This window comes from Dromiciops gliroides, chromosome 1 (genome assembly GCF_019393635.1).
Source record: "Dromiciops gliroides isolate mDroGli1 chromosome 1, mDroGli1.pri, whole genome shotgun sequence".
Lineage (NCBI taxonomy): Eukaryota > Metazoa > Chordata > Mammalia > Microbiotheria > Microbiotheriidae > Dromiciops > Dromiciops gliroides.
This window is the reverse complement of record NC_057861.1, coordinates 303,042,049-303,171,435: the sequence shown is the minus strand read 5'-3', so window position 1 is coordinate 303,171,435 and position 129,387 is coordinate 303,042,049. Positions and strand designations below refer to the sequence as shown.

General features: G+C 39.9%; 3 protein-coding genes across 3 annotated transcripts; all 3 read right to left on the bottom strand.

The window, feature by feature from the left end:
- Window positions 1-50,402: 50,402 nt before the first annotated feature.
- On the bottom strand, window positions 50,403-54,861 carry RAX (retina and anterior neural fold homeobox). Its single transcript, XM_043967136.1, has 3 exons — window positions 54,567-54,861; window positions 53,853-54,097; window positions 50,403-50,903 (listed from the first exon to the last, which is right to left on the bottom strand). Exons 1-3 carry the CDS (start codon window positions 54,859-54,861, stop codon window positions 50,403-50,405), a joined length of 1,041 nt encoding a protein of 346 aa, XP_043823071.1.
- An 18,706-nt stretch (window positions 54,862-73,567) lies between these two features.
- Window positions 73,568-74,265, bottom strand: LOC122735279 (ferritin heavy chain-like). The gene has a single exon (XM_043976663.1). It carries the CDS (start codon window positions 74,260-74,262, stop codon window positions 73,711-73,713), a length of 552 nt encoding a protein of 183 aa, XP_043832598.1. The 5' UTR covers window positions 74,263-74,265; the 3' UTR covers window positions 73,568-73,710.
- Window positions 74,266-85,876: 11,611 nt separating this feature from the next.
- Window positions 85,877-127,966, bottom strand: CPLX4 (complexin 4). The gene is made up of 3 exons (XM_043980648.1): window positions 127,800-127,966; window positions 117,784-117,871; window positions 85,877-86,104 (listed from the first exon to the last, which is right to left on the bottom strand). Exons 1-3 carry the CDS (start codon window positions 127,964-127,966, stop codon window positions 85,877-85,879), a joined length of 483 nt encoding a protein of 160 aa, XP_043836583.1.
- Between the last annotated feature and the right edge of the window lie 1,421 nt (window positions 127,967-129,387).

Genomic DNA, 129,387 nt, shown 5'->3' with positions numbered 1-129,387 from the left:
GTGCCATACGCATGTTTATGAGGATGCCTCCATTGCAAGGCCACAGGTCTCTTCTTACCCTCCTCTTCCCCCCCCCCCAGGGCAATGAGGGTTAAGTGACTTGCCCAGGGTCACACAGCTAATAAGTGTCAAGTGTCTGAACTCAGATTTGAACTCAGGTCCTCCTGAATCCAGGGCTGGTACTTTATCCACTGTGCCACCTAGCTGCTGCCCCGCCTTCTCCTTCTTTGCCCACACCTCAACCCTTCCCCTGTTGTGCTAGCTCATTTGATCTACTGGACCTCAGCTACAGTCTCTTTCTCTATCTGTTTCTGTCTGTCTGAGTCTCTTTGTCTCAGCACCAGGGGCAAAACTCTTTTGAAACACAGTCCATCAAATGAGCTAATTAGATTAAGGCATTCAGTATGTCTTTTGAAGTGACTTCTTCCTGCTAACAGGAGCAATGTCCCTGTCCTGAGACTCTCTCTTACTAACATTAAAAGTCTTTTTTAACTCCAGACATTTCTTAATCATCGACTTACTTTACCACCATTTTAGGGGGTGGGGACCCTACAGTCCAACAAATTGTAAAGGACTTTGTAGGGTTGAGGTCTTACAACTTCTCTCAGTTATCAAGATATTCTGAGTCAGCTATGCAAATAAATGAATGGAGGAAGGTACCTCTATCCCTTTAGGGGACCAGAAGAAAGAATGAGAAAGTTGAAAATTCAGCTCTTACTAGAAAGAGTCTAACACATTTCTTTTTTTCAATTTCACTTCAAATTAGGTTCAAATGGGTTAAATTTTATTATAATAAATTTTATTATAATAATTGAATTTAGCCCCTATGGAAAGTTAATGAGTTCTTTGGTACTATTTTGAGAACGAAGGTAAAATTGGAATCCAAGTGAGTGAGAACATTGTGAGCCACTGAGACAAGAAATGCTTTATTTGGGAGTTATTATGGAGCATTGGCAAATTCAGCACCAGGGAAATGAATGGTTGTTTGCATTTGTACATGATCAGTTGAGCAATTCGGTGTGCCTCTAGCTTAGGTTGCCACCTTCTGGCTTTCGTAGATATAGCAAGGTGCTATGTATAGCAGCTTTAAGCTCCCTCTCTCTAGGTCACAAACACAATTCAGCTCTTAAATTGGGAAATTTAGAGTTTATAAACTTCATCTTGTTTGAGTCTCCCAATGACCTAGTAAAACATGTACTATAGATATTAGGATTGATTCTACCTCTGAAATTTCCGTTACAAGAACACTTAAAGTTTACAAAACATTTTCTTTACAACTTTGTACAGTAGGTAGTAGAAAACATTGTTCCCTTCACTTTACTGATGTGGAAACTGAGGCTGAGAGTAGTTGCATTATCCAGCATCACTCAGGTAGTAAGTAGCAGAGCAAAAATTTGAACCCTAATCTTCCTTCCTCCAGGTGTGGCAAAAGATCTACATTTATCTCTACATCCTTCATACCTGCCTTTATTCCTTCTCTTTAGTCATACCAGTTCATGGTAGTGGATAGTGTGTTGGATTTGAAGTCAGGAAAACACTAGATTTGTGAATGTATCATTTAACATCTCTGAGCCTTAGTTTTCACATCTGTAAAATGAGAATAATAATAAAACTAGCACATCTATCCCCATAGGCTTGCTATAATGTTCCAATGAGATAACATAGAGAGAGCACGTTTTACGTCTTAGTAATAATACAATAAGGTTAGCTGTTATTACTACCACTAGACTAATATAATAACCTTCTAACAGATTGCCCTGTCTTATTTCTCTTTCCCCTGCAATCAATCCACCATATACCTGGCAGAATACTCTTCCTTCTGCACAGATGTGCCCATGGTACTCCTCTGCTGGGAAATCTTCAGTGACTCCTATTGTCTACCAAGTAAAGGTCAAATTTTGTCCTGGGAATTAAAAACCTTCCATAATCTAGTCCCAGCTTACTTTCCTAGCCTTATCTCCTATTGCTTTCTTCCATGCTCAACTCTACATGCAAGCCAAACTGAACTCTCTGGCCCCTGAAAATGCCCGGTTCTCTCTTACCTCCTCCATCCCCTTGCTCATTCTATTCCAAATGTATGGAATGTTTCCCTTCTTTCCCATTCTTTGTCTGTTCGATTTCTACCCATCCTTTAAGGATGATTAGAAATGTGCTGATGCCATCTGGGAAGATGATGGGGTAAGTCAGAAGTTTCCAGGCTCCCTAGACTTGCAACCTCCTCCAAGAAGGTTACCTGATGATCTTCTTGGGTTCTGAATACCTGGGATTGGTGCCAAAGACCTGTTTTCAAATCCTGGTGTTCCTCCTCATGCCTGGTATGACCACAAACAAGTCCTTTCACCACAGCAGTCTCATATGCAAAATAATGGGATTTGGATTAGGTGACCTGTAAGATCCTTTAAAATTCAATATGCTAGGGACGCACCTCAGGATTGTTCTTCATTTTTCTTCTAATTCAATAATAATGAAGAAGAAGAAGAAGAAGAAGAAGAAGAAGAAGAAGAAGAAGAAGAAGAAGAAGAAGAAAAGAAAATAGCTAGCATTTATATAGCACTTTAAGGTTTGCGAAGAACTTTATATATACTATTTTAGTTAATCCTCACAGCAGCCCTATGAGGTAGGTGTTGTTATTACCCATACTTTACAGATAAGGAAACTGAGGTTGATAGAGCTTAAGTAACTTGATCACACAGCTAGTAAATATCTGAGGCAGGATTTGAACTCAGACCCTCCTGAGTCCAGGCCCATTGCCCTTACCAATTCCCTCCAAATACAGTGCTCTATCCACTACAACATAGCTGTCTCCATAGGTTCCATTGGAATAGGGACCATGTTTTTTCTGAACTCCTGAACTCCTTCAGCACCTAGCATAGTATTCTGCATATAGTGAGCCCTCAGTAAATATTGTTTAATGAAGTAATAAATGAATCAAGAATAGGTCACAAATGCTGCAATAAGTTCATTCATTTCGTTTTTTGGTGTGTTTTTTTTTTTTGGACAGGTGCGATGGATTGGTAGATAGGATACCTGGCTTTACCAAAGAGTTGACAAAGTCTCTCAAGTTTTCCTTGTAGATGAGATAGAGAGATGTGGGTGAGATTAGAATAAAGTGACTTCAGAACTGACTGAATGACTAGATCCACTGAGTAGAGTAATTAAAGAATCCATGAAAACCTTAAAGGAGGCTCTAGTTTATTGCCACGGGGAACTGCCCTTAACTCTCAACAGTTAAATCAACACTTTTATCAATGACTTGGATTGAAGGCATCACATTTTTAGATACTTCAAAGCTAGTAGGGATACCATACTTTCGATGACACTTAGGATCCAATGAAATCTCAACTGGATAAAAAAAAATGGACTTGAATATCATGAGATGAAAGGTAATAGAGATAAATGTAGGGTTCCCTGCCTGGCTTCCAAAGATTAATGGTACAAGTGGCTGATGGGGCAGGTATAACTAAATCAGGCATAATAAATAACATAAATAAATAAACCTAAGCTAGTTAAGCCACTGTGTCTAGAGGTTTTGGTTATCTTAGCACGATGATGTGATTCCAGAAGAAAGTCAGAAAGAAGGCCAAGTCGTCAGTACGGTTTGGAAAGGTACACTGAATACTTCAGAAGGAAGTCAAGTTGTACACAATGAAGAACTGAAATTTTATGTAAAATCTTTTTCTATTCTAATACGAATATGTAATTGTCCATTCCATTGGGTGTTTGTTAAATTCAAAATAGAAATAAGAATTAATTTAAAATATTTTCTTGTGAAAGAAGATATGAAGGTTTTTAAGCAGACTGCAGGGAAATAGGGGTCAAAACAGTAGGGCAGAACAACCTAGAAAGTGACTATGATTTTAGACTGTTTCAATAAAGGGATTGAGTACAGAATAAGGGAAGTATTCTGACCTAGTCAGCCCATATCTGGGGCATTGTGTTCAGATTTGGGTACTACATTCAGAGAAGAGAATGAAAAGAATGTTGTGGGAACTGGATACCATGCTTAATGAGAATAGGCTGGGGGCAGCTACGTGTCACAGTAGATACATTGGCCCTGGATTCAGGAGGACCTGAGTTCAAATCTGGCCTCAGACACTTGACACTTACTAGCTGTGTGACCTTGGGCAAGTCAGTTAACCCTAATTGTCCTGCCCCCCCCCCCCGCCCCCAAAGAGAGAGAGAATAGGCTGAAGTACAAGCTATGAGAATTGTTTTCAAGTATTTGCAGGATTAACATGCACTATATGGGACCTTATTGTGATTGGTCCCAGAAGCTAGAACTAGGAGCAATGGGCAGTAGTTTTAGGGAGGCAGATTTATTCTTTATATGGGGGGGGCAGGGACTGGCTAACAATCCAGTTGTCCCAAAGTGATTTGACTGCTCTGAGAATTAATGAATTCTTGGGGCAGGTAGGTGGTGCTGTGGATAGAGCACTGGCCCTGGAGTCAGGAGGACCTGAGTTCAAATCCAGTCTCAGACACTTAACACTTACTAGCTGTGTGACCCTAGACAAGTCACCTAACCCCAATTGCCTCACCAGAGAGAGAGAGAGAGAGAGAGAGAGAGAGAGAGAGAAAGAGAGAATTAATGAATTTTCTAGCACTCAAGCAGAGTAACCAATTGTCAGGGATATGGAGAGGTCACTTTTATTTGGTCATGAGTGGACTAAATGACCTCTAAAGTGCTTTCCAGCTTTTGATGGCTATGATTTTGTGAAGACTTCAGTGTTTTAGTAAACTGCAAACAGTGTGAGATACCCTCCAAAGCTATCAAGGATGTGGAAGGTCATGGGATTAAGATCAAAGAACTTACAGTTGGAAGGTTCAGCCAGTCCAACCTTCTCACTGAACATATAGGGAAACTAAGTCCCACAAAAGTTAAGATCACACAGTAATTCAAACAGATGATATTCAAACCAAGGACTTTTGATGGCAAATTAAGTGCTCTTTAAAATACACTACTATACAGTATCTTCACATTCCTAGATCTGAGGTATTCTGTGTGTTTATATCCAATTGGGGTGGGGCATGTTTGGGGAAATACTTTGACAAATCTAAATATGCCAAAAGTAGGGTAATACTGTGAAGGTATTGAAAACCACATCCCAGGGTATCAGTTGAAAGAAGTAGCAATGTTAAGCTTGCAAAGGGAAGGTATGTGGGGGGGGCGGGGTGAGGGGGCCAGTGAGGGAAGGTGTATACAGTGGCTATCTTATTTTTTTTTAATGTTTAGTATTTTATTCTTCCCTGATTACATGCAAAAATAATTTTTGACATTTTAAAAATTTTGAGTTCCAAATTCTCTCCCTTCCTCCCTCCCCACTCCCCTCATTAAGAAGGCAAACAATTCAATATAGGTAGTATATCATATGTAGTCATCCAAAACATATTTCCATATTAGTCATGTTGTGAAAGAAAACAGACAAAAAACTTCGAGAAAAATAAAGAAAGTAAAAAGCATGCTTCAATCTGTATCCAGACACCATCAGTTCTTTGTCTGGGGTTGGATAGTATTTTTCATCATTAAGTCCTTCAGAGTTTTCTGGGATCATTGTATTGCTGAGAATAGCTAAGTCATTCACAGCCGATCATCTTACAATATTGCTGTTGCTTTGTACACAGTACATTTCACTTTGTATCAGCTTATGTAAGTTTTTACAGGTTTTTCTAAGAGCATCCTGTTTATCATTTCTTCCTTCCCCCCCCCCCCTTGGACGTGAGCAAAGAACTTTTAATTCTTAGAGCTGTCCAGCAGTGAAACGGCCTCCATAAGTGAGCTTCATGTCAACAGAGAAGCTCTAGCGTCAGCAGTATCACAGCCATGGGCTAAGGAGCTTCTGGGGGCGGGGGGCGGGGAAGGAGGACGAGAGGCCACTTCCTAGCTCCAAAAGCTCCTCAGTCGCCGCCCCCCTCCCGCAATTCCAGAGCCTTCCACCTCCTGCCGAGGGCTTGACCAGGCCGCACAAACCCGCTGCTCACAAAGGCCTCCGAAGGTGCCTGGGCCGAGATCCGGAGGCGGCATATCTTTCCCCCACTTCCCCAAGAAATGTCCGTCATTCTCCCCCGAGCCCTGGGACCAAATGGATGACAAAGACAGAAAAACAAACTAGATCGGCCACACCTATCCTGACACCCAACGTATTGCCCAACAGGCAAAGAAAAGGGCACTTCCAGGCGTCCTCAGTTCCAGAAGGGGGCCAGGTGGAAGAGGGAGGGATCGTCTGTCGCGACAAGTTTCTGGCCTGTCGCGACAGCAGGTATTAGCTTCATGATACCTGCAGCTGCCGCACCCGAAGAGCCCCGCAAGTTTCGTGTTCGCCGTTCCCAGGGCCGTCCCGTTCCATGCTGTTGCCTACTGGCCCGGGCAGGGAACTGCCACCTCCGCCGCCTGCCAGCCTGCCACTGCTTTCTGGGGCCGCAACCACCATAGTCCCCGTCCGGACCATAGTTGCTACCGTCGCCATCACTATCCGGACTCACAGCTACCGAGCCTCGGAGCCTCTCAACCATATCATTTCTCGTAAAACAACAGTATTCCATAACAATCTCATAAACAGTGGCTATTTTTAGATACTCTGCAGATGTGGGAGCAATGGGGAGAAGTTGCAGAAAGGCAGGTTTTGACTCCACATAAGGAAAAGCAATAAAAATAGTAGCTAACATTTATACAGTGAGTCCAAGAAGTCTCCATGCAGTTTCTGTAGCACTTTAAGATTTGCAAAGCTCTTTGTATATTTTATCTCATTAGATCCTCACAAACACGCTGTGGAGCTGGGTGTTGTTATTATTATTGCTATTTAACAGTTGGGGAAACAGAGACTGGGAGAGATAAAGTAGTTTGCCTCAGAGGTCACACAGCTAATGTCTTTAGTCAGGATTCGAATTCTGGTATTATTTTTCTTTCTTTCTTTCTCTTTCTTTCTTTCTTTCTTTCTTTCTTTCTTTCTTTCTTTCTTTCTTTCTGTGGAGCAATGAGTGGAGCAATGAGTGTTAAGTGACTTGCCTAAAGTCACACAGCTTGTAAGTGTCAAGTGTCTGAGACTGGATTTGAACTCACGTTCTCCCGAATCCAGGGCCAGTGTGCGACCTTGCTGCCCCCTATGAATTCTGGTCTTGATCAAGTCCAGAGCTGTGTTTACTACACCATCCAATTTCCTTAGCCATTGGAGCTATCTAAAAATGGAATAGACTTTTATTTTTATTTTTGTTTGTTTGTTGAGGCAATTAGGGTTAAGTGACTTGCCTAGGGTGACACAGCTAGTAAGTGTTAAGTGTCTGAGGCTGGATTTGAACTCAAGTCCTCCTGACTTCAGGGCTGGTGCTCTATGAACTATGCCACCTAGCTGCTCCTGAATAGACTATTTTGTAGCTGCTGATGGTGGTGGTGGTGGTAATGATTTGGACTAGAACTCTGATTTCATTAGTATAGAAAACTGCCAGTGAGGAGACTCCATTTACCCATGAAGATCAGTATCTGTACTGCAATTTATCATTTTAGTGTTTGGGTGGGGTTGATGAAAGGTTAAGTGACTTCTCCATGACCACAGAGCCACAGTGACAAAGCAGGATTTGAATATAGGTTTTCCTTATTCCAAGGCTTGCATTATATTCACTACGTGCCTCTCATGCCCATTTTACAGATGAGAAAATGGAATCTCAGAGACTAGCCCATAATCACAAGGCTTAATAAGTCAGAATTTGAACCTATGCCTTTTGAGTCCAAGTCTAGAATTCTCTTCACAGCACCATGATGCCTCTCTGATTAAAAACTAGGGCCCAAACTATGTCTCTCAAAAATAATATTAGCATATACCAAGATAACTTTCCAATGGATAAATTACAGACATAAAAGGTGATATCTTAAGCAGAATATGAAAGCGAAGAAGAAATTACTCTTCAGATCTATGGATAAGGGAAGAATTTGTGACCAAACAAGGGAAAGAGAAGATCACAAAAGAGAAAATGAAAATTTTAATTACATGGAAAGTTTTTGCACAAATAAAACCAACATAGATAAAATTAGAACAAAACAAGTAATTGGGGAAAATATTTTAATCAAGTTTCTCTGATAGAGGTCTCAGATCCAAGATATGTAAGGAAATGCTTCAAATTTGTAAGAACAAGAGCCATTTCCCAATACATAAAAAGGATCAAAGTATATGAACTGGCATTTTTTCAAAGGAAAAATTCCAACTTATCAACAACTGTATGAAAAACTCCAGATCACTATTAATTTGAGAAATGCAAGCTAAGTTAAGGTAACTCCGAGTTTCCACTTCATTTCCATCAGATTAAAAAAGATGACAATAAAGAAAAATGACAATTGTTAGAGGGGCCTATGGAAAGACAGGAACACTAATGCACTGTTGGTGGAGCTATGAATTGGTTCAATCTTTCTGGAAACAATTTGGAACTATGTCCCTAAGTCACTAAATTGTTCAAACCCTTTGACCCATTAATAAGTCATCACTAGGCCTATACACCAAAGTGATCAAGAAAAAGGAAAAGGACTATCTGTACAAAAAAATATTTATATCAGCTCCTTGTATATAGCAAAGAACTAGAAACTAAGGGGGTACTCATGAATTGGGGAAGGGCTAAACAAATTATTGTATATGAATATGATGATATTTTATTTTACTTTAAGAAAGGATGAAAGATGGTTTCAGAGAGAAGTTGGAAGATCTGAATTAATGTGGAGTGACATGAGCAGAACAGGGAAAACAACTTATACAATAACAACATTATAAAGAAAAACAACTTTGAAAGATTTAAGAACTCAGTGACCAACCAGAATTGCAGAGGATTGATGACATAATGCTACCCATATCCTGACAAGGGAGCAGTGGACTCAGGGTGGAGAATGAGACACATACTTTTTGAACATGGACAATGTGGGAATTTTTTTTTTTTTGCTTGACTACATATATTTGTTACAAGGGCTCTCTTGTAACAATTGGGGGTGGTAATTGGGGAAGGAAGATAGAGTAGTTTAAAAAAAAGAAGAAAAGAATGTTATTGAAGTATCTTTTAAAGAAAATCTGCAGAAGAGAATAAACAGAAGTTCAGAAAGAATTATTGACAAATAAAACAATTTTGAAAGTTACATACTGAATTTATTATATATTTAAAAGAAAAGCTAACTGCAAATAATGGAAATCTATAATTTCATAGACAATCCTCTTCTGTTATACTGTTTATGGAAATGTTCTTTTTATTTGGTGTTTGTTGTTCATCATGAAATAATAATAGCTCACTTTTGTATGGTGTTTTAAGTTTTTCAAAACATTTTACAAGTCAATTAATTGATTAATCAATCAACAGATATTCATTAGTAATTGCTATGTTCTAGGCAGTTTAGTAGGTACTGAACATGCAAGTAAAAAATATAACATCCCCTGTCCTTGGGGTTTAGAAATATTTTTACAAGATTTATAAATACCATCAAATGAGATATGAGATATTTGTAAAAAGCTCTTAGCACAGTGCCTGGCACATAGTAGATGCTATCTAAATATTGATCCCCTTTCTCTTCCCCTCAAGGAGCTTATAATCTGTGGATTAGAGAAATGTGTATGTATGTATGTATGTATGTATGTATGTATGTATGTATATGTGTGTGACTACAAAATATAGATGTGTGGAAGAATTTTAAGACCCCAACTCCCCCTTTTAGAAATATTAAGAAATAAACATATCTTCTGTGGGGAATCCTTTTGAGACACACTTGAATTAAGAAAAAACTTAGCACTTAATTAAACTTCTGGGAAAACAGTCATCTTTACACCATTCTTACCAAAGACCTAACCATTTTGTAAAAGGAGAGTCCCAGAGCCTGGGAAGGATTCTTTCAAGGAGTGATTAGAGTATTGGTCAGTCAGAAAGAAATCTAATTGATTTAGCTATTACTGCAGAATAATCTCTTGGGTTCACATTTGATGGGGCTGAGAGAAGAAACTATGTAGGGGCTGGTGAAAGAAGGAATTAAATGGTTTAGAAAAATGATTCTCTAGGATTCAATGACATTTCAATTAACTATTGTTCTGTTTGAGAAATGAATACTATTAACTAAATGTTTACCTAGGCTCTGTAAGGGTTTTATCTTATTATGGGTATTTTCATTGTTAAGTAATATAAAGTGTAATTTCAAAAGGGTATATGTCAGAGAAAGAGAGATTTTCAAAAGCAGGTTAGATTTCTGTCTGTTTGAATTCTTTTTAAAAGCAGAGATGTTTAATTGGAATAATTTAATTAATAAATGGCTCCTGGCAGGCTTGTGCCTAAAAACACAAAGTGCAGTATTTTTCTTTGATAACAAATTTATCTTGTTTGAGCCCCACAAGTAATTCCATAAGGTAGGTGCTTTGTTACCCCCATTTTCTAGATTAGGAATTTTTGGTTGATAAAAGTTTACACATTGCCCAAGAACACAAAGCTAATGTGTGTGAGAGATAGGATTAAAACTCAGATCTGGCTTCATCCAACTTCAGTGCTTTTTCTACTATATCGTCATTGGAAATCATCATGTAATACAGGCTGGATGATCACTTTTCAGGAATTTTGTGTTTGGGATTCCTGGTCAGATATGGGTAAAATTTGGTGACCTTCTGAGGTCTCTTTCAAGTTGGAAGGTCTCTGATTTGTAACCCTTGACTCCCCTGCTTGCTCTCTCTGTCTCTGTCTGTCTGTCTCTCTGTCAATCTCTCTCTCTCTCTCTGTCTCTCTCTGTCTCTCTCCTTCACTCCCTCTCATTAGCCCTATCCTTGGTTTCCTTAAAATAATTCTCTTTAAAATAGGAGAGAAGATTCAGATTCCTCTTTCATGTAATTCTTTGATAAAATATATTACAATCTAGTCGGCCTTCTCACATCTTTCTTAAAGGTATTGTCAGGATTAATTGCTTTATGTCTGGTGTGTTCTTCCTATATGAAAAACACTCTGTAGTGACTATTTTTAAACTAGACTTAAAAGATTTCACTCTTAATGAAGTAAAAATTTTTTTAATATATTTTCAACTTCTAAATCATTTAAAAATCAATTTGGACATTGAGTAGCATTTCCATTCCCAAATAGATGATGATTTTTGTTATGTTTTACATCTTTGAAAACATGCTGCATTTGGAATTGGCTCAGCTATGTTATTCATTATCTTTTTCACCTTGGGTAAGTCACTTGACCTCTTTGGGCTTTGATTTCCTCATTTTTAAAGTGAGGGGACTGGACTCAATAACCTCTAAGGTCCCTTGTAGCTCTAAATTTTTGATCCTATGATATTACTGTGATATGGGAAAATGTGGCATTTTTGGCAACTTCAACTACTGGCAGACAGCCCTAAGGAAGAAAAAGAGTTTGTTTGCTTAATATGACTCAAGGACTTCACAAGCTACAAATCTTCAGCATCTAAGATGTTGCTGCAGAATATGAAAGCATCCCCACAGGATCTGTTCTAAAAATGATGAATTTTTTTAAAGCATTGCTCCAGTCAGCATACTTTCTCTATGTCGTCTATTCTCCTTCAGCTAAAAAGATTCATTTAACAGATGAATAACAAGAATTTTTCCTGGGCCTAAGAGAGAATGCAGCTTTGCTCATCTTAGGGAAGTTTATTCAATATTAATAAATCAAAGTCATAAGATTCTCTCTCACTTGGATCAAGTCCCCAGCCAGGAAAGAACCTGGTGCTTTATACAAGAGTTTGAACCCCTATCCTCTTTTGCCTTTCTATACCACAAGCTATTCATTGACTCTCTCTTTGGTAATTCCTCTGTTTCCCCCAAAAAGAAAGAAATAAAAAGGAGTCATGAGAAGTCATAACTGTTTATCTAAAGTGAGCTGGTTTTAAAGCACTAATTAAATAAGTAATTGAGCAGGTAGGTGGCTTGGTAGACATGTGACATATCTACTGTCAAAACCAACTGATCTGCAAAACATTAATATTAATCTGCATCATTAACATTTTCTCCACCATTTTCTTAAAGTCTACACGATCAACAAAACAATAAACCAGGGTCACAAATCAGCATTTGTAAATTTCTAAGGTATAAATACACTGAAAATTTAACAATCAGCTTTGGCTTTACATTCATCTCTATTCAATTTTATCATATAAATTATCTATTAAATCAAAGTCAAAACTGAACGAGAAAAAGTCTTTAATAAACTGTGTAAAACGAGATATACATGGTACATGTTCTGTAGATAGAAAGAAAAAAATCTCTTCTTCAAGCTTCTCCCAGCTCCCAGCATAGCTTAAAACAAACTCAAAGGAGTGAAGATAGTGTGTCTGCGATACCTGAACACTCAGCTCATGCTCTTTGCATACCAAGTGTGGTAGGCTATGACCAGACCTATACACATTACAAAGGAGGAAGCAGGTCCAAGGAAGCAATGAGAATTTCAAGGGACAAGTTCTTAGGTTCCTATCCTATAGAGCAGATAGGATTAAAATCCATTGGGTATTAAAGGATATTGGTGGATAGTAGATCCTACATATGTAATCAGGTAGAGGATGAAGACGGCTTTGTTTCACACATAACTGAAAGCTTTTCATGGGTGATAGCTGTGTCTAGTAGTCTCCAGGATACAATAGCACTCTATGCTGATGGTACTCCCATACTGGGTGTTCAGTACCAGCCTAGCCGCCATTTTGGAAAGGGAGGTCTTGGCCCTCAACATGACTACAATGAGGATAAGAATCAGAATTACCAGCATGTGTCCTTGCTCTATATACATCACCTACATCCTTATAACCTCCTTGCTTGTGTCAGGTCAATCATTTGTGCCACCCAGATACTTAGATTTAGGATAGCTTCCTGAGCTACCTAGTATACCTGTACATAGTTATGTATCCTGGATCTTTGTCTACTTTTACTACTCCAGATACCCTTTTTAATCATGCAGAGATTCATGGTGGCTCAAAATTATGCCATTCAGATATCTCACATCTGCCAGGATCTGAATCCTGGGCAATTAGGTGGGACACCAGGTAGAGCACTAGACCCGGTGGAGAGGGCTTGTGTTCAAATCCAGCCACAAGCAAATTAATAACCTCTCTCTGCCTAAGTTTTTTTTTTTAACTGTAACATGGGAATAATAATAGAATCTACCTCCTGGGGTTATTCTAAGAACAAAATGATATAATATTTGTAAAACACTTTGAAAACCTTTAAGAGCTTCATCATCATCACTATCCCTGGTACAAAAATCACCTGGCAGACACTAACTATTTCAGTCTTCAAAGCATTGCTAAAGAGCATCAGTTTCTACCTAATTTAAACATAGCACCTATTCATTGCATGTTCCCAAAACTTCCACAGACCCCCGACTACTATCTTGAAATATACCTTCAAACACTAATGTGATCTACATCCTCCTTTCCCCAACCCCATTTACTAATACTCTTTTAGCTTCCAATATGAAGTCCACCCTCCAATAACTGGACTTCTCATTGCTTTATTACACAATTATTACCAGCATCAGGAACACATCTTGATGCTCTTTCATAGCATGGGGAATAGTTATCAATTATGGGCAGCAGTGAACTTCTACATTTAGCAGTCTTGCCTTTCTAGTTGTCTCCAGAGTCTAACATCCTTTGTCATACAATGCTAAACTCAGCTCATTCTGAACGTTAGTAATCTTGACAGTATTCTCATCAGATAATGTTATACTTTGTTATCCCCTCCCAAGTATCTGCCCTTGATTCTCACTTACTGCTGATGAATTCTGTATGCATGCTCAATGGTCTCTTTAAAAGACCCTTCAAGGGGACAGCTAGGTGGCACAGTGGATAGAGCATCAGCCCTGGATTCAGGAAGACCTGAGTTCAAATCTGGCCTCAGACACTTGACACTAGTTGTGTGACCCTGGGCAAAAAACAAATAAATAAAAACCAAAAAAAAAAAAAAGACCCCTACCCATGTTTCTATTCATCATTATCATTTAATGTTGTCTTTCTAGAATTTTATTCTTGAGAGCTTTCCAACCCCTTTTGACTGATGTGGAAGGAATCAAACTCATACCTCCCAACTCTAAATCTAAAGTCCTTTCCATTTTACTGTACTAAAAGCTAAAGTATTATAGGTTTAGTGGGAAAATATTCATTTTCAAATCAAAAGATATGAGGAGTAAGAGCCACTTATTAGTTAGATGACCCAAGCAAGTTTCTTTATGTCTCAGAGCTTTCTTCATCTGTGAAATGTAGATAATAGTGTAGTAGGCTTCTATAGATCTATGTCTCTGCAATAATAGCCAGCCTACCTAACACTTACTAAGGGACCAAGCACTTTATAATTTTTATCTCATTTGATCTTCACAACAACCTTGTGGAGTTAAGGGCTATTGTTATTCCCCCCTTACAAATGAGAAAGCTGAGGTGAAGAGACTTTCCTAGGATCACACAGCTAATAAGTGTCTTAAAGTCAAATCTGAACTCGGATCTTCATGCTTTCATGCCTTCATGCCTTCATGCCAGGTGCTCTATCCACTACCCCACCTAGCTTACTTCTGTAGAGACAAGTGTAAGAGTCATGAGTATTTGGGAATGGTAGTCCAAATGGATAGCAGTATTCTTCCCCATGTTAGGAGTGACTGAGGTATGCTGAGATTGGGAACAGGGCTCTTCTTGGTGAACTCTAGGAATTTGGACTGGTTTCTTATCACTGCTGCGGAAACTGTTGAGTACATAATATGAATTAAGTCAAACTAGATTGTAAGATCCTTGAGGGTAGTCTTTTACCTCTTTAAAAAAAAAAACTCTTGGGGCAGCTAGGTGGCACAGTATATAGAGCACTGGCCCTGAGTTCAAATCCAGCCTCAGATACTTGACACTCACTAGCTGTGTGACCCTGGGCAAGTCACTTAACCCCAATTGCCTCACCAAAAACAAACAAATAAACAAACAACAAACAACAACAACCAAAAAACCCCTCCTTGTTGTTACTCTCCATTTCCTTGGGTTATCTGCAATCAGGAGCTGGTTCTGATAGAATGACAGCCATCCTGGCATCAAGCCTCTTGGGGGGGGGGCAGTCTGTGCATACACCTCCCCCTCCTTGTGCAATGATTTTCCAGAAGCTGACTTTGTTCCTTTCTGAGGTTCCAGCAGACCAATATCAAGATCCCACTGACCTCACTCCCATTTACCTTAAATTGGGCTGTCTTCAACCCTCCCCCTGCCATCCCCACTCTGAGTGCCTGTGGGCTTCTGGCCAGCTTCTTGTGCAGCCTCATGCTGAATGGAGGAGCTTACTAGTGTTTCCCTTTAGCTTTATTGATCATTGTTTAATCTTGTGCCCTTTACAATCTCTGCCGTGTCATTTTTCAGGAGAGCTGGGCAGGACCAAGAACTGCCATCTTTTCATCTTACCTAGAAGTCTTTTCTCCAGGTATTTAAAAGGCTATCATATTCAAAAGGTTTTTTTTTTTTTTAACACATTCTGTGTGACCCCGAAGGACAGAACTGGGAGTAATTGGTGGAAGCAGCAGAGAAGTAAAATTTAACTCCATAAGAGAAAAACAATTTTCTAACTATTGGAGTCATACAGAAGTGGAATAGTCTGCCTTGTGAGGTGACAAGCTCCTTTTTTTTAGTAGACATCTTCAAGCAGAGGTCAGATAACCTCAGGAATGCTGTGGAGACTTTGGTTCAGTATGATCTGAGATGGCTTCTGAGGTCCATTCTAACTCTGAGGTTCTTTGTCTCTGTTGTACTGTAATTCTATTATTTTCTGCATTTCTGTTCATTGGTATGTTGACCTCACAAGACTCTGGCTGGTCCTCTCAGTAATCAGTACAGCAATTTTATAATTGCTGCAGTAATCATTATTAAGTGTAATTATTCTGGGTCCAATTCTAACCTCAGATATATTCCCTTTTGATATTGTTTGAGGATAGCACTTCAAGGACATGAATCAGCCTATTTGCCTTGTCCTAAAACCATATCTGTAGATGACAAACCCATTCCTTTTTTTGTTCTAGCCTGCTTTTTTCTCTTTGTCTTGCATGACAAGTAGCCATCACTGTAACAGCTTAGTGGGTCTCATTGAAATAAACAGATACGAGGAAATGGAGAATTTTCAAATTGTATTCCCTTCCATCTGGAATTATCAATAGTCCCCAAAGCTCATCTTCTCTTTGGGGGCTACTTGGGAATTGGTGCAATGGAATAAAATTAAGGAATAAGGAACAGTACAGACCTGACCAAGTACCCATATGCTGATTGTCACTCACATGGCATACTGGTCCCTTACTACTTTCAGAGGAAAATAAAAAAGAATCTCAGGTCACCACAGCCAAAAAAAATTCAAGCTTCTCCAAACTTACTTAATTGTTTACTCTTGTACTCTCCCATGTACTATACCTTGAACTTCATAAAATATGGGCTGGTTTGACAGTTATACATCAGCAAATGTAGTATGAAACAACTTTGAATACATCATTTCCTTAATTCACATGTGGGTAGAGCCCATATAATTCATCCTCAACCTGGCTCCAACTTTGTTCCTCTACCCTGGCATCTGCTGTTAGTGGGTCTCCTTCAACTTGTACCCTTGTTGGTTAATCTAAGGGGTGGCTACTACTACACTAACAATTCTAGTAGAATCTTGTGAATAGGTTATACTTACTAATGTACCTTCTGAACTACCTACCCCTTCCAACACCAGTGCTTTCCATGCATAATTGCTCTTATTTATCTATTATTATTGTTGAGTCATTTCAGTTATGTCTGACTCTTCATGACCTCACTTGGGGTTTTCTTGGCAAAGATACTAGAGTGGTTTGCCATTTCCTCCTCCAGCTCATTTTACAGATGAGGAAAACTAGGGCAACTAGGGTTAAATGACTTACCCAGGGTCATACAGCTAGTAAATGTCTGAGGCCTGATTTAAACTCTTTCTGCCTATTATTTATCTACATTTATATGAATATTAAAATTACTAAATATATATTTTGTTAACAAATTATATCAATAAAGACACACATATACATGGTGATCTCCCATATCTGGGAAACTAAACCTGACAGTATGAATGACCCAGAGAAAGTAGGTGCCACAAACCCTGTGTTTGAAATTTGAGACAGTGTTGGCAGCCACCCTATGCATGTGTGACTTTAGTATTATTCAGTAACTCTCAAGAAATTAAGTCAATCTTTTCTTAAGGAAAGGGTTTTTTTGGTACTTTTTCTTTGTATCTCCAGTGCTTAGGTCAGTACTGTCATATATTAAGCACTTACTCAATAGTCATTGATTGATTGATTGGTTGGTTAAATCCTCTCCTTCATAAGTTGGAGTTGAAAACAGCTATCTCTGTAAAGTTCTCTTTATCTTGCGGGTTTCTCTTAGGCTACCACTTTCAATAGTCTCTCTTCATAGATAAAAAGTAAAGAACAAAAACAGCCCCACACAATCTCTCTCTGACTCCAAAGGGAAAGCACTCAGAGTACAAATACTTCATAGATCTTCATAAATCACAGATAAATAACACATTTTCATGACTCCTTCGAGGGAGGTGCTTCAAATGGCTTCACATCACACCATTTCTCAGTTGTCTCTCCCAGCTACCAGCACAAATTATTATCATCTCAAGTTCTAAAAGTTACATTAATAATGGCTGAACTCTTTTTTGGCTCTGAAAGAGATAATCCTTAGAGACTTAAAGAAAATAGTCTCTATAGTCTCTGTAAGTTATTCAAAGAGAGGGTTACATTAACACAACCAAAGCCTGCCACAAATCCAAAAATAATTTCTAAACTTGTTCATTTTTATCCATGTTTTCCAATAAACCTCCCATAAAGGACCTTCTCAAATGCACTAGAGGCTTCCTTCTGCTTCTCTTCTGGTCATAGAGGTACCAACGTACCATTTGGGCTATCTGTTGGCATCTTTTCTTTTGATACCTTGACAACTGATCCCTGAGTGCTTTGAGAATGATTGTCTCCACTTTTGATTACCCAGTGTTTCCCAAAACATTGAAATTATAAAATTTCAGAGTTTAGTGATAAGATTATAAATTTTGAGGTAAATATATTTAATTTCCTCATTGTATAGATGAGGCCCAGAGAGGTCACCCACAGGCAGAAAGTGGCAGAGCCAGGATTTTAACACAAGTCTTTTGACTTCAAATCCAATGTCCTTTCAACCACATCACACTACTGGACACCTATAGCATATCCTCTGCAATACATTCAACAAAAATCTTGCCTTTGCTCAAGAGAAACTCACTCTATGGTTTATGGTATATATCCCATTCCACATTGGGATATTTCTAATCATTGTGTTTTTCCTTTTCACAAGGCTGTTTGCCTCTTTGAAGCTTCTACCATGTTTCCTAGTTCTATCCTCTAAGATTAAGTACAATAAGGTTTTTTTCCCTCTTAGCTATCCCTATGAGGATCAAATTAGATAATAATTGTTAAGGCCTCTCTCTTTTTTATCATAAAAGTATTTTATTAGTTTTCTAGTTACATGTAGAGATAGTTTGCAACATTTGTTTTTATAAGATTTCTAGTTTCAAATTTTTCTTCCTCCCTTCCCTCCCGCTCCCCCTCCCCAAGACAGCAAACAATCTGATATAGGTTATATATGTGCCATAACATTAAGCATATTTCTGCATTAGTCATGCTGTGAAAGAAGAGTCAGAACAAAAGGGAAAAACCTGAAAAAAGAAAAACCAAAAAAGTAGAACTAGTATGGTTCAATCTGTATCCATAATCCACAGTTCTTTTTTTCTGGATTTGGAGAGCATTTTCCATCACGAGTCCTTTAGGACTATCTTGGACCATTGTATTGCTGAGAAGAGTCAAGTTTATCACAACTGATCAGCACACAATGTTGTTGATACCGTGTGCAATGTTTTCCTGGTTCTGCTCATTTCACTCAGTATCAGTTCATGTAAGTCCTTCCAGGTTTCTCTGAAATATTCCTGCTCATTGTTTCTTACAGCATAATAGTATTCCATTACATCCATATAACACAACTTATTCATCCATTCCCCAGTTGATGGGTATCCCCTCAATTTCCAATTCCTTGCTACCACAAAAAGAGCAGCTAAAAATATTTTTGTACATGTGGGTCCTTTTCCCTTCTTTATGATCTCTTTCAAAAAAAGACCTAATATTGGTATTGCTGGGTCAAAGGGTATGCACAGCTTTTTAGCCCTTTGGGCATAGTCCCAAATTGCTCTCCAGAATGGTTGGATCAGTTCACAGCTCCACCAACAATACATTACTGTTCCAATTCTTAAGGTCTCTCTTGTAAATGTTACCAGTTCATTCAACTGATTCTCCCATGGAATGATTTTTGAGGCCCTTTATCATCTTAATTGCCCTCCTCTAGACAAATTCCAACTTTTCAATGTCCTCTCTAAACTACGGAGTCTAGAATTGAGCATATTTCTTATAAGGTCTACCCAGAGCAGGTTATCATCACCTGGGTACTCTGGCTCCCTTAATGCAACCTAAGGTGGTGTGGGATTTTGGCAGTGATATCACCCTGTTGACTCATATTGAACCGGCAGTTCACTAAACCTACCAGATTTTTTCTAAATGAACTACTTCATAGTCAGACTTCCTGACCTTGTACTTATAAAATCTTTTTTAAACCCAAATATAAATCTTTACATTTATACCTATTAAATTTGTTTGTTATTAGATTCAGTTCAATGTTGTAGCCCGTAGACATCTTTTCAGATCTTAATTCTGTTATCTAGCATTAGCTATTGCCCTTAGCACAGAAAAGCTGGGATGCTTTGAAATGTTTGTAAGATTTATTACCTATGTTTTTGTGAAATGGAAATATATTGTTTTATACTGAATACTCTCTTACATTCTGCTGTGTACATGGAAATGTTCTCTTTTTTTCTTTTCTCATTTTGTATTTTTTTTTCTTTGTTTTTTTTTTGGGGGGGCGTGGGCAATGAGGGTTAAGTGACTTGCCCAGGGTCACACAGCTAGTAAGTGTCAAGTGTCTGAGGCCGTATTTGAACTCAGGTCCTCCTGAATCCAGGGCCAGTGTTTTATCCACTGCGCCACCTAGCTGCCCCCATTTTGTATTTGTTTTAAATGAATAAAAAAAAAATTAAAGAAAGAAAAGAAAAAAGATCAAAGAAACTAGAGTAGCAAGAGCTGCCCAATCAGTTCACTTTTTTGTGTGTGTGGGGGGGGGCAATGAGGGTTAAGCGACTTGCGCAGGGTCACACAGCTAGTAAGTGTCAAGTGTCTGGGCCCGGATTTGAACTCAAGTCCTCCTGAATCCAGGGCCAGTCCTTTATCCACTGTGCCACCTAGCTGCCCCCCAATCAGTTCACTTTAAATCTCTCAGGATTAATGGCAATGTCCACACACATCAGTGAGCACATGTGCTGGCCCAGAAGAGACTGCTTCTTCTGTTTTGTATTTCCTTTCCCTGAGCACAAGTGACCAAATGGCAATCTTGGGATGGGTATTTTGCAGTCTTGGAGTCAGTCTCATGAGTTCTAGAGGATGGGAGCTTCTGGGGTCCAGGTACTAGCTGTCTATGAGGAAGAGATCTCTAAAACATCTTTTCAGAAGAGAAGATGACCCCTAGGAGGGAGGATTACCCAAGTCATAACTTGGTTTGCCAAAAGGTATGGACCTTAAAGGAGTTGTTGTGTAGTGACGAGCCAAGGTGAAGGTGAAGGTTGTTCAGCAGTTCCTATTTTAGGTGTCAAGCTGCCAGGAGAATATAAAAGATTTTATGGAACACTGTTATGTTTTGAGTGTTTTTCAATAAGTACTTAAGAGTATTTTTTGTTGTTTTAAGCATTTCTTTTGCAGCAGAGGAAATAAATAGCTGTGCTATATCCAATTTAATTTGTGTGTCTTTCTAGGAAGGATTCTTTTAATCCTTTTCTGAGAAACTCTAAACATGAGTCACTTTAAACTTGAATTCTGCTGTGGCAGGGAGGTGTAATGATAGAGATATTAAGAAAGTTATTGATCTTTCTCTTTAGATCTTTCAGTACTATACTTGAAAGCCTTAATGGGGAAAGGTTCCTTCCACCCTGGGCTACTAAACTTTATAACCACCTAACTGTAGTGTCATCTAACCCCTAGCTTCTCAAACTGTGGGTTGCATAACTGAATGTGTGTGTGGCAGTAGGGCGGGGGGAGGGGGGAATCACAAAAATTTTGGCAACAGTAAAAGGTTATGTATGCCTATTTTATAAATGCATATAACTGAAGTCTCGTGAAAATTTCTCAGGTGAACAGGGGTCACGAGTGGAAAAAGCTTAAGATGTCCTGGTCTAGAGAACATTGTACACAGTATCATCAACATTATGTGTAGATCAACTGTGATAGACTTGATTTTTATCAGCAATACAATGGTACAAGATAGTTCCAAAGGACTCATGATGAAAAATGCTCACCAAATCCAGAAAAAAAAAGAACTGTTGAATCTGGATGCAGATTAAACCATACTTTTTCTTTTGTTTTGGGTGCTAATGTTTTTCTTTTTTGAGGTTTCTCCTTTTTGCTCTGATTCTTTTTTTCACAGCATGACTAATGCAGAAATATTTTTAATGTGATTGTACATAGATAACCTATATCAGATTACTTGCTGTCTTGGGGAGGGAGAAAAAAATTGAAATTAGAAATTTTATAAAAACAAATGTTGAAAACTATCTCTACATGTAACTGGAAAACAATAAAATGCTTTTATGAAGAAGAAGAAGAAGAAGAAGAAGAAGAAGAAGAAGAAGAAGAAGAAGAAGAAGAAGAAGAAGAAGAATCCCTGGTCTAACCTAAGCATGGATAGCATTCTGGGTCTGGAGTCAGGAAGACTTGAGTTCAAATCCAATCTCAAATACCTACTAGCTACGTAATCCTGGGCAAATCACTTAACTTCTGTTCGCCTCAGTTTCTTTAACTGAACAATGGCAATAATAATCCTACCTCCCAGGATAATTATAAGGATCAATTGATAGAATAATTGTAAAGTGATATTGAATAGGTGCTATATAAAAGTTTTCGTATTTCTTAGCATGGGATACTTTGTTAAATGTGTTGCTAAAATCTAGGAACATAATCTATAGCAACCACCTAATCTGCTCATTAAATAATACTGTGTTTTGAAAAGGAAATTAGATTAATCTAGCAGGATTTTAAAAAAACCTATTATTGATGTTTTTTTGTTTTTATTTTGCTTTCACTTTCCAATTAACTCTACCCTGCCCCAACCCCAAAGAATCTTCCCTTGTAATAAAAAATACAGTTAAACAAAATAAACAGTCCTATTGACCTTGTCTGACAATGTATGCATCATTCTTCATCTAGAGTCTACTATTTCTCTCTTGAGAGGAGAGAGGAATGTTTCCTCATCAGTACTCTGTAGTCCCAATTGGCCATTGCAGTCATCTCAACTTTGGAATATTTTAGTGTTGTTTTTCTCTATTTTTCTAGAGCTAGGTAGGAGGCTTAATGGATAGCACTCAGTCAGAAAGTACTGAGTTCAAATTTGACATGAGACACTTATTAGATGTAAGAACCTGGGCAAGTCAATATTCATAAATTGCCTGGCACATAGCAGGTATTTAATAAAATGTTAATGGATTTGTGACATTAAAGCCTTTTTAAAATTTTAATTTAATTTATTTTATTTTACAAGGCAATGAGGGTTAAGTAACTTGCCCAGGGTCACACAGCTAGTAATTGTCAAGTGACTGAGGCTGGATTTGAACTCAGGTCCTCCTGAATTCAGGGCCGGTGCTTCATGTACTGCTCTACCTAGCTGCCCCCAGATGCTTGTTTTCTTCCTTTATATCACTGGAGTTAACATAGCAGGTGCTTAGTAAATGCTTGTTTTCCCCTATATTATTGGGGTTAACATAGTATGTGCTTAATACAAATTTATTTCCTTTCTCTATATTATTGGGGGTAATTCTATACCTTTTTCTCTTCATTCTTTTTACTTCGACCTGCATTAATTTAAATAAGTTTTCTCAAATTTCTTTTAATTCCTCACATTTACTTAGTTGTCATGGCACAATAACATTATAGTTACATTAAATTACCATGATTTCTCCAGCCATTTGTTATTAGTTTTGTGTGTGTGTTTTTGTTTGTTTGTTTTTTGATACTACAAAAAAAAAGGATTGCTGTGAATAGTTTGTGGTCTATGGGGAATGACACACCTGGCACAACCTGGTTTTGATGATACTCTTCTGGGAGTTTTGTCTCTTTTTCTAGGTGTTTACCGACCATCTGTTTAATAATATATTCAAGAATTTTGCTGGGCACTAACTCAGCAGCTTGCAGTTTAGAGACTCCACTCTCTTCCCTTTTTTTTGAAAATGGAGACATTTGTTCTTCCCCCAGCTCTATGGCACCTCTCCCTTTCTCTCCTGGTGTCCAAGGATGATTTGCAGTGTCTCAGCAATCACATCTGCCAATGCTTTCATGCCCTGGGGTGCAGTTAGTCTGAGCCTAGTGAATTGAATTCGCTAATGACAGGGAGGTGAATTCTTATTATCTAGTGCTTTTATTGGTCTTTCAGTTCCCTTATAGACAGCTTTGGCCTATCCTTTCCAGTTTTCTTAGAACAGAAAACAGAAGAAAATAACAGTATTATGCCTTCTTTCCATCATTTTTATCATCACCTTCCCATCCAACTGAATGATAGTCCTTCCCTTCCTTCTTTGAAGCTCCTCTTTTTTCCGATATGGATTTTAAAAAATCCTTTTGTTGGGGGTCAGCTAGGTGGCGCAGTGGATAGAGCACCAGCCCTGGATTCAAGAGCACCTGAGTTCAAATTTGGCCTCAGACACTTGACACTTACTAGCTGTGTGACCCTGGGCAAATCACTTAACCTTCATTGCCCCCACCAAAAAAACAAAAACATTTTGTTGTCCTTAGCATTCCTTACTAGCCTCAACTCATTTTGACACTTCTGACAAGACAATAATAATAGCTCTAATAATAATGGCTAACATTTATATAGAGATTTAAGATTTGTCAAGTACTTTACAAATAGTATCTCATTTTATCTTCAAAATAACCCTGGGGGGGAGTAGCTGCTATTATTATCCTCATTTTACAGTTGAGGAAACTCGGGGATACAGAGGTTAAATAGGTTGCCCAGGGTTTCATATCTCTATCTGAATCAGAATTTGAATACAGGTCTTCCCGACTTTCCTCCCTCTGAACCTAGTGAGAACTTCTCTGCCCAGATGTATGGTTCATGGCAATCTGTGTTCAATTTTGTTCTCTTTTTCTACTGCCAGTTCTAACATGGAGAAATGATTCCCTACAAGGCTTTCATCATTGCTATTTCAGCAAACTTATCTACTGGGAAATTGTTAGGAAAGCAGATTTTGGAAGATTCAGAGGAAGGAGAGTTTGGATCCCAAGGGCCAAAATTCTAGAGATGAAGTCAGTCCAGGAGGAATGAGAGAAGTTCTCAAGAAAGAAATATGGAAGACACTAATATAAACCTTCCTACTTAGGAGGGAAAGGGTGGAGGTGTATAAAGAGACCAAAATGGTCTAGAATAAAAGCTAACCTTGTTCCATTCTTCATATTTTGAAGAATAAAGAAAGGAAGAAAAGGAACATGGGTAGATACAAAGGGAACACTACAATTTCAAAAAGAGTCAATTGTTCTTCTGTCTTTAGTACCTAAGAAGTAAGGATTTTATTTCTATGGTTATTTTGTATTCCTAGAGAGGCAACATGTTGAGGAGATAAAGGGCACTGGAACTGGAGTGAGATGATAATGAAGCAATCTACTGACCTCCTGAAAGAGATGTGATGATGGACTCAAAGTACATAATACGTATATGTATATATGTGTGTGTGTGTGTGTATATATATATACAGATATGTATTGTATATATGTGTTTGTGTGTATGTGTGTATATATGTATATACACACACACAATCTCCCTGCTTCAAATACACATTGAAAATGAAAAGAAATATATTTATAACAGGGGTTTTGTTTTCCTTTTTCTTTTTAATGGAGATGGGGAGATGATTGGGGAAAAGATAGATTTTTGTTCATTAAAAAAAAAAGAAAAGTTAATGAAAAAAGAAAAAGAAAACTTGAGTTGAAACCATGCCTCCACTTTTTTTAGCCTGATGTGACCTTAAACAATCATTTAACCTCCCTAAGACTCAATAAAATGGTAATATTTCTGCATTAGCTACTTCACATGGGTATAAGGTGTCCCAAACACTTTTGTGAAGTTCTAAACTTTAATGGCTTAAATCTGTATGCAGCAACCCTGTGTAGGGTTGTCACAGGATATCTCAAAGTTATAATGCAGTTTAAGGCTATTAAAGCTTAAAACTGGGCTAAGTTCTCCATGTGCCCAGCAGATGGTGCCCTCAGTCAAACTACAGTATCTGAAAAAATCCATTCCATAAGAAATCCTATACTCAGCTTGTTAGAGTTGGAAGGCCTTTTTTTGGAAGGCCTAGGCTGAAGATCTTTTTTGGTCAATTCAATAAACACTTATTAAACACTCATTATGCACTTTACAGATGAGAAAACTGAGGCCCAGGAAGTCTTAAGGAAAGCTTGTATTTACCCATTCATATCTAAAACAAACAAAAGAGGAAAAGAAGTAGCAAGAAGTAAAGATAGACAGACTTGGTTTTCATAGCAATTCTGAACAAAACTCCAGGGTCACAAAACCTGAACACCCAACAGGTGTCTAGTAAAAAAAAAAAAAAATAGAAGGCACAGCTCCATTTACTGAGGCCAACCATGTGCCAAGCACTGTTAATAGTTAATAGGATTTGAGCAAAGTGGGATGAGAGAAAAAGAAACAGCTCTGGTCCTTAGGGAACATAACAGGGATCTGAGGAGGGTGTTAAGGCTAAAATTCTAGCTATACTGTCTAAACTATCTAATGAGTGGTCGCCAACAAATTATAAGCTTTAGCAAGAATTAGACTTTAAAGTATTTATTAAGGAGAATAATAATTTGGTAAAGAGAGAGAGAAAGGCCTACATTCATCTATCTATTAAAGGGAGAGTGCATTTCTAGCTCCCTTCTCCACCGGAGTCCTCAGGAAAGAGATCGAGTCAGAGCACCAGCCTCCCCCTTCTTCCTCCCACAAGCCAACATCACTTCCTGATGCCAAAGATGCATGGTCTTGCCCTCAGAGACCTTCACCTCGTGGCGGAGCTTTTCTACAGTGTCTCTAGCAGGTGGCGTCATTCCAATCGTTACAAGGGGAATCAGAGGAATGTTAATCAGGGAAGGTTTTCTTGAAGAACTGAGATTTGATTTCAATTTAGGAAAAAGAACCAGTGTAAAACATGAAGGTAAGAGACAGAATATCCTGTATAAGGAACAGGAATGAGGCCAGTGCATGGAGTCCAGAAAGGGATGTGAATGTGTAATAATTCTGGAAAGGCAGGTTGGAGCCTACCTTTAAATACCAGAGGGTTATAAATGCCCAAGGGAAGAGTCTGTATTTGATCTTAGGGGTGAAAGGAGCCCACTGGAACTTTGAGGGCAGGAAAATGATGTGGTCAGAACTATGCTTAAGGAATCTAATGTTAGCAACTATGTGGAGGATGAATCAGAAGAGGGAGAGACTTGGGGTGGAGAGAACATTTAAAAGTTTATCGAGGGCAGCTAGGTGGTGCAGTCGATAGAGCACTAGCCCTGGATTCAGGAGGACCTGAGTTCAAGTCCAGCCTCAGACACTTGATACTTACTAGATGTGTGACCCTGGGCAAGTCACTTAACCCCAATTGCCTCACTCACACACACACACACACACACACACACATTTTATCACAGGGCCAGAGGTGTCAAACTCACTGTGCTCAAACTAGTGGAGCCTAAACCAGATTAAACTGTAACTGGCAAATGTTTAACAAAATAAGTAAAAAGACAATACAATGAAGATGATTTTCATTTTTGGTTTCCTAAGTTAATATGTGGCCTTCAGGGCATCTGTTTCTATTTGAATTTGACACTACTGGTCTAGGCAAAAAGCTGATGAGGGCCTGAGCTTGGGTGGTGACTAGGTGAGTGGAGATGGTGTCAGGTTCAAATGGACAAGATTTGGCAACTGATTAAATAAAGGAGGTATAGTGAGGAGTCGAGGATGTCTCTGAGATCATGAAGCTGGATGACTAGAATAATAATGGGAATGATAATGAATTATGTTTTGCACATGTTGAACTTGAGATATCTATATGGCATCAGTTGGAAATATCGAATAGGCAGTTGGTGATTTGAGATAGTAAAGGTAGATAAATATATAGATCTTGGAGTCTTCTGCATGGAGGTGATAACTGAACCCATGTGAGCTGGGGATATTATTGAGAAAGAATGCAGAAAGAGAAAATTAGGGGTCCCAGGACATATTCCTGCGATATCTCCACAGTTAGGGAGTAGCTCATGGATAATAGATGAATCAGCAAAGGAAATTGAGAAATCACCAGAGAAGGTAAAGGGAAGGGAATAAGCATTTATATAGTGCTTACTATTTTCCAGGCACTGTGATATTTTTAAAATTTAAAATTTAAAGTTTTAAGTTTCAAATTCTATCCCTCTCTCCTCTCCCCCCTCCCTGAGGCAGTAAGCAATGATACAGGTTATACATGTGCAATTATGTAAAACATTACCATAGTACTCATTTTGTATAAGAAAATTGCAATAAAAGGGAAAAGATGAAAGGAAGAAAGTGAAAAATAGCATGCTTCAGTGTGTTCAATAAATATCAATTCTTTCTTTGAAGGTAGATAGTATGCTTCATCATTAGTTCTTTGGAATTATCTTGGATCATTATTGTGCTGAGAATAATTGTCAGTCACAGCTCTTCATCAAACAATATTGCTGTCATGTATAATGTTCTCCTGGTTCTGCTCACTTCACTATACATCAGTTCATATAAGTCTTTCCAGGCCTTTCTGAAATCATCCTGCTTGTCATTTCTTATATGTGCTAACTACTTTACAAATATTATGTGCTGGGGCAGCCAGGTGGTATAGTGCATAGAGCACTGGCCCTGGAGTCAGGAGGACCTGAGTTCAAATCTGGTCTCAGACACTTGATGTGGTCTAGCTGTGTGACCCTGGGCAAGTCACTTAATCCCAATTGCCTCACCAAAAAAAATATTATGTGTTAATTACTTTACAAATATTTTATTTGATCCTTGCTACAACCCTGGGAGGTAGGTGCCATTATTATACCCATTTTACAATTGAGAAAACCAAGACAAACAGATTGTGACTTGTTCAGGGTCAATAAAGTTTCTAAGTGTCTGAGGCTGGATTTGAACTCAGGTCTTCCTGATCAAGGCTCAGCCCTGTAACCATTGTGCCACCTAGGAAGAGAACCAAAAATGTTTTGCAAACAATAAAAAGGAAAGAGTATCCAGCAGGAGAGAGTGGTCAATAGTGTCAAATGCCACTGTGTCAAGCACTGAGGAAAAAGTCCTTAGATTTGGCAATGAAAATATCATTGGTAGCTTTATAGACAGCAATTTTCACTGAGTATAATATCAGAAGTCAGATTGCCAACATTTGAGTAAGTAGTGTGATGTTTAAAATCTAAATTGTGGTCACCTTAAATTAGAAGCTTCAGCACCAGTTTTTGGGCATTAAACATTTATTAAAGCATAGAGGTATTCACAAGGAGTTAAGAAAAAGAAGTCCTACCCAGCCTAGAGTTCCAGCCTGGTTGGGTTCTTCCTGAAGTCCTCCTCCACGAGCCTGCTTTAATCAGGAACTCTCTAGCAAGCTGTTTGTGGAAGCTTTTTATAGATCTGGAACAGAGGCAGTCCTTACACACTTCTTCAAGGTGATTGGTTGGCGTCATCCAAATCCATTGGCTTTGAAGGTGTTCTCAAGTTGAGTTCACAGTCTAGTTTCTGAGAACAATACCTTTGTAAGGGATAGACAGGTGTGCTTACAATCCAATTAACTTGAAGTAGGCTTAATCAGCAGTCAATCACTCTCACTTGATTCAATCAGTATAGATTAATCTCCAGGTGGGTCTTTGAGTATCTGCTAAATCCCATTATTCCATCACATTCCCCCCTTTGTTTCTTCTAGGAACAGGTGTTCCTAGATGAAACAGTAGTGAGTGAGAGGAAAGGAAGAGAAGACGAATACAGACAGCCTTTTTTTGAGTTTGGCTTTGAATAGGAAGAACATGATGGCTTGAGCATCAAATGAGCAATTTTTAAGGATAGAGGAAACCTGGACCTATTTATAGGAAGCAGAGAAGGAACCAGTAGATAGATAGAGAGACTGAAGTTCAGTTGAAAGCTTCAGAAAGGAAGTTTTTGTCTGGATATAAAGAAAGGCTTCCTAATGATGAGAGCTTTCCTAAGGTGGAACTGACTGCCTTGGGAGATAGTGAATTCTGCAATATCAGAGACAGAATAAGCAATTTTCAGTATTGTTTCAAAAGGGATTCCTGTCCATGTACATTAGCAGTTCCTCTCAGCTCTAAGAGTCTGTTAATTGTCTTCAGGAAGGAGAAAGGGCATTCTGGGAAATAACCAATGCTTTTACTAACAGATTCTCTTCCAAGCTCCCTACCTAACCTGGGGACTCTTATCCAGGTCTTCCCATAAGTTGACTACAGGAAATCCATTCTATGTACTAAAGGTCTTCTCTGAGTTCTAGCAAAACAAATCCCCTCCCCAAGGTGTCACTAGAAATCATGTCCTATCTGTTGCCTTTATTGAAATCTCTTCTTCAAAAGGATATATCATTCATCCACATATTAGTTTGAATGTAAGTAGCTGGGGCAGCTAGGTAGCACAGTGGATAGAGCACCGGCCCTGGAGTCAAGAAGACCTGAGTTCAAATCCAGCCTCAGACACTTGACACTTACTAGCTGTGTGACCCTAGGCAAGTCACTTAACACCAATTGCCTCACCAAAAAAAATAAACAAACAAACAAACAAATGAATAAATAAATAAATAAACACATAAATAAATTAATGAATAAATAAACAAATAAATAAATGTAAGTAGCTACATTCCCTTTCCCAGAAACATTTGCACTAGTGATTTCTAATTAAATCTGTCTCTAATTATAGAATGAAAAACTATGCCCCATTGAAGAAATGGGGAGATAAATATTTTGTAGGATAACAAATCAAGAACTTGCTTTTCAATTTTTCGGTTGATGTACGGTAACTCTGTTGAATAGTAGAGGAACAGGAAATGAGACTGGTGAAATAACAATGGTGAAAAGTCTTGAAGGCTGAGAAGCAAGTTTGAGACAAAAGGCAACCATCAGTTCTTGAGCAAGGAAGTAACCTAATGATAATACTGCTTGAGAAAAATTATTTCAATAGTGAAAATAGACTGTATGAAATCAGGAAGAAACTAATGACGGGGAGACCAGCAAGGAGGTTTGTCTTATTATGTCTGGTGCTTCCAAACATATCTATGAAAACTGATCAGAGTCTTGTAGGGTTACTTTATTAGAGATAGAGGTTTAGCCAGAGTGTCATTTGAGACCATCTCAAACTGGTCTTTCATTATAAATTCTGGTGAATCTGAAAATTTCTTTGACGTATCCCACTGTGTTATGGAGAATCCACTAAGCTACATTCTCTCTCCAGAGGGTGAACCAGGACCGTTGATCTAATAAAGCATTTTTTCCTTACGTTTAGGTATCCTTGGAGGGAGGGCAGGGAGATTGGGTCTCCCTATATCTCCCAGATTGGAAGTACAGTGACCATTCAGAACCTGATCCCACTCCTGCTCAGTATGAAAGGTTTGTCCTTTTTCCTTTCAGACTTAGGTGGGTTAGCTCTTCCTTAGAAAGCCTTAGAGACTCCTCCAACCCTCTTTTCCTCCCCATGGCTCACCATATTAGTTCCAAACTTAGTGTGGATACCTGATCAACTTAGCCTACTTCAGACCAGAACTCCTGAGCTCAAGCAATCCACTCATCTGAGGCTCCTGGGGAGTAGAAAGGACAGGCCTAGAGCTGTTTCAGTAACATTTAAAATTACACCTAAATTTTCCCCAAGATAGGTTGTAGGAAACACTGTGAAGTAGGCAGAGTTTCATTTCCCAGATTCCAGCCTGCCTTTTTTGTATCCTTTTCCCTTCTCCATTTCCTTATATGCCTATGGACCTCTGGTTCTCTCAACCCTCTTTCTTCTATCTCTTTGGCAAAAGACTTCATATTAGTGTTTTACAGTTTTGAATGAATGAGTTTACGACAATTCAGGTACCTCTTCCAGCGACTGGTATTTTTAAGCCCAATTATGGACTTAGGCTTAAAAATATTTTTAATATTAGAGAAAAGATGGAGAAAGTTGGGTGGCAGGTAGAAGGCCTTCCAAAGCTACCTCAAAACGCACAAAGAAGCTAACTATCTCCTCCAGGAGACCTGGTTCTTCAAAAGAAAACACTCAAAAGCATGGGCTTCTATACCACCAGCCCCTGGAAACTGCCAATTCTCAGTCTTCTAAAGGAGGCAGCAAATGGAAGTTTGGCCTCCATGGTAGATGATGACCGGGCAGCAGAAACCACTGAGAGTTTCCAAACTAACCAGTACCCCCAGGGAGCAAGGATTATTTTCCCCTGCCACTTCATTGCCTGCTTTTCCAAGGCTTTCAATATAATAAATCAAAGACACTAGTTTTCAATTTTATGTACAGTTCCATCAGTCCTGACCCCAATCACTCTGTTTCCATCCTACCATTTATTTCTTCAGTGGTGACAGTTAAGAATTGTAGAAGGTATTTCAAGGCCACAAAATAAATGTCATTTTGGTTCACAGCTCCACCCTGAATTAATTATATAGGTCCTCCCCATTATTTAGTTATTATAAGCTGTTGATAATTTAAGTTCATAACTCACAACCCTTTAAAAATTAGTGGAATGGGGACAAGAAGAAAACTTCCATTTAAAAATTTGCAACATGACATAATAAGCTAAAAATTAATCTTTGAAAATTTCAGTTTAAAAAATGCCTATCAATAAGGTTGATATAGAGTGAGAAAGACATATCCATCCATGAAATACTATTCTTCTTTGGAATGATTCCCAGAACCTTTCTTACAACATGGAGAACTGGGCCACTGGCTTATGTACTATTGTCAGGAAGGCCCGCATGGCTTGGCTTAGGAGGATCCCTCAGGAAGCAGCCTCTTATTCTGCAATGATTCCTAAGGGCTCTAAAACCACACAAAAGTTTTGGTTTGGGGAAACCCACAACAAGGAAGTCCATTCTTTGTTGGTTGAGTTTACTGGGTGGTACAAGGGAGATGTGGAGGATGGAATTCTAACATGCCCATTATCAGATTACTTCAACCTGTGGCAACCAGGTTCTTATAGGAGCATACCTGAGAGAACAGGGAGAGCCTGCAAGGTGTTATCAAAGGATGTAACTGTCGTTGATTTTGTGACACAGAGCTATCATTGCCCAACACTTTGATGTTCTCTATGCCCGAGACTTTATAGAGTTTGGAGCAGAGCTCAGCACAGAACACTTTCCCAGGAACACTCACAATGAAGGGGAATACAAATATAGACACATTAGGAAAGACACCCCAAAATCATATTTCTTCCCCTAGAGCTAAACTATTCACTCCTAAAAAAAATGTGCTTGTCACTCTTACTCTCCTTCCTATCAAGGTGATCACTTCTGCAACCACATTATAATGGATCAGATTACAACCAAGGGTAGTCCAGAAGCTCTGGCTCACTACTTTCATTAGTGCCTAGCGACAGCTTCATTGAAGGAGGGAAAAGCCTGGTACCCTTCCTCCTTAGGGCTGTTGGCAGGAACTTGTGCCTTCCTGCCCTTACATATCAATTGCTTTGCCTCCCTCCCTGATTGTGGTAACACATTTTGAAATATTTGAAGGAAAAGCTCCAAATAAAAACAAGATATTGCCATTTGGGTCTTTGTCTTCCCCTTGAGCTCTGATACTTGCCAAATGAGGGGCTAGCAACATTAGAAAGGACATTAAGGAAATAAACTAGGTCTTTGACTAACTAAGTCTATTTCAACTCCAACCCCTTCAAGCCACTCAGTCCTCTTAACAAAACCCCACTCATCACAATTTTCTTCCTTTTATCTCTCCTTTTTACTTCTTAAGTTTTCCTAAAGTACAAGATTGACCATGTCATCTCTTACTCCATAAACTCCAGTGGTTCTTTATTACTTCCAGTATACCTAATACAAAATGCTCTGTTTGTCATTCAAAGCCTTTCATAAACCATGCCCTCTCCAAACTTTCCAATCTTCTTACATCTTACTCCCTGACACTTACTCATCTATCCAGTGACACTGATCACCTGGCTGTTCCCTGAACAAAATACTTCATCTCTTGACTCTGGGCATTCTCTCTGCCTGACCCCCATGCCTGGAATGTCCTCATCTCCTCTGCTCTGACTACTGACCTCCATGGCTTCCTTTAAGACCCAACTAAAATCCTATCTTTTACTGGAAGCCTTTCCCAACCCCTCTTCATTCCAATGTTTTCCCTCTGTTAATTATGTTCTATTTATCCTGCAATATAGTTTGATTTGTATATATTTGTTTTCATGTTTGTCTCCCCAACTACATTTTAAGCTTCTTGAGGCTAGGGACTGTCTTTCTGCCTTTTGCTTCCTTTTGTATCTCCAGTGTTTAGCACAGTGTCTGGAACATAGTAGGCCCTTAATAGATGTTTGTTGATTAATTATATAAAACCACCTTGTTGGGGGATGGGGGTAGTGACTCACAAAATCATTGGCAGAATAAAGTCTGAAGCCCAGATCTCCAAATTACCTGCTAACATAAGCAAAAACCAAACCTTAATAAATCTCAAGCAATGGAAAAACATGGTTGGATTCATCAACCTTTCATCAACCCTACTTCAATCTGGGACCCATGTAGTCCCAAATGAAACAATGCCCTAAGTGCCCTGATGATTATAGTCCTCAGACCAATCACAAAGTCACAGCATTGGAAAGTACCTCAGATGCCATCTTGTCCAACCAAGAATCCTAATCAGAAGTCCTGTATCATTGTATCCTGTTCACAAGTATCTAGCCTTTTCTTAAAGAATTCTAATGGGGGAAGCTAGGTGGTGCAGTGGATAGAACACTGACCCTGGAGTCGGGAGGACCTGAGTTCAAATACGGTTTCAGACCCTTGACACTTACTAGCTGTGTGACCCTGGGCAAGTCACTTAACCCCAATTGCCTCACAAAAAAAAAAAAGGAAAAAAAAGGAAAAAAAAATTCTAATGAAAGGGAATCTCCCAACTTAGCCCATTCTACCCTAGGATACCTCTGTTAGGAATTTTTTTCCTTATATTGCTTAAAAGACTGCCTTTCCCGCACCTTCTACCCATTGCATCTAGGGCCCAGTAGAACAAGTATAACCTCTCTTTCCACATCAAAGACTTAAAGACAGCTATCATGTCTTCCCTAAATCTTTTCTTCTCCAGGCTAAACACACTCAGTTCTTTAAACCGATCCTCATATGTTATGATCTGAAGTCCCTTCATTATCTGATTACCTCCCAGGGATACCCACCAACTGATTATGTCCTTCATACAGTGTGGGGCCCAAAAAAGGGACTAACAATTGAAAGCATGTTATTCTTCTGCCCAATCACCTTCACTGGATCCTTGCTGCCTTTAGAATCTTTTAAGCCATTTATCATTTGACTTTGGCTTGCTTTTCTAGACTTATCACATCACTTCCTCTCATACCTATTACATTTGAATCAGATTGTCCTGTTTACTGCTTCCCATACTGGATATCCCAGCTCTGGCTTCCATTCCTTTCCATGTCTGGAATGTTCTTCTTCACCTCCAAGTCTTGCAATCCCTCATTTCTTTTACAATTCAGATCAAATGCCACCTCCTATATGAGGCTTTTCCTGATCCCCAAGTTGGTAGTATTCCACACTAAGCAGCCATATATTTCATGTATACACATACATACAGACATAGATAAATTTGTTGGTTGGTTGTTGTCCTTCATTCTTGAAGAGGACCAAAATAGGTTCAAGGTACAATGTTTCCGACTGTGGCTGATCAGCCCATATGAACTTAGAAGGCTCTACCACAGGTTGGGCACAAATAGTCCATATGAACATTTTGGGTGGATATGTCTCTAAATTTGTGCATTTCAAGTTTCTTTTGAGCTACTGCAATGACTGGCTCCATGGGAAGAGCCCCAGTTCAGCCAACTGTAATACTCTGATTGCTCCTGCAACTCCATTGTTTGTTTCCCCTGATAGAATGTAAGCTCCTTGAAGGCAGGAGTTATTGTGTGTGTGTGTGTGTATACATATATATATATATATATATATATATACATATATATATATATATATACCCTGCACCTAGTACAAAGCCTGACCCACAGTAGATGCTTAATAAATGCACATTCATTGATTGGTTTAAAAACGTGAGGCCCAAACTGCACACAATACCTCATATGTGACCTGACCAGGGTAAATTGCAGAGGAAATATCACCTCCTTATTCCAGGAGGCATCTCTCTCTCTCTCTTTTTTTTTTTTGGTGGGGCAATGGGGGTTAAGTGACTTGCCCAGGGTCACACAGCTAGTATGTGTCAAGTGTCTGAGGCCGGATTTGAACTCAGGTACTCCTAAATCCAGGGCTGGCGCTTTATCCACTGCGCCACCTAGCTGCTCCAGCATGTCTCTCTTAACTCAAGATCACATTAGTATTTTTGGCTTCCATATGAGCGGTCATTCTTATTGAACTTGTAGTTTACTAAAATCCTCCAATCTTTTCAAACATTTCCATAGTGTATATTATTATTGTTATTATTGTTATTATTATTATTATTATTCGGGGCAATGAGGGTTATGTGACTTGCTCAATGTCACACAACTAGTAAGTGTCAAGTGTCTGAGGCTGGATTTGAACTCAGGTCCTCCTGAATCAAGGGCTGATGCTTTATCCACCTCGCCACCTAGCTGCCCCCCACTCCATAGTGTACTTATACAATTACTTTTTTAACTTAAACATAGAACTTTGCATTCATCCCTATTAAATTTCATTTTCTTAGATTCAGCCCACTCTGATAAACCTGGTGAGGTATTTTTTTTTTTATTCTGACTTAGTCAACCAACATTTTAGCGATCTCTTCAAGTTTTGTGTCACCCGAAAACTGGCTAAGTATGGGATCTAGGCTTTTATCCAAACCACTGATAAAAATGTTAAGCAGTACAGGGCCAGGACAAATCCCTTGGACCCTCCACTGGAAATCTTTTTCGAAGTTGATATCAAATTGCACCTTGGGTCTGGCCATTCATCTAGTTCTGAATCCATCTAACTATTATATTATTCTAGCCCACATTTTTCCATAATGTCAACAAGATTGCATAAGGTTTTTATCAAATACTTTGCTAAAATGTAGGTATGTGTATATATTATGTATTCCAAATAGATTATAAAACCTATGAGAACTGAGACTTTTATTTATCTTTTCCATAGTGCCCAGAAGGATGTCTTACTTGTAGTAGATGCCACAAAAATATTCATGGAAGGAAAGAGGAGTGTGAATAAGGGAAGGAAGAAGGAAAGAAAAAAGGAAGCGGGAAAGGAACAAAAGAAAGAAAAAGAAAGGAAGTAAGGAATATTGGAAGGAAGGGAGAAAGGGAGTTGGGACAGGAAAATTTGGAGAGTTAGTAGAAAAAATAGTCTAAAATGTTACTATAGAATTTTAGAGTTTTTATTATAAAATCATGGCATTTCCAAATTGGAAATGATATCAGTAATCACCTAATTTGACCCATACCCTTTATGAGTATCTGACAAGTGGTCATCCAGCTTTTGCTTAAAAACCTCCAATGAGGGGAGAATTCTCTTTGCTCCAATCAGCAGATTTTATATGCTTATAATTATTAGGAAGGTCTGTTTCCCCTCCCCCCCCTTAAATCATGCCTTTATTTGTTTTGAAACTTCCTTAGATGACTTTCAAGGTCATTTAATCCAACTCCTGCCTGAAGCACACATCCTCCTAAAACATTCCTGACAAGTAGTCTTGCCTTTAGAACTTTCTTTCCCCTCTTATACTCCCTTTTACCCATTCCTCTGGCATTAGGCTTGTTGTATCTGCTATTGTTGTATATATATGGCTTTTGGTTAATCAAAAGCTAGTCATGTCACTTGCTTCTAAACTCACCTACATTTATAACAGTTATGGAAGCAATGACTGTTTAAACATCAACAGAATTTAAACCAACACATTTTTTCCCTTTCAAATAGTTATCCTAGGAAGGTGTACACCAATTCTAATGACACTACCATGGTTTAAAACATGTTCAGAATTTTCCTTTTGAGAGTACAGTTGATAAATCCTGCAAGCAGTTGTCTTATTATTTTATACTTTCACCCCATGAAAAAAATTAATCAATGAAACACAATATTGCCACCTCATTTACGGGTCTTGTTACCTGAACGACTTTTGGTGGTTTTGCCTCCAAAAAACAAAGGGCATAGATTTGTCACCAGTGAAGATAGTCAAAAGAATAGAGAGGAAGTATCAGGAGCATTAAAAGAGCATTAAATCTGATGTGAGAAGACTTGACCACTCACAACTAGGCAAATATCCCAACCCCAAACTGGAATAATAATAATTATTATTTAACTCAGGGTTGTTGTGAGGAAAGTAGTTTACATATAAATGTTGAGTTGTTAACAGTAACAATGTGCTGCATCTCAGAGGAAGGAAAAGATAGAATTTTGAACTCAAAACCTTAAAAGATTGTTAAAAATTGTTTTTCCATGTGATTGTGGAAAAATAAAATATTTAAAATAATAACAGCGTGCTGCAACCTCTGAAGGCAGTTCCAAAAGAATTCCAAAAATTATGAATAATGGCATCGTGATTAGAATAAGTATTCAGCCTCCCTGTCCTTGCAGCTAGGTGGTACAGTGGATAGAGTTCCAGGTCTGACTCTCTGAGTTGAAATCTGGCCTCAGACACACACCAGCTGCATGACCCTGGGCAAGTCACTTAACCCTGCTTGCCTCAGTTTCCTCAGCTGTAAATTGATCTGGAGAAGGAAATGGCAAACCACTCCAGTATCTTTGCCAAGAAAAGCCCAAATGAGGTCATGAAGAATGGGACATGACTGAACCACAACACAGCCTCCCAAGGAGACTTCTTTGAAGGTAACATGAAAATATCCCATGTGCAAGTTCTTGTAACACATTGCTTTATAATCATAAATTTTAGAACCTATAAGTCAGCTCTTACAAATAATTGGTTTGATCAGCCACCGTGGAACACACTGTAACTCGACTCTAACGTAGTGATGTTATTTTGGTCCTCTTCTAGAACAAAGGACAAAAAACAACCAACCAAATAATACAGATTTACAAACAAGATCCAGTCAAAACTGAGACCATTCTTGTACTGGTATCCATATATGTTAAAGAAAATCTTGTCATTAGGTTCCAGACCTTCCCTTTGAGAAGTAGCACTAGAAAGGGTAGAATTAACCACTCGGCTTCTTCATCTGGAGTAAGTAGCTCAAGAATAGTACCTCCTAATTCTTAAGTGGGGTTTGTATCTGAAGCCTTTCTATTTCTATTTCCTCTGAGAAAGGATGTAGAAGAGGTACTGTCACAAACAAAAACAAAAACGAAGATTAAAAAAAAAACCACTTCAAAAGGAAGGACCTGTGATCTCATTCATTTGTATGTTCTCCTCAACCCACTCAGGCCTGCTCATCCCCTTGGTGGGGGGAAGGGGGAAGGGGAGGTCTACCTCACGGTTCTCTTTCCTAGAGGGATGCTTCATGCATACCTTTAAAAAAATTTAAAAATCTAGGTTTTTAGATTTTCAGGGATTTTTAGAATTCAACCTTTTCCCGAGGAGGAAACTGAGACGTCCGATGAAGTGATTTGTCTATAGTAACCCAAATAGTTGCACATAGTTGTGATTGGAACCCAGTTATGCTCATTTCCAGCTCCGAGCTCTTTTTCTGCAATGCCATATGCATAAAGCAAAGAAAGAATGGGAGGTAGCTGGGGGAAGTTGGGGGGTGGGAGTCTGGAATAGCAGGCTCGGGAGTCTTCTAGGGCTGTATGGAAAGAAGTGGTTAAGGATCTAGATGATTTAATCCAGTTTTAAGAAAAGGGTTTTACAGTGAGCAATTACAGAGCGGTTAAGGAATTAATCACTAATGGGTCATTAACTCTGACTACCATTGTACAGTTAACAAGCTGAGGCCGGATTATTAGAGCCGGCACCCAATTAAGAAGAAGACATTCGCAACAAAGCGAACGAACCATTGGCCTCTTGAAATGTTCGGGGGAGCCAGCTTGGAGGAGGGCAGCGTCCCTGGTTCCCACGTAGGGTTATTAATTGCTCCATGCCTCTCAGGAGCCAACTCCTGGTTCTCCCTCCAGATCTGACGGGGGAAGGGTGAGGGAGGGGGAGACAGAGATTTACTTAATATCATTATCTTCGACACAAGGTGGGGAAGGACTTCATCTATCAACCCCCTCCGCTTCTCTGGGGACTTGGCTCCTCATAATGTAATAAGATTTCTGTTGACGAAGGCGTGTTTGGAAACAAGGCCGCGGGGTTGTGGACGCGGGTTTGGGGTTGGGGCTCGAACTGAAGCTACCAACAGCTGGCGAGCAGGGTTCCGTCCTTTTCTTCGGGTTCCTCTCCCCAAGGGATATGATTATGTTTATGCTGGAGTAACTGGAGTAGGGAAAGCGGGGGTGGGAGCCGTCGAGGAGGGAGGGGGGGGGATGTAGTTCTTCTGGTTCAATCCCATGGCTCGGCTGCCTTCACTTCTGCGCGGCGTCGCTCCCCTAGCTGGTCTTCAGCTAACAAGAACCTTGGACCAAGGGTTTGGGGGGGAGTGGGTAGAATTTGGATGAAAGCTGATCTCTTTCCTCCATGGGTAAACTAAATCTGGAGGGATATGTGTAAAGGGAGTATTGGAAGGTAAAATCAAGAAGCTATCACATCCTGCAATCTTTCCATTCTTCCAGGTTCGTCTCCTTGCCACCTTTATTACTTCCAAATGCCTAATCCGTAAAGGGCAAAAAAGTCTCTTGATCTGTAACATCAGGAGCTCCAGATTCAATCGCTGAAATCCATTTCCAAGCAGCCTACGTCACCCAACCCTAACCCTTAGGGGGCTACCTAATTAAAACAGAACAAAACCCTAGATCCTCTTCCTCGGACCTGAACGCAGGTGGAAGATTTGGGAGGGAGTTACAGGAGGAAAGACAGAATAGTTCTCTTCGAACATCTATTAGAAAACTTGCTCGGGCAGTTGGCCTGCAAAGGGGGTCAGCCTGCTTAGCGGGGGAGGAGACCTGCCCCCAACTGGCCCCTGGCGGGCGCGAGGCGGAGCCAGAGGCAGCTGTCGGAAGAGTTTGGAGTCGCTGCTGGCGGGACTCTCTTTGTCCCGCTTCACTGAACCCGCTGGGCTTCTCGGAACTCGAGGCTCTAGCCTCCTAAACAGGGTAGCGCTGCAGTCCGAAAGAGAGGGGGCACTGCTGTTCCCAAGCCTAAAAACGGGGTTGGCCCTGGAACAAGGGAATAGGAGGCGGAAGGCGGCTGAGACGCCCACTGGATGGTTGTTGTCTCCGCGTGGACCGAAGCTATTGGGAGTGGGGGGACCGCTTCAAAAGGGAAAGTCAGTGGTCTGGACCAAGTTTATTCAGGGGTCTTTAGGAAGAGGGGATCGCAGCACCAGCGGACAAACAGCAATTGGTCCTCGTAGACTGTGTGACCCCGGAATATCTAAGGGTGAGGTGTGCCGGAGGCTAACAATTGAAGTTCAGAAGAAAGCTGGAAGATGCAATCGGTCTCCTCCCGGAGCAAAGAGTTAGGAAAGGGGAGGGAATAACGTTTTTTAGGACTCACCTAAGTAACGTGCACACAACTGCAGGCAGAGACTCATACCGACCCTTAAACAATCTTTGTACCCGCACTGGCGGCTCGGGGGAAGGAACCATTTAGTCTCTAGCCAGGCTACACTAACCTTTTCCCTCCGAACTTGCCTTACTCTTTCAGATCCGCTTTGTACTTGCCTCTCTCTTAGCCTCTGCAGTACCCACTTTCCTCACAGGAAAAATTCTTACTCTTCCTTGACTAACCTCATCCTTCTACTCCCTCCGAGAAGCCCTTTCAGACAACCTTACTTAGAAGTGGTCTCTCCCTTCTCCGGACTTTGATAGTTACGTACCACTCATTTGACACTATTTACTGCTTCTTCTTTAAAATCGCGCCTCCGTGCCTGCATGTTTTCTTTCTCCAACCAGCCTGTAAACTCTTGGAGGGGTGCCGTCTTCCTTTCCCCCCTTTCTTTAAAATGTCACACATGTTTATTACTGAATCTATTATCGATTCATGAAAACAAAATGGCAAAGTCCAATCCTTCAAGGACAAGTTTACTGATGACTGCACCTTAGCAAACAGATTCTATAACGTGAGAATAGGGACACTTCTTATGAGGGGTGGCATAGTAAGGAGGTTAGACTTGGAATAGGGTGTGTGTGTGTGTTTATTTCTTGATAAGCACAGATTGGTCCTTCTCCAGTGTTTTCCCTTTGAGTTTATAGCATCGTAGATTTGAGAGCTAGGAATTACTCCATGCCATCCCCTCATTTTACAGGCGAGGAAACTGAAGGAGTGTGTGTGTGTGTGTGTGTGTGTGTGTGTGTGTGTGTGTGTATGGGGGGGAGTTGCGACTTCTCCACCCTCACACAAGTAATAACTGTCAGAGGTGAGATTTGAATCCACTGACTTTATCATCTGACTTCATCCACTGATTTCACAGATAGAGTGCTCCTTCCATTGTATCATGCTTTCTCCCTACAAAATAGGTGATTTTTTCTGAGGAAAGGGGCTAGTCCAATGAGGGGGTAGGGTGGGGAGATCAGAATAAGTTTGATTTCAAAGGTGGTGTTTGAGCTGAGCCTTGAATTCTAGAAGGTAAGATGAGAAGAGAGTTCATTCCAGTCATGGGGAATAGTCAGTGCAGACCACAGGAAATGAAATGTATGCGTATGATGAAGAGTAGGAGAGTCAGTTTGGCTGGACTGTAGTGTGTGGGAAATGGAGTCATGTGTAATATTGGCCGGAAAGGTAAATTGAGGCCAGGTGATGATAATTGGTGATGATTGAGTTTCTGCTGATTTGATCACCAGATTTCATGCCAGTTCACTGAGATAGATGATTTTGTCTCTTCTTCCCAAATAATGGTTTGATGGTGAAAGTCTTGTGGGAGGACATGGTAAAACTAGGACCCTGATGAAGTCAAAAGAGAGCTCTTCCTTATCTCTTATTTCCAATTCAATTACCACCAGGTTCCTTCCATTGCCTCCTTTTTATTCCTATTATCCTAGTACAGTACAGCCTCTCATAAGCACATGCCTGGACTATTGAAAAGCCTATTAACAATTCTTTCTGTTTCCATACTCTATCTCCTCCAATCTCTTCTTTATGTTACTACCTGACATACACATGCTTAGCAAATGCTTGTTTTCTTTTCCCTTGTAATAAGTAATTTTTAAAAAGAAGAAAAAAAGCAGTTCCTCAAAATGAGCCAACAGTATGAGCAATGTTTCATACCCATCATCTTCCACCTCTGCAATGGAGGAGTGGAGGTACTTTTTTTTATAGCTTTTCTCCAGTGCTACGCTTCTTAGACATTTAAATCTCCAGTATTCAGTAGTTTGTTGTTCTTGTGTTCCCCTTCTCCCATTTATATTACTATGGTCATTGTGTATTTTGTTTTCCTAGTTCATCCTTCATATGTCTTTCATGTTTGTCTATAGTCTCCAAATTTATAATTTTTATAGCAAAGTGATACTCTATTAAATTCATGTATCACACTTTATTCAGTCATTCTGTAATGGATAGGCATCTACTCTATTTCCAAGTCTTTGCTACCACTGTAAGTGCTGCTGTGAATATTTTGATATTTATAAGGTGCCTTTCTATCTTTGGCCTCCTTAGTGCATGTGCTTAGTGTGTTATTAGTTCCTTGTTTTTGTGCCTGGGAGACATGGAGTACTACAGTCGCCAAAGAATAAAAAATTAATATGACTCTGTTAGGAACTAGGGGATATTCCATGTTCAGGTATAATAGAATCTCTGTTCTTATAGAGCATATTGTCTGGGAGAGGTGCATGATGAGCATGAGTAGTGGATGACACATTCCAAATAAGGAATGGTAAAGAAGTAAAGGATGTCAACAAAGAAATGTGTGATTGAAAAAGAAAATGGTTGGTGTTGTGCAGTGAGAGCAAGGAACCAGTGAAAAGCTCAGGTGCTCCACTGGTATCCTCTTGTTGTCAGGAGAAAGAAAGGAAGGCTCCTAGCACTTTGGGGTCTCCCCTGCTCCCACACCTTAGCAAACCTATGGGAAGGCATGGATAATAATTGCATAGGATAAATAGACATGAATGGATTGTGATCTGCATCCCAGGAGAGAACACCCACATCAGTGAGATCACAGATGTATGTAAGCAGTAGTTATTTCTCATGATCAGCCATAGATGTTAACACATCTTTATTCCTCCCTCTACCTACCCCCCTCCCCCACATACACACACAAATCTGAACCTGACTTTTTTCAGTCCCACTTACTCCCTTTTCCTTATTCTCATTAAGCTGAAATTGACTAGAGGAAAATGGGGCCAGATCTTTGGCCAAGAGACCTTATTTCTGAGTTGCCTGACATTGAGAGCTATACTGTCTTCTCTTGTTACTTCTTTGAGACTGTCCTTCAGTAGAAGTCACATCTGCCCCAATTCTGGTGAATAATATTCATGTTTGTTTTGTTTTGTTTTGGGTTTTTTTTTGTAGGGCAATTAGGGTTAAGTGACTTGCCCAGGGTCACACAGCTAGTAAGTGTCAAGTGTCTTCAGCCAGATTTGAACTCAGGTTCCCCTGAATACAGGGCCAGTGCTTTATCCACTTTGCCATCTAGCTGCCCCCTGAATGTAATCATGTAATGAATGTAATAATCATAATAACCATGTAATGAATCATGTAATGAATGTAATAATCATAATAACCAGGCCACTATACTTGGAGGAATTTATTTTCTCCTTTTCTTCCCTAAGCATGAACCCCATATAACCAACCCGACTGATTTCATAGTGGGATAGCTTACTGAGCAAACCACCAACTTTATATAAAACTTCTCAGAGGCACCTCCTCTCTTCTTGAAAACCTGGATGATATGGGCTTGTTGGAGTGAAAGCTTTCATCTCTGAGCCCCAGACTACCATACTACCCTCTGAACCAGCCTACCTGGACCTTGCTGACAGTCCCAAATCTTGTTTCACTGCTGTCTCAAGAACTTGTAGTAAGCCTGAGCCCTGAGCAAGCCCTCAATGCACACTATGTGAGATGTCGTCTCTACAATTCCTGTTAATACTCTTTTTTGTTTGTAGCTTGGCTTTTACTGGTTGAAGTTCAAAGTTTTTCAAACTGTTTTTCACTTTTATCCTGTATTCCCTTCCCCCTGAAGATTACTCCTATGATGGCAGTATACCTCTGAGTAAGAAGCAATTTAGCATAGACCCCAAGTGAAAGCTCCTATTCCTTAGACTGACATTCAAGGCCCTTAGCAATCTAATCTTAATTTCCCTTTCTTGCCTTCTCTGAAAGTATGATATAATAGAAAGAACATGTAGCTTGGAGTCAAAAAGCCTGGAAACCTGAGATCTGTTGGAGTTTTATCATTTAATATTGTGTGTGACCTGAATCTGAGCCTGTTTTCATTTACAAAATAGGGATAATAGTACTTGTATTACTTCATTGGATTTTGGGCTGGGTAGAACCTTCATTTGTTTTACTTTCTCATTTTAAGGATTTCCATTTCAACAAACTTTTGTTTAGAATAGATTTTGTGCAAAGCACTTACTGTTCCAAAAACTGAGTACAGAAAGACAGACCCTGCCCTCAAGCAACTTACATTCTATTTTGTTGTTCCATTGTTTTCAACCCTATCCAACTCTTCTCTGGCAGGGGTGGGGGGATTTCTTGGCAAAGATACCGGAGTGGTTTGCCATTTCTTTCTCCACTCATCTTACATAAGAGGAAACTGAGGCAAGCAGGGTTGACTGACCATCCCGGAGTCACACAGCTAATAAATCTGAGGTCAAATTTGAATTTAGGAAGATGAGTCTTCCTGACTCCAGACCCAGCACTCTATCTGCTGTTCCATCTAGATACCCTTACATTCTATCAGGAATAATAAAAGCTGACATTTATATAATACTTTTTAAAAGTTCATAAAGTTCTTTACATGCATGATCTCATTTGATCCTCATAAAAATCCTGTGAGGCAGGTACCACAGGTGGTGGCTCTATTTGGCCTGTGATTCCATTAGTATGCAGATCTGAAACTGTTCTTCCATTTTAGAGACTTGCCCAGGGCACTCAGAAGATAAAAGACTTGCCTGGGTCACACAGCCATTATTTGTCAAAGGAAGGACTCTTGCTATGTCAGAAACACATATTCTAGCCACTACCTGTTTCCAATCCCCATCTTTGCAGGTGATAAAATTGAGACTTAGAAACCTACCGATATCACACATCTAATAAGGCAGGATTTGAACCCATATCTCATGCATCTGTACCCAGTACTCTCTCCACTACACTGTGATGCCTCCACATATAGAAACTCAGACCCAGTGGGGCCCTAGATCAAAGAGTCATGGTGCTTCAAAGCTATGTATTTGGACTCCAAATTCAGTGTCCTTTCCCCCATACCACCTAACCTCAGTATTTTATGGGATTGTTGTGAGAATCAAACCATTCTGCAACTATAAAGTGCTCCATGAATGTGAAATTTTACTATCTCTCTTACCTCATGGCAAATTGTATTGTCATAGTTCTTGGAACTATCCTGTACCTTCCCAACTCAGTGCTCTAGTTCATACCATTCCTAACATGGAATGCTCTCACCCATTTTGGATGTTATTAATTCTACCTGTTCTTCAAAATCCAGTTTAGATTCCACCTGCTCCACAAAGCCTTCCCTGATTCCCCCAGGGAGAGAGCCACCTCTTTGTCTCTCAAATCTCAGTGCATTTTGTTAGCATTGTACCTCTATTATGACATATGTTAGATTCTACCTTATAATAGTTGTTTGTCTACATATCTTATTTCTCCCGTTAGATCATAAGATATCTGAGGACAGGAACCCAGTCTTATTCATTTTTGTATCCCAGTTATTGTATAACATGAATGAACTCTTAGTAGGTCCTCAATAGGTGTTTTGAGAAAGAAAGGAAAGAAATTGAGAAGCATATAAAAGAGTTTAGAAAAGAAACATGGGGGAAAGATGCAGAAGCGGAGAGGAGAAAATTATGCAGGCAGAGGGATAGCGAATGAGGAAGAAGGAAAAGAAAACAAAAGAGAAAAGGAAGATGCCAGCAGTGCATACATAAGGGAAAGCAGTGAAAATAGAAGAGAGCTAGGTGGCACAGTGGATAAAGCACCAGCCCTGGATTCAGGAGGACCTGAGTTCAAATCCGGACTCAGGCACTTGACACTTACTAGCTGTGTGACTTTAGACAAGTCACTTAACCCTCATTGCCCGCAAAAAAAAAAAAAGAATGAAGGAAGGAAAGAAAGAAAGAAAATAGAAGAGGAGTATTAGACTGTGACATAATATGTAATATCTAATAATAATATATCACAATTAGATTGGGAACTCTTCGAGGACAGGATGGCTTTTTGCCTTTCTTTGTATTTCCAGCACTTAACACAGTGCTTGGTACATAAAAGGCACTTAATAAATACTAGTCAACCTACTAACTGAGTTGTAGAAACACTGGTTGCTTAAATAATCCCAATTTTCCCCATTGGGTAGAAGGAGTGGGAGGGATGCAAAGAAAGTAAGCTGAAATTAAAGATAAACCTAATTTAAGCACAATTGTGCCTTAGCTTTTATATCACTTTTCTCAACAAGAACTAGCATCATAAATGATAGTAGAGATTTAGAGCTGGAAGGGACCTGAGAGACCATCTATCTAGTCCAACCACTTTTTTTTTTTAGTTTTTTTTTTTTTTAGTGAGGCAATTGGGGTTAAGTGACTTGCCCAGGGTCACACAGCTAGTAAGTGTTAAGCGTCTGAGGCCGAATTTGAACTCAGGTACTCCTGACTCCAGGGCCGGTGCTCTATCCACTGCGCCACCTACCTGCCCCCCCCAACCACTTTTTACAGATGAGGAAATTGATATCCAGGGAGGTTAAATGGCCCAAGGTCAAACAGTCAGTGACAGAACCAACATTTGACCTCAGTTTCTTTAACTCCAGACCAGTGCTTTTCTTATTGCACTATTTGGTCTTTTCAAATATTTATTGAGCCCATATTATGTGCAAAGGGATGAGTGGGATGTTCAGTTCTCCAACACTCTGACACCTGCCTTGAAGCAGCTCACAATCTAGTAGAAGAGAAAACAAAACAAAACCTAAAACAAATATATACAATTCAATGCTCTAAGCTATGAGTACCATCTTTGTGAAATAGGTAGTGATTCCATTTCTTCTTTGCATTCAGGATTTGGATTAGAACTCAGACACTATCTTTCCTATTCTTACTACCTCAAACAAATCTCAGGAGTAGGGTGTGGGCTTCTTATTCCTCATTTCCAGGTTACTTCTCCCTTCCCTACCATGACTAGCCAAGCAGCTAGTGGTGCAGTGAGATAAAAACATTAGGGTCAGAGGCAGGATGACCTGAGGTCAAATCCTATCTCAGATATTTCCTAGCTGTATAACCATGGTAGAACACTTAACATCTCTGTGTCGAAGTTTCCTCATCTGGAAACTGAGGGGAGTTAGATGCTGGCCTCCAAGGTCCCTTCCAATCTTACATTTATGATCTTAGGAACTGGGGATAGAATACTTAAAGTAAATAAAAGAGTATCAAGAAATGGCATCATTATCAGATTTCCCTTTATGATGGGGTGCAGACTTCCAAAGGGAAGGGAACACTTCCAGGTTATGCTTTAAAAATATTTACTGGAAGATATAGTGGATGAGGTAGAGAGGAATGGGGACAAAAGGAACAGGAGAAGGGTAGATGCATCAGAGTTTATGCTTCTGTGTCCAATGGCAACAACTCTTTCCCATGATCCATAGGAGAAAAAAGACTGGACTGTCACCTGGTCCTAGAGACCATCCAAGATTAGTAACACCCCTTCTGCATTAAGATCAATGACACCAATCCAAGGTTTACTCTTGTCCACCAGGCTTCCACATCTCAGGGATCTCTTGCCTAAGGGAACAGCCAGAAGTCCTGGTAGCTTTTCTGATCAGAAGGACTCTAATACCAATTGGCTGGGCCCACTCTGAAGCACCAAACTAAACTAAACTAAAACTAGAACGGTGTATTTAGGATCAGAAGAGATCCTCGAAAACAACTAAGTAATAAGATCATAGATTTGTAGCTGGAACAGGCTATAGAACAATCTCAGATGAGGAAACTGAGGCAAGGAGATATGAAATGACTTTGTTCAAGGTCACACAGATAGTAAGTGGCAGAATGAAGATTTCAAACCGGGCTTTCTGACTTCAGATCCAAAGCTCTACCTCATCATGTTACCCAACCCCTTCATTTTACAATGGGGAAAATGAGACTCCGGCAGTCATTCAGATAGTATCAGAGTCAACAACAAAACCCCGGTCCTTTAACTATTTGACACAGTACTCTTCCCACTATACCATGATTGATTTGTGTAAAAGCAGTCCATTTTTTTTTTTTTACCTCAACCAGAAGGGCTTTCAATCAATGTTGAGTTTCTGTATCACAGTTTCCATGGACCTTATCAATGCATCACCTATCATGATGCTTTTACACACAGTAGGCTTTCAATAAATGCTTATTAAATGGAGGATTCAAGATTTGTATTTTGTATTGCCTGGAACCAGGGTACTGCTAAAGAGAAGATCGTTTCTGTTCAGATTCATAGCAAAAGAAGCCATTAGTTAACATGTCATATACTCAAGTGAATGACAGGCAAAGGTTCTTAGAGGAACCACTGCCTAGTGTCTGGCAGGAAGCCAGGAAAAGATGCTTCCAAAAGAAGATGCAACCCCACAGAATTTGTCTGAGATGCTAATTGATTAACTCCCAGGAAGGCAGAAAGTTCACAGAGTCTGACTGTGCAGTATAGTCAGTAGGTCTAGGATGACAGGCCTAGAAATGTTCTAAAGGCAATGCTGGGGTGTGTTATTTGAACAGGAATGGCTATAACCAAGACATACTTCATCTGCTCTCAGGGAGGGAAACCTTTTTCTATCATTTACTCAAAGTAACCACCTACAGTAATCAGGCAAAAAAGCAACCAGTATAGATAATAAATGAAATATAAGCTTGCCTAAAAATGATTTCCAGATGAGAGCAAGTAATCCTTTTGTACTCTGTCCCCTGCACTCTGGGAAGAGGGTGGAGAGGAACGAGTTTCCCCCGGGTCCTCCAGGAATTAGGAAGCTATGGAAAGCAGTGGCAACCTGTTTTCTGGAGAGCCAAGTGATTGGGTGCTTTATGGAGTTCCCACCCGTCTGATCAGAAAAATCTAAGGTCTTCGGCCCTGCCAAAACATTTTATTTCAGCTACTTTAGGAGAGTTTGCCCATCTCTTAGCATCCCTTACCCCACAAATGTCCATTGTCTCACAAACCTCCCTTTCAACCTCACACAACCCAGGTAAAATCACAGAAAGTAGTCTTTAATTCTCTCCAATGATATTTAGAAACTACACTAGGTATAAACAGCTTCTTAAAACCTATTTTCCTGGTTCTTTCCTCCAGCTCTTCCCCAGGCCCCAGCCAATATAACCTTGCAGAGTACAGTCAGCCCCCGACAATTCAGAGAACAGGTGAAGAAAAAAAGTCCCAATACTCGCGGCAACCTTTCGATCTCTTGGGCGAGTTGGTCGAGGCATCTAGAAGTCAGTAAATGAGAGGATCAATGTTGGGGCATAGAAAGAGTTCAGAACGTCTTATTTCCTTCCAGCTACTTAAGAGAAGGGAACGTACGTTTGCTTCTTGTTGAATTGGTGGAATAGGATAGAATACAGGTAGTTCCAAATAGTTTTTATTCATTCCTTAAGCAGAGACTTGGTAGATTTCCATCAACCCCATTCCACTGATTAGTGTCCCCTTGGAACAGTGAGCACGAGCTAACTCTCTCCATGGTCCCTGGCTGGAGGCAGTCAAGCTCCCTGGGGCCAAAACGGAATACTTGCTTTGGGGACAAGGGGGCAGGGGCGCACAGCCAGAGGGGAGGGACACCCTCATAACGTTCTACAACAGCTCAGGGGATCCAGCTACGGAAGGGTTTGAAGTGTGTTAGGGGGAAGCAAGTCGCTGTTTGATGCCGGGGTTGGGGGGGGGGTTGGGTGGGGGGGAAGGCCGAAGTCTGACCATCTGTGGGGTCCGGAGGAGTGAGAAGGCAGTAGTCTCATATGGCTTGCCAAGGCTTCCCGATCGACTGGATGTGCTCCTTGGCCTTCATGCGCAGCGCTGCGATGCTGGTATTCCGAGGGTCTGCTTCCTCCAGAGAAAATTTGTCCACAAAGTTAGCTCCGCACTGGTAAGGAGGGGGAGGCGGTGGCCCTAGCGGTTGCAGGCTGTGCCCTAGAGGAGGGGAGTTCAGGAAGGGCGGTGGGGGCGTGTAGCTGGCCGGGAGGGTCTGCGGGGAGGTCACGAAGCCTGGCAGGCTCTGTAAGGAGGTGCTGCCGCCGCCGCCTCCGGGCAGTGGAGGACTCAGCCACGATTCCAGCTGCAGAGTCGCCCCGCCGCCGCCGCCGCCGCCGCCTCCCACGCCTCCCCCGAGCTGCGGCAGGGCAGCGGTTGGCGGGGAGCGATTGAAGGAGAGGATGGGTGAGTCTTGAAGTTTCATAGACGTCACTTCGAGCTTCTCCTGCCTCCTCCACTTGGCTCTCCGGTTCTGAAACCACACCTGCGGACACATAACGCACCGGGATAGTCAGATTAGGAGCATCCTGTACCCCACCCTGCTCCGGTGCCTCCCAGCCATAATTTCCCTGAAATGCTGGCTGCGAGTTTTATTCTCTATCTGCTATTCTGGCGCGACCAGTTTTTGGTGTAGTCCCGCTTAGAACTTGTCCTTTTCTTCTTTCCGTTTTAGGATCATAGCTTCTAGAATAGGAAGGGGCCTTAGAGATCATCTAATCCAGGGGATTATTAACCTTTCATGTGTCACAGACCTCTTTGGCAGCCTAGAGAAACCTATAGACACTCCTTTTCAGAATAAAATTTTTAGATACATAAAATAAAACCTAAAGATTACAAACTAAACCTGTTCTTTAAAATGGCTATAAAACATTTTTGGAAAAAAAAAAAGCTCACAGACTCCAGTTCTTAGACTGGACCAGCTCCCTAATTTAACTGAGAAGGTTAAGTGGCTTGCCTAAGAAAACTCAAGATCACAAAGGTCTGTAAAGTCTGGTAGGGAGGGAGAGGGTTGGGAGCTTCCCAATGGAAATCCAACTCTTTTCACTACAACTTTCTTTCCTTTTTCTTCCTCTCTTCTTTCTTTCCCCTCACTATCCCTTCTATTCTTATATCTTTTGTTTACCTTTTCCTCTTTTCCACTTCTTTTCTTCCACATGCCCTTTCCTCTCTTTCTTCCTCCTTTGTCCCAGCAAATCTCAATCATCTTTCTTCTAGATTTAGTTCTTATTTTTTCCCTTGCCAACCTATTTGTCCAAACTTTATGATACTGAGCATGGTGATCAGCATGAGGTAACACGCACCACACCCACACATACAGATATATATGAGTTTGTATGTATTTGTGTGTATATATACATGTGTATGTATATATACACATATGCACATATACCTATATGTGGAATAGATATGTATGTACATAAACAGATTATTTCAACTCTAATCAGGGATCTGGAAACTAATGCAAAGTGACTTTTAAAAAACGAGTACCATAAGAAGGGGCAGGAATGAAACCTAGTTCCTAAGAGGGTTAACTGTTCTGAGAGGGTAAACAAAAAAGTCCCATTTCCCCCCAGACATAAACTGAAAAGAGAGGAAATAATTAGAGAGAAAGGATGGTTAATTGAAAGGGAATCAGTACCAAAAAACGCTTGGCAGGATTTGTGATGGGGGAAGAGATGAGACACAGTTGAGGCTCTGGACAGAGAAGAAGCACCTAAGTAAATCTAGAACAAAATTTACATTGAGATACCCTAGCAAAAGAACACATCTACATTTAAAGTAGAAAAAGGAAGAATACATCCCTCCCCCAAACCCCATGATATTTTGAGATCTTGGGCATCTTTGTTTCCCAGAAACTCCAACATTGAACTGTTTTTATGCCCTTCTTCCATTCTTGTTATTTCTGGGAAATATAATATTCCAGAGGTTTGAGGGAAGGGTCCCCTTTCTTTGAAACTGGGCTTTTTTCCCAGTATCTCTTCCATTTTCTTAATTCCCCTCACCCTTAATGAATAGAGTCAAAGGGTCAGTGAATAAGAGTCCAAGGTCTCCAGGTCAGCAAAAGATAAAACTGGGACTGTATATTCATGGTGCCTCTTTTGGAAAGTTCAATAAAGTTTCCTACAAGTTCAGGGATCCTGCCCATTTCTTCTCTCTTCCTCATTCTTTTCTATTGTCTCTCTTCCACATTTCCCTCTTTTTGTCCTCATCAAGTCACTCATTCTATACTCCTGAACACACACATACACACAGATACACAATTAATACACAACACACACACACACACACAAATGAAATCTGTTTAGGCCTGTACACCATAACCTATCTGAAGGCTCTATTCTCTGGTACCCTGAACTGACCTCATTATATACTCTTGGGTAAAAGGCAACTACATTGTGAGATCCTTTCAAATAACTACAACCTAATGTTGTAGCCACTTGCATCTTGCCCTAAACTCCAGTGTCTTCTTTTATTTTCAATAAAAAATTTAATCTTTTAAGGCAACTTGGTTTCCTTTATGGAAAGGTAACTACTTGGATACCTAGAATCCAAACTTAGTTTCACTACTGTTAAGATCCAATGAAATTAGTTCCCAATTTCTCCTCTTCAGGTTTGACTTAAACCCACACAATTTGGAAACCCTCCCAGATTTTTCACAGATGACTAGCAAATATATAAAGCTTTTAAATATTTTAATGATGGGGATTAAAGATAATTCAGCTCTAATTAAAGCAAAAAAAAAAAGAGTACCATACAATGAAAAGAAAAGCTCTCTGCAGTGGGAATTGGGTGGATTTGAAACAGACGTGGCAAAGCAATATTCTCAAACAAAATCCCACTTTATGTCTCAACTGAGAAGTGGAGTTGAGAAGAACATGACCCAATTTCAAAGTAGAATTTTTGACAGTAGGGCTAACCAAATGATTGAGGGAGGATGGATCCAAGTGGGGGCTTGATTTATGCCATAATTTAATTATCCTGAATGGGTTTATGTTTACTCTTGCTGTCGAAGCCTTCCCCAATCTCCATTACACCATATACTCAAGCTCTTTAAGGGCCATGAGGTTGGAGTATGTGTATACTAGAATTCTAATTTAGACATGATTTCCAAAGTCTGTCTCTGTTTTCCCCTCCCCCCTCCCCTTCTCTCCTCAGAATTAGGAAGGCTAAGGACTGAGAAGACACCTCTGCAAGTTTTCTACCTGGTGTCTTTATCTGGGAAGGGAGAGCATTTCAGACCTGAATCCCATGGCTATGGGCTCTTGAGAGAACAAAACCCAGAAAGTTAAATATAGTTCATAAACCCATTCTACCGCCGGCCACCCATTATCAGCCCTGATTAGGAATGCATTCCCTACATCCTCGGGCACCTAAGGTGAGCCCCTCCCATTCTCCCCAGGTGCCCTGCATTCAGAGTGGTCCCTCGCTTTACCTGGACTCGGACCTCGGGCAGGTTGACCTTGACGGCCAACTCCTCGCGGCTGTAGACGTCTGGGTAGTGGGACTTCTCAAAGGCCCTCTCCAGCTCATGCAACTGGTAGGTGGTGAAAGTGGTCCGGTTCCGGCGATGTTTCTTCTTGGGCTGCTCCTCGTCGGACAGTTTCCCGTCGCTGGGGGTGTGGCAGGCGGGCAGCTCTGGGCTTAGACATTCCTCCCCCGGCTCTTTGGGACCATAGGAGCAAGCATCTGGGGAGCGAGGGGAACTCGTTCCGTTAGAAACTCTGTCTCAGAACGCTTCTCCTTCCTTCCTTCCTTTCCTTCTTCCCATCCCCCTGGTTCCAGCCGGACTCTTCCCCTCTGAACTCTGGGTTCCAAGGCTGTCCAGTGGGGGTCTTGGGAGATTGCGCTGCTTAAAGGCCTTTCCAGTTTTCCTGGGAAGCTTCTTAACCCCTCCCCCCTCACCCCGCACCCCAATCCATGCACCTGGTATTCTGCCTTGTTGTAGCTTAAAAAGACCTTTAAGATCTCGACAAGTAAAACAGCCTAAGAAACAGCTCTCCCAAGAGAGTGCCACTGTGGGCCTCGGACAGTTTCCTTTTCTCCTTTGGGCCCCCGCTAAAGCAGCCTTGATGGTCCCGGGGCCAGGGGGTCCCGGCATTCACTCACTCACCTACGTACTCCTCGGCCTGGGCTTGGGCAGGGGGCAGCATAGGGGCAGAAATCTGGGGCGGGGGCGGGGGAGGTGGCGGCGGCGGCGCCTCAGAGTCGCCAGGGGCTCTGGGTAAGCTGAGGCGGGCCCCTGTCCTCTTGTCCGGATCCTTGGAAGCGCGGGAGCCTCTATCTGCGGGGAAGGAGCCGAGGAGCCCGTCGTCCTTAGTAAATCCCAATATGGCCTCGATGCTGTGTAGCCGCGAGGGGTTTGCGGTGGGGCTTCGGACCAGGTGTCCAGAAAGGGAGAAGCTCCCGTCTGCCATGGTCAGAGCGGAGCCTGGCAGGTGCATGAGGGGAAGGAGGGATCGGGGAGCGGTCGGGGTGGGGTAGGGGGTGGGGATGGGGAAAGAGAGGGGAGGGAGGGAGGAAAGGAGGAGGACCACTCTTTTTTTCTTTCTGCTCCTTCAAGAGGGAGAGAAGAGGCTCAAGATAGTTTCTTTCCTGTTTAAACAGTGGAAATTCAGAAGGTCCCAAAGTAACTTTAGAAGATCCTATGGGGGCGGGAGACAGCGCCTGCCTTTCTCTCGCCGGCCGAGTAAGTGGTGTCCCTTAGCCCTAGAAGTTCCTTCCTTTTCTTCGCAAGAGCCAAGGAGGACCAACTCCTCTCCTGAGCTAGCAGCAGCAAATGCCCTCTGCCTCAGGGTCTCCCCCCCCACCTCCAGCTCCTCCTTCTTTCTCACCCCGGGGCGCCAGCTCCCCCCCCCCCCAACCCTCCAGCTCCTCCCTCCCCAGCTGGGTTGGTCCTGCTCTCTCTGAACCCTTCCCCCCAGCGGGCTCTGTCCGGGCTGAGCCTCTGGGATCATCGCCCGTCACTGGGATGGAGCAGGGAAATAGAGAGAAGCCTGGAAGATTTCAGACTCCTCTGGGGCTTGAGCTTAGAAGGCTTCCCCTTCCCTCCATCGCGTGCTCCCCTTCCCCTAAGCTCCCCACACCTCAGGCCGCAGGTGGGGGGGGGGGGAGTACTCCCCTTGCCAGATCTCGCCTGTCTGTCCCCTTTCTTGGGACTGTCAGGAGTTTGTCCCTGGACTTTGCCATCCCCAGGTGGCCCTCATCTCACCCACTCTCAGGACTCAGAGCGGCTAAAGGCCTATGAAGCCTACGAGGATCCAGCGGGAAGAGCCTGGGTGAGCCCCAGAAAGGGGTCTTTCCAGCTCTAGAGAGTGGAGGTGAGCGAAAGAGAGGGAAAGCCGCGATCACGCGAAACTACTTCTTTCCCTGAAGCGTCTCTTCTGACTGCTACCGAGTCCCAGGTCCTGGGCATCAGAATTGCACGTATGTTTTAAGTTAATCGTGTAGGTTCCTTTCTAACTTGAGATCCAGCACGACCCGCTCCCCCTAACTCTCTCCCCAGGAGAAGGTGGGACTATCTGCATCCCCTCCAAGCCTGGGGACAAACTGACTGGGAGAGAGGCTGGGGGAATCCACCTTCCTTTGGATCTTTGCAATAGTGCTGAGAATCCCTTTTAGAATAAACTGGCCCTTGGCCAAAGCCTTTTCCCCCTGCTCTGCCCTGCCAACGGGCAGCACCAGCCACTTTTCCGAGTTACCAGGTGGTTTATTTCTGTTATCTTCTGCAGTTCTAAACCTGCCAAAATCATTTCCTTGTGCAATCTTTAGGGAGAATGGCAGGGTGAGGCTTTGGTTAGCATTAGGGGAATATCCCTGGCATTAACCTTTCCTATTTTTGTCAAGTTTTTGTTTTTAGGATCCATTCAAAAGCTGCTAATCATAACCTCCAATTGATTCTAGCAGGGAAAGATTGAGAACTTTCAAATGTGGTGTCCCAAGGCTTACAAACACAGTCTTTCCTCCATGGGGGTTCTTGATTTCTCAGGCTGAGTATAGGTTAAAATGGTGGCATATGTCTGCTTGCACTCTAAATCCAACCTGGAAGTTTCTTTGGAAGGACTGAGCTGACAGAAATCAGAGATCTGGGCAGAAGAGAGACAAGGAACATCTCTTTAAAAATGAAGGATTACAAGAATAACATTTTCAAAATTTTTTATAACCTGGCTTCTCCATTAATGTTGATATGCTTCTTTCTCTCATCATTTAGTAAATAGTTTTCAAGCATCCACTTTGTTGTAAGTGATGTGGAAAATTCAACCTGAGTCACACTTAGGGTCATATCAAACAAATGATAAATCAGAATGACTTAGATGAACTTAAATTGTGGACAAGGAGAATCATGGATTTGGAAAGGAACCTTAGAGATAATTTATTTTCCATACCTCTCTCCCCTCACCATCTCACAGGTGAGAACCAGAGTCCAAGATAGGAAAATCCACTTGCTCAAGGTCACAGTGACATAATTAAACCAGAATTAGAACTCAGTTATCCTGACTGTTGGAATCCTGTGCTTTCCCACAATATTGCAATGCCTAATCATAAATACCTAAATGAAAACATACACATCTAATTTACCAGGATTCAAATTCATTTACAGATAGACACTTAAAAATGAACTTTTGAACTCATTAGGTGGGATTTCAATGCCTGAAGTCATGGGATATTTTTAATTTTCAGAGAAAATTAAATGTACCTTTGACAAAAGAAGAGGTTAAAATGAACGACTCTAGAACTTTCTTAAAATGTCATCTCAAATAAGTAGGGTTTTTTGTCTCTAGGTAATTTTGTGGTTTTAATATCTTGACATATTATTGATATATAAGCTTGGACCAGTGGTTATAGGTCCAGCCTTTGCCTGGACCATATAAGCATGACCACTTCACTTTTCAGGGCCTCAGGCAACTCTCTAAGGCTGCAAGTTTTGGAAGAGTTGCCACTTGATGAAATCGCAAACACTGATATCAATTATAGCTATTTGCTATAATTACATAATACATCTCCTTTTGCCCTGCAGAGGCTGAATTACTAAACCTAAGAAATTGAAGCTAATGTAACTTAGCTCCCCTAAGAATTGTGATCAAAGACGAAAATGTGGAACTTTATCCAGAATATATTGACCCAGTGCCTATCATAGCTCCAGAAACATAATAGGCACTTTAAAGGTGCCTACTGATTGACAAAATCCTATCCAAATGGGGTACCTAGAGTCATAGAATATTAGAGGTAAAGGGAAACCTTAGTGACGATTAGTCCAAATCCACTATTTGACAGGTAAGAAAACCAAGGCTCAGAGTATTGAATTGACTCTTCCAAACTTTGGTTGAAGGCAGAGCCCGGACTAGAATTCAGATCTCCTGACTTCTAACCCATTGGTTTATCTGCTGCATACACACTGCACTATGATGAAGTAGTCTTACTAGGACACCCTTCAACTCTGCATTCCATGATGGTCTCAGAAATTCTAGAGGGGAAATGATCATAGGGAAGAATTTTGTACTTTAGAATATTGTCATTAGGACAATCCAATATGGTTTAGGTGCACCAATTATACAGAAAAGGTGGTCAATGAAACCCAAACCTTTAGCTCCTTAATTTAGTGCCATGGTCATCTGGAATATGGAAGTGAGGATAACTAATTGCCATTTGTTTTTCCTTGTCTGAATGAGAATACATTATATGTAAACTTCCCCAATATTAACTTGATCTCTGTAATCACTCCTAAACAAAGATTGGCCGTATTTTCTTAAGCTCCTGCCCACACGCTGCTAAGGGGCTTATGGGCTTGTTTTCCAAAGTTAATTCCCTTTGGAACTGCCCAGCTCGCCCTCATAGCTCCAGGTGAGGTTATCCTTTATTTACTGTTTATTTCAGAGTCTCTGGAGAAAAGCAAAAAAAAGAAACTTGAACAGGCACTGGCAGGGCTCTATAGGGGAAACAGGGCAAGGAGGGACAAGGGAAGGTTAGGGCATCTTTTGTGTTCAGTATAAAAAGCAAGTCAATACCATTGTGGGTGCACTGGAGAGTACTCAAAGCAATCAGCCGGGGGGCCATTGTGAGGGTCTAATCTACATGTGTATTTCCCAAGAACTCTATTAGTGAGGATGAATGGACTTTGCCATGTCCCTAATTCTTCTAATGTGGAGCAGCATTTTTACAGCAGTTACACCAGCATACAATCAGCCCTGCTTCTCCAGAAGCATGAAGGCTGGCTTCTGAACTCAGCTTTGCATTAATTCATTATTTCATTAGATGGATGAAAAGAAAATGTCTTTCCCCAAACCCTCTCACATACTAACTAGCTGCTATTGGGCACAGTTGTGCATCTCTTAAACTTGCCTTCAACCCAGGAAGGTGTTTATAAAAGTGGGGTGGCAAGAATTTCTGGGCATCATCCAGAATAGAAGACCTCACTGTGAATTGCAGGGAGATGAGAGAGTGAAGGACTGGGGTGGTGTTGGAAAGAGAATTCTGGGAGGGAGGGAGCAGGGGCAAATGAGAAAAGAATTGGGGATGAAGGAAAAAAATTAAAGCTTAAAATGTGTCCTGTTACATTGCATAGTTCAGCATGAAATAGTTTTCTTTAATTTGTATTGTATCCAGACTGGATTTTTACTGAAGCAACAGAAAGATTGTCTTGATTGTGATTCACTCTTTAGAAATGGATCCTAGGACGGCATTATAGTAAAGTCCAGGGAACTAAAACATACACAATATACAATACACAACTTAGATTTGGAAAAGTCCTAGTTCCACCTGTTCCCGAATAAGAACTTTATCTACAATACTCTTGAAAAGTGGACATCTAACCATTGCTTGAGGAAAGCCAGGGTGGGGGAACTCACTTTCTCCCAAGACATCCCATTCCTCATTAGCGAAATTCTACTTGTTAAGAAGTTTCTCCTTCTATTTAGCAGAAATCTATCTGCCCTCTGCAACCTCCACACATTGTTGCTGGTTCAGCCCTTTGTATCAAAACAAAAGAAGTCTAATCCTTCTTAGGAAACAATTTGGTATGGTAGAGAGAGTGCTCTCTGGAGACAGAGGACCTGGGTTCAAATCCTATCTTGAATGTTTAGTGCCTTTGTTACCTTGGGCAACTTTCATCTTTTATGGTCTCAGTTTCTTTAACTTTAGAATGAGGTTGAACTACATGTTTTCTGGGATTAGAAGGGACCTGGTCACTATTATCTATCATACTCTGATACATGAAAATGATTATCATGTAATCCACTGAGCCTTCTCTTTCTAGGTTACTTTCTTTGGCAGGGCAATGAGGGTTAAGTGACTTGCCCAGGGTCACACAGCTAGTAAGTGTCAAGTGTCTGAGGCTGGATTTGAACTCAGGTCCTCCTGAATCTAGGGCCAGTGCTCTATCCACTGTGCCACCTAGCTGCCCTCTTCCTAGGTTTCTAATCAATTTCTTAAATGAATGAAAATATAATATACTTAAATATGCAAAAACATTGTTTCCAAGAGCTGTGGGTAGAAATGGAAAAGTAAGGCAGTCTCCGCTCTCAAGGAAGAGGGAGACAATGGTATGGGAGGTTTTAGCTGCGAGTAAAGAGGAAAGGTCCCATGCTCCATGGGGTGCAGTGGCAAAGCAGGTGGTGATGTCTCTTCTTTAACACCATTTCTATTCATAAAATAATATCAGTTTAGGATCTCAAAGCATTAGACATTGGGCTGGAAGCATTGCTATTCTAAGGACTATAGAGTCAAGGGTCCTGAACTGTCTCCATTAGGGTCAGAGTGGAGAGGTGTTGGTAAGAGTCTGACCTGGCTGGTCTTTCCCTCAGGGTGCCTTGCTGCTTCAGCTAGGCTGGTTTGCCTGCCCTGTGAGTGTCAGTTGGCTGGCACTTGGTGGAAATGGTTGGTCTCTTCTCTGTAGGAGCTGCCTCCCAAGATGATGCTGTGTGGACTGGGCTGGAAGCAAGATCAGTGCTCTGGGGGAAGGTGGGGTGGCACTGCCATTCCCAGGGCTCTTGTGCTGCTCTGCCTGTTGTTGGCAGTTGGTCATCAGTTATTGCTGGTGCTGATGAGGTGTTGCTGCTGGGTCCCTTCTCCACAACAATTTCTTCCCTGATTTTGTACATATCTGTCCAAAATCTACGTTGGTTTAATAAATAACCTGTGCAGTCCTATTATTCTCTCTTTTTTTATTACTCCTTCTTTCTTCCCCCATCAGAATAATGTTTTCATTATCATCATTTTGATCTTTAAAATTTTCCATCCTATTCATTTTTCCCCCTCTTAACTCCACATTTCTAGGGTTTATATCAGAAGGTACATGACTTTTTAAGTGATCCAAACTTTTAAGACTGAAAGGTTGCTTTCTTTCTAAGTTCCCATAGGTTCAGTAAAAAACTAAACAAAACAAAAGCTTCAATACAGCCATTCTCCTTCATTGCCCCTTCTATTTTATTTATTTATTCATTCATTTATCTATTTAGTTAGTTAGTTAATTAGTTAGTTTTGTGGGGCAATGAGAGTTAAGTAACTTGCCCAGGTTCGCACAGCTAGTAGGTGTCAAGTGTCTGAGGTCTGATTTGAACTCAGGTCCTCCTGTATGGGAGGGGGTGCTTTATCCACTGTGTCACCTAGCTGCCCCCCCACACCTTCTACTTTTTTTTAAAAGAATTTAATTATTAATTCAAGCCATCATCTGCTTTATTTTCTCAGAGGGACAGTCTGGGTAAAGACTCCTAACAATACTGCATATAGAAGTTCTGTGATTTGTTTCCATTTCTTTTGTCTCTAGTGTATTACCACCAGCATTCTGTCTGTGATTTCATCTGATCCTCACAAAAACCTTCTTGGGAAGTATGCTATTATTTTCCCACTTTTCCAGTTGAGGAAGTTGAGGTTCAGAAGTTATGTGATTTGCCTGGGATCACATGGCTAATAATAATAACCTGAGGCAAGTTTCCTGACTCCAGACCCAAACTGTATATGCCATGATTGGACTATATTGTTTCTTAGAATAGTCAGAAAGCATTTATTAAGCACCAGATGTGTGCCTGCATTGTACTAGCAAGGTAACCTACTGTCTCCTGATTTTGCTTCTGTTTCTCCATTCATCCTCACACAAATATTCTACACTGTGCTTCTCTCTCTTGGACTTTGGGATTTTCTAACATGATGATTGTGTTTTTATACCCTATTCTGTAATACAGCCCTTTTGTATTAGTCTGTTCATTTTAATTAAGGTATATACTCTGCCAGCCAGTCAAACCATGAGATGGTTATATCCTGTCAAGTATTTACCTCCTTACTTCAAAACCTATAGTCCATTTTGTTTATTATTCTTTACTCTGCATGTTTGTATATAGACATCTGAGACCATGTATATAGATACTGCCCTCTTTCTTGGATCTTGCCTGATGTGAATTACTTATCCCTTCTATTGATATTTTTCTTCTGTCTCACACCTGCTTCCCTCTGTAGCATTTGCCTTGGTGGATAATTGTGGGTAGTTTTCTTCATCTTGTCCCAAATGCTGGAATACTCTTGGGAAAATTGCACATTAGTCTCAATGATCCCTGCCCCCTCCACCCTGAGACCACCTTTTTTTTTTTTTTAAGTGAGGCAATTAGGGTTAAGTGACTTGCCCAGGGTCACACAGCTAGTAAGTGTTAAGCGTCTGAGGCCGGATTTGAACTCAGGTACTCCTGACTCCAGGGCCGGTGCTCTATCTACTGTGCCACCTAGCTGCCCGACCACCTTTTTTAAACACCATTATTCTCACATGTCTAAGAATCATGGGCTTCCATGATGTCAGATAAGTCATAATTACAATTGACTCTCAAAGTATAATGGAAAAATGTGTTATGAATGTAAATAGGCTATAGCATAATATCACCAGTGACTTACATGGAAGAAAGACTGTAAAAGATGTGATCAAGGACATGTATGACTAGAAAATAGGTGAATTGCTAATGTAAAGAGAGCGAGGGATGGATATCCTCAATGCTGCACTTGGATCTGCCAAATGTTTTATTAATAACTTCTTTCATCTAGGGTGGATCCTTTATGATGGACTTATGGAATGAAATGGACAAAAATCATACAAGATGAGAACATATGTTTTGGTTGCAGTATTCCCCAGGAGAAGGAGCACTCAAATGGATCATGTCAGGGATTCTTTGAAGATCCTATAAATGAGAAAAAAAGAAAATATATTTGTATATATACCAGTTCTCTGACATATAGTATATGATTCACTAAACAAAATAGAAAGTAGTTCATGGACTAGTTTGCTGCTCTGTGTGACCCTCCCCACAAAACAGATCATTCATGGTAGCAAGGACATATTTTCCCTGCCTCTGTCTGCATAATGCCGTTATTGAAAATTTCCCACTTCAATAATAGCCTTTGATTCTCAAGCCCAGTGCTAAATAAAAATCACAATAACAAGTAATTGTTATCAAACAGCTCATAAACCCATGAAGTGATGGGTCTGTGTTACAGCGGCTATTCTGTGTGGAATTTGGAACACCTCTCAGAAGAGCACAGATGGAATCACAGGTTCATCTGCAAAGGGGAAGCAAAAACAGTTAGGAGCCTTTGTCTTTTCCAGGAATAACTATTCAGTTTGAAACACATCCTTTATACAAATACAGGCACCATAACTCTGTGTCAACTACCAGCACTTAAGAAGGGGTTTGTCCTCTCGAAGTATTCCTATTGTCTCTCAGTTAAGAAACTTGGACAAAGTACAATGACTTAAAACTAGGCCTCCAGTTTTAATTTTGGTGGTTTCACAGGCTCATAAGATGTCAAAACCAGGCTGGACTTTAGGGATCATCTAGTCCAGCTTTTTCATTTACAGATGATGAAATTTAGGTCCTAAGAGGTTCACTGGTCCACCCAAGTTCATGAAGTTGGCTACTGGCAAAGTCAGTAATAGAAAGTGGCTTTTGATTCCCAAGTTGTTTGCATTTAGAGGAAGCTAGGTGGTGAAATGGATAGAGTGCTGAACCTGGATTTAGAATAGGCCTGAGTTCAAATTCAGTCTCAGACACTTACTAGCTGCATGATCCTGGACAAGTCACTTAACCTCAGGTTCCTCAACTGTTAATGGTGATAGTAATAATAGAACCTATCTACTGTAAGGTGGCTAAAATTCTAGCTAGACTGTCTAAAAATCTAATGAGTGGTTGCCAGTAAATTAGAAGCTTTAGCAAGAGTGTAGACTTTTAAGCATTTATTAAGAAGCATGAGAATTTGGTGAGAAGAGAGAAAGAGGCCAAGGTGCCTTCATCTATCTATCTAAGGGAGCTGGCGTCTCTGCTTCACTCCACATGAGGCACCAGCCAAAGGGAGAGACCCTTGACCCTTCTTCGTCCTAGAAGCTTCCCATGAAAAACGGAAACAGGGCTGTCTATACACACACACACACACACACACACACACACACACACACACACACACACACACACACACACACCTCCAAGCTAATTGGCAGGTAGCTTTGATCAATAGTACCCACGAGCAAATGTCACTTCCTGATGATAAGGCCACATGGCTTGTCCTCAGGACAGAGCTCACAAAATATTCCCCCAGCAGGGGGTGTTATTCCAACTCTCACACTGCTAAGGTTCTTGTAAGGAATACATAATATGATATTTTTCAAGTGATTAGCACAACCCCTGGCACAAGGTAGGTGCTTGATGATGTTTATTTCTTCTTATTACCCTCTGTTGTTTTCTGGAATCATATATGGATTTTCAAGACTTGGCCCAGAATAATCTCAAGGTTCATATAGCTTATAGAAAGATAATTTTCAATATTTGTATTTTGCCTATAATAATGAAGATACGGTCTTCATTTCTCCTGTAAACATGGCGTGGCAGGGAGAGTCTTCGGCTTGGAGTGAGAAAGACTAGAGTTTAGATCCTGTATTTGACACATTAGCTTTGTGACCTTGGGCAAGTCACAAAAATCACTCTGGGCATCAGTTTCTTTTGTTTTGTGGGGGCAATGAGGGTTAAGTGACCTGCCCAGGGTCACACAGCTAGTAAGTGTCAAGTGTCTGAGGCCAGATTTGTACTCAGGTCCTCCTGAATCCAAGACCAGTGCTTTATCCACTGCTCCACCTAGCTGCACCCCTCAGTTTCTTTATCTGCAAAATGGGGGCAGCAAGATCTATCTTATTTGCCTCACAGGCTTATTGTGAATCTCTTAAGAGATAATGTATATTAAAGTGTTTTGCAATCTTTAAAAGCAGTGTATAAATTTCACCTATGAAATTCCTGAATGGTAAGCCTGAAACAAACTGGTCCTTGAGCATTTTCCCCATACTACAGAAATACCTAACAAATCAGTTTCTTTGTAGCAGAAGACAAAGCTATGGGATCTCTTGTGTTTTCCTTGAATGCTGGTGGAATTAAAGGAAATTTTGACCTCACTTAATGATTGAATGTGTTTCCTGCCAAATTCCTGGCATCCTCCTGTTTCTCTAGGGAAAAAGAAAACTAGAGATGAGTTTTCATTAACATAGAGACACTTAAACTTTGGGGAAAGGGCCCACTGATATTTTTCTTCTTCTTTTCTTTTCTTTCTTTCTTTCTTTTTTTTTTTTTTTGCAAAATAATGTGACACTTTAAACTTCTCCTTTGGAGGGATAAGGGAGGGAGTTTCAAAATCCAGAAACTAGGATATTGAATTTCCTTAGAAAGAATGGCCTTTTTTGTTTTTTTGTTTTTTGCTTTTGGTGGGGGGAGTTGACTTGCAAAAAGTGAAGCAATGTAATTCCTCTTTACTTATTTTCTAATTAGTCTAATTGAAATCAGATTGTCTGGGAGGAAGCACTAGAGACATTTATCTTGATGGGATGACAGTTGTGAACTTTGTCTATCCTATTAGTGCTAAGAAGACCAATCCTAGGATACCAATTCTATCACAGTCTTGCCTCTCCCTGGGCCCCACAGACAGGGAGTCCTGTAACCTGCTGGCCCCTTATTTGGGGAAGGAGATTTACCTATCTGCCAAGCTAGCCATTCTTACCCTCCAGGGCTGCCCAAGTCAAAACTGTGAAGTAGTAGATTTGTCTCCAGAAGGTTGAAACTAATCATCCTTTTTGTTTGTTTTTTTTTTGTGGGGTTTTTTGGTGAGGCAATTGAGGTTAAGTGACTTGCCCAGGGTCACACAGCTAGTAAGTGTCAAGCGTCTGAGGCCGGATTTGAACTCAGGTACTCCTGACTCCAGGGCCAGTGCTCTATCCACTGTGCCACCTAGCTGCCCCACTAATCATCCTTTTAAGGTCTGTTGCATTCCTAATGTCTATGACTTCTCTTATATCTTACTACTTAGGCTAGAGCTAAATTTGGCACTGTGGATGTTATCTCTTACTCTATCTGTAAGATGGGATTGATAGTACAGGAAGGATTTAATGATTAATGGGACTTTTTCAAGTGACATGGCCTTGACAGTCTTCCCAGAGATATCTTCTTTTTATTGTGTACCTTTTAAAAAAGTGGTTTTGAATGATGCACATGATTAGAAAGTTTTCAGGCATATGCTGAATTAGTAACTTGATCTTGGAACATTAGTATACTAGGATTTGGGTGTGCACACATCGGTGCCAGGAACAATAATGTCTATAACTTCTGATGAAAAGACAGCTATTACATGAATTGTACACACATTCTACAGCTCTGTGCTTATATACATACATCGATAAATATGGTTTGGATTAGATATAATTGGCTCAAATCTTTCTCTATATATGGTACAAATTAACATGCTAAATAAATCTCATTTCTTACATGTGGGAGGACTTTTGGTAGGTTTTTAAAGAAAGTTTGAAAAATGCCTTTACTTGTGGTCTGAGACAAGGGGAAATACTTTGTGTAACCAAATTCTGAAAACCCAGACAGACCAATCACACAGGAGTGACAGAAGCAATGAGGTACAGTGGGAAGACTGTTGGATTTAAAGTAAGAAGACGTGGGTTCCAATTCTGACTTATCTTTATTAGCTGAACGACCTTTGGCAAACTACTTACCTTTCTGAACCCCAGTTTCCACAGCCCTCAAGTGGGGATATTAATATCTACACTATTTAACTCATAGGTCTATTCTGAAGAAAATATTTTGTAAACTTTAAAAAGATGCTCTGGAATTGTGCATTATTATTATCAATATTATCGGTACCTTGATGTCAGAGATCACCTCCAGGCTTGTTCTGTATTCTCCCCATATATCTTTAGATCATAGATTTAGGATTGGAAGATATGTCAAAGGTCACTGAGTCTAAACTCCTTTTTTATAAATGAGGAAACTGAAGCCCAGGGAAGTTAAATGACTTTCCAAAGATAACTCAGTAGGCATAAGAAGTAGATTTGAATTCAAGTCTTACTGGGTTCTATCTGCTAGAGGCAGAGTGCCAGGCTTGGAGTCAGGAAGACTAATTTTCCTGAGTTCAAATCTGTTCTCAGACACTTACTAGCTGTGGGACCCTGGTTAAATCACTTAACCCTGTTGACCTCAGTTTCCTCATCTGTAAAATGGGCTGGAGAAGAACATGGTAAACCACTCCAGTATCTTTACCAAGAAAACCCCAAATGGGGTCATAAAGGGTCATTTTCATGACTGAAATGACTAAACAGTAGCAAACAAAATCTGCTGAGGTTTTATCTTTTTACACCACACTGGCTCTAGGAGACACAAGAACTGTGTATTGATCATAGATGCCCCAACAAATGGCACACCCATATTCCTTTCAAGGTTTGCAAAGAACTTTTACACATTTGTCTCATTTGACCCTCACAATAAACTTGTGAAGTAGGTGTTTTATTATTTCTATTTTAAAGATTAGGGAACTGAGCCACAAGAATTTGAGAGATTTGGCCATGGGTAAATAGCTAATCAATGTCAGAGGCAGGTTATTTTTTCAGGGCAATGAGGGTTAAGTGACTTGCCCAGGTTCAAACATCTAGTAACTGTCAAGTGTCTGAGGCTGGATTTGAACCCAGGTCTTCCTGAATCCAGGGCTAGTGCTTTATCCACTGCACCACTTAGCTGCCCCCCAGAGGCAGAATTTGAACTAAGGCAGGTCTTCCTGACTACAGGTCTATCCATATTATGCATTGTGCAAGCCTATAGGTGTACTGCATATATGTGGTGATTGAATTATATCACACCCTATAATGAGAGGAAAGACATGAATAAGTCAAATTGGCAAATAAGCAAAAAACAAAACAAACAAACAAAAACCTAGGTTTGTTTTGGGTTAGTCAACTCTTATTTATCTACCAGGGATGGCATCCTTCTGACCTGCAAGATTTTAGGAAATCTGGTGCTAATTTCCTGGTCCCTTCCATTGTTCCTCTACTTCTTCATTTCTAAACAACTGATTAATGTACAGGTAAAGCTAACAGCAATACTGCTTTTTAAAGTTAGGTTATATATCTATATCTACATAATACATTAACCATCTTGCAGCCATTTTCAGTAGTATGAGAACAATATCAGAAGTATTATATGGAAGTTGAAAAGAGGGAAATGTAGGTTAGATATCAGTAAAATCCTTTTAATACTTAGAGTTATCCAAAGTGGAATGGGTACCCTGGAAGGTGTGGGGTTCCTCCTTCATTAGAGGTATTTGGAAAGCCACCAAACAATTACAACTACTTGTGGGTATGTTATAATAGAGATTTCTTTTCTGCTTTGGGTTTGCCTGTTTAATCACTGAGGTCTCTTCCAAATATAAAATTCTGTGATTCTATGATCCTGAGTCTAGGATTTCCTTATATGTTATTCAGAAATTTCTGGGTAACTTCTCAAAGCCTAAATTGTATTTGACATTTGGAAAATGAGTAGACAATTAATTGAATTCTCCTACAAATTTCTGCTCAAGGCGAACTCATAGGAAGTGTGCTAAAAAGAGATGGATGATTTCTAGGAAAAGAATCATTTGAATGAGTTGAGGAGAAACTGGATCAGTTTGTTGGAAGCTGATGCTTCTCTGGTCAGGAAGCAATCTTTTTACTCTTGTTCTTGGCCCAAACACTTTACTGAATGCTTTTTGAAAGTAGAGAAATTATATAGTCCCCCAATCCAGGACTTGTCATTTGAATTCCACCCTGAAGGAAATACTATTTTTAAATGAGTTTAGATTTCTTTTTATTTGTCTAATAATAATTTAGGTTCATGTAGCATTTTTTGGTTACAAAGAACTCAAAATGTATTATTTCATTTATTCTTCAAAATAGCCAGTGAAATAGATATTTTTATCCCCATTTTAAAGATGTGGAAACTGAGTCTTTAAGAACTTAGTGGCTTGCCAATAATCATAGCTGGTAACCACCACCCTGAACTGCCTCCCAAATCATCTGGAAATTTTCTAAAATGTTAGCTATTCCCATATGTTTGGAAAAAAATATCCAAGTAATTATCTTACCAAGGAATTATTTTATAGATTAAGAAAAAAATAACAAAATTCATAACAAAAGATCAAGGATATCAAGGGAATCAATAAAAAAACATGAAAAATTGCAGCCTAGCAGTACCATATTTCAAACTATATTACAAAGTGGTAATCATCAAAACAATGTGGTTACTGGCTAAGAAATAGAGTGGTGGGATCAGTGGAATAGAATAAGCACACAGTCCATAGTAATGAATTACCATAGTAATCTAGTGTTTGATAAATCCAAAGATCCAAATTTTGGGGGTAAGAACTCACCATTTGACAAAAATTTCTGGGAAAACTAGAAAGCAATTTGGAAGAAATTAGGTATAGACCAACATCTCACACCATATTTCAAGATAAGGTCAAAATGGATAAACAATTTAGATATAAAAGGTGATATCATAAGCACACTAGAGGAGCATGAAAAAATGAACCCATCAGATCTATGGATTTGGTCTTTATGACCAAATAAGAGAGAGATTACAGGATGTAAAATGGGTAATTGTGGTTGTGTTAAATTAAAAAAGATTTTGCACAAATAAAACTAATGTAGCAAAAATTAGGAGAACAAGAAAGTATGAAAAAAAATTATATCAAGTTTCTCTGATATAAGCCTCATTTCTGAGAAAAATTTATAAAAATACAAGCCATTCCCCAAGTGATAAATGGTAAAAGAACAGGTTGTTTTCGGAAGAAATTAAAACTATTAATGTTCACATGAGAAAATGGTCTAAATCATTATTGATTAAAGAAATGCAAATTAAAATAATTCTTTGATACCACCTTATATCTATCACATCAACTAACATGACAGAAAAGGAAAAACGACAAATGCTGGAGGGGGTATGGAACAATTGGGACACTAATGCACTGTTCATAGAGTTGTGAACTAGTCTAACCACTCTGGAGAACAATTTGGAACTACTCCCAAGGGGCTATAAAACTGTGTGTACTCTGGGGGCAGCTAGGTGGCGCAGTGGATGGGGCACTGGCCTTGGATTCGGGAGGACCTGAGTTCGGACCCGGCCTCAGACACTTACTGGCTGTGTGACCCTGGGCAGGTCACTTGAGCCCCATTGCCCTGCAAAAAAAACAAAAAACAAAAAACAAAAAAACTGTGTGTACTCTTTGACCTAGCAATACCATTACTAGATCTATATCACAATGAGATTTTAAAAAGGGGAAAGGATATATTTTTACATAAATATTTATGACAACCTTTTTTTTTGTAGTGGCAAAGAATTAGAAATCAAGGGGATGCCTATCAGTTGGGGAATAGTTGAACAAGTTGTGGTATATGATTGTAATGGAATGCTATTGTGCTATTAGAAATGATGAGCAGGAGGATTTTTAAAAAAAAACCCTGAAAATACTTACATGAACTGATGTTGAGTAAAATGAGCAGAACCAGGAGAACATTGGACATAGTAACAGCAACATTGTACAATGAAGAACTGTGAATGACTCAGCTCTTCTCAGCAATGCAATGATCTAAGACAATTCCAAAAGATTCATGATGGAAAATGCTATCCACATCCAGAGAAACAACTTAGTTTGGTTGTTTCAAGTTTTTTTTCCCATTTGTTCTGTTTCTTCTGTCACAATATGACTAATACGGGAATATATTTAACAAGATTGCACATGTATAACCTATATCAGATTGCTTGCCATTTTGGAAAGGGGTGAGGGAGGGAGGAAGAAAAATTTGGAACTCAAAATATTACAAAAATGAATATTGAAAACTATCTTTACATGGAATTGGAAAAAATAAAATATTATTTACAAAAATAAAGGAAGAAAGACAGAGAGACAAAAAGGAAGGAAGGAAGGAAGAGAAAGGAAGAAAGAGAAAGGAAGGAAGAAAGAAAGAAAAAGAAAGGAAGAGAACAGAAGGAAGGAAGAAAAAGCAAGATGGTTTCAGAAAAACCTAGGGAGGCTTATATGAACTCATGCAAAGTGAAGTAAAGTGATCAGAATCAGGAGAACATTGTACAAAGTAAGCAATATTTAAGGATGATCAAGTGTAATGATAGTTCCAAAGGACCCATGATGAAAAATCTGATCCACCTCCAGAGAGAGAACTGATTCTGAGTACAGATTGAAGCATACTCTTTTACTTACTTTCTTTAACTTTCTTGAGGTGTGTGTGTGTGTGTGTGTATGTGTGTGTGTATTTTTCAATATGGCTAATATGGAAATGTTTTGCATTTGTAGAAGGGGAGGAGGGAGAATTTGGAACTCAAATTTTAAAAATGAATGTTAAAATTTTTACATGTATTTTGGAAATGTTTAATGAAATAAAAATATATTAAAAATGTAAAAAAACAAAGAGAGACTTAGCTTATCTCCCTCAACACATAAAAATCACTTGATCACCTACAAAAGGTATTTCAATCCACTTCAATCCTATTAGCATCAGAAATGACTATGACTTTGTCCATCCTCTTTGATGTGAGCTTCCATTAAATGAAGAAATATTGCCTCCTCTACCAGCTTCTCCTTTCTATACTCCTAGTAACCAGCACCCACATGGACACCTCAAAGCTTTCTTTCCTGCTCAGTGGACTGTTTTAGAGGATGTCAGTCATTTTCAAAAGCAGTTGTGACAACTCTCCTGCAGACTCCATAGTTTCAATTTTTCCTCCAAAAATTTTTTTGCCTTATAAATACTTGTCAAATTTTCTTGTACTTTCTCCATTGATCCCTTAAGTATAACAACCACAAACCTGATCCTGTATGTATTGATAAATCTAATTAGCCCCATTTAGCCACCAGATGCTTTCAATGGGATTTTCAAGAGGCTCCCTTAGGTGACATTTTCATTTAAGGGTCAGAAGCATTAAATGTATTTTCCATGGGCTTTAAAATAAATGAACTAAGTTTGAAGATATACACCCCAAGGTTGTTTAAGGTCTGATGAGCTAATAAAAATAATACAAGTAATACTTCTTGTCATGGGGGAAATAGGTGGTGGGGGTCCTTAGGTATTCCTCCGTAAAGAATTACACTATTGGACACAGTCCAATTAGAATTAAAATGGTCCTCTATTGGGTGCTAGAGAAAGTGACCAAGCAGGAAGTCAAAGACAGCATCAAGGTGTGGTAAGATAATGGGATTTGGCAGACTGATTGGGATGGGCCACAGCTGGCCTGCCCTGAGTAACGTGTGCTGCTGATGTCAGCAGGAGAAACCACTCTCCACAGGCAGGTTGAAGGACCTCCCCGTTTTGGGGAGGGGGAGTAAATGCTCGATGAGGGGAGCTCAGGCTTCTTCCGGAGTAACTTTCTTTCCATTGAAGCTACAGACTCCAGGTGGTGAGTTAACATACAAGCCCTGTTCTTTTGAATTAGCTGAACTGGAAGCGAGTTTGGGGATTGTTTAGAGTTAGGGGGATTATCCGTATTTCTTTTTCCCTATTCCCTTGTCTTTGATTTTATTAATTTCACCTTTGCTGTTTATTTTATTCCCATTAATAAAACCTGATTCATTTGTGGAAAAGAGGCTGTTAGGCTCCTTTCTTATTGGCCTGGGAGAAATATCTAAAAAGGCAGTTCAGAGGGGAGGGAGCTTTGGACCTAGAGGTCCCTCATTATTTCTGGGACCCCAATATTATGGTGAGACACTCAATTAACTCTCCCTAGATTAAATTTGGCCCCCACAAAGAGGAGGAGATGGCTTAAAGACATCTCCTCCCAGAACACAAGGAAGGCCAAAGTTTTTATAGAGGATAGATGGGCTGACTACCTGACAATGGAAAGTTCCTTTTGGGGTGGGGTGGGGAAAGCTTGAATGAGGGATGGTGGTCCTGACTTCTGGAGTTATCTTTGTCCCTGGGTGCTGCTCAAGTAGTAGCCATGCCTAATGGACTTATCTTCCCTTTCTTCTTAGGTGTGTCCATCCTTTAGTTTTGCTTCTCAAGGAGAAAACTTATTCTGAGTTCTCCCAGGCCCATATCACTACCTACATCTTTATAGTATTTTCAGGCAAAGAACCCTAAGCCTCTTTCTAAGATTCTCTTAATTGTCTCTCTGATGCCATAGGGAGTTGGTAGGCCCAAAGTATTATTGTCTGCCATTTCTAGATGAAAGTGAGTAGATGCATGATGCCCCAGTATAACTTGTCAGAATGACAACACAATATAACTTGTTAGCTTTTGGAGAGTAGTGATTGTTTAATGCTGTTACTGGATCCCAGGACTTAGTGCATTAACTTCCAAGCAGTTTAATAAATGCTTGTTGATTGATTATTTCTAATATTGGCAGTGGTTCATAAACTGAGTCAGGGAGTCAGATTTACTGACTTCTAATCTATTTCAGATTATTATAAACTGTCTTTAAGCAATAATGGTTCCTAACATCAATTGAAAATAAACTGCAACCACCAACCCCAATACAGGTAACCTTGGACAGTGCAGTTTCCATTGCAAGAAATAACTCATGGTGAGGAGAAATAAACATTCAAGTCAGCTTCAAATGCAGCCAGATCCAAGGGACTAAATGCATTCTTTTGTCATGCTGCATATTGGGACAGCTGTACTGAAAATTTGTTGGACTCAAAATAGCTAGACTTTTGGCTAAGGCTTGGAAATCTTTCTGTTAGACAGGGATTTCTGTGGTAACTGTATTGTTGGGCTGGGATCTGAGCTACATGGTACTGAAAGCTATTTCCATGAAACCTTAAAGAAAACATTAGTTTAGATTCAGAGTCACACCAATCTTTTTTTTTTTCATCAGTATCAAGTCACTTTATTGGGATGTAAATGGTGGTAATTTTTTGGTACAGATTATGAAAAGGTCAGATAACCAAAATATGCATGCACTGAAAGACAGGAGGAGTGTTGCCCACAGTTCCCAGGTGTGGGGGAAGCCAGGTGTGGCTTAGCTCTCGTTGTGACTGTCTCCAAGGGTGTACTTGTCAAAAAGATATTCTGCCATGCCAGAATCAGGAGCCCCCATTTTGCGAAGGTTGGTTATGTAATCACCCAGTTGTTTGATGGACTTTACCTGTTCATCCAGGTAGTGGGTTTCGATGAAATCACATAAATGGGGGTCATTTTTGTCAGATGCCAGCTTGTGCAGTTCCAGTAAGGATTGATTGACATTTTTTTCCAAGTGCAAAGCACACTCCATTGCATTCAGTCCGCTCTCCCAGTCATCGAGGTCTGGTTTCTTGATGTCCTGCAGGAAGATGCGGCCACCGCGTTGGTTCTGCAGCTTCATGAGCTTCTCAGCGTGCTCCCGCTCCTCGTGGGACTGGTGCAGGAAATACTTGGCAAAGTTCTTCAGGGCCACGTCACCTCGGTCAAAGTAGCAAGACATAGACAGGTAGACGTAGGACGCATAGAGCTCCAGGTTGATCTGCCGGTTGATGGCGGCCTCAGAGTCCTGGTGGTAGTTCTGTCGCACCTGAGAGGGAGACGAGGTCGTCATGGCGGTGGAGTTGGTGGAGACGGCTTAGACGAGGAGGTGGCTGCAGCTGAGTCGGCTGGATGCTGCTCAAACTGTAGGACAGAGAAGTGTTGGTTAGTGGAGGTGAAGGTGGACAGGTGGCTAAGGGTGGCTCTGGCCAGGAATCGAGCAGCAGGTTCCGATCAAGCACTGTTGAAGCAGGAAACCACAGCGACTCCCCTTCCCTGTGCTTCTGGCCCAGAGTCACACCAATCTTACTCAAAACCTGAAATAGTCATTCAATTGAGGAGAGGAAACAGGATGGAACTTCTCTTAGGGGACCAATGTTGAAGACAACTAAGAAAGCAGCACAGGGGAATTCATGTGGAAGAGCAGCATGGTATCATCAAAGAAGGAGAGATTTGAAGCCATAGTTCCTGGGTGTTGAATTCCAATTCTGCTATTTACCTACTAACTCTCTAGACTTTATCTGTAAAATGGGTTTGACATCTGGTTGTATTAAATGACTTCTGACCTCCCAATCAATTTGAAATCAAAGATACTATGATCTTCTAGCTGAAGCCATTGGGTCGAGCCACATCTAAAAATCTATACCAACTACAGTTTTTCTTGATTTGAGAGTCAAGAAGCAATCCATTTTTTGATATGCCTAGTGACAAGTTTCATTAGGACAAATGTGATCTGCCCTACAAGTGCAGGGCAGGAAAGCCAGGAGCTTCCTCATTTTATTTAGCAGTTCCCTAGTTCTTTGATGTAGGTAAATTAAGAAATGTTCTGGGGGTGGCTAGGTGGCACAGTGGATAAAGCACCTGCCCTGGATTCAGGAGTACCTGAGTTCAAATCTGACCTCAGACACTTGACACTTACTAGCTGTGTGACCCTGGGCAAGTCACTTAACCCCCCATTGCCCCGCCAAAAAAACAAAAAAGAAATGTTCTAAAGATCAAAAAGGATAACAGACTCATGGATAGGAGAACAAATTTATGAAGAAGCAAGATAGAATAATGAAGTGTAAAATGAATAATTTTGATTATATTAAATTAAAAAGTTATTCTACAGGGGCAGTTAGGTAGCACAGTGGATAAAGCACCAGCCCTGGATTCAGGAGGACCTGAGTTCAAATCTAGCCTCAGACACTTGATAATTACTAGCAGTGTGACCCTGGGCAAGTCACTTCACCCTCATTGCCCTGCCTATACATATATGTGTGTGTGTGTGCGCGCGCGCAGTCAAACACACAAACACAAACACAAACACAAACACAAACACACACACAAACACACACACACACACACACACACACACACACTCCAAAGGTGATGAGTGAGTTGACTGGAGAATCAGAGACTCAGGCAAGCAGGTCAGTATCAGACCAGTTAAGACACAAGGTTTCCTGGGACAAGCTTCACAAAATGTGCCAGCCAGGACTAATAACATATTGGGGCAGCTAGGTGGTGCAGTGGATAAAGCACTGGCCCTGGATTCAGGAGGACTTGAGTTAAAATCTAACCTCAGACACTTGACACTTGCTAGCTGTATGACCCTGGGCATGTCACTTAACCCTCATTGCCCTGAAAAAAAAAGTTATTCTACAAATAAAAACAATGTAGCCAAGATTAGAAAGAATAAAATTGGAGAAATTTTTTCATAGACAGTCTCTCTGATTGTGATGTTTAAAATCTATATTGTGGTCGCCTTAGAGTAGAAGCTTCAGCACCAGCCTTTGGACATTAAACATTTATTAAAGCATACAGGTATTCACATAGAGTTCAGAAAGTTAAGAAAAAGCCTACCTAGCCTAGAGTTCCAGCCTGGTCGGGTTCTTCCTCAAGTCCTCCACCAGGAGCCTGCTTCAATCAAGAACTCTCCAGCAAACAGATTGTGGAAGCTTTTTATAGATTGGAGCATGGGCGGTCCTTGCACACTGCTTCAAGCTAGATTGGTTAGCGTCATCCAAATCCATTGGTTCACTGGACTTGAAGGTGTTCTCAAGTTGAGTTCACAGTCTAGCTTCTGAGAACACCACCTTCTTAAGGGCTAGCCAGGTGTGATTACAATCTAGTTAACTTGAAGTAGGCTAATCAGCAGTCAATCACTCTCACTTAATTCAATCAGTCTAGATTAATCTCCAGGTGGGTCTTAGAGTATCTGCTAAATCCCATTATTTTATCACATGATAAAGGTCTCATTTCTCAAAAATATAAATAACCATCAAATTTATAAGAATACTAGTTATTCCCCAATTGATAAATGGGCACAGGATATGAAAAGGCAGTTTTTTGATGCAGAAATCAAAACTATATATAATCATATAAAAATTCTCTAAATTATTATTTATTAGAGGAATACACATTAGAAGAACTTTGAGGTATCAGCTTATACTTATTAGATTAGCCATTCCCCAATTGATGCCTATTTATCATTTTGGCCAAACAAGTTGTGGTGTATGATTATGATGGAATCCAACTGTGATATAAGCAATGATTAGCTAGTTGATTTTTAGAAAAACATGGAAAGACTTGGACCTAGAAAGGAATATACCTCCAGAGAAAGAATTGAAAAACAGAAATATGTATAGTATGGTCATATATGTTTGTGTATAGATTTATATATGTGTGCATACATATATATTCATGTTTAATTGTAGCCTTCTCTATGGCAGGGTGGGATGTGGAGGGAGGGAGGAAAAAATAAAAAGTGAACAACAGAGAACAAAAGAAAACTTGGAAGGACAGAAAATCTGGGTAGATTTGCAAACAAATGTGTAGTATTTATTATGTTGTTTTAAAAAGTATGGTCAGCACCCGCCCTAGAGTCAGGAGTATCTGAGTTCAAATCCAGCCTCAGACACTTAACACTTACTAGCTGTGTGACCCTCGGCAAGTCACTTAACCCTAATTGCCTCACTAAAAATAAATACATAAAAATAATTTTAAAAATTTAAAAAGCATGGTCTGGGGGCAGCTAGGTGGCACAGTAGATAGAGTACTGTCCCTGGAGTCAGGAGGACCTGAGTTCAAATCTGGCCTCAGACACTTGACACTTGCTGGCTGTGTGACCCTGGGCAAGTCACTTAACCCCAATTGCCTCACAAAAAAAAAAAAAAAGGATGGTCTGAAATGGAAATTTGTGGTCTAATATTGAATTCTCTCTATGTTCTGCTGTGTACATGGAAATGTTCCTTCCCCCATTTTGTATTTAAATTTAAAATAAATTTTAAAAAATGTAAAAAGGAAATGGGGATGCTAGTAGTAGCCATGGTGAAAATAACATTTGGTAATACAAACAAGTGACAGGGGAATGTTTCTTTTTACTTCTTCTAATGCCATCTCTTACTCCTTGGATCCCTGGCTCTTATCTCAGTGAATTTTGAACTTTTTTTGGTTATGAGAGTGGCATTGATATATTTCAACAGAAATTTGAAATTCTCAAATGAAAAATATTCCCAATGGACAAATGTCAATCATCTCTTGGCCATTCAAACTGATGAGTCACAGAAAGAACATGATAGACAGGACAGTCACTTCATTGAAAGGGAGTTTTCAGGGGAGTGCTCCAAGGATTAATCCATAGACCTGTGCTCCTTGGCATTTTTTACCAATGTTTTGGGTCAAGTGAGAAATGACATCTTCATCATATTTGCAGATGACCCAAACCTTGGAGGGAGAGGTAATAAATACACTGGATGATAGAGTTCCAAAAGATCTTAACAGACTAGAAAATTGGGCTAAAACTAATACATGAATTTTAGTGAGGATAAATATAAGTTCTGACATAATTATTAATTAATTAATTATTGAATTAGGCCCAGGACTTTTTCCCCCCAGAAACCTGTAGGTTATTTAGTCTCTGAAATCCTCAGGTACGTGCTTTCCTATCCTGGGTGGGAGAAACCACTCAACTAGAGAACCTTACAAATCATTTAATCTAAGGTGATTTCCAGACCATTACGTTCAGGCAAGCTTGGAGTGGGGTCAGGGTTTGATCCTTTGTCTAGATTTCCCAAGGCTGGGGGTGGTCTTTGAGCAAGAGTGATCTAAGTCCACCTCTCCCAGGTCCCCATTTCAACTGGTCAACTTCTCATTACAATATTCATTATTCTCATTAATTGTTAAGCAGAGTTGATTGCCACCATTCTTCCAAGAAAGAATTGAGACAGTTCCCAGTTCCTAGGGTGTGTGTGGGGTATCTTTGGAATTCAGGAGTGCCCTTTATCAATTATTAATTAATATTAATAATATTAATTATTGGTACCATATTAATAGAATTTTTAATTACCCAGAAAGCATGTCTCTTAAAAAAATTTTTTATGTCACAGTTCGGACCATTGGGTTCAAGAAATCTACTCTGCAAGTACAAGATGGGAGAGAAACCAACTCATTTACAAACCAACTGGGAGTTTTAGTGGACTGCAAGCTCAATATTAGTCAGTACTAGGATATGACAACCAAAAAAAAAGCAAAGGTGTTTTTGTGCTGCATTAAGAGGGGGTATAATTTACAAGAAAAACACGAAAATAGTCCTTCTGGACTTTTCCTTTGTAAAGTCACATCTAGGCCACTGTGTTTGGTTCTGGACCTCACATTTTAGGAAGGGCACTTGATAAGGAAGTAGTCATCCAAAGAAGGTGGTCAAAATAACAAGAAGCATCCAGCTCAGATCACCTGAAAGTTGTTTTGCCATTTTGGGACCGGGTAGCTAGTTGGTAAAATGGATAAAGCACTGGCCCTGGAGTCAGGAAGACCTATCTTGCTGACTTCAAGCCTGGCCTCAGATACTTACTAGATGTGTGACCATGGGCAAGTCATGTCACCCGGTTTGCCTTAGTTTCCTCATCTGTAAAATAAGCTGGAGAAAGAAATAGCAAACCACTCCAGTATCTTTGCCAAGAAAACCCCAAATGGGGTCATAAAGAGTCTGGTAGGAATGAAACTATGGCACGACAACAAATGGGTTGGACAAGATGGGAACTGAATTCCTTTACAACTCGGAAGTACTATAATTCTGGTTATTTGAAATCCCTACATAATCCAAAGCCTCATTTCAGTCCTGAGTTTCAAACTCCCTTGCTATCTAACAGACTTTTGACCTGACAGCCCATCACAACTACAGAAGAAGTCATATTTTCTGATGACCTTGGAAGTCTTTGCTTCTTAGGTGCTGAAAGGATCAAGTGCTCAGGGGAAAGAAGTAGGGAGCCTGAATATTCTACAAATGAGGTAAGTCAGCTCTTGAAAAATCAAGCCCTAGTTAAGTGAGCCCTTTTTAAAAAACAAAAGCCAAAACCTCCTTATATGCGTAATTGGGATTTGAGAACTGATGAGCATCTAGGGATTTGTAGTTCAGAGAGACTAGCATTCCTCTCCAAACTTTGAGAATGACTCATTTGGAACTATTGAAATCTCTGAGCCAGAAGGCAGAATTGTCCTGCTCCAAAGTTTTTAAAGAGATAGACAGACTGTAAGAGCCAGCAAGGAGGGGAACTTTTAAGAGTAGAGAAGCAGCAACAATTGCCTGAGCCATAAAGAATAGCTGGTATAGGGGTAAAAGTTTATTATTTTTAATTTAATTTAATTTTTTTTTTTTGGTGAGGCAATTGGGGTTAAGTGACTTTCCCAGGGTCACACAGCTAGTAAGTGTCTGAGGCTGGATTTGAACTCAGTACTCCTGAATCCAAGGCCGGTGCTTATCCACTGGGCCACCTAGCTGCCCCGAGGGGTAAAAGTTTAAAGGAGAAAGACAAAATTGGACAGAGCTTCAGTAGAAAAGAGAAACATCAAGGAGGGCCATGAGCCCCTTAGGCATCCTGGAGCAGAAGGTTCTGGCTGAAGCCTCTGGTTGGACCCACCTCTTCAATGACCGCAGAAGTTCCAAGAAAAGATTTAGGTTTTTCCCCATCTTTCCTTCTATTATAATAGTCATGGTAAACATCCGCTGCTTGCTTCTTTATCCAAACATTTTTGGCAATGTGAATTCTGTCTCAACCATAACGAGTCCAGGCATTTGATAAGAAAAAAGATAAATTTAAATTTAAGCCTCTGCCTAAATCTTAGGCACTTTCTTAACTGAAGACTCAGCTACTAACTTTTCCTTTAATATAATTAAGCTTCAGGCAGCTAAGTGGTGAAGTGGATAAAGCACTGATTCAGGAGGACCTGAGTTTAAATCCAGCCTCAGACACTTGACACTTATTAGCTGTGTGACCCTGGGCAAGTCACTTAACCCCCATTGCCCTGAAAAGAAAAACAACAAAAAACCAAATAATATAATTAAGCTTCATAAAGCAGCAGAGGAGGGGACTTGAGGGACTTTATATTTCTCCTGGGTTAAAAAAGATCTAATTGTTAGTACAGGATGTGGGTGTTTAAATTTTCAAAGTATCTGCTATCTATTGACCAACTGCATCCTTCTTAGCATTATTTATAAATATTGATGTTACATATTGTATTAAGAGTGAAATCTTAACATCTCCCCATGCAAGTTAAGTTAGTTTTCCCCTAAAAGGTATTGAAGCATTCCTCAAAACTTGGTTGGCTCAGGGAACTAGGACTATTGACATCACTTCCTCATCACCTGAGTACAAAGTAGCCACAAGCAACAATACCAGGAACTCTCAGATGCTTGGCTGGTGGGTATCTTTGCTCACCTGAATCAGCTTAAGGTGTTTTCAATTCCTAACCCTGTTGAATGTCTTTCTCCTATCATGACTAAGTAAATATTTTTATTAGTTGTTGAATGTCCTATGAATGTCTTATTTTTTCTAATATTAGACTTACACTGTGAGGTAGATTATTACTTGAGTCAGGTCCATCTTAACCTTATTAAAATGCAAAATTGTTGTTCGCCCTTCCTTCTCAAAATGACCAATGACATTAGGAGGATGAATTGGATTTAAGTGAGGCAGAGCTGTACAAAGTCACTCTCTCCTCCAGAGTCATAAGAGTCCAATGGCAAGGTGTGGCACAGGATGTAATGAGTGACTTTGGCCTTTTTAAGCTAAGGCCTTTCCCATGTCTTAGTTTGTCTGAGGCAACACCCATTCAATAGTTAAAGAATAGATAAGAATTGAGCTAAAAGATGGCCAAATTTGCCTTCACAAAAGAGTCAGGGAGGAGAAGACCCTCAGAGTTTCACAAGAATGGAAAATAATGGACTCCTTGAAATTGGGCATGGGCAGTTCAGGGAAGGGTGAGCCTGGATTGGCCTTCGTGATCTAGTCGAGATTTTGGTGCCTTTAGAAATGGTGGTTCTGGGGCAGCTAGGTGGTGCAGTGGATAGAGCACTGGCCCTGGAGTCAGGAGTAGCTGAGTTCAAATCCAGCCTCAGACACTTAACACTTACCAGCTGTGACCCTGGGCAAGTCACTTAACCCCAATTGCCTCACTAAAATTAAAACAAACAAACAAACAAACAAAAGAAATGGTGGTTCCTTACTTCAAGACATGTTTCACTCCTGGGAGGCTAGAGAGTAAGCTTCCTGTGGCCATCCAGGAAGACAACAAAGTAAATATATTCTGTTTTATTAAGAACTATCCCTTGAAAATAATTACGGTAAACTATGTTTTAGGCCCTTCTATTTTGTTGGGCCTTCTGGCCTGGTCATTTAAATCTCCTCCAAGTTCTACTAAGGGAGTCTCTGCAGAATTCACTTTACTTCCCAAGGATCCTGGAAGAACTGAATTCTGGGAGGTGGACACAAAAATTTTCCCCTTATTAGAAAAGGACAAATTCAGAAGAATTAGCTGTGCTCAGACCTTGCTGGAACTCATGGTTACATCACCCATTATCATCATGGGAAGATACCCTGAAAAAAAAACCCTCTCAATTTTAAGGAAGTAATATTTGTGTAAATGTGTTGATTTTCAATACCTTTCTAGAAATGATCAGCAGTCCTCAGTCCTGGATTTGTATATGGGCATAGACAGCCATTGAGGAATAACATGAGAGATCCCCAAAATGACATAATGCAAACCAAGTCAGATCCCTGGAATTTTAGGATTGTCTAAAAACTGCTGAAAAAAATTGTTTAAGTTTTTATTCTTTTACTTTGGAATTTGAGAGACAATATCATCATTTTGCCATTTGGATTTCTGTTGCGATTCTTTGGTTCAAGCCATTTATTGCCGGATACACTTGAAATGACAATGTTCAATTCTCCCTAAGAATACTGAGACATTTCTGGAATTGTGAATGTGGACTAAAGTACCAATTGCACCTATTTCAATAGCTTAGGATAAGCAGAAAGGATGCTTCAATATGCAAAGTTTCCATTCTCATTCCTGAATTGTGAATTTCGAGCCCAGGCTGATCCTTCCTGTGCATCAGTAAGACAATGAGCTGAGATAAATAGTCTCAGTTTCTCTGTCCCAGGAAAGTGATGTGAATAAACCAGTTCCCAGTGTAATGACACATCCTAATACATTTATAGTAGAATAATTTTCATTTAAAAACCACTAAAGTACGTTCAATTCCATCTGCTATATTAGTTGAAGTGAATTCAGCTTCCTTCTAGTATCAGATTTCCTGCTAATCCTGTTAGGATTTCTAGGAAGAAAAGTAATATTTAGAGGGATAAGGCCTAGAGTTGTAATTTCATTGGTATAGGGAATTGTTGAGTGAGGAAATTTCCTCTATGAATGCAGGTCAGCATGTTCTCTGCAACTTATAGTCCTAAGAGAGCCAACTAGAGCATGAAGGGACTTGCTGTGGGTGACACAAAAAATGTGTTCTCAGAAACACAGCCTAAACCCAGGTCATCTTGGTTGGCCCTCTACCCACTGTGTCGTGAGGCCTTCCTGATTTCAAATCCAGATTTAAAAGTACTTCCTTCCCGTTGCCCCTATCTCCTACCCCCAATAATTTGGAATACTTAATTAGTTAACAAGCATTTCCAAAAATCTGAAAGAAGTCTTATTTAGGGGCAGCTAGGTTGCACAGTGGATAAAGCACCAGCCCTGGATTCAGGAGGACCTGAGTTCAAATACAGTCTCAGACACCTGACACTTACTAGCTGTGTGACCCTGGGCAAACCACTTAACCCTCATTGCCCTGCCAAAAAAAAAGTATTATTTAAAGAGAAGTTTTTAGAGAATTTTCTGCCCTGTGTCAAACTCATCTATCCAGTGCCCTGGGTCTCATTCCTTCTAGAACTTGTTCTCTTTAATCAAACAAAGACATTCTACTCTAGAAATGATGATTACTATATTAGTCCTATTAGTAATATACATACATTTCAATATTGATCTTTCTGGAGACAATGAGAATTTGAAGGAAGGAATGGGTATAACAGACAAGTCAGTAAGGGAATATTTGTGGTTGAGAAGGTCCTTTTGAGAGTTGGCTAGTTGGGTGGCTGCCTACTTGGACTACCCAAAAGGCCAGTCCTAGGCTGGGAATATCCCTGGAAAAGAGATAGGGTTTTTTCTGTTCTCTTCCACACAAATGACAAGAAGACTACAAGCAGAACCTTGGCTTGGTGCTGTTAGAGCTATAGAACTCCTTTGGAGGGGTGACAAACAAACCAGAAGCAGTGCTGGTAGTCATCTCATTCATTCCATAGGTGGCCACTGCTGTGCTTCTATCAAAAATTCTTCATTCCATCTCCCAGGCAATGGTTTCAAGTGTCAGCCACAGAATTTTCTGTTCCATTAGTAGAGGAAATTCCCTCTACCTGTGTAGGTCAACATCTCTGCAACTTATTATCTTATAGGGTTATCAAGAGCATACCCTTCCCACACCCCCCCCCAAAAAACCCCCAACAACACATAGAAGTATATTACCAGGACTAACAATATGGAAGAATTGGGTATTAGGGAAGCTAGATATCACAGTGAATAGAGTGTCTGGAGTCAGGAAGACCTGAGTTCAAATCCAGCCTGAGACACTTACTGGACAAGTCGCTTAAACTGTTTGCCTACATTTCCTTAACTATAAAATGGTAATAAAAACAGCACGTTTTTGCCCATCTTTGTATTTCCAATGCTTTGTATCCCACAGCAGTTGATACATAGTAAGCACTTAATAAATGCTTGTTGAATTACTGATTGACCACCTATCAGTAAATTAGACAACTCTCTAAGACTATAAGAGACCAGTTGCTGATTATCTCTGAAGAAGGGAATGTCTACCTTGGGTGTCCACCCCCCCCCACCCCCCGCCCCCGCAACTCAAGCACTCTGCTCCTCCCAATTCCTTGATCTGAACTTTGGAATTAATTAAATTATAAAATAGTTATTAAAAATCCATCCCATATCAGAAGAGATACCAGAGTCCCATTCCATTAGTGAGAATCACTTCTGTAATGACAAATTTCCTGACTAATCCTAGGTGTCAATTGGTGGAGATAGCCAATCAGGAAATAGAAATATAGAGGCCATTTAAGGAGACTGAGAAGATCTGCACAATATTATTAACTCCCAAAATTCATTTATATCAGGAATTTGAGCAAAGAGGAATCAAAGAGCCATAGACTATTAGGGCTAGAAGATCCCCTCAATTTGCAGACAGAGAAAATAAGGATCATAGAGGAGAAGTAATTTAACAGAAATAAAAAGTTTGAAAGTTCAAAAGACATACTTAATGTCTCCTTTTTCCATTCAAGGGCTTTTTTTTTTTTGTATTTGAGGTGACAGGGACAGTAGGACAAAGAAGTTTGTCACAATAATGAAAAAGAGGGCATTGGGGTGAGAGAAGGGGTGTCATTTCAAGAAATAACAGCTTTAACATTCATCTCTGAGCATGAGATCTGTTCTCTCCAGGGCCTCAGAGCATCCTGGATTCTTGTGGGCCAGGAGGATTCTTCTTGATCAAGAGCAGCTGCTTCTTCCTTCCTTTTTTGTAGGGTCATGCTGTTGCTGAATTATACCTCAAATCCCCCCAAATCATCAAGAACCCTCCATTTCACTCCATACTGTAGGGAGGTGGGACAGCAGGATTATGTCTAGTAGGAGAAAGAGGACTTTCTACATCTAATGGGAGAAAGGGGAGGGGACTTCCCATCTGACTCTGGAGCCAACATGATGAAAAATCCAGTCCAGTTGAGATGGGTGTTGAAGATGACACGGGCCTTTTGCAGAATGTGACTGAGAAATTCGAAGTTGGCCTTTTTCTTACTCCATGATTACTTGACATTCTCTCAGTACCTTCTATTTAGGTTGGCATGAGGAACAATGCCTGGACCCCTCTTCAACAATAGACAAGGGAATTGTAGTCAGTCTAGCAATGTTAGCAGCTTGCATATGATCTATCACACCTGCCTTTTGTGCACCTTTTTCAGACCCAATACAGATACAAGTCAATATGAATCAATGAGTAGGAGAGAACTTGAGAAAGAATTCTACTTTGTTTTCCCCGTGACTCACTAATTATTCTAAGGGACATTTCATTAAATAGGGTGGTTTGTGCACCTTACAAATGTAGGAATTTATACCTTTAAAGTAAAATATCTTCTGGCATCAACAAGGTGCTACATGGTCTACAGAACCAGAAGTTCGTCTGATGCTTTAGCAGCTCTGTCTCTCTCACTCTAGTCACTATTTTAGATACATGTTGCTTTTCAAAACGCCACACAATAATCCTACCCCCTCAGCTGGATAGAGACCCTTTGTCTGCCAGACTATCCCAGTTCCTATCTTTCTCACATCACAGAACATTTTTGTTCTGCTGTTTGTTTAATTTCAGTGAACGTGGCTTGGGCCTTTTCTTTGATTGTATCTAAGTCCATGTTCTGCAGATTCTGCAGCTGTCCAAGGATGGAATCCTTTTCTTCCTCTTCTTCTTGATCTTCATCCACCATTTTCCGAAGATCTTCAGGTACATCCACATCATCTCCAGCCATCTGTATCTGGTTCTCATCCATTTCACTCTGTATGAAAAAAAAAAAACAGTGAAAAAATACTAGTTGGTCTTCTGTTATTAAATAATATTAAACTGTTCTACTTTGTGACATATCTCAGAGTCTCAACCTATATAATCCTGTAGAAATGATTCTACATAAAAACATACCTTGTGGGGCAGCTAGGTGGTACAGTGGATAGAGCACCAACCCTGGAGTCAGGAGGACCTGAGTTTAAATCGGGCCTCAGACCCTTGACACTTACTAGCTATGTGACCCTGGGCAAGTCACTTAACCCCAATTATCTCTCTCTCTCTCTCTCTCTCTCTCTCTCTCACACACACACACACACACACACACACACACACACATAATTTTTAAAAATCCCATATACCTAAGAGTGGCTATCTCTCTCACTTTATCTTTGTTTATCTTTATCTAATCTGTCCATCTGTTTGTCCATGTTAAGACTAAAATTCTAGCTAGTTTGTCTAAAATATCTAATGAGTGGTCACCAATAAATTATAAGCTTTAGCAAGAGTTAGGCTTTTAAGCATTTATTAAGGAGAATAAGAATTTGGTAAAAAGAGAGAGGAAGGCCTACATTCATCTATCTATTAAAGGGAGAGCATGTTTCTAGCTCCCTTCTCCACCAGCGTCCCCAGGAAAAGAGAGCAAGGCAGAGCGCCCGGCTCCCCCTTCCTCCTCCCACCAGCCAACATCACTTCCTGACTCCAAAGAAAAGACACATGGTCCTGCCCTCAAAGACCTTCCTTCATGGTGGAGCTTTCCTATAGTAAGTCTCTAGTAAGTGGCGTCATTCCAATCATTACATCCATCTATGTCTCTGTCTCTGCCTGATTGCCTGTCTGTATCCATGTATCTATCTATCCATCCAACCATCTATCTCAGCCTGCTGGCCTATCTCTCTTTTTCTAGTTATCCATCCACTTTTGTTTCAAACCTATGATTTCATTATCACAGGGAACTCCTGCTATGGAAACTCCTTCCATGAAAGTAGGATGACAACTTTTGTATAACTTTGAGTCTTAAGAGTCTCCTAGGATACTGAGAGGTTAAGTGAGCTATCTGTGGTCATATACCTAGTATGTGTCAGAGTTAGGACTTGAACCCAAGTCTTTCTGATTCCAAGGCTGACCCTTGTAGCCTCTCTGTAAGGTCCTATAATATTACAAACATAAGACGCCTTTCTATCTATGCCCAAAGTGATTGGAGGTGGGAGAGAGAATATTTTTCCTATGTTAAAATCACTATAAAAATTATCACCATTAATTTTCAAATAAATAATGTTAGGTCTCTCCTAACATGAAGAAATAGCATCTAGGTCATGCCTTAGAACACTGGCCCCAGAGTTAGGAGGATCTGAGTTCAAATCCTACCTCAGATACTTACTAGTTGTATGACCCTAGGCAAGGCACTTATCCTTGTCTTAGTTCCTCATTTGTAAAATGAGCTGGAGAAGGAAATGGCAAACCACTCTTTGCCAAGAAAGCCCTGAAAGGGATCATGAAGAGTTAGACACAACTGAAATGACTCAACAACATGTAGCAGTCATGGTGTATATGGATTTATTCCTAAGTAATGAGCAAAGCACTTTTCTCCAAAAAAGCCCTCTGCTTGACCCCACCTGATTTAAATTCCTTTAATAAGGGATAATGTTGGAGGCAGCTAGGTGGCACAGTGGATAAAGCACTGGCCCTGGATTCAGGAAGACATGAGTTCAAATCCGGCCTCAGACATTTGACACTTACTAGCTCTGTGACCCTGAGCAAGTCATTAACCCTCATTGCCCAGCAAAAAACAAACAAACAAACAAAGAAAAAAAAAGGGATAATGTCTTTCCTCCTGCAATTAGAAATCTAAGCCTTAATATAAACATTCCTCTAGGAGAAAAAAATGCATCACCTTAAAGTCTCACTAAGAGGTAAATGACTGCTATAATAAGCTGCTAATGGCAGATTTTCATGGAAGGATGGTACTGAGCATCTATAATTAAGGAGTGGGGAAGGAACAGAAAAGAGGGATGAAACTGAGTGAGGAGGAGGGGCAGGGGCAGGGAGAAAGGGGAGACTGGTGATACACTGCCAGCTTCAAAGCCCTGAGAGTCATATGAAGATAAGGCAGCTTTGAGGATGCCATTTTATTTCACAGACACCAAAGTTTAGGCTTCTCTAATGAGACCATAGTGGCTAGGAAAAAGGAAAAGGGAAAACTAGGAAAAGGGAGGTGATAGTTCCACCGTACTTGGCTGTGACCAGACTCCATGTGCTGTATTGTGTCTAGCTCTGGGTACTACATTTTTGGAAGGATATTGATAATAATAGCTAACATTTGTGTAGCTCTTTTTTTTTTTTTAGTGAGGCAATTGGGGTTAAGTGACACAGCTAGTAAGTGTCAAGTGTCTGAGGCCAGATTTGAACTCAGGTACTCCTGAATCCAGGGCCGGTGCTTTAACCACTGCGCCATCTAGCTGCCCCCATTTGTGTAGCTCTTTAAGGTTTGCAAGGCATTTCTTTTTTATTTGTTTCTTTTGTTTATAGTATTTTATTCCATTCGACTCTCATGACAATTCTGTGAGGTAGGCATTGTTAATAACCTTATTTGACAGCTGAGGAAACCAAGTTGATAGGTGGATTGAGTGACTTTCCCAGGTTCACACAGCCAGTAAGTGTCTGAAGAGGATTTGAGTCTAGGTCTTCCCCTCTCAAGATCCAGTACTTAATGCCACCTAGGTGATAAGCTCCAGAACAGTGTGGTGGGAGTGTTCAGGAACAAAGGTACACAGGTTCAGTGTGACCACAACCCTCCTGAGTGCAACTTGAATAAGATTGAAATGGAATTAGGAAACATTTAACAAAATAAAAGAAGCACAACAGAACACAGATAATATTAATTTGTGGTTTTCTAAGTCAATACAAGGCTCACAGGGATGCTTATGAGTGACCTACTGGCCCTCATTTCTCTTTGAGTTTGACACCCTTGCTTCAGATCATGCTGTAGGATGACCAGTTGAAGCAGCTGGTGATAGTTGGACTGGCAGAGATGTTGCCAGGTGGTATGATAGCTATTTAAAGGGCTGTCACATGGAAGAGGGATTAGTCTTATTCTCCTTGGCCCTATAGGGCAGAATTGGAAAAATGGGGGGAAGTTTTAAAGAGACACCCTTGATATCAGGAAAACCAAAGCAAGAATTAGAGCTATCCAGAGCTAGGATAAGCTGCCACGCTAGCACAGTCTTAAAGGGAAGTCTGGGTGACTGATTTTTGGCATGTTATAGAAAGCATTCTCAGTCCAGTATGGGTTGGACTACATGGCCACTGAGGTAATTTCCAACTCAGATTCTGTCATTCTCTGAAAGAATTACCTTCAAGCTATCAGCCAAATTGTTGTGGCCTTAGAAAAATATGGTCCCTGATTGATTGACCAGACTGTTTTGGGGATACATTTATGGGCAGTGAGGTGGTGCTATGGGCAATTTGGTGGTACAGTGGATAGAGTACCAGGCCTCGAGTCAGGAAGATTCATCTTCCTGAATTCAAATCTGGCCTTAGATGCTTACTAGCTATGTGACCCTGGGCAAGTCACTTAACCCAGGTTGCCTTATTTTCTTCATCTATAAAAAATGAGCTAGAGCAGGAAATGACAACCCACTCCAGTATCTTTACTAAGAAAACCCCAGATGGGGTTATGAAGAGTTGGACATAATTGAAAAATTACTGAAAACAACAATAAAGCTTTGAAGAAACAGTAAATCTTTTTAGGGGAATATAGAGGAAGGATCATCTACATTCTTCTCCCAGGGAATTTATCTGTCTCTACTGGCTTGTCATCCAGACCCCAAAATAGCGTCTCCTAGAAAAATACTAGAGCAAGAATTTCCTATTGTAAGAGTAAGAACAGGTACTTTGGGAGGGAGAAAGGTGAATGATGGAAAAAGAATCCAGAAGGCTTTTTTTTTCCCCCAGAGGAGCTCTGAGAAAGAAACCCTAAAACAATGAAATGAAATCTGCCTTGGGAAAAGAAAGACATGGAATAATAACAGTGTCATAACAAATGTTACCCTGGCTCTGGCCAAGGTTTTTTGACCCTCTAGATGCTTAAAAGATTAATTAGTTCTTCATCAAACTGTTGTGAGGATTAATTGGCTAATCCTCACAATAGCCCAACCCAGGCTCCTAGCCAATCTTACATTTTAAAAATGTATTTATGTCTTTATTACTCTTGCTAGTGGCTCTCCCACTAGCTCATGAGGCTCTGGGTGGTTTGTTTTTGTGGCTTTTTTTTTTTGGTGGAGTAGAGCAAAAAGATGCTTTGGGGGAATATATTTTATAAGCCAATTGTACACTGGGTAAGATCCTTGTGCCCTCTCAAAATTGGGGTGTTTTCAATCTTAAGTGGAAAAAAAATTTTAATCCATTGGGAAAATGGCTCGTGGTGTGTTTCTGAAATTGGCAACAATAGAGTATTGCTCAAAAAGGGCAGTAGAGATTCCAAGACCATGCCTCCTGTGTTTGTTGTGCCAGGGATGGTGGGAGTAATAATTGAGTCTATTTTCTTTGCTTCTTAGTTTCTGCTTTTCTTCTAGTTTGGTAATGATTCCTGGCACATAGTAGGTGCTTTAGAAATGCTTGCTAGTCAGCTTATTCCTCCATACTTTTTTCCCTGGGAGAGAACCTCAGTGCCAATAAATCTAGCATACTTCTCTGTGCCCACTGACCTTCTTCATCAGTTTGTTGTCATAAGACTTAGAATTGGAAGGTACCTTAGAAATCAATTAGTCCATTTCCTCATACCTATTCCCACTGATAAAGGAACTAGGCTCCAAGAGGTAAAGTCACTAACCTAGGGTTATTGGAAAAAAAGATTAGTGTCAATGTGGAATATAGAGGTAATGTGGAAGTCAAACCAATAGGACTTGACACATGGTCAGATGTGTGAAATGAAGGAAAGGAAAGAATCAAAGATAACCCTAAAGTTTTGAGTCTGAGTGATTAGGACAATTATATTTATATCAAAAGAGATAGAGAAAAACAAGCGAGAGAAGTTAGGGGAAAGGGAAGGCATAATCAGTCATTCAGTCAACAAACATTTATTAATGTGTCAGACACTGTGCTGAGCACTGGGGATAGTTACAAAGAAAGGCAAAAGGCAATCCCTGCTCCTGAAAATCCCACAATCTAATGGAAAAGATAACAGAACAACTATGTACAAACAAAACAAATATATACAAGACCAATAGGAAATTATCAATAGAGGAAAGGCACTAGAATCAGTGATCAGGGATCAGGAAAGTCTTCCTGTAAAAGGTGGATTTTAGCTGGGACTTGAAGGAAGCCAGGATGTAAGAAGGAGGAGGAGCATAAAGAGGGGCATCATTCCATGAATGAGGCACAGCCCATGAAACTTCCTGAAGTTAGGAGGTAGAGTGACTACTTGTTAGAGGAAGAGCAAAGAGGCTGGCATCAGTGGAACCCACAATGCATGGGGGCTGGTGGTAAAATGTTAAGTCTAAGAAGACTGGAAAGATTGGAAAGGGGGGACACTAGGCTATGAAGGGCTTTGAATGACAAGCAAAAGATTTTATATTTGATCTTGGAGGTGATAGAGAACCATTAGAGGTTTTTTTTTTTTATTTTGAAGGGCAATGGGGGTTAAGTGACTTGCCCAGGGTCACACAGCTAGTATGTGTCAAGTATCTGAAGCCGGATTTGAACTCGGGTAGTCCTGAATTCAGGGCTGGTGACTTATCCACTGTGCCACCTAGCTGCCCCCAAACCACTAGAGTTTACTGAGACATCAGGAGTTTTATGGTTAGACCTGTGCTTTAGGAAAATCACTTTGGTGGCTGAGTGGAGAATGAGAGTGGGGAGAGATTTGTCACAGGCAAACCAACCAGGGAAAAGATGGGATGTGGTTGGGGTATGATGAGTTCCAAGGTGCTATTGGAAAAACCAGGTAGAAATGGTCATCAGGAAGTTGAAGACTTATTTATTTGGGAGGAAGAAAGGTAGAAAGTGGAAAAGGAATTCAGAGGCCTCTTTCCCCAGAGGTGCTCAGAGAAACAATTTAAACTCTAAAACAATGAAGTAAAATGAAATCTGCCTTGGGGAAAGAGAGACATGGAATAACAACAGTGTCATAATAAATATTATGGGCTAGGCCCAGATTTTTTTGACCCTCTAGATGCTTAAAAGATTAATTAGTTCTTCATCAAACTGTTGTGATGATTAATTGTTCAATCCTCACAATAGCCTGACCCAGGCTCCTAGCCAATCTTCCATTTTAAAAACAATTATAAGTCTTTATTACTCTTTCTATTGGCTCTTCTACTAGCTTGTGAACCTTTATTAAGTACCTACTATATGCTAGGCACTATGACAGGTTCTGGGAATACAAATTAAAAACTCAGACAGTACGTGCCCTTGAGGAACTTACATCCTAATAATGGGAAACCCCATGTGTCTCTCTCTGTGTATAAATACAAATATGTCTGTGTCTTTGTATGTGTAAAGAAGTCGAGGGAGTGCGTTTTGGTCTGGGGAGTCACAGGGATGGTGAATGGAGCCAGGCAGAAGGCAGTAGATTGCCATCCCTTTCCTGAAGCAATGGAAATTGATTTAATTACTGTTTCCAGAGCAAGAGGTAGAAGTTGGGAGGAGGACAAGGAGAGGCACATGAATAGTGGCAGGGCAGATCGCAAGGTGTCTGGGGAAGGTGGTTAGGTGAGCTGTGATGTGTGGTTCGGGACTGGACAACAAATGATGGTTAGTTGAATATATGCTCACATATTCACCACTCAGGACAGCTCAATTTCAGTTCCAAACTTGAGAGGATTTAGGGGGAGGAGTAGATGGTCTCTAGAAATCTGTTTCAGAGGGTGATATCCCAGATAAGGAGAAGAGAATCAGCAATGGAGCACATGATAGGAAGCCCAGGGTGTACGGGAACTCAAGGGAGAGAGAGAGATCGGGGCTGTCCATCTGCTGAGAATAGTAACTCAATCCCTGAAAATAGATGAGGATGCTAAGAAAGAGGACAGAGATAGAGGTAAGAAAAGAACTGTATGATACACACTGATTGCACAAGATGAAGAACCAGTGAAGATATCTAAGGAGTGGACAGGCAGCCAGGATGAAAACCGGTAAAAACAAAACTCAAACCAAAACAACAGCATCAGCATAGAAACCAAGGGAAGAGAAAGGACCCCAAAAGATGCAGTGGTTAACCAAGTCATATCCTACAGAAAAAATTATGTGAATGACGATTGAAAAAAGTCCTTTGGAGCTGGCAACGAAAAATAAATTGGTGATTCAAATATGTAAACTAAAAAATGTGTCCCCAGTTGTAGGCAAAGGACATGAATAGATAGTTTTTAACACAATAAATTAAAATTAATTATTATTAAAATCATTAAAAATTAATAACCACACGAAAATGTTCCAAATTATGAAGAATGCAAATTAAAACAACTCCAAGTTTTCATCTTACCACCATTAAAGTGAAAAAGATAATAAAATTTTAAAAAATACTGTTGGAGATGGGGGGCAGCTAGGTGGTGTAGTAGATAAAGTACTGGCCCTGGATTCAGGAGGACCTGAGTTCAAATCCAGCCTCAGACACTTGACACTCACTAGCTATGTGATCCTAGGCAAGCCACTTAACCCTCATTGCCCTGCAAAAAAAAAACAAAACAAAAACAAAAACAAAAACCAAACAAACAAAAAAACTGGTGGAGGGAAATCAGGAACACTAAGACACTCTCAGTAGAGCTGTGAATTGGCCCAGCCATTCAGGAAATCACCTTGTAATTAGGTGAGAAAAGCACTTTCATGGTAGCAAATACTAGAAACAATATGGGTGTCCACACATTTTGGGGGGGGGCAGGGCAATGAGGGTTAAGTCACTTGCCCAGGGTCACACAGCTAGTAAGTGTCAACTGTCTGAAGTTGTCCACACATTTTGGAATGCCTAAACAAACTGAAGCATGTGACTATAGTGAAATATTATTATCTTATAAGAAATTATGAATACGAGTTCAGAGAGACATGGGAAGACTTGCATGAGCTGGTTCAGAACGGAGGACCAAGAGGACAAAATACATGATGACTTCAGTCATTATGTTAGTGAAAACAACACTGAAAGAAATCACAATTCAGATGATAGAAAATCTCTTGTCTTGGTTCCCAGGAACTGAGGGGTGAAAACAGCTACTTCCTCTTGGTAAAGAAAGTGGTAGAATACAGATTCGGATTTTTTAGGACTCTATTGGTCCTGGTCACTGGATTGATTGGCATTTCTTAACTGATTTGAATTGCCACGTAATAGTGTTCTACATTTGTTTGTGAAGATTACTGGGATATGATCATGGTATAAATAAAGCATTAATAAAACTTAAAAAAAAATCAATCATTACTCTAAAAAGAATAGTTACTTTCAAGGGATGGAAGAAACCAAACTTCAAGAGGTTAAAAGGAATTTGTGGTTGATGAGGAAGTTGAGGGAAGAACAAAAGGAGGGTAGAGCAGAAGGAGGAAGGGATAAGGAAGGAAAGAAAAGAAGAGGAAGATTAGAGGAGGAAGAGGAGGAGAAGAAGAGAGGGGGCGGATAAAATGGAGAGGAATAAAAGAGAAAGGAGGAGAGGGAGGGAGAGGAGAAGTGAAGAGAGAAGAGCAAAAAAAGGGGAGAGAGATATAGAAAGAGACAGAGAAAACAGACTCAGAGAAATCGGCACCAAGAAAGACAGACAAAGGGAGAGAGAAGAGCAAATAGACTGTTGAAGACCTGGATAGATTTTTGAAGTGTGAGGGAAAGGAGATGAAGGAGTGCATGATGGATGACTTCAGTCTTCCCAGTAATATAGGCAGCAAGGAAAGTCTGCTGAGAGAGATGGGGTGGAAGTCGAATTGGAAGCAAGAGGAAAGAGGAGAGGTTTGCTGTGCAGTGTTGAGGGGCACAGGTGATGTCCAAAATCATAGATTTGTATTGGACTCATTTAGCTCTGCTTTGTGACTTCCTCCAGCAAGTTGACTAGGAGCTGACTAGGAGCTACTGTTGATGTTATACACACACACACACCATCCTTGCGAAGTGGGGCGGGGGGAGTAGATTCCCATTATGTGAGGATGAGGATGAGGATGATAGCTAGCATTTATGTAGCACTTTAAAATTTGCAAAATACTTCACATATGTTAATTCATTTGATTCTCGCAACTCTTTAAGGTTGATCCTACTATTATCACCATTTTGTAGGTGAGGAAACTGAAGCAAAGATATGTTATGTGACTTTCCCAGGGTCTTTCAGTTAAGTGTCTGAAGCAGGATTCATATTCATGCCTTCCTGACTCCAAGTCCTGGGCTCTACCCCTAAACTAATTGCCCCTAGGATCATTATTGTTGTAATTAGTCATAATAGCTAGTGTTCATATAGCACTTTGTAGATTACAAAGTGTTTTCCTTGGTGTGAAAAGAATGCTGGACTTGTAGTGAGAAGACCCAGGTTCAAATGCCAGCTGTTCCACTTACTTCTTGTGTGATCTTGGGCAAATTTCGTCACCTCTCTAGGTCCCCTGTTTTTCAACTGTACAATGAAGGGGTTGGACTAAATAACTGTGAAGATCACTTCCAGGTCAAGATCTCTGGTCCTCTGACTCTGAGATTCTAGTTTGATCCAAACCTTTTTAAGGTACTTAGAATTCTCTGCACATAGTAAAGAATTTTCCACTATTATACATTCTCACTCTCATTTCAATATATCCCTCTCCTTCTTGTAATCTTTGCCATCCCTTCATAGGCTTGAGTTTGCATGGTTAGCACCAATAAGGCTCCTTCTTTCTTACAAGGCAGTGTGCCTAGAACTGCAGTAAAACAAAAACAACTTCCCAGATGTGGTCAGTTGAGTCTTATATACTAAAATGGCATCTTTTCATATGTCAACAAGATGACAGAGTGGCTAAGGGTGCTGGATTTAGAGTCAGGAAGACCTGTATTCAAATCCCACTTCAGACACTAGGTGACCCTGGGTATGTTACTAATCTCTGTCTGCCTGTTTCCCCATTTATAAAATGGGATAATAACAATACCCACTTGTTATGGGGGTCAAATGAGATAATATATGTGCAGTGCTTTACAGACCACAAAGTGCTCGACAATTGCTAGGTTTCATTAACAAAGACAGTGACCTCCCAATAATAGAACTTGTGCTTCAAATTGGGTTTCTAATAATTGTGACAGACTGTTTTGAGTCATCCAAACTCTCCCCTTCCTCTGCTCTCCTTTCCCCCACCCTTATCCTAGACAGAAAGACATGGTTAGCCTATGACCATGAAATGGAATGAAGCTAATTGTCTCACATTGGGATTAAGCCCATGCCCTTGGTTTCCTTGACACTGTGTCCTCACTAACCTGTAGGAGCCACAACAATGTAATTAGGAAAAATTCTGAGGTTCTAGTTTTCCTAGAACTATAGTCTACTCATTTTGTAGACTACTCATTTGCTTTTTATAATGAAGTTTTTTTTTAGTAAAATCTAACATTGAACATCAATACAACCAACTAAAATTTCTTTTAATTATTTATGCTTTCTTGGTAACTATGCCTAAATTAAGTTCAATACAGAAAGTGATGTGACAATTTTTCAGTCATTTGAAATTCTCTTCAGCATTCTTTATCTATTCATTCTCCTTCACTTTTCCCCCTATGTGGTCATAGTTAATGTATTTTCCATTCTTCCACCTCTATTTTTGATAATTTTGTATTCTTTTATGAATGTCTTTTCCTATTTCTTTATAGTCTGCTTGCTTGTCAGTTTAGATTTCATTATAATCCTCTATTACTCTAAGGTACTCTAAGGATGCTTAAACATCCTCTTGTTGGCCATTCAGGTTGCTTTCAGCTTTTTTAAATTCCACATAATTGCTGCTGTGAAAACTTCAGACAGTTCTCTCTTTTTTGCTTTAACTAATTCTTTCAAGGTATATTGCCAACAATGTAATTATTGGATCAAAGGCCATGAAAGTTTTTCTAACTTTTACTGCATATATTTTTAATTTGCTTTGTTCTTGTTTGTTTGTTTTGTGGGATAATGAGGGTTAAGTGACTTGCCCAGGGTCACACAGCTACTAAGTTTCAAGTGTCTGAGGCCAGACAACTTGCTTTAAAAAAAGTATCATTTGCTTTTTATAGGAAAATCAATCAATATCTATTACGTACCTTCAGTGTGGATTGTAAAAAGAGCACCCCCCCAAAAGCAACCTCTGCCCTCAAGGAACTCACAATCTAATGGGGAAAAGAGCAGCATTGGACATCTGGAAAGACTTTAGTTGTTTGGTTTTTGTTTGTTTGTTTTACTCTTTAGCTCCTGTTTGCAGAGTGTTTTAAGGTTTACAAAGAAATGTAATAAGTACTTTGCACACTTTTCATATAAGGAAATGAAAACTAAGGGATTTGCTCTCAGCCACATAGCTCATAGAGGTTCAAGCCGAAATTCAATTCCAACTTTCCTGATTCCAAGGCCGCACTCTTCCTAGTATACTATGCAGTTTTTTAGAATCAGAACTTTCTGATAAATGAGCAAATAAAACAAGGAAATGGAATTATGCCTGGAAGAAAGAGCCAGGGAAAAGTAATTAAAAGAACAGAAATGGAGTATATATGGTGGACATCACTCAGGCCTATTTCCTGTTTTCAGGCTGAACAGTTCTGATGGGGACAATGTTGGTAACTCAAACAATAACTGTTTTGTCCAACTTTTCTGATGCTGTGGACCAATCCAATGCTGGGGAAACCAGAATATTTTGACACAGCTCACACATCAAAGATCAGCATTAATGCCTCATTACATCCCTAAAATGAGACATGACAGTGGATACAAGCTGATATGAGCCAACATCAGTGCTAGCAGCAGGAAATGTTCAAGAGGGGACGGACGTCCCAAGTCTGAATAAACCAATGGATGAATGAATGAAAGACTGGCAACATCAGGGGGCTGGTAGGCTCTTCCCATCTTTTTTTTTTCCTAAAGTAAGAGAGGGTTGATTAATGTTAACCATTTATTTACCCAAACACTGGAAACCCCACAGTATTTTGGTGAATTCCTATTCTTAATTTTTGGTGTTTGGAAACCTATTGGCAAATTCTATCATCAGCATTTTGCTTAACCAAGCTAACAGCTGATTATTTTTTGGTGTCTGTTGTAGAATTAGCATTCATTTCTCCACTTTGCCCTATAGCAATAATATTTTATAGCCTACCCCAAGTGGCCTATTCTTTAAAGGATTTTTTTTCTTCTGTCATTTACTGAGTCACTGTTGATTTTTTCCTAAAGTGTAATATAACTATTGTTCCTATGCTGTGAATTTCAGCCTTTGCCACTCCACAGACATCTTAAAGTGGCATTAGGCTTTGTACAAATCTTGAGCTATGACTCTAAACCCATGTCCTATCATGTTCCAGTGATGATATTCTTTGCCTCCTGAAGTGGGGAGGGGTCCCAGATCTTTCAGCAGGCCTTACATTCATTGCACCTCAGTTTCTACATGGGAAAATTACGTCTACAAACAAACAAAAAAAACCAGTTGGACTAAAACCAGTCCAAAAACCAGTTTATTTCAGTAAACAACTGGGATTGTGGTCTACATGGTGACAAGTAACTAGTATGATGGATTTTTTGTTTTGTTTTGTCTTTTTGGCTAGGTATTTGGTCATTGTAGAGCTACAGCCTTAATGAAAATTGTCTTTGTCATTAATGGAAAACATTCATCTAATGCCCAGCTGCGAATGGGGCTGTTAAGGTGAAAAAGCACCCTAGATGTTAGGTTGTACAGGGTGTAAACAGATATGGTTTCTACCCTCTAGGAGCAAACGATCAAAGACATACACACGAACATGCACAAACATAGAGGCCATGCAACAATAGAATAAAAAATTTACAAAAATTTAAATAAGTAGTGTTTCATTTAAGTTAATGTCAAGGGAAAAGTCATATTATAATGGATAAAGGGATGACCTTGAAGTTATCCTGGGTTCAAATCCTTCCTCTGACACTATGTGACTATAGGCAAGTAAGTCATTTATCCTATTAGTGTTCCAAGTAGATTGACTGGATGATCCAATCAAAATTTTACACATCTATGAAATCATAGATATAGACTAAAAAAAAAGTCAAAAGTAAGAGAATTTGGAAGTGGACTACAAAAAAAATAGATACATGTATTCTTTAATTTTAGAGGGATTTCAACAGAAGACCCATCAGAAATGTTTGTTTGTTTAGGGGAAGAGAACCAGAGATTTACTGCCGAGGCTGCTGTTGTTACTGCTGCTACTGCTCTTTCCCTTCTCAGCCACCTCCTTCCCACACTGGCTTGGGATTTGAATTTTATTAGAAAATAGATTCTGATGATCCGTGTTCACTGAGTGCCTACCCATGAACTAAACATTGTATTGAATAATGGTCGAGTCCAGTGCTCCAAGATTCTCTGCTAGTCTCAGCTATGGATATCTAGGACTTTTTTCTGTTCTAAAAGCAAGTTAAGGATTAAATTATCAAAGCAAACTCCTGTGATAATATATATGTATATATACATATATATTTTTTTCTAAATGGAATAATTTTAAAGACAAGTGCTTTGTTCAATACATTTTCAATGATACTCAGAGAAGACCCATGGTGAACTCCAAATAAATGATGCCCTACATAGAAGAGACAAACACCAGGTGTAAATAAATCATATTCCTCAGTGGGGGGTGAGACATTTTTTTCAATGACTAACCAAGATTGACAATTCTGTTAATAGGATTAAGGTTCATTATGGAACTCTTTTCTCTTATTAATTTGGTTTGACTTGCATATGGATTTGGGGTTTGCTAAGAGGAGGGGCACATTTTAGTCTCAAAATAGCCTGATGGTTTTGTTTAGAAAATAATTATTTTATTTCAAGCAGAAAAAAATATCATTCTGATGTGAATCTAATAACATCATTTGTTCCTTATAGTAAGAACATCATTTACCTTAAAATGATTAAGCACCCCAAGACTTTCAATTCTTATATGAACTAATTTGAATATGATGAGACAGAAAACTTGTTTCCACTGGTTTTACGTTCTTCTTTCTGGGGTGTTTGAGTTTCTTTGATTACCTTACAACATTCTATTTTTCACAGACCAACTGTTAGAACTAGTTATCTCTCTACTGATTTGCAAAATCCTTTTAAAAACAGATTTGAAACATTATTATTTAAAAATCAAAACAAATCACTGTCATTTGTTGAACCTTAAATGAAAAACAAATAAAACATTTCTTTACTGATCCATGGACGAATTCAAGGTTCTGCCTTGTTTTTAAATTGTCTAATGAAGTTGTGACAATCAGAAGTGAATCTCTATATTTTCAAAGCCTATAACACTGTACAGGGCCTGCACTAAGCACAATTTAAAAAGAGGACAACACTATGTGCCCTAACCCTTCTGTCTAGAGGAAAGAATTTGATCAGCCACTTATTCTCCATTATTTTTTAAAGGTGTTGGGGGGAGTGGAACCCAAACAAATGAAATTCTAACAGTGACATTATGTTTTTGTTATCTGGGAGTGGAGGATATTTGGGACAGTGGATGCCCTCTAATCATCCCATGCAGACAACCGTGTACTCTGCCTTTCCATGCAATATAAACTATCCTGCATATTGAACAAAAGAAAAGCCCAATGACTCATTTGGTTCAAGTCTTCTTTGAAGCAAAAAACAACACACACACCCCCACCACATTTAAATGTCTTACTAGGATAATCCACTGGTCTGTAGCTAATACACACTTCAATCCTTCAATGAGCCATGATTTAATCAGTATGAGCATGCCACCTAATAATGCAGCTACTTCAGCTTAGTAAATGGTCTTCAGGAGTTGGTGTGACTAAAAGAATCATCATTCTTTAACCAAACAAGTGATGCCCTTCTTTGAACTAAGATAGGGTTAGTTCTTGGCCAACAGATATACATACAGTCCATCACTAGGCTCATACTGGTCTTTCTAGTTTGGAAAGACCTGGTAGAGTTTGTGTCCATTGGCATTGTCTCTGGTTGAATGCGATATCAATTCCATGTCACAAAGAATTAGGACTTCAGTGAAGGTTGGAAGACCCATATACAATTAAGTGCTTTCCAGTTTCTTCCCTTTATAAAGGCAAAGCTACAATTATAGAGATTATTTGCTTTAGTATTTCTGCCTGTGATACTGCTTAGGAATTTGCACCCTTGAAGAGCCAAAATGCAAAATGGAATGTCTTTCTTTTCTGAAGTCAATTGGATGAATTCTCCACACAGCTGGTCCATCAGTACCTATTTTTTTTTGGCAGACACTGCAAATAAACAATGAATTGTATTCATAATTAAATAGAAAGGGGTTGGATTATAGCTAGGATATTATGCAATACTTTTAGGAATCCCAACATTTTCTCTGAAGAAAGTCTTATCTTTTGAATGATCCTTGGGACAACCATTGGAATGGATTGGAAGACCACCAGTTTTCCAATGATGCTATGTGGCTTAGAATAATAGAATACCATAGTTTCTGAGGAATGAAAATTGAGGGTCACCTAAACAGCATGAGAGAGAGAGAAAGAGAGAGAGAGAGAGAGAGAGAGAGAGAGAGAGAGAGAGAGAGAGAGAGAGATATGGATGGTGAATGTGCATATATTGCAGCATGCTACCAGTGATAAACTGTAAGTAAACAGCAGCACAAAATCATGGATGATTACAAGCATGCAATATTTCATGTACTGGCAAAAATGTTTGATATGTTGATTGGTTTTTGCTGACTGCTTCCCTACCTACCCACTAATATCTTGTTGCATGGGATGGTTCTCTGGGTAGGGCAGAGGAGAGATATACCTTCAGAAATGAAGTAGTATAACAACAAAAACAATCAGTAAAAATATTGCATGTTAAAAGGAAAAAAGAAAAGATCCTATCAAAGAGATATATGTAGCAATAGTGGGAGATCAAAAATGTATGGGCCACACATTGTATCAGCAGCCACACAATATCAAAGATCTAGGACATCTAGAAGGAAAATCAAAAGATCCCAGCAAAGCTGGGTTGTCTACCTGTGGAAGATTTGCAGGAATGTATATACAAGATGGGAAGGGCATGGATGGATTGCAATCCCCATTGAGTATTGGAGGGAATATCCTCACAGAGTCACACTCTGTGTATACAACTAAGTTTGAATTTAACATGACTGTAGACTACTTTGATTATTTTTTAGGTGCCATGGGATAATAGAATTCTAGACCTGAAAGACTTTTGGAAACATCTAGTCCAATATTTTTCTTAATGAAGTGTGATGGTGGTGGTGGGGGGAACTTTAGGAATTTTTAATATAGTTATTTGTTCATTTTTTTACCATGCCCTTGATAAAGACTATTCCTTTCTTATTAGTGGTATTAAAAATAGTCACCAGATATCATCAGTATTCTTGATGACACATGTCAATAGGCAATGAGAAAATATATCATAAGAAAACTTCTAGTACCTGTCAAAGCAAGTCAGTCATTCCATTTAATAGTCATCCAGTTTATTTTTTCCCCAGTCAGCAAAGTATGGCCTTTTAAAATAAGAGATCACAGTCAAATAGTTCCTTTAGAAAATTTACTCCACAATCGAAAATTTGGCCAAGTAACCTTTATAAGATGTGACAGCTCCTGGGAAGACATTTTCCTCAATTTTTTTCCAAGTTAGGCCCTAATAAGGGAACCGTCCTGGGGGCCAAGAACTGAATCCTGCTGCTATTTAACCTCTGGAATGGTAACCTTGAGCAATTATGAATGAACTATCCCAAGGGATTAATTGTTTGTTAGCTTGAAGACATTCTGAATGTGTTGAGCTCCCTCTGGCTTATTAATGTCATTATTGCTTCTTAATTGATATAGATTGATACTAATGTTAGTATTAACTGCTTAGCATCCTCTAAGGCAATGGTCTTTGACCAGTGGCCAGAAGGACATGAGTAGCCCTGGTTTGCCTTCTGAGGCCCTTGCTCCCTAATACAGAATTTCAGATCTGAAAAGGACTTTAAAGTCTCCTGTATATATTTCTCCTATGAAATGCCCCAGCTTCCATTGCCTATTTTCCTAAATACTCAAATGGATCCATGATCTCATTCATCTAACCCATCCCCTACCTAACTGAGAATCTCCTCATCAACATCTCCAAGTGATCATTTGCTCTTTGATCAGATAACTAGTGAGAGAAATTCTAAGGAAGCCTATTACATTTCTAATTGGAAAGAAAGAAGCAATGCAAGCCATTCCCCAATTGAGAAATGGTCAAAGGATATGAATAGGCAGTTTTCAGATGAAGAAATCATATCCATTGCCCTATGAAAAAATGCTCTAAATCACTATTGATTAGAGAAATGCAAATTAAAACAACCCTGAAGTACCACCTCACACTTATCAGATAGGCTAATATGATGAAAAAGGAAAATATTAAATGTTGGAGAAGCTGTGGAAAAATTGGAACACTAATGCATTCTTGGTGGAGTTGTGAACTGATCCAGCCATTCTGGAGAGCAATTTAGAACTATGCCCAAGTGGCTATGGGACTGTGCATACCCTTTGACCCAGTAATACCACTACTAGGTCTGTATCCCAAAGAGATAATAAAAAAGGGAAAAGGACCCACATGTACAAAAATATTTATAGCAGTCCTCTTTGTGGTGGCAAAGAATTGGAAATTGAGGGAATGCCCCTCAATTGGGGAATGGCTGAACAAGTTGTGGTATATGAATGCAATGGAATACTATTGTGCTGTAAGAAATGATGAGCAGGCAGATTTCAGAAAATACTGGAAAGACTTAAGTGGATTGATGCTGAGTGAAGTGAGCAGAATCAGGAGAACATTGTACATAGTAACAGCAATATTGTGTGGTGATCAACTGTGATAGACTTGCCTCTTCTCAGCAGTGCAATGATCCAAGACAATTCCAAAGAACTCATGATGGAAAATGTTCTCCACATCCAGAAAAAAGAACTGTCTATTCTGAATGTAGATTGAACCATACCGTTTCTACTTTCGTTTTTGTTTTTGAGGGTTTTCCCTTTTGTTCTGATTCTTCTTTCCCAGCATGACTAATGCATAAATATTTTTAATGTGATTGCTTTCTGTTTTGGGGAGGGGGTGAGGGAAAGGAAAGGGGAGATAAATTTGGAACTAAAAATCTTATGAAAACAAATGTTGAAAACTATTTTTACATGTAACTTGACAATAATAAAATAATTTTATGATTAAAAAATAAAATAAAGATGAAACAAAAAAGTATTTATTAAACACCTACTATATTCCAGACACTGTGCTAAGTTCTTTACAAATATTATCTCATTTGATCCTCACAACAACCTTGGGAGGTAAGTGTTATCATAATTTTCAAGGAAACTGAGGCAAACAGGAGGTAAGTGACTTCTCAGACTTCCATCTGTAGCAGCACAAGGCATCTTCCCCTTCCTGCTGCCAACCCAATCTCCCAACTGGGTTGTGAAGAACCTTGGCACAAAGAAGAGCAGTCCTTCCATTGACCTCAGACCTCTTGCTGCAACTGTTTTTTGAGGGCAGAAGAGTGCCCCCACCTCCATTCAGTGATGCACATTCTCACATCTGATTATATCCTTCACATTCCGGTGACTCTGAACTCCTATAGATAATCATCCAAACACTATGCCACAACCCCTATCAACTAATTCATCATTTACATCTTCCTCAATTCTCCTACCCCAAAGTTTCATCTTAACTCTACCCAGTCCTTCCACTGTGCTCTTTGGAATGCTTGTTCCATAGGCAACAAACTTCCCTTTCTGTTAAATCTTCTCCTATTTCACTCCCTCCACATACTAGCTCTTACTGAAACTTGATTTCCCCTTAATGATACAGCCTCTCTGGCCACCCATTCCAGAACTGCCTGTACCTTCACTGATTCTCCTTGGCTCAATGGTTAGAGTAAGGAAGTTGGAATACTCCTCAATCCTCATTGCCACTTCCAGGTTCTCCCTCTTTCTTCATCACTCAGTAACCTCTCTTCCTTTGAAGTTCAAGCTATTCATATCTACCAACCAATCAAAATCCCAGTAGCTGTTGTCTACAGAGCCCCAGGTCACTCTTCTTCCTTCCTCAATGAGTTCAATACTTGGCTTAAAATTTTTTTCTCCTCCCCAACTCCTGCTCTCATACAAGGAGACATCACCTTACATATTGATTCTCCCTCAAATACTCTAACCACTCAGTTCCCATGAACTACTCCTCCATCCAACTTCAGCCACACACAAAGATGACTATTCCCTTGAACTTGTCATCACCCACAAGTGTACCACCTCCATATTCAAGAATTCTAAAGACCCCTTATCTAACCATAAACTATTGGTCTTTCATCTCTCCCTCTGATTTCTTTTCCATAACCCTATCCTTCATCTGCACTGTGACCTACAATCCCTTAATCCCTTAGTTCTCTCCCCAGTCATCTCCCCTGCACTAGCCATCCCCTTCCCATCTCTCCATCTTGTCTCCTTGGTGAACCAATTCAACTTTACATTATCCTCCTCTCTTGAATCCCTAGCTCCCTTATTATATCACCACTGATGCCAGCCAAACCTCAGTCTTTAATCACTCCCACCATTTATAGCCTTTGTTCCTACACACGTGATACTGAAAAAACTCAACTCTTCTGACTGGGTCTGCTATAAATTTATTTTACGTAAATTTAATCAGGCTCCCACTTTTGCTAGGCAACCCTACTATACCTCCATTATCAATTCACTATCCTGGTCTCCATGGTAGTTCTTCCAAACCTTTTCATCCCTCCTCAAGCTTTCCATGGCTTTCCCTCCCCACAATCTCTCACCGGAGACTATTTTTTACAGGAAAAAATGAGGCCATTCACTGTGAATGCCTTCTCCCCTCTTCCTCATTACCATCACTAAGATGTTTTCTGCAACTTTCTCCTCCTTCACCCCTGCCTCGCTTGATGAGGCGATCCTACTTCTTACCACAACCAACCCCTCTACCTACTCAAGCAATCCCTTTTCATTCCATCTCCTCCAACAGATTTCCCTCTCTGTCATCTCCTCTCTTTCACTTATTTTCAATTTCTCCCTCTCTACTGGCTCATTTTCTACTGCCTACAAACACGCCAATGTGTCCCTTATCTTGAAAAAAAACCTCTCACTTCATCCTTCCTTCTCTGCTTACTACCATCCTTTATCTCTTCTACCCTTTCTAGTCAAGCTCGTCAAAAAGGCCATCTATAATAGGTGCCTCTACTTTCTCTCCTCTTGCTCTTCTCAATCCCTTTGGGATTCTGATCTGGTCATTCGATGGAAACTACTACTCTTTCCAAAGTTATTAATGATCTCTTTGTTGCGGGATCTAATGCCTTTTCTCCGTCTTCATTCTCCTTGACCTCTCTGTGGTCTCTGACACTGTTGATCACCTTCTCCTACCTGATATTCTCTTCCCTCTAGGTTTTCAGGACACTACTCTTTCCTGGTTTTCTTCCTAGCAGTCCTATCCTGTCCTTCGCTAGATCTTCCTCCAGATCACACCCTCTACCTGCAGATGTCTCCCAGGGTTCTGTCCTGAGTTCTCTTCACTTTTCCTTCTATACTACTTCATTTGATCTCATCAGCTCCCATGGATTTAATTACCATTTATATACTGATGATTCTCATCTACCTATCCTGCCCCAATCTGTCTGCTGATGTTCAATCTTGCATCTCCAACTGCCATTCAGACATCTCAAACTGAATGTCTCACTGAATAAACTGAATAAACTCACTATCTAAAATGGAACTCACTGTGTTTCCTCCTAAACCCTTCACCCTGTGTCACCCTGTAGAAGGTAACAGCAACCCAGGAGTCATCCAGAATTCCTCACTATATCTCAATCCCATATTCAATCTATTGCCAAAGCCTGTTGGTTTCACCTTTGCAACATCTCTCAAATATATCCTCTTCTCTGACTCTGCCACCCCTATAGTACAAGCCTTCATAGGGAGGGGTTATTTACCTTAGTACCCTACAATGCTTGGCACATAGCTGATTCTTAACAAATACCAGTTGACTGATTGATAGAACTCCCAGGTCTTTTCTACAATTATTCTCCCTCCAAAAGTACAAGTCACAATCCAACCATGCCTTTCGTCCTGTGTGATTCTAGTCCCTGTGTATATGTATATATGTTATAAATATAAATACATATGTGTGTGTGCACATGTGTGTGTATACTTCCATAAATCCCCCTTACAGAAGCTACTTAATATGCTAAAGGGCTTTTTAAAAGGGTTTTATGTTATAGCACTGAGACAGTTTATCTGTTACCTCTCACTTATTAAAGAATGGTACAGGGAGGGAAAGGGAAAAAATTGGAACTTAAAACTATAAATAAAAATATTTATTATTTAAAGAAAATGGTACAGTTACTTTTTCAGTGATATGTCTTTTTACCACTTCAAAACAACTTAACATTTTCTTTTTACAACCCAATCATTTCTGAATCTATTACCCACACCCACCCTTTATGACTTGTGCCCTCCTCTGGGCTAATTTGTCAGAGTGTGGTTGTTACTTCTAAGCTCTGAGCAAAGTCTATGGATCCATAATTCCCAAAATTATAACACAAGCTCCCACTGATGTACTTCCCATTAATGGCCAGCAAGTAGACATAATTAACTCAAAGCAAATACATTCATTTGGCATAGTAAGAATAGCCATCACAATACATTAAAGCCCAGAAAACTGGGCTATAGTCCTGCACAATACTTACAACATCTGTAGGAGAAATGGACACAAATAAAGCATAATGGTAGTGAGAGATATATGCAAGAAACATATGTGGCCAAGGCAACTCACATCCCTATTATTGTAATGTTCTTTCTTTCCTCATGGCATTCTTAGGCTGTTTTACTCTCAACTTCCTAGATAATCTCTCCCTTGAATCCACAGTCAATTCTGCCAGAAGTCACATTTCTTAAAACCATTTCTGTCCTCTCTATAGCCATATTTGTCTGAAATGTGCATCTCTGCCCTCAACTCTCCAACTGCTTATTAGGTGTGTCTCCTATTTTGTGATTGTTTCTGCTGCTAAATACTATGTCTGATGGTTGGGGAGGAGAGAGAAATCCATGTTCTCTGTGACTGGCTGGCCCAGACATCTCATTCTCCAAAGTTGCATCTTGCCCAGACACATTTGAACTCTCTGAATGATTCCAGGACTTAGCTATTTAAAGTCCTTCAGGGACCCCAAAAAAAGAAATAAAAGAACCCCTGGAGCAGAAAAATCCACAAAAGGATGAGCTGAGATTATTTTTCAGCCAAACACAGATTAAAGGGAGCCATGTTGAGCTGCAAGCAGAGTCCAACCCCACAATTACACCAACACAGACCTCAGGCATGCTGCACCAGAGTAACGTACCCTGAACCTCCAAGTTAGCTGTAGCACCAGTATCTTCTGGAATTAAGCTTACAGTGAGAGGGCTGAATGGCTGGCTGGGGTGGGGGGAGGGGGGAAGGGGGTTGTGGTGGTAGTGGTGGAATAGAAGGGTGTCTGTGGGACCCAAGGAGGAATTTGGCTATCCTACCCCAGCAGAGAACCAGGAAGAAATCGTGAGCAGCAGGAGGGGCACAGTCTCGTTGGAAGATAAGAATCACCACAGCACTCTGCTGACTGGTTAATTTGCAAGTTGGCTTGAGGTTATCTTCAGACCAGAGAACAGGCCAGGTGAGAGAAAAACCTTCCCTCCCTCAAACTGAAACACCTGGGACCCTCTGAACAGTGTAGCTTGGAAGTAGGTCCCCACTGTAAGAAAGAGTTAAAAGTCAAGTAAAAAAATAGTGAGATGAGCAAGCAAAAAAAGTTGAGAACAATCAAAATTTTCTTTAGCGACAAGGAAGATTGAAGTGCACTCTCAGAAGAGGATAGCAACCTCAGAGCTCCTACATCCAAAGCTTCCAAGAAAAATATGAATTGGTCTCAGGCCATGGAAACTCTCAAAAGGGACTTTGAAGAGAAAGTAAAAGAGATAGAAGGAAGATTTAGAGAGGTGGAGGAAAGAATGGAAAGAAAAATGAGAGCAATGCAGAGAAAAGAGTAAACAGCTTGAAAAGCCAAATGGAAAAGGAGATACAAAAGCTCTCTGAAGAAAATTATTGCCTAAGAAATAGGATTGAACAAATGGAAACTAGTGACTTTATGAGCAACCAAGACACAATAAAGCAAATTCAAAGGAATAAAAAAAAAAATAGAGGGTGATACGAAATATCTCTTTGGAAAAACAGCTGACCTAGAAAATAGATTCAGGAGAGATAATTTGGAAATCATGGGACTACCTGAAAACCATGACCAAAATAAGAGTTAAACTCTTATATATATATATATATATATATATATATATATATATATATATATGATAAAGCATCTTCCAAGAAGTTGTTAGGGAAAATTGCCCTGATATTCTAGAAGCAGAAGGTAAAATAGAAATGAAAAGAATCCACCATTTACCTCCTCAAAGAGATCCCAAAAGAAAAGCCTCCAGGAATATTATATCCAAATTCCAGATCTCCCAGGTCAAGGAGAAAATATTTCAAGCAGCTAGAAAAAAGGAATTCAAATACTGTGGAGCCACAATAAGGATAAAACAAGATCTAGCGGCATCTACATTAAAGGACCGGCAGGCATAGGATATGATATTACAGAGGGCAAAGGAACTAGGACTAAAGCCAAGAATCATGTACCCAGCAAAACTTGTATAATATTTCAGAGTCAAAAGTGGGACTTCAATGAAAAAGAGGACTTTCAGGCATTTATGATGAAAAGACCTGAAATGAATAGACAATTTGACTTTCAAATACAAGACCTTAGAGAAGCATAAAAAGGTAAACAAGAAAAAGAAATCATGAACGATATTAAAAGATTAAGCTGTTTTCATTCCTACATGGGAAGACAATACTTCTAATTCATAAGAACTTTCTCAGTATTAGGGTAGCTGAAAAGAATACATTTAGAGGACACAGGTTTTAACTGAATATAAAGGGATGATATCTGTAAAGCATTTAGTTTTTATTTATCCTTGTTCTTTGTGGGGCAAGCAGAGTGGGGTATCTTATGTCTGGGGCCATATTTGGGCTCAGGACCCCCTGGGTCCAGGGCTGGTGCTTTGTCCACTGTGCCACCTAGCTAACCCATGATGACATCTTTAAAATAGGGTTGAGGGGAGGAATGCACTGGAAGGGGAGAGGTGGAATGGGGAGAGGTAGCCCACATGAAGGAAACAAAAAAAAAGTTTATGGAGGGGAGGGGAAGAGGGGGAAGGAGTGGGGTAGTGAGTGAACCTTACTATCATCAGAATTGGATCAAAGAGGGAATAACATACATACTCAAGTGGGTATAGTAATAAAGTGGGAGGGGAAGGAGATTAAGGGGGAGGGAAGAAGGGAAGGGCAGGTTGGGGGAGAGAGAAGTAAAAAGCAAAACACTTTCAAGGAAGGTAAAGATGTTCTGCATAACTGCACATGTATGACATATTGAATTGCCTGATTTCATGGGGAGGGTTGAGGAGGGAGGGAGGAAGAAAAATTTAGAACTCAGAATTAGCTCAAAGACTTTAACCTCATCAGAGTGGGTTCAAGGAGGAAATAACATACACATCTAATTGGGTGGAGTAATTTATCTGACTCTACAGGAAAGTAGGAGGGGAAGAGGATAAGGGTGAAAGAAGGGAGGGTAGAGCTGGGGAGGGGGCAGTAAGAAGCAAAACACTTTTGAGGAGGAATAGGGTAAAAGAAGATAGAAAATAGAGTAAATATCATGGGAAGGGAATAGAGTGGAGGGAAATAGTTATGATGATTGATTATAATGGCAAAACATATGGTACCTACTCTGCTGGGCTATTGTGAAGAAAATTCTTTGTCAAGTTTAAGGTACTATATAAAAGTTATGATGAACAGGATGCTATCAGAAAAATCTGGAAAGACCTAAATGAACTGAAGCAGAGTGAAATATACTATATACAAAATAACAGCAAGAGTGTGAGATGATCTGCTGGGAAGCACATGGTTATTCTCAGCAATGCAATGATCCAATATTACCCTGAAGGACTTATGAAAATTGCAATCCATCTACAGAGAAAGAACGCTAGCTAATGTGGAGTTGTTTTTCATGACTGCTTACATATAACTTAAAGTCCTTCAGGGGCGTAAGCAATTTTCAGCAAGCTAATCTCAAATTCACTTTCCATTTCAATCATTTAAAATGTTTTCACACTAAACAATGGGATAGATGAATCCTCATAATTAATTTAATACCTCTTTAACATATTACACTTCCTTACTTCTATTATCTGCCCTTTGCTTTCTGTGAATACATCAACTAGAAAGAAGGGGAATCAATTTGTCAAATACCAACTAGTCCCTCACACAAATCAATGAATCAGTCAACAAGTGTTTATTAATCTCCTACTATGCTCAGCACTGTGCTAGGTACTTGGGATAAAGTTAAGCAAAACTGAACAATATATCAAATATAATATTCAGCACCCATACTCCTCCCACTTCTCCAGGGAAGGGAGGGAAGTATTTTTCACTTTCTTTTCTCTATGACCAAGATTGGACATTACACTGAAACAGAATTTTGACTTTGTTTTAGTTCCATTTTACTTTATCTTACTGTAGTCATCACAAATATTTTTTCTGGTTCTGATTATTTCAGTCTGCATCTGTTCATACAAGTCTTCCTCCATTACACTAAATTTCTCACTTTTTTGTTTCTTGTGGTATTTGACTACTTTCTTGAATTCACATCATTGTTATAATAAGTTGTAACCTATTTTAGACAGTTATACTCTGTTTCTCCATTGTCCTTTGGGTTGCTTGCAGTTTTGACTTTTTGATGCTGTGGCATTCTTTGATTTGTAACTATAGAAAGTCACTGGGAGAAAACTGGTATTAAAAGTGAATTTGGGGGGCAGCTAGGTGGCGCAGTGGATAGAGCACTGGCCCTGGAGTCAGGAGTACCTGAGTTCAAATCTGGCCTCAGACACTTAACACCTACTAGCTGTGTGACCCTGGGCAAGTCACTTAACCCCAATTGCCTCACTAAAAAAAACAACACACACACAAAAAAGTGAATTTGGCTGTCATGGTGTGACTTGGAACCATTGATAGTGCTGCATGATTTCTTAATTGTGTTCAAGCCTTCTTTCATATTCTTGTTCAGTCCCAGACCCATATCAGTTTTTGGAAGAAAAAGTGGTATAGTTAATTGTCTCTTGAGAGCTTGTCTAGTGTGATTTGTTTATGATTCTATTTTTTTTTCGGGGCAATGGGGGTTAAGTGACTTGCCCAAGGTCACACAGCTAGTAAGTGTCAAGTGTCTGAGGCCGGATTTAAACTCAGGAATTCCTGAATCCAGGGCCGGTGCTTTATCCACTGCGCCACCTAGCCGCCCTGATTCTATTTTTTTTTTAAAGGCCTAGGAGTATGTAACATTTCACAATTGCCATCGAACCAAATTGAACGAAAAACTACCTGACGTTGCATCTGGATATTTCTGGAGTACACAGTCTCTTACAAAGAACTCTCTCACTCCATTTCTCCATCTGGATCCTAGTGAATTTCTTTCTCCATCACTAAATGATGCCACACCGGCTGTTTGTAATGGGAACACCAGGTGGCGCAACCGGTCAAACACTCATTGCTAACAGTGGGGACCAGATGCTTCCCTAATCCCCAACGAGGGCTCCATGTGTTCTCTGCTCAGAGGCGGGGCCTTTGCAGCCACAGGGAGGACCATGTTACACGCTGTCAACCTGAATCTCAGAGCATTTATCTCCCTCCCTCCTGTGTGAGCTGCTAATCGTTCATTTTACTCTGGGACAGACTAAACTGACATCCAAGTTTCAATTTTCATTCCTTGTTGGGTAGAAGCAAGGGAATACAGAGCTGGTTGTCCCTGAGAGTAACTCTGGGTTCCTGAGGGATATGCCATCATAATGAATATCCCTCCCTAACAGCTTGTCAAGGGCAGAAGACCAAAGAGTTATTTATTTGCCCTGGACTTGCTGCAGTCAGGAAAGTTAGGGCTGAAACCCAGCTGTGTGGTACAGTAGAAAGGTCCTGGATTCAGAACTCAGCTATGATGCTTACCACCTACTCAACCTTGGGCAAGTCATTAAATTTCTCTGTGCCTCACATTCCTCATCTCTAAAATGAGAGGGACTATATAGCCTCTGAGGTCCCATCCAGCTCTTAAAAACTATGGGACGTGAGCTCAGCTCAGGGCAAAATTGGGAGAAGAGATGCAGATTTGGGAATCTGTGACCAGGGAAGCCACATAAGAAGACAAATTCACTAAAGGTAAATGGTCCTAACTACTTCTTGCTATATATGACCATGAGTAGTCAACTTCATTTGCCTGAGTTTTAGTTTTTTCATTTATAAAATGGGAATAGTATATGTCCTATCTCACAGTTATAAGGAAACCATTCTGTAACCCACAAAGCTCACTAAATGTGAGCTGCTATTATTGTATTACTGATATCAAAAGTTACCCAGGACAAACTGGAACAACTCAATAGATTTAGCAGCAGAATAAGAAAGTCCGTGTTGCAGGTTTCTTTTTAAAATTTTAATTTCTTATTTTTCAAAAAATGTGAAGGTGAGTCTATCACTGCAGCATATAAAAAAGTGGCTTGCAAATTTCAAAGAACTGTATTCACAGTGAATTGCCCTTTACACAAGAGATGGGCTTCTGAAAAGGTAAATAGAAAACATTCTTGGTACAGATAACCCTGTTTTCAATACACTAGGGGGAGCTCTGTATTTAAAGGTTTCTATGGTGACTCCTTCAGTTAAGCGAAGTATCTAGTCTATTTGTTTTAACGATAAATTTGGTTTTTCTTTCCATAAAACATTCACCCACATGCTTCTCTGGTTGAGCCCCCCAAAAAAACACAACAAAGAATGAGGGGAAATCAAGTGTGTTTAAAATGGAGTTGTCGTAATATTATCTTTCAGCACATCCCTTTTGTGTCTCTTCACTAAAATACTGGACCACACCTCCTACATTTCTGGATGGTGGTGGGGTTGTAGCACAGGGGAAGGGAAAGAACTCTTGCTCTGAAGTTGAAATATGTGGATTCCATTCTGAGTCTGTCACTTAATCTTCTGTGTGAACAAGTCCTGATCTCAGTCTCCTCATCCATAAAATGAGATGTTTGAGGTAGAAGTTCTATAAGGTCCCTTCCAGCTCCACCAATCTATGTTACTATAAATAAATCAAGGGTGATTTTATGGGTGTTCAGAAGCACTACCAGTTTTAGACAGTCTTGGGAAAGGGAAATCTTTAGTCCATAAAACTCCCAAGGAAACAATATTATCAAGCCATGGGCTCCTGGAACAAACCAGATCCACGTCTTGGCTTTGACCTAGAGTAGATCTGGAATTCCAGATTGGCTTCCTCTACATCCTCCAGACTGGAAATAATCCAAAAAAGTCGACCCATTTTCTCCCTTTCCCTTCCAAATTTTCACTTCCCTGACCCTTACCTAGATTTTAACTCTTCAAATTTGGTCAGAATTAGACTGGTTGTGATTACAGCGGAATGACATGACTAGAGGATATATATATATGAACACTTGTTGGCTATGTTCCATTGGTGAATGGGATGCATATATATGAGGTCCCTGTCAGTTCACAAATCCTGAGATTTTACACTACCCCCTTCCCGGCCCCTGTATTCCCTTCTCCATTCTTCTCACTTCAGGACCCTATTTCCCTGCACAGCCCCTGCATCTAAACAATTCCACATAGAAATCTCTCTTCTCTGTTTTCAAAAATTTCCAGAGGGGACGATGCCAGTTTCCTGGGCAAGTGCATACGAGTAGCTCACTGCCATCAGCCAGGGGAAGCTTTTTCTAAAGTCTGCTTGAATCCCCCTGAGCTGATATTCAATATATTTCTCTCATAGGGTCTTCAGTAGAGATGGAGGGCGACAATGTACCTGATGCCTCACGGCACCAGATACCATCCATGCCAGCTTGGCTTTTAGTTGTATCAGGGCAGGCGGGTGCACACACACACACACACTCACACACACAGAGTACATTGTCACTAGTGAGACTTCCAATTACAGGGGGTCACCCAGTTTGGTGACACCTTCCAGGTTTCCTGATTGGAACACTGGTTTGTCTGAATACTCGGCTAGAATTCTCAAAGTCTTTCCTGTTACTGCCTACTGAGGTGAAACAGAGTGAAACATGGCCCCATTTCTCCTGACCTCCTAGACAAGTGCCCAGTGATGGACCTTTAGAATTTAGCTGTTTTTTTTCCAGAACAGTGGATTCAACAATTCCCTATGGGAGTGGGTAGGGAGAATGAAAGGGGTTACTTTGAGTTTCAAACCCACAGCCCTACATAAACTCCCCAGAAAGCTGACCTGGAATGACCTTTAGTGAGCTTATATTTGGTACATATTAAGTACTTAATAAATGTTTACTGGCTGATTGATTAGTTGGCTTTAATAGTGACTTATTCCCAAATCTATATTTCTACCTTTCAACTTTGTTCTGAGCTCCTGTTCTTTTTTCTTTTTCATTGCCACAGGTCATCTATACTTGCAGAGTCCATCAACACCTCAAAATTAACATTCCAAAACTGAATTTGTCTTCTTTACCAAAATGTCTCTATCTCTTTAACATCTTTGCTTCTACTGATGCCACCATCATTCTCCCAGTCAACCCAGCTCATAACCTTGTATGTGAGGGTTAAGAGAGAGCTAAGAACAGTTAGTTATCTGCCAACTCTTCAATTTTATGTCTATGATATTTCTCTTTTCATTTCCCTCCCCTTCACTTTCTTGGAAAAAGCATAAGTTTTGGAGTTAGAAAACTTGAATCCAAATGTTAATTTTGGCATTTACCAAAGTTGAGTGACATTGGACCCATCATTTAACCTCCCTAGACCTCAGTTTCCTCCTATGTGAAGTGAAGAAGTTGTATCAGACAGCCTCTGAGACTCCCCTCCAGCTCAAAGACTATGAGCCTATGAACAGAGGTTTGGGCTCAGAAAAAGCATGAAAGTGGCACATTATAATGTATCATTTACTAATGGCCACACTTTTATATAACCAAAAACCATATTCAGAATATTTACCAGCATTTTGTTCTTTCAGTTTGGATCTTGGTTATGGTCTTATGCCAAGCTATTTCTTTCTCATGAAGCCAGGGATGGCAGGGTGGTAAGGTTAGGGGAAAAAAAACTGCTGGGAGCATCTGGGTAGTACAGTGCAGGAAGCACTGGCCCCAGGGTTAGGAGAACCTGAGTTCGAATCCATCCTCAAACACTTGACACTTATTAGCTGTGTGACCCTGGGCTAGTGACTTAAACTCCATTCTTTGCAAAAAAGAAAAGAAGAAAGAAAAGAAAAGAAAGAAGAGAAAAGAAAAGAAGAGAAGAGAAGAGGAGAAGAGAAGAGAAAAGAAGAGAAAAGAAAAGAAAAGAAAAGAAAAGAAAAGAAAAAAGAAAAGAAACCTTCTGAATGTGAGTTCAGAGACAAGGTCTGCTACTTCCTACTTGTGAGGCCTTGGTGGAGTCCTGTAATCTCTTTGAGCTGTAGTTTTGTTACCTTCCTGGCCACTGGATCTCCAGAAGCCAGGCCTATGAGACTTAGCAGTCTCAGCTCCAGAGCTCCCACCCTAGAGCCCATGAGCTCTAGATCAGTGAGTGGATCACACTATTGAGTGGACTCTAGCCGGTATTTAAGTGCCTGCTAACTCTCAGGGATAAAAATGAAACAGTGTCTGTCCCTGAGAAACTTGCATTCCATCAGGGAACAGTGTCTTCAGATATAACTAAATGTCAAATGTGTGTGAAGTAAATGCCAAGTGATCTTTGGAAGAGGTATTGTTTCCACTGAAGGGATCAGGAAAAGGGGGGGGGGGGAGGTGGTTCATGGAAGGAGTGATACTTGAGGTGAGCTTTGGAGGAAATTGGGGATTCCACAAGGCAAAAGTGAGGAGGGATTGACTTCCAGGCATGGGGCACAGCCTATGCAAAGGTATGGAAGAAAGGAAGAGAATAAGCACTTATTAAGCACCTACCATTTGCCAGGTACTATGCTAAGCACTCTGCAAATATTATCTCATTTGATCATCACAATCAGGTGCTATTATTATCCCCATTTTACAATTGAGGAAATAGTTAAACAGGGGTTAGGTGGCTTGCCCAGGGTTATCTAGCCAGTAAGTATGAGACAGAATTTGAACTCAGATCTTCTGACTCCAAACCCAGCATTTGATATGCTGAGCCACCTAAGCTACTTCAGACACAGAAGAGGAAATGTCATATAATAGGTTCAGCAAGTATGCCAATTTGGCCAGATTGCAATGTACACGAAGGAGCCCATTCAATAGCAAACAAATTTACTGGGGGGGAGGAGGCAGGGCAATGAGGGTTAAGTGACTTGCCTAGGATCACACAACTAGTATGTGTCAAGTGTCTGAGGCCAGATTTGAACTCAGGTCCTCCTGAATCCAGGGCTGATGCTCTATCCACTGTACCACCTGGCTGCCCCCACAAACAAATTTTTCTTCCTTCCCTCCCACCATTTTTTTCCCCTATAGTAGAGAGTAGTTACCTTACTCTTTGTGTAAAATGTCTTACCTTTGGGAGCCGGTACTTATCTCTGAGATGAACTCGGAGGCACGCCCTCTCTGCCTTTTTCTGTGTAAATGCAGCATCCCTTTCCATTCTGAAAGTCAGAACAGAACCAGAGTGAACAAGGGTCAGAGGAAGAGTAGAGAGAGTGAAAAGGGACGGGGGAGGATTGATGGAAGGTGCTAGACCCTAAAGAGGCTCACAAGGAACCATTGTCAATCATAGCAAGTAGGGATGAGGCACTATAGAGCCCCAAACCCCAAATATCAACTGCACCATTTTATAGGTATTATATATATATATATATGTGTGTGTGTGTGTGTGTGTGTATAAAAGGGATGAAAACATCTTATATATGATATATAATGGGTAGAATGTAACATATTTATAAAATATAGGTATTATTATAGATACATATAAGATATATAGTTGTTACAAGACATACACATATGATATTAAAGTCAAACAAGCTTTTAAGACCAAAAGGAATGAAAATATCATGGATACACACATTTATATATACATATAGTCTATAGATTTATTAGTATGTCTATATCTCTCTTCCCAGGAAGACCAACAACCCTTCAAGACCAAAAGGACTTAAATATCCTATGTATCATATAGAAATATTATATATGACATGTAAGCTATTTTCACATATAAATATGTATAAATAATATAACTATAGAGTATAAATACTATACAAATGTTATATATATGTATATACACATATACATACATACACATTATGTTTTCAGTCCTGTTGGTCTTGAAAGCTTGTTGGTCTTTAACATATTTCTATGTTAAATATCGCTGGGAAGATGCGTTCCCTTAAACTGTCATTAAGAGATAAACTGCCCACCTTGGGCCCTGCTAGTGATTCCACAAGGAGAATGAGATTAGAGAGCCTCTGACAAAATCACCACACCTTAAGAATTTCCTTTACCCCCCTCCTTCTCGCCCAGAGATGTGGAATCCAGTGAAGTCCAGGCTTTCCGAGGGATGCTAACTGTACACCACAGTAGAGAGGAAAGAACTCTGGACAAGAAACCTGGGGGCCTGGGTTCCAGTCTGGCCTCTGCCACTAAGGAGCTAGGTAATGAACATGTCCCTTAATCTCTTTGGGCTCCCCACTCCTAACCACACAGCACTCACAGGTTTGCAGAACATTTGGTTACCTCATTTGGCCCTCCCAACAACCTGGTAGGTGTTATTATATCCCTCTTCTTAGAATGAGAAAACTGAGGTTTGTAAAGATTAAATGACTTGCCCATGGGCGAGTCTTTCTGACTTTAAGCCCAAGATTTTATCCACTAAGCCAAAGCTTCTTAAACTGCTGGTCTCAACCTCTATGGGGGTCGAGTAACTGCATGTGGGGTTTGTGAAAAATTTGGCAATACTAAAAGGTTATGTATACCTATTTTATATATCTATATACCCAGAGCTGTGTAAAAATTTCTAGGGTGAAAAGGGGTCAAGAGTGGAAAAAGTTTAAGAAACCCTACACTAAGCCACCTAGTTGCCTCTAAGTAGATAGGTAACTTTAGACAAACCACTTAGCTTCTCTGGACCTCTGTAAATCGGGGAATTGGATTAAATAATCCCTAAGGTTCTTTCCAACTATAAAATTCTCTGACTTTAGATATTTTCCTATTATAGGATCCAAAGTTAGAAGGGATCAACCCTTCTAGATGGCAAAGTAGATAGAGCACTAGGCCTGGAATTCAAAAGACCTGAGTTCAAATCCTACCTCAGACACCAGCTGTGTGACCCTAAATAAGTCATTTAACCCCTGTCAGTCGCAGCAGTTTCCTAAACCATAAAATAGCAATAATAATAACATATTCCAGGCTTGTTATGTAAGTGGCTAAAATTCTTGCTATGATGTATAAAATCTAATGAGTGGTCTCCTTAAATTAGAAGCTTTAGCATCAGTCTTTGGGCATTAAGCATTTATTTCTCACAGTTGTAAGGAACAAAGGCAAAATATTTGTAAAGCTTCTAGCATAGTACCTAACACATGGTAGGTCCTTAATAAATGCTTGTTTCAGGGCAACTAGGTGGCACAGTGAATAGAGCACTGGCCCTGGATTCAGGAGGACCTGAGTTCAAATCCGACCTCAGACACTTAACACTTACTAGCTGTGTGACCCTGAGCAAATCATTTAACCACAATTGCCTCACTAAAAAAAATGCTTGTTTCCTTCCTTCTTTTGCAGAGGAAGAAACTGAAGTCCAAAGAATCAAAGTTTTGAACAGGAGGGACAGCTGGGACTAAAACCTCAGCTGAAATCCACTGCCTTTTCCAGCATCTCCCTGTTTCCAGTGGTAATCCATGTACTATGTATACTAATTGTATTGCCTACTTCTATGCTGAAAGGTCTTCTAAGAGAAACCTAAAAGCAGTAAATTCATAGGATGCCCATCTGGAATACCCTTAATTGGGGAATAATCTGGTGTTGAACCAGTTATGGGATTGCCCTGGACCCCAGACAATGGAGACCAAGACCCATGATCTTGGGACCTGTGCCTCTGGAACAGAACTGAAACCGAAGTGGGGGGCTAGGTAGGCAGAGCTGCCATTCATTGGGCTCCCCACTTGGGCTCTCCAGCTCTCTATGGATTACTTTTTCTTAATGGCATAGAGAAAAGAGTGCTGAGATGGGAGAAATCGGGAATCCAGTGCCTCCTTATTGCCTCTGGGATCAAATAAAAAACCTCAGTTTGACTTTTTAAAAAATTTTTTAATTTTTTTTTCTCATTTTGACTTTTAAAGCCCTTCCTAACCCAGCCCCTTTCTAATTTTGCAGGATTTTTATTCCTTACACACATACTTCCATAAACTCTGTGATCCAGTGACACTGGCCTTCTTGCTGTAACTCAAATAAAACATTCTATCTCCTTACTCCAGGGCATTTTTACTATTTCCCATGTCTGCAATTCTCTACCTCTTCATCCGTGTTTCCTGGCTTTCCTGGCTTCCTTCAAGGCCCAGCTAAAATCTTCCCTTCTTCAAGAAGTCTTTCCTGATTCCCCTTTAATGCTAGTGCCTTTCTTCTGAGATTACCTCCAATTTATCCTGCATATAGCTTATTTGTACATAGTTTCTTAACTCTGAGAGCAGGAGTTGTTTTTGCCTTTTTTTGTTTCTCTGTCATTTACCACAGTACCTGGCTCATAATAGGCACTTAATAAATGCTTGTTGACTCTGATCCTGGCTAAGCCACTGTACTTCTCTGGGCCTCAATTTCTTTATCTGTAAAATAAAGAGGTTAGACTATATGATCTTTAAGGTCTTTTCTGGTGCTAAATCTATGATCCTTTGAACCTTTAAAAAATTCCCTTCTCCTTTGTTGCCGTGGTTTAACTTTTGTTCCCAATGCTAAACACTGAAGGACAGTGAGATATTTCATACTGGGAAGGACAAGAATTTATGTCTAATTTTGAAATGAATTGTGTCTCTGGATGAGTGTGTATGAAAAAGAAAGCAAAGGAGTTAATTAGTAAAAAGTCAGCATTTGAAATAAAAGTCAACACCCCAAGGTAAACTTTCTACCTTCCTAAATTAACACCTTATACTCAACTGAAATGTTAAAATTTTAAAAAGGAAAAAAAAAAAGTTAAGCATGGGAAGACTTGGAAAAACTGATGCAATGTGAAGTAAGGAAAATAGTATACACTATAAATGAATAGAATACCAACAACAAACTGAAGCTGAATACTGTGAAATAATAATAATCAAGCCTGACCCTCCCAAAAGAGATATTCAAATGAACTTTCCTTCCTTTTTTACATAGTGTGAGAAAATAATGGGGTTCTATGAGACCCAGAGAGCTTAACTGAGCTTTCTTAAGGACAGCCCAGAGTCAGGAGAATTTCAAGGGAAATGTAGAATGACCTTGCTGACTCCCTACAGGCAAACCACTTTCAAATCCAGTAGACCAATAGATTTGAATGATGCTAGCCAATCAGCTTTGAGCAGTGTGGAAGGGCTGCCTCTCCTCCTGACCTCAGCGAGCTTACACTCGTTCATCTCTCTCTCTTGGTTTTGGAACTTGGAGGGAGCAGACACAGCCCATTCTCACTCCCCACTATCTCTCCTTAACTTTCTGAGCCATGTTCTCTATCTTTACTAATATGTAATATGCTTTAATAAATGTGTAATGCCTCCAAACTGATGCAGTAGCCTCTAACTTCTAAGTAGCAATATATTAGAAACCCAGCTAATTTTCCCTAAAACTTAGGACAATTATAGGGCAACCCCATATAATTTTAAGTGCCACAATAGGTAGGGGACTTTAGTTGTGGAAGGGGGCATATAATATTAGAATTGGTTAATGTGTAGGGGCAGCTAGGTGGCGCAGTGGATGGAGCACTGACCCTGGATTCAGGAGTACCTGAGTTCAAATCTGGCCTCAGACACTTAATACTTACTAGCTGTGTGACCCCGGGCAAGTCACTTAACCCCAATTGCCTTACCAAAAAAAAAAAAAAGATAAAAAAAAAAAGAATTGGTTAATGTGTTGATTAGTTTTGCTAAACTATTAGGGTTTTTTCTCTCTTTTTTATAAAGCATGGCTCTCTCAGTGGAAGAGAGGAGTATCTATTAAATAATGATGATGGTAAAAGCAAAAGCTAGTAATAAAAAATTTAAAGGGTTAAATAACCACCTTATATATCTCTCTGATCCATCCTTTCTTACTATTCTTATTGCCAGCCACCCTTTTCAAGAATCTTATCACCTTTTCTACAGGACCATCTACCTGCTTCTAAACAGTTTCCCAACTAATTTTCATAAGACATCACATTTATAATGTCTCCCTTATGCTCAAGAAGCTCCCCAATGCCTAACAAGTACAGTCCAAACTCCTTACACTGGCATTCAAAGCTAGTCTTAGTTGGATCCCACCATGTTGTTGTTGTTGTTGTTTGTCCTTCATTCTCAGTAATTATTTTTTTGGGGGGGAGTGGGACAATGAGGGTTAAGTGACTTGCCCAAGGTCACACAGCTAGTAAGTGTCAAGTGTCTGAGGCCAGATTTGAACTCAGGTCCTCCTGAATCTAGGGCCAATTCTTTATCCACTGCACCACCTAGCTGCCCCGTGTCCTTCATTCTCAAAGAGGACCATGACATTGGATGATGTCATGATTTGCACTGAATTGGATTTAAGTGAGGAAAGGCTGTGCAAGGTCACCAACCTCACTCTCTCCTCCAGAGCCATCTGGATTCAGTGGCAAGATATATATCAGGACAACTGGAGATGGCCCTGGATGTTTAAAGCATTTGGGGTTAAGTGACTTGCCCAGGGTCACATAGCTAGTAAGTGTCTGAGGTGAGATTTTGAACTCAGGTCCTGCCAACTTCAGGGTCAGTGTTCTATCCACTGCACCACCTAGCTTCCCCTGGACCCCACCATACTTATCCAAACTTATCCCCACTACAATCCAAAATCAGTCAATCAGTGGGTGCTTTATTAAGTACCTACTGTGTCCTAGGCACTGTGCTAATCACCGGGAATACAAGAAGAGACAAAAGACAATCCCTAGCTTCAAGGAGCTAATGCGGGAGCTAACATTCAAACAAATAAATACAAAGCAAGCTAGATACAAGATAAATAAGAAATAATTAAAAGAGGGAAAGAAGAGGAATTAAGAGGAGTTAGCTAAGGCTTCCTGTAGAAGGTAAAGTTTTAGTTGGAACATAAAGGAAGCCATGGACATCAGTAGTCAAGGAGAGGAGGGAGGCCGTTCCAGGCATGGGGGAGAGCCAGAGAAAATGCCCAGAGCTGAAGGATGGAGCCCATTGCTCCAGCCAGATTGGTGCCCTCACTGTTCTTCACCACAACATGTTTGTCCCTAACACCAAGTGTTTTCTCATTCTGTTTCTTTTGAAAGGAAATGACCTTCTTCTTTGTCATAGCCAATCCAAATTTTACTATTCTTACCAGTGTTATAGAACTTGAAGAAAAAACAACTTTGAGACATAGTTACTGGTCAGCATGTCTTATTTTTATTTGCAGTGGACGGGGGGGGGGGGGGAGACGAGAGGAGAGAGAGACAGAGAGACAAAGAGAGACACAGAGAGAGAGACAGTGACAGAGAGAGAGACAGAGAGTTTTGGGAGTACAATTTTGTTGTTTAGTTGTTTCATTCATGCCCAACTCCTCATGACCCCATTTGGGGTTTTCTTGGCAGAGATACTGAGTGGTTTGCCATTTCCTTCTCAAGTTCATCTTATAGGTGAGGAACTGAGGTAAGCAGGGTGAAGTGAGTTGCCCAGGGTTACACAGCTAGTAAGTGTCTGAGGCTGAATTTGAACTCAGGAAGATGAGTCAGTCTTCCTGACTCCAAGCCCAACCTCTATTCACTTGTACCAACTAGCTATTCTCTGAGTCCAATTAGGTTTTAATATAAGGCTTCTTTTATACATAAAAGCAACAAAACAAACCCAAAGGAAATGCTTACTCCCTTCTACCAAGGTACAATACTATATGGGAGTAGAGAAAAACAAAGTATCTTCAAAGAGGACACAATGTATAGGGTATTTTTCTACAGATAAGAACTTAGACTTTTTACTTTCTCAGGTAACTGAGGCAGTCTTGTGATTTCTTTTTTTTTTTTTTGTGGGGCATTGAGGGTTAAGTGACTTGCCCAGGGTCACACAACTAGTAAGTGTCAAGTGTCTGAGGTCGGATTTGAACTCAGGTCCTCCTGAATCCAGGGCCAACATTTTATCCACTGTGCCACCTAGCTGCCCCAGTCTTGTGATTTCTTAAAACAGAGAGTCACTTAGGTCCGTAGTCAAACTCCATTTTATTAGACTTCAAGCTTCAAGAGCGAGCAAGATGCGAGAGCAAGAGGAATCAAGAGCAAGAGAGAGTGAGCAAGCGAGCAAGCGAGAGCGAGAGAGAGAGAGAGCGAGCGAGAGAGAGAGAGAGAGAGAGAGAGAGAGAGAATCTATTACATTACCTATCTCATAGAATTATTGTGAGGATCAAATGAGACAATATATATATAAAGTGTTCTATAAAGGTGAAATACTCTTGTCATCATTATTATGAACCACTTGTCTGTTACTATTTTTCTCTACAGTCAAATTGTGACCTCCTGTATGGTGAATATATCCATCAAGAGATAGCTTAAAGCCAAGTGAGTAAGTTGGTTGGACTAGGTGACCTGACCATGGGTCACAGACTAAATAACTGAACTCCTATTAATAGTTATTCATTTTCTAAGTTTCTTAGGACTCGCCCCAACAAATGTCACTAAGGAACTCTCCCTAGTCATAAAATTATTGATTAGAGAGGAATGTGAATCATAGAAACTCACCGGGATTGAAGGGATTTGTACCCTAACTCAAGCCATTGATCTTATGTGCCTTTTGACTCTTGGTAATGATACAAGATAAATAAGAAATAATTAATTTAATTTAAATAATTATATAAATTAATTAAATAAATAAATATAATATAATATAATATAAAAATTAAATAAATAATAAAATAATTTCATTTTGGCCAGATGCAAAAATTAAACAAACTGGAATGTCAGCTACCAGACACTGCTCTGGAGACCTGGTGTTCTGAGGAGCTAAATTGAATCACTCTTTGTATGACAAGGTGCATGGCCTAAAATGGTGATTGAGATGTTGGCACTGTGCCAACAGTTGGGTTTCAAACTGGACCAAGAACCTGGGAAGTTGGTTAACTAGATGCTGCTCTTTGATTATATATAGGTTAGATATGAATATTTATATACTTATAATACATATATACACAATACATATATCTATGCATGCCCACACATACATACATCTAGACATGTGGGAAAACATGTATATGTATATGTATGTGTTTATATAATATATAGATATTGTTATATAGATATACCTGAGGAGCTATTCTCTAGAGCAGTAGTTTTCAAAGTGTGATCTGAAGACTCCTGGGGGACCCCAATATCCTTTCAGGGGATCTGTTCATAATAATTCATATTAATACCATGACATTATTTACCTATAAAATATTCCTCCCTTTTGCAACTACATATCTGGATGAGGCTGGATTTTCTTTGAATACTTCAGCCAAAACAACAGATTGCAACAGATCAGATGCAGAAGCAGATAGGAGAATCCAGCTGTCTCCTGTTAAGCCAGACATTAAAGAGACTGGCAAAAATATGTAAAAACACCACTCTTCTCATTTTCTTTTTTTTTTTTTTTTGCTTTGGAAAATATAGTTCTTTTTCATGAAATGTTTTATTTATATTAACATATAATGGGTTTCTTATTTTTAAATGAATAAATATTTTTAAATTTTTATTCATTTCAATGTCTAATATTGATGAATAGAGATGGCTATAACTCATATAAATGAGAATTCTTTGGGGTCCTCAGTGATTTTTAGGAGTGTAAAGGGGTTCTAAGATCAAGAAGTTTGAGAAGTACTGCTCTAGAGTAGTTATTCTTCATTCTACTTGTTTTTCTGATGTGGCTGAAGGTTATTACAAATGCTGGTAGTGCAGACTTGAAGGGTCTCAAACTGGCACAAGGCAGCTTCTTTCCATTTGACTGTCTGCCCTGACTGCACTGGGACATCACTGTACAGGAACATCCCCTTCACTTTAAGGCTTCTCTACGTAGCCCCTTCCCAAAGACTGTCTGGGCTAGACAGAAACACTCATATCTTTCTGGACAAAACAAGGGGAATGGTGACTATTAAACCCAACCCTTTACTGGCCTTAGATGCCCCAGGTCATTAACCTTTTCACCCATAATCACCTTAGCCTCAGATTTAGAAAGCCATTACATAATTGATCATTAGTGAAATAGCTGCAATGGCAAAACGGAGCATTAGAAATGCTTGTCCTTGAAATCATAAACTGTCTAGTCCAAACTCTAAGTAATGGGTACTTGTTTCACTTCTGAGCTGGCTTGTCTTTTAATTAGCTTTTCTTGGTACTCAAAAAAAGGTGGATTTTATTAAGTATTAATAACTTATTCTCTATCTTGGAAAGAGCAGTTTTCTCCCCAGTGATATATTCATTATCATTATCAATAAATTATTATTACCTTGGGCTTTAAAGGAAAAGGAACTATATACACATGTGTATTGGAATATTGCCAGACTGGTTTGATTTTTTTTTCTCCAAATTTTATGGGACTTTTGGGAAGGTAATTTTATGAGCCCTGTACACATTTTACTTCTTCAAATGAAAGTTGGCCATAAAAGTGTGTGTGTGTGTGTGTGTGTGTGTGTGTGCATGTGCATGCACGCTTGCCACTAAATCACCCTGAATCTTATGATCCTCATCTGTAAAAGGAAGAGATTGGAGTAGATGATTTATTTCTAATGCTAACACCTCATCATTCTATGATTCTGAGCTCTAAGTCTTCTATGAACTGCATCTGGAAAAGAAGAAGAATTAGACTCACTTCTCCTACTATTTACTTTCAATTAAAAAAAAAAATGGGTCATACCCAGCAGCTGATACAGGGGACAAGAGCGCTAAAGTGAGAGAAAGAGAACCTGTGTTTAAATCTCTTCACCTACAATTATTACCTACAGGATGTTAGGAAAAGCACTTGACCTCTCTGGGACTGTTTCCTCATCTGTTAGATATGGGAGTTCCACCATATCACCTTTCAGGTCCCTTCCAATTTAGTATTGGACATGACACGATGGAATTCAGACATAAATATGCTTCTCTGGCCTATGCTCGATACACCAAAATGAACTTTCTCCATTTATCGAAGCAAAACACAACCAAACTAGCTAAGCATTCACTCACTTCATGGAGAAGGGGAGGGAAGGGAAGGTTTGATACTGTTTTTTGGGATTTCTTTTGTGGTTGTACCCCTAGGTTGAGTATTGCTTTTCTGAATGGATATTCAGGATATGAAGAAAAATGGGGCTCTGTGAGAAGAAGGGAGAAGTCTGGCGTCTGGGAGGGAGAGGAAATGACTCTCAGACACACAGTTCTCAGACTTGTCTTGCTCTGAAAGGAATCAAGGTGCATGTACTCACTTCTCCTCAATCATCTGCTTTTGATATTCCTCATACTCCTCTCTAGTCATTCCCTTCGCAGTCGCAGGATCAGAGGTGCCTCCTTCTTCTTTTTTCTCTTCCGTACCACCACCGAGGCCTAAATTCTTGACCTGTTCACTTAGCATGTTTTTGATGAAGAAAGTCATGGTTTCTTCCCCCCAAAAAAGTAAAAACCAAGCCTCAGATAAAACCTCAAAAAAATTCTCAAAATTTACCCAAAGATAGCAAATTATTTAACAGCCAAAGACTTTCTATACAGCTTCATCAGCTCTTCAAGGACATAATGATAGGGAAAAGAGGATGCCAAAAATGGTTTGTCGGCCATAAGCTGGATTAAAGCGACAAACTCCTTAGTGTAGAGAGGCAGATGGTTCAGATTACTCTGGGGGAAAAGCCCATCCCACCATCATTAGTTGCAACTGACTACTTCCTATATTCTTTTTTTTTTTTTTAATTTCATTACAAGTGCAGCAGGCTGCCATCAGGAACTGTTTCCATTAAATGAGCTTGGCCGTAGAAGAATTTCCAAATTCCAGCCCTTAAGCACAACATTCCTGTTGAAAACAGTGCAATGAGCTTTGAGAACCAGAATGCTTCATTAAACAAAAATAATCCTTTTTTATCTATCATTTTATCTCATTGGGCTCTAAGCACTGGGCCAGGATTTGCTTTGGAGCTTGCTTAGTTTTTGTCCTCCTCAATAGGTACTGGGCTGGATACTATAACAAGCCTATTCTGAGCCTAAAAGGAAACTGAGTGATCCTTTGAACTGAAACTGTGTGCAGTGGTGGATGGATGACCTCTGGGTCACATAATAACAAGATGGTAGACTAGACATTTTCTCTAATCGCCACGACCTCACGAATCTCCAAAAGAAATTATGTGCCAACAGTATCATCAACGTTGTGTGTTGACCTACTGTGATGGACTATATTCTTCTCACCAATTCAATGGTACAGAAGGGTTCTGGGATACTCATGATGGAGGAGGATTTCCAAATCCAGGAAAAAACCCCCAAAAAAACAAAAACAAAAAAGAACTGTGGAGTATAGATGCTGAATGAACCATACTATTTCTTTTGTTTTTGGTGCTGTTGTATTTCTATTTTGAGGTTTTTCCTCATTGCTCTGATTTTTCTCTTATAACATGACTAATGCAGAAATATGTTTAATGTTATTATATATATATACATATATATATGTATATATATGTGTATATATATATATATATATATATATATATATATATATATATATATAAAACCTATATCAGATTGCCTGCTGTCTAGGGGAGGGGGGAGGAAGGGGAGGGAGAGAGAAAAATCTGAAATTGGAAAGCTTGCATAAATAAAAGTTGAGAACTATCTTTACATGTAACGGGAAAAATAAATAAAATACGTTATTTAAAAAAATAAAATAAAATGCTATAGTGCCTCAAGAAAAAAAAAAGAAATTATGTGCCAAATACAAAGCAATTTCGTCTGACTCTATGGTCTAGGATACCCAGAATCTAAAAGAAGGTTAAAAACAAACAATCCAAGAACTGATGCTCACTAAACCTGAGCTCA

Excerpts from the sequence above, each read along its gene's own strand:
- LOC122735279 (XM_043976663.1), bottom strand. The coding sequence starts at position 74,262 with ATGACGACCTCGTCTCCCTCTCAGGTGCGACAGAACTACCACCAGGAC.
- RAX (XM_043967136.1), bottom strand. The coding sequence starts at position 54,861 with ATGCACCTGCCAGGCTCCGCTCTGACCATGGCAGACGGGAGCTTCTCC. Across the intron at positions 54,098-54,566 it reads CCAGATTTCTGCCCCTATGC|CCTATGGTCCCAAAGAGCCG; the intron begins TGCCCCCTGCCC and ends CAGATGCTTGCT. Across the intron at positions 50,904-53,852 it reads TGCCCGAGGTCCGAGTCCAG|GTGTGGTTTCAGAACCGGAG; the intron begins GTAAAGCGAGGG and ends ATGTGTCCGCAG.
- CPLX4 (XM_043980648.1), bottom strand. The coding sequence starts at position 127,966 with ATGACTTTCTTCATCAAAAACATGCTAAGTGAACAGGTCAAGAATTTA. Across the intron at positions 117,872-127,799 it reads AAGCAGATGATTGAGGAGAA|AATGGAAAGGGATGCTGCAT; the intron begins GTGAGTACATGC and ends TCTGACTTTCAG. Across the intron at positions 86,105-117,783 it reads ATAAGTACCGGCTCCCAAAG|AGTGAAATGGATGAGAACCA; the intron begins GTAAGACATTTT and ends TTTTTCATACAG.